This window comes from Haemaphysalis longicornis, unplaced genomic scaffold (genome assembly GCF_048455015.1).
Source record: "Haemaphysalis longicornis isolate Haplotype H1 unplaced genomic scaffold, Haemaphysalis longicornis Haplotype H1 scaffold_8, whole genome shotgun sequence".
NCBI lineage: Eukaryota > Metazoa > Arthropoda > Arachnida > Ixodida > Ixodidae > Haemaphysalis > Haemaphysalis longicornis.
Window position 1 is genome coordinate 107,582,553 of NW_027526445.1, and position 144,179 is coordinate 107,726,731.

At 46.3% G+C, this 144,179-nt stretch overlaps 1 protein-coding gene and 1 pseudogene across 5 annotated transcripts; one reads left to right on the forward strand and one right to left on the reverse strand.

Moving 5' to 3' along the window:
* Nucleotides 1-7,578: 7,578 nt before the first annotated feature.
* LOC144148177 (ras-related protein Rab-1B-like) lies at nt 7,579-65,767 on the forward strand. Of its 5 annotated transcripts, none has more exons than XM_077679761.1 (13): nt 7,579-7,640; nt 22,830-22,902; nt 23,539-23,586; nt 28,630-28,677; nt 32,204-32,299; nt 33,378-33,509; nt 36,118-36,365; nt 39,933-40,005; nt 41,396-41,443; nt 44,298-44,345; nt 49,001-49,096; nt 58,081-58,212; nt 65,516-65,767. In XM_077679761.1, the coding sequence occupies exons 1-13, from the start codon at nt 7,621-7,623 to the stop codon at nt 65,708-65,710; spliced, it is 1,257 nt and encodes a 418-aa protein (XP_077535887.1). In that variant the 5' UTR covers nt 7,579-7,620; the 3' UTR covers nt 65,711-65,767. The 5 variants fall into 5 exon arrangements, with proteins under 5 accessions (XP_077535887.1, XP_077535889.1, XP_077535885.1 ...); XM_077679763.1 differs by lacking the exon at nt 7,579-7,640 and adding an exon at nt 11,543-11,555; XM_077679759.1 differs by lacking the exon at nt 7,579-7,640 and adding an exon at nt 11,762-12,112.
* Nucleotides 53,097-54,003, reverse strand: LOC144148178 (uncharacterized; annotated as a pseudogene).
* Nucleotides 65,768-144,179: the final 78,412 nt, after the last annotated feature.

Genomic DNA, 144,179 nt, shown 5'->3' on the forward strand with positions numbered 1-144,179 from the left:
CCGTCCAGCCCCTTGTGCGGCACAGCATACTGCCTCCTCCCCTACCCCACCACACACTTTCGGAGGGAGCTCGCTCGCGCCGCCACGGTAAACCGCCCTCCCCTCCCAACTTCGCGACACTCTCCTCCTTTCTTTCTTTTGCCGTTCGCCTTTTCTTCTATTCGACAGTCTTGCATCGTTCACTCGGTAACGCCGACAACGCGGCTCAGACCAGAGACGGCTGCCAAAGGACTGCGGCCTAGAACAAACACGGGACACTCGATTACGCCTCACGCTACAGAGGACCGTGCACCACACACAACATAATTTTTCAGAAAAGCTGTATATCTCTAACCCATAATGGTTTCATCACCGTTGGCAGAACGCCAAGGCGCCAAGAATACACTTATAAACTGCAAGCTTCGCCCCTTTCCACGTTACACGTTAGTGAAGATGGCCCGGGATTTTTCGCATCCTTTTTGAGCGTACGTATTGTAGGCCACGGTATATTTTGCGTACAATAGCCGCACTGTAGCCGCACGGCGGAGGCTATTTTTTTCACCAGGTTCCATCGCTTCGGTACGGGGGCGGTTGGTCAAAAACATATCAACGATCGCAGAACCGCGAGCCTGCCCAGTTCAAGTCTGACAAGACATGGGTTGAAGCTGCTCCTTAATTCAAACTACTCCCGAAGTATTTCGTCGCAGCGACGTTTGTTGCCCTCCAGATTTACCGTCACCAAAATCTCAGAAGTGCCTCTATTGGTTGTACCTTATCTACCGGTGTCGTTTTCCAATCCCGGAATCGGTAAAAAATCCGACATGTCGTCTTCGGTCTCAAGTCAAGTTTCACTATTTTACATTAGGGAAATGTGCGGGGAGGTGTCGCATGTTTTCGTTGGCGGCTCGGTCACGGCGTCTTCGTTGGCAGCGGCAGTGGTTATGCTTGGGAAGGAACTGATCCTACGTTTCAAGATTGTTCACAGGATGTCGTCTACTGCAGGAGAACTGGTTGGTTTTTGCGAAGCGCTACGCACCATTTCTTGTGTAAGGCCACAGCAGTGGACTATTTTTTGTGACTGAAAGCCAGTGCTGCAGGTACTAAAGTACCAAATGAAGCAAGGCGCTTATGATCAGTTTACCACTGATATCACTATCCTGTTTAAAGAGTAGAGTGAAAAGGGCCACACGGTGGTGCTTCAGTGGATACCAAGTCACTGTGGCATCGCGAAACTGAGTTGGCGGATGCAGAACCAGAGCAGGCACACCACAATGGAACTCTCTTGGCCATAGGCATCACAAGGGAGTATGCTAATGCGATACTCTACCGAGCACGTAAACAATCTGCAGCCTTGCATTCGTCGGACCCGGACAATCCCCATGAACGCCTTCAGAGGCTCAATCTAGAGGGAACGTTCTGGCTAACTCATGCTCGTCGACTTCGGAGAAGTTAAGAGACATTACTACACAGGCTGCGTCTTGGAGTAGCATTAACCCGAAAGTATCTCCACACAATCGACCGGGAGGACAGCCCGGACTACCTTCTGTGCGGCTTTCTAGAGGCTAGCGAACATTTGCTTAGCGCTTGCTCAAAGTACTCTAGTGAGCGAAAGAACCCTGAGGCAGCATTACTACTCTTGGACACTCTCCCTCTGTCCGAACAAATGATTTTAAGCATGTGGGCTGACAAGAAGGAACAAAGCCTAGCCGTTGAAGCCGTGCTTATATTTATTAGCGACAACTCTCTGGATTCTCAGCTGTAGGTTGAGAGACAAAATTTAGCAGATGGCGAAGTAATGTCTAATGCTTTTTATGGACAACAATCATTTGCTTAAAAGTGGACAGTAATTATCTTATTCAGCGCCCCGTTGTGTGTGATACGTTTATTGGTTTTACTTCTTGTACATAGCTGAATTGTCGATTTCATTGCCATTTCCCCAAACTTCCATATTCATTCCTTTCTCTCTTTATCCCACGTACCCTCGCGCCGTTGAAAGTAGGAGGCCCAAGATCGCTTTCTTAGGACGACCTCAGGTCCTTTTCAATATATTTATTCTCTCTCTATCTCCAAAGATAACTGCGGACCTCACCGCAGGTATTGAACTGGGAGAGCTGTCATATCCAAAATTGCCATTTTCTGTGCTAGTAGGACTCCCTCAGGGAAGTATTTGAAGGGTGGCTCAAGTTAATAAAAAAACATTGCAGCCGTTTCGCGGGTTGCTTGTGATTAGGGTTCCCGTGGAAATAAACATTGTTTTCGCGCAAGAATTACCGCGCATTCATTCGTAGAATCGCCCTGTGGCAGCTGCTTTAAACAATTTCATTCTTCCTAGTGAACTCTAGCACGGCTTTGACGAGCTTTACTTAAAAAAAAGCTTGTTCATGTAAATCCGAATTGGATAGAGTTTCGTAATAGAAGGGAAATTCTGGAAAATATATAATGCTACTTGAGGAAGCCGATGTGGTGGCAATATGACTTAATTGTCTACATTGAAGTTTTCATAGCAAGAAGCGCGTCAAGACTGAACACGAGAACCTCGCTGCAGGCCAGCATTGTAAGTACTCATCGGTACAATGGGCATTCATTGGGGCTACCGCAAGATTTTACGAGAGCAGTCACAGGTCGCACTGCGAGCGAAGCGAAGCTGGCGAGGTTGGGTAGTAAATTGAACTATCGTCACTAAAAAGTAGGCCCTGTAGCCACTTGGCACTTCATTGTAAAAAATACAAGTGTACCCTTTCCTTCAATGACACAACGATACTATACGAACACAGCAATCAAACGACAAGTGGTGGAAGCTTTCCAAATTAAGAGATCTGTGGAGGCCTGCATAAGCCACCCATCCTCATCCTTGTCACACAAGGAAGTAAGTATGCTGGTGTCAGGTTTGTGAGAGGGAGAGTGTGAACGAACAATCTTGCAGCTCTTTTTATCGTGCATAAATATATTGCAGCTATTTTCTATCGATCCACGCAGTCATTGTATATGACCAGATGTATGGGTATATAAGTGTTGTTTTCCTTTAAATAAATTTTAGTTGATAGTCAGCGGATGTTTTTGTCTTTCTTTGTCCCCGTCATTTTAGCTCTGTTAGAGGAATTCTTGAATATTGTTTGCGCTGTTTTAAACGTGGTTCTTGGAGAGGACTGAGTTACCAAACGGTAGTTTCTCAGACTCAACAAAGTCTTACTATGTCTTCATGGCCCTATTATGGTTGTAAAATAAAATAATGTAAAGTGCGAAGGAATTCCCATCCATTTTTGCAGATGAATGCGTCCACTGCGGCTGAGGCAACCATCACGGGCCTTTTATTTGCCGCAGGAGCTGATTTGCTACAAAGGCCGCCTGTATTACGTTTATAAATTAGGAGGATAACCACTTGCAATCTCTTAAGCAATGACCGGAAGGCGCTAATTGAATAAAATGCCTCGGATGAGCATTAAATAATACGTGTAGTGACCGAAAAAAAAATTGCCCCCACCTCCCCGAAGGGAATCGTGAGGAAGTGCGAATGCATTTCTTGCGCCGAGAGTACACGGCGTAGTAATTCTGCCATCGCCTTGAGAGGCGCAGTACCGGCGAGGGGGAGCTGTCAGGCGAGGGGAGAGGCGCGCGCCGAGGGTGAGTGCAAACCTAACGGGGGGAGAGGCGCGCCAGCTGCAGAGCATGTGACGTCACGGCGCGAGGAGAGGGGGAGCAGACGCAAAGGCGCCAGCGCGCGGTCACGTGGGAGTGTGACGTCACGGCGCGAGGAGCGGTGCGGGAGCCGTCGCGGGCACGCGCAGCCACGGCGCGGGAGGCGGAGCGCGCGCGGGTCACGTGGGGTGTGACGTCGCTGCGCCGTTGCTACAGACGCTCCTCTCCGCTCCTCGCGCCGTTGCTAGGGGAGCGGAGGAGGATCGCGGATGACGGCGGATTCAGGGTCGCTTATAAAGTGCATCGCACTTAAAATGCGTCTACTACGACTCGGGTTGCCGGCTGCGACCCCTTCTTCACAATACGTACACAGTTACCACCGAGGCTTGGAGTCAAGCTGGTTGCAGCCAGAAACCAAATAATACGGGCCGCGGCCTAATTTGGCAGGAGTATCTGCAGGGCGAAGGCAAAGTTTTCAACGACAGTGGTGGAACTGACGAGCTCGAGACGGGGTAGGTACGACTAAAAGCGCTGAATGTTTTATACACCTTATCTGATTACATTACCTAGTACATTCGCAATGAAATTATCCACACTGCAAACTTTAGCTCCTAGGGCACCCAAGTAACTTGTGCGCTTCAAACTTTGAATCTAAATTTTCTTATGATATGAATGAACCCAAAAAAAGGCTTGATAAAATTTGTTCTTGAACGATTCGGTTGATGATTGTGTACAAAGAGCGCGGAAATAGACGCAAGACTGGCAACGAATAGACAGGACGAATGCTCCCTCTCAAGTGGGTTATTTGGTAGACGGAACCTACCTATATATATATATATATATATATATTAATGAGCGTACTATCCCATTTTATCTGAATATCAGAGAACGCCGCCTCATTTGCTCGCAATATAGCGATGTGTCGCTGACGCAATTATTACCCTCGTCTTCCTCCATATGTCGAAATTCATATCTCGAAATGCTGGCTCGTATTCTCAGCTACTACAGAGTGTAGCCAAGTGGGCCCGATTTCATCATCATCACCAGCCTATCTACGCCCACTGCAGGGCAAAGGCCTCTCCCATTATTCTCCAATTACCTCGGTCCTGTGCCAACTGTGACCAATTTATCCCCGCAAACTTCTTGATCTCATCTGCCCATCTAACTTTCTGCCGCCCCCTGCAACGCTTGCCTTCTCTAGGGATCCACTCTGTTACCCTTAATGACCAGCGGTTATCTTGCCTTCGCATTACATGCCCTGCCCACGTCCATTTCTTCTTCTTAATTTCTACTAATATGTCTTTAACACCAGTTTGCTCTCTGACCCACTCCGCTCTCTTCTTGTCCCTTAATGTTACACCTATCATTTTCCGCTCCATTGCCCGCTGAGTCGTTCTCAATTTAAGTTGAACCCTCTTAGTAAGCCTCCAAGTTTCTGCCCCGTAGGTGAGTACCGGTAAGATGCAGCTGTCATACACTTTCTTCTTCAGCGACAATGGTAGGCTGCTATTCATTATCTGAGAATGTCTGCCATATGCACCCCACCCCATTCTGATCCTTCTAATTATCTCTGCCTCATGGTTGGGATCTGGGGTCACAACTTGGCCTAAGTAGATATATTCGCTTACCACTTCCACTGCCTCGCCACCTATCTCAAACTGCTGTGCTGTCCCGAGGTTATTGATCATTACTTTAGTTTTCTGCATATTAATTTTCAGGCCCACGGTTCTACTCTGTTCGCCCAGTGCGAAAAGCATGCTTTGCAATTCGTCCCCCGAGTTACTTAGCAAGGCAACGTCATCAGCAAATCTGAGGTTACTGAGGTATTCTCCATTAACCCTTACTCCCACCTGTTCCCAATCCAACGTTCTGAATACTTCTTGTAAGCATGCTGTGAATAACATTGGAGAGATTGTGTCTCCTTGTCTGACACCCTTCCTTATAGGTATTTTACTGCTCTCCCTATGAAGGATGATGGTAGCTGTAGACCCACTGTAGATATCCTCTAGTATTCTTACATAGTGCTCATCTACCCCCTGGTTCCGTAATGCCTGAATGACTGCTGGGGTTCAGACCGAGTCAAATGCTTTCTCATAATCTATGAAGGCTATATATAGGGGTTCAGTATACTCAGCGCACTTCTCTATCACCTGATTGATCGTGTGAATATGGTCCATTGTTGAATAACATTTACGGAACCCTGCTTGTTCTTTAGGTTGACTGAAATCTAAGGTTGCAGAGATTCGGTTAGCGATTACCTTGCTAAATACCTTGTAGACGACTGACAGTAAGCTGATCGGCCTGTAATTTTTCAAGTCCTTCATGTCGCCTTTCTTATGGATTAGGATGATGTTCGCGTTGTTCCAAGATTCCGGTACCATTGCGGTCATTAGGCATTGCGTATACAGGTTTGCCAGTTTTTCAAGTACAATTTCTCCGCCATCCTTCAAGAGCCCGATTTATCACTTGGTAAACTCCAGGGTCTCTGCGACGTATTCGTGCAGATAAGCTCGGGGACACACAAGCCTTTGTCAAGGATAAAAGTCGAAACCTTTGGCCCTTATCACCCCCGCACGCAGCCTCCCGCTCCCCCCCCCCCCCTTCCGTTCTTGACTGGCCGCCCGGGAAGCAATCACGAGGTGTGGATGCTTTCGTGGACGCTGGGGCACACGACTGCCGTGTAACCTCGGCGTTGACGTCTCCTCACACAGCCCTGAACCGTGAAGTTGCGAGATCATCGGTACTCCACCTGGCCGTTCGGCAGAGCTTACTGCCATTTTTAATGATCTCTGGGCGCTTGCGTCGACACTTTCATTACCATAATTGCCGAGATTCGGGATTTACGTCGCGCCGCGCGTTGTACCAGCTTGCCTGCATGTATGCACGCGATTAGGGAACATAACCATGTCCTGTAGACTATTTGAGGACTCGTCGTGACATGCTTCTTGCTCACACAGCGACGAATTGCTCCTCCACGGTAGAGATCTCTTCAATTTACTACCTCTCCTTGCGATGTCCAGTATAGAAGAATTGCCGGTGAAAAACGAGAACTTCCGAGGCACCACGCGTGTTCTACTTCCCCAGTGAGGAATTGACATCCCCAACGGTTGTGATTAACTTCACAGGCAAACCCTGTGTATTCGTTTTATTTACTTTTTATTAATCCACTTTTTAAATTCACAAGCCATATTATTGATTGTTTTCTGATTAGGCGTATCAAGCTATTCGAAGTGGCTGGGTAACCTCGGTTTTACTATTAAACGAATTCTCTCGTTATCTTCCTAGTTGGCTCGCTCACTGGGCAGTGGTTCTGCGGCGCAGACTTGGAGTTGGGGTAGCCTTATCACTTGCAGTGAACCACGCTTGGCTTGCCCGCTATCACTCCCCGTTGGCGCACGCCTCTCCCTCTTGTCTGCTCCCTGGGTCAGAAAATGATGCTGAGCACCTACTGTGGATCTTCGCAATTGTTAGAATCAAAAGTACGTGACCCCTCCGAAGCAAAGGGCTTGATCTTGGGAGACGCGCAGTTCTCCACGGGGGGATTCTGTGGGCCCGGCACCTGTCTATTCTCGCATTTTTTGCTCAAAATTGCTGCGGTATTGTAAAGTAAAAGACCATCTTTTATGCTGTTGAAAAAGCTCTGGCAAAAAAGTAGGAAGGAGGCCGTGTTATCCTTAACAATGCAACAAAAGATTATGAAGAGAGGGGTGGACTCAAATGCACATCGAAGACGACAATTCCCCCAATCAAGGACGTCTGCATATAACGGTTCTTTTAAATGGCTTCCTAGAGAAAAATCATTTGTTTGGCGTAAAACTTGAGATAAGTTATCTATAGGTGCTGGCAAAAAGAAGTGCATAGGCTCATGATACCTGCCAAATGATAACGTGCTCGAAGATTTCTCGTAAGTTATGGCGCAACCAGTGTATGCGATGTCTTTGGAGCCTCAGTTTCTAACAGAAGCGTGTGGACAGAAGTTATCCAGTTAGCGGCTCTGAGCGCAGCATGACCGTAGTCAACGCAGAGTAAGCAATATCTTCGTTTCGTAATTTTTTTGTTCAGTAGAAGGCCTGTAAGGAACTCTTCGCGACTATTTCTATACCTAAAAAGTCGTCTGTCTCTTTTCTTAGTTAAAAAATAAACCAGCTGCGGAAAAATAGGCATATCATAACCTCTGCTGACTACTAGGAATCGATGAGCATACTCTTTTGTTTTTGAGCGGTAGGTTCATATCACTCTGCAGCTACGGTTTTCCTTCTTTGAGCAGAAATATATTCCGACATAATATATAACGTTTCTTCGGCGATCCGTCTAATGTGCTTCCGGCAAAGCTACTGCACAAAATTACTGTTACAGAGTGCCAGAATTGTTTTAGCGCCATTCCGTTTCCACGTTACTGCGGGACGGGCACTTCCAGTAACACCAAGCCGTTTCGTGGTCTGCCTTTAAAGCTGAAGCAATCGTCTTGACCGACTGCTAAAGCGACCTCGTTGCTTGGTCTCTGTGGTCTAGCGGGTAGCATCGAACCTTCTAGCGCATCCGAGCCTTCTAGCGTTGAAGCTTACAGATATAGGACCAGAAGCTATAAGTTTTCTTTGTTTCCCCAGATTGATTAAATACTAAAAATGATTCCTTCATTTCTACGCTTTATTTCCCCACATAAGTGTCGTTTGTGTTTCCTAGGAGCCTATCACCACGTTAATTAAGGTTCGGCCTCGATAGGAAAGTGTGCGGCCTGACGTCACTTGGAAGCAGAATGTCGCTGTTTTTCTTCTGATTTTATGTACAAGACGCAACTGGATGTTTTAACCACAAAGAAAGATTTCTATTGCCGGGAAAAAATGAGCGGGCAGAAATGTGTCCCCTACCAACCTATTAGAATGCCTCGGCCCTATCGGTTTACGTGGTCAAGTGCATACGGAACCCCAGCCTGTCTTTGCTCTACGGGTTCCCAAGTTTATTGCCCCAAATTTTCTTTCTTAATTATTTTCCATGCAGGAGTTTAAAGCAAAGGCGAAATATTCTATGCATCGTATCCGTGTAGCGCTGGTTTGGTTCAGGAATGGCCGTCAAGTAAAAGTAGCCATTCACAGCATATTTTCGGCTCACTTAGTGTGTAAGGTTTCAGTAATGTGTTCGCGTGCCACCAAGAAAAGTGTCGGAAAAGTACTGAATTTACTCCTATCAACAGTTTATTATAGTACGCAAGTGCGTGGAAGGTAAACTGCGCTATATATGGCGGTTGTGCTTAGTGAAGTAAAATGAACCAAAGACACGCGCCTTTGCTTTTCCGAGCAATGCCAACATCCTTAATTTAAAAATTAGTCCCACTTAAATATTCACCGAAAATGGCCCCACCAAGCTATTCCAAGAAATTACGGAGGATGGTTAACACATTCGAAGAAGGAGAAGGCGAAAGGGTATGTTGACCTTCCGTTGATCTGTTATTGAACTTCCAGCTGAACCTCGCGGCCTTCTCCGTCCTACTTGACCATGCGCTCTTGACAGCATCGTGCGAAGCTGGTTCTGCTCACTCAGCATCGCCAGTAGCCTCCTATTCGCCCCCCTCGGCAGATGAACTTTCTAAGGCGGATTTTATTGCACTGGCGGCTGCGGCCTACCCATCTTTAGCTCTGCTGTTGCCCCTTACCGGTTTGCACTCCCTGAGTCGCGCTTATGTTTTCTTGGCATTACGATTTTTCTATTCTCACAACGTGCTTCTCAAGACAAAAAGATTGAAGGCTTTCGCCTTAAGTTTAAGTATTTATTTTGTTTGGTTCAAGAATAGTAACCTCCGCCCGAGCCGTGCTCCCTAATCCCAGAGGGCATGTACCGGGGCCGAGGATTATGAATATTCTATAGAGTACCCGCCGCGGTGGCTGTGTGGCTAAGGCGTTGTGCTGCTGAACCAAAGGACTGGGGTTTAACAAGGCCGTAGTGCCTACATTTGAGATGGAGCCGAAAAGCATAAAACGTCCGTTTGTAGAGATTGCGGTGCACGTTAGAGGTCCCTTAGTGGTGAAACTTTACTCAGACCCCTCCGATACGGCGCGGAGCAAAGCCGAAGTGTAGCTCAGATGTGGCAGGTCTGCATTTTTATTATTAATGCGCTGAGAAAAGAATTCGATATAGTATCGTGTGGTTAACTGTGATATGTTTTAAATATTAGCTAAAATAATTTATGACTTCCCATTTAAACTAATTGCGAAGAAATTTGTTTAATTGTGAGTGGCAGGCCTCACATTACGCCTAAGGAAAAGCAACAGCGAATATTTCTTTAAGCGATGAGGCAAATTGCCTAATAAAATCACTTCTCCTGAGCGCATAGTCGTTTTTATTATCTACGCTGCGTTCCTCGGGGCACGAAAGCAGAATCGATGGTACTACGCAAGATAAAGTGAAAATACGTGAAAAGGGAGAAAGGGAGTGAAAGCTCTTCAAACAAGCCCATAGCCTTGACGAAACAGGAATGCGTTTTTTGTTTTGTCATAGAGAGCCGATGAGAGCACATGCGTTCAGTTGCCCCATACCCTGAGATAAGTTACTGATAGGCCAGCATAGAGAAAATGTGTAGATTGGTGAGTGTTTGTGACGAAACGTTTGACGTTCACCTAAATGAAGACTTATGGCTACAAAAAATCTACAAATTTCTCGGAAACTTCAAAGATAATTTCTCAGTATTATGGGGATTCAGGGTTATTTCGCCTGATATTTTCTCAAATATTATTTCTGATATCTTACGGGTCACCAATGCTATCGAAAGTGTCGGTTTTGCGGGTCGACGTGGTGAGAGCAGCACGACCGCGTTCAGGAAGAAAGGGAGCGCAACCCATTTTTTTTTTTTTGCTCCATGCTCCACTTTTGCTTTGCGAATTTGAAAGCTTTTCCCGTGATGCATAGCTGCGATATTAGAATTCGAGCTGTTTTTATTAGTAAGGAACGAGCAATCTACATAGACATGACGATGACGTTGTCTGAGCCCTGAGGTGCGCACCGATGGGTCTCTTGTGTATTATGGTTTGATCGTCGCGAAGTTCTCCAAAGACTGCCTGGTGTATGCAGTTTCAGTGCGCCTAAAATACTTTTACCAAACTTCGTCAAAACTACTTCGGTGATTGGCATCAGCAGCTTGAAATGAGAGTCATGGCGAAAGCAGTGCATAACAGTGCTATTAAAGAAGTGTGATAGTTGAGTCGAACGCTGTGGAAGAAATGTAGCACGCGTTGAACACAATTACAATTCGTGAGTTGTGAAAAAAAACTCTGCACCCGTAGTTTCAGCGCAACTTACAGTTTAACAACATTTAAAGAGAAGAGTTTTTTTAGCTATATATATCGAAAACCTAGCTATATATATAGAAGAGCCTACTATCCGATTTTAACTGACGAAGACCAGAAAACAGCGCCTCATTTCCTCGCAATATAGCAATATGTCGCTGACACAATTATTACCCCCGTCCTTCTATATATGATATGACAACGTGTCTCCACGCGCGGTCTGGTGTTGGATTCTACAATAATATTCATATACCAAAATGCTGGCAACTATTTTCAGCTACTGCAAAGTGTAGCCACGTGTGGTTCCAATTATCACTCTGTAAAGTCCAAGGTCTCTTGTATGTATTCGTGGAGATAAGGTCGGTGGCATACAATAAGCCTTTGTTTAGGCCAAAAGTTGGAACCTCTAGCCCTTTTCAGCCCCGCACGGAGCCTCCCCTCACGTACCTCATTGCCCGCCTGGGACGCTATCGCGAGTTGCGCTTGTTTTCGTGGACGCATGTTTTCGCGCACGACTGCCTCGTAACCTCGGCGTTGACGTGTCCTTCTCACACAGCACTAAACCGTGAAGTTGGAAAACCCTCGTTAGTCCACCTGGCCGTTCCGCAGTGGTTACGGCCATTCGAAATGATGTCCGGGCGCTTGCGTCGACTCTGACTATCGGTGTGAACCTTGACATTTTGACACAAGAATATGCTCATCGGTGCCCAGTGGTGAGCAGAGGTTATGATATGGCGATTCTTACGCACACAATTTATTTTTAACTAAGAAGACGGACAGATGACTTTTTAAGTATAGAAATCGTCGAGAAGAGTTCCTTACGGGCGTCATACTAAACAAAAAATTACGACATGAAGAATTTGTTGCAATGCTGCGCTCAGAGCTGCTAACTGACTAAACTCTCTGGCCGCACTTCTAATAGAAACTCAGGCTCCAAAGCTTGCCATTTCATTGACCTAACAGCCGGGATTCGTGATTAACGTCGCGTCGCGCGTTCTACCTGCTTGTCTTCGTGTAAGCACGCGATTAGGGCACATAACTGTGTCCTGTAGACATTTTGAGGACTCGTTGTGACATGCGTCCAGCTCACACAGCAGCGGATTGCTCCTCCACGGTAGAGATCTCTTGAGGTCACTGCCACTCCTTTTGATGTCCAGCATCGAAGAATTGCCGGTGGAAAAGGAGAACTTCCAAGGCACCACGCGTGTTCTACTTCCCCAGTGAGGAACTGAGATCCCCAACGCTTGTGATAAACTTCACTGCCAAAGCCTGTGTATTTGTTTTATTTATTTTTATTCATCCACTTTTAAAATTCACAAGCCTTGGTGTTTTTGCTTTCTCATTAAGCGTAACAACCTAGGCGAAGTCGCTGGCTAACCTCGCTTCTACTATTAAACGAAATCTCCATTTCTCTCCCAAGTTTGCGCGCTCACTGGGCAGAAGTTCTGCGGCGCAGACTTGGAGTTGGGGTAGCCTTATCACTTGCAGTGAACCACGCTTGGCTTGCCCGCTATCACTCCCCATTGGCGCACGCCTCCCCCTCTTGTCAGTAGATGATGCTAAGCACCTACTGTGGCTCCTCCCAATTCTTAGTATAGAAAGTAAGCAACCCCTCCGAAGCAGAGGGCTTCATCTTGGGGGACCCGCAGATCTCCAGCGGGGGATTCCGTGGCCCCGGCACCTGTCGATTCTCGCATTTTTTGCCCAAATTCGCTGCGGTATTGCAAATTTAAAAACCTTCTTTTATGCCGCAAGGAAAGTATTCGCAAAAAAGTAGGAAGGAGGCCGTGTTACACTTAACAATGCAGCAGAGGAATATGAAGAGAGGGGGTGGACTCAAATACACCTCGAAGATACCCCTTCCCCCGATCGAGGATGGCTGCATATAACGGTTCTTTTAAATGGCTTCCTAGAGGAAATGCTTTGTTTGCCCTAGAACTTGAGATAAGTAATCTATAGGTGCTGGCAAAAAGAAGCGCATAGGCTCACGATACCTGCCAAATGATAACGTGCTCGAAGATTACACGTAAGTTATGGCGCAATGGGTGTATGCGATGTCTTTGGAGCCTCAGTTTCTATTAGAAGCGTGTGCAGAGAAGTTATTCAGTTAGTGTCTCTTGTCGCAGCATGACCGTAGTCAACGCAGAGTAAGCAATTCCTTCTTTTCTTACTTTTTTCGTTTAGGATGACGTCTGTAAGGAACTCTTCGCGCCGATTTGTATACCTAAAAAATCGCCTTTGTGTTTTCTTAGTTAAAAAATAAACCCGCTGCCGAAAAATAGGCATATCATAACCTCTGCTCACCACTGGGAACTGAGGAGCAATCTCTTTTTTGTTTTTTTGAGTGGTCGGTGAACGTCACTCTGCAGCTGCGGTTTTCCTTGATTGGGCAGAAATATAGCCGAACATAATATATTATGTTTCTTCGGCGATCTGTCTAATGTGCTTCCGGCAAAGCTCCTGCGCAAAATTACTGTTACAGAGGGCAAGAATTGTTTAAGCGACATAACTTTTAAGCGACGTAACTGCGGGACGGCTACTTCTAGTAACACCCAGCCTTTTCGTGATCTGCCTTTAAAGCTGAAGCAATCTTTTGATCGACTACAAAAGCGACCTTGTTCGGTCTCTGTGGTCTAGTGCGTCCGGTCAAAGCGTCTAGCGCGTCCGAGCCTTCTAGCGTTGAAGCTCACGGATATACGCCTCGAGCTTCGCGATCGCTGCGCCGTCTGCCGCCGCTTCTCCGCGGAGTTGACGGGATGTGCGCTGCGTGGCTGATAGGGTTTCGTGCATTGTTTTGGTTCTGCTTCGCTCCTTTCGTCTTTCGACGCCCTAAAAAACTTGTTATGGTGACATCTATAAGCAAAGAGAACGTTTAGGTTACTTAAAAAAGCAGCTGCGTCTTCGTAGAGTACGCGATCGCCTACAAGAGCTACCCGGTGACGAGGTTCTGCGCGCTTCGTCACCGCTCTTCCAGACGTCGGCTATGGTAGCAGCATATCACCACTGTCACCTCCGAATACGTCAGGCACAAATGAATTCTACTGTCGCCTCGTTTAGACCTGATACTGGCCCGGTGAGTGGTTGGCTGCGTTTGGCAGCGTGGACAACAAATGCGGCTTCGTTTGGAATACATACGTCGCAGAAAAATATGTTTCGTGGATGTGATTACCCAATCCCGAACAATATTTAACTTATGCCTTTTATAACCATGCTAAAATTTTAAGTATATTGCTGTGCGTCGTTAAATATATGCCCACACACGCCTTATAGCAAGAACCAAGTGAAGTTAATGAAACCACGGCAAAATAAATGCTGAGGAAGTCCGGAAGAAACTAACGGATATAAAAAAACAGTGCAGCCTCTGACATGCTAAAGACGCTTATCGAAACTTAAGCCAGGTAGGGCTCACCCGATATGCACCGCTATTTTGCGAGACACAGGCGGGGAGCAGGAGAGGAGGACGCTGTCTTCAAATGCGGAGCGAAATCAAGCAATGAACGTTTTAGTAATCACACACACAAATCTCGCGTTCACTTTCCTTCTGTTTTTCAACCTCAACGAACAGCTCATCGTTCGGCGGACGCATTTTTTGAAGTATACAGGATAGGAAGTCCACAAGCGATGAAAGGTGTCCTTTGTGGTTAGGTGATAAGGCCCTCTGATGTCAGTTTCTGCTTTATTCTGCAGGCTTCCTGAGCCATGTAACGATATTTCGAAGAGGCGTTTAGTCGAGGACACCGATTATATTCTAAGCCCGTCTGCGCGCTGCTCGCAGAGGATATATGTAGCAGATGAACGTTTGCGGACACTCACCTCACGACAAGACGACTCTTGGTCGTGGGCTGATCCCCGAATATAATTCGGCATTATCACCCGCCGCGGTGGCTCAGTGGCTAAGGCGTTGCGCTGCTGAGCACGAGGCCGCGGGTTCGATTCCCGGCCGCGGCGGCCGCTTTTCTGATGGAGGCGAAAAGCAAAAACGCCCGTGTGTACGAGATTTCGGCGCACGTTAAAGATCCCCAGGTGGTCAAAATTAATCCGGAGCCCTCCACTACGGCGCGCCTCATCGCCTGCACTGCGTCGGCGCGTTAAACCTTACAATCATCAATTCGGCATTATCCATCGTACTTTCGTTGAATATTCCCAAAATTAACACACATTGATTTGTAAATGGTGGTAATAAATATCTTAGGTATGATATTGGAAAACGTAGCTGGCGTGCTGTCAGGTGTGAGTGCTCCGCTGATTATTTAAGCGCAAAAAACAACGATTTACATCGTAGTATATAGCCGTAGCATGAACATCTGAGGAAACAGTGGCTACAAAAACACTGCTAGTAAATTTCAGTGCTGTGTACCTACAATCAGCTCCATGCATACGCCGGTTCCGGGATGCTGGCCCGTGACACACACCTGGCGCATATACAGACCGAATATACCACACTAAGATCGTGTCAGAAACATTTACACTCTTGTTAACACACCCCATTTGTGAACAGAGTGACTGCTCCATATAAACATGGATCTCCAACGCCCGCAAACGGTAAATCACAGTCGTGAACATGCCGTAAAAGCAGCGGCGACAGTGGGGAGCGGGACGGGGACTCCCGCGGCTGCTTTCGAAACGGGCTACTAGGGGGATTTCAGTGGCGCCCCTGCAGGCCGCGCTCGAGGCGTATAGACCAGAATTTTGCCGAGTCGGCCATTTTGCGGCAACCGGTGCGCCATCTGGCGGGCATTTCTTGGGGACTGCGCCGCGAGCAGACGACGCCGCAGTCACACGCTGTTGTTCCGGGCCACGCGTGGATGTCAGACGTCCCAGCGGCATCAAAAATTGGTGTCATTTATTTGGTACGTCAGCAGCGCGAAGTTTAACAGTGATTTAGGGAGAACGTTCAAAACGTCCGAGAGCTGTAAGGTTTGCCCATAAATTCCGTTCTCAACCCGCTAAGGCGGCGTGCCACCCCACGCACGCTTTGTCCTCACGGGGGTTGCCTGTGAGGTTACGTTTCGCCGCGCCAGGAGGACGCCCGACATTTTATCCCCAATGATGAATATTTTCTTAATTCTGGGCATGTTTCCGTCATTACCTTTATTTTCGATTGAAAGAATCTGCTTGTCCTGGCGTCACTACGCCGTTGTTGGCGGCAACAAAAATCAGCGTAAGCGCAAAGTGCTCAACAAGAAACGTGCAAAGTGCACCACGGCAAAAGAAGTGTGTGCATGTGCGGAGTCTATTCGCCGCACAAATTTCCTGCGTCCCTTGAGTGCCGATGCGAATGAGTCGTCACGCTGAATCGGAAACATTTGGAACGTAGCAAAATTACAAGGGCAAATACTGTCGTACGCTGATTTTGGAAGCACTGTTATTCACCCTCGTGCTCAATCCTTTTCGCACATTTCTGCGCTCTGGAGGCATTCTCTGTTCATTTTATAGACGGGAAGCGAACTAAAATCAACCCGACACATATATGCTGCAGCACAGGTACGCGAAAAAGGCGAGCCGAAAGCGAAATATTAGCGTCGCGGTGGAGGAGCACGCCCGGTCATGTCGGTCATTAAATTTCTGCTGGCGGTTCCCACCCGCCGCTGAAACGCAAAAGTTCTTTTGAGCAATCCGTGAAGTCTTGGTGTACCAGCACGTTGCTGCTGTGTTTGTAGCAAGTAACGGCCAGAACCTCCCATGAATAAGGGTAACAGAGTGAATCCCTAGAGGAATAGTAGTGCTATGCGGCGGCAAATACATGTCTCCTGCAAATGCCTGCTACGCACGCTCAGAAGTCAGTGGTTCGCTAAAGTAAGCGAATGCCTCCGATCGCGCGGTAGGGCAAATTTATAAGCATGGCATCCTGCTGCCGGTGTGCGAACGTGAGTCGGTACTTAAACCAGGCCATGATATATTCGATTTGCCTGTGGAGGTCGTAGACGTTACTTGCTCATAAAAGTAAAATATGTTTTAACAATATCTGCCGCCGCATAACATGCTTATAAATTTTCCCTACCGCGTGATCGGAGGCATTCACTTAATGTACCAAACTACTTACTTCTGGGAACCACCAACAGAAATTTAATTACCGACACGACCGGGCATGCTCCGCCACCGCGACGCTACTATTTCGCTTTCGGCTCGCCTTTTTCGCGTTCCCGTGCTGCAGCATATATGTGTCGGGTTGATTTTTGTTCGCTTCCCGTCCATAAAATGAACCGAGAATGCCTTCAGAGCGCAGAAATGTGCTATAAGTATTGAACATGAGGGTGAATAAACAGCGCTTCCAAAATCAGCGTACGACCGCACTTGCTCTCGTAAATTTGCTAGGTTCGAAATCTTTTCGGTTCAGCGTGACGACTCATTCACGGCGGCACTCGAGGGACGCAGGTAATTTGTGGAGCGAATAGACTCCGCACATTCAAACACTTCTTTTGCCGTGGTGCACTTCGCACGTTTCTTGTTGAGCACAAACTTCCCGCTTACGCTGATTGTTCCTGCACCCAACAACAGCGTAGTGACGACAGGACGAGCAGATTCTTTACATCGAAAGTAAAGGCAATGACAGCTATCTGCCCAGATTTAAGAAAATAAACATAATCGGGGATAAAAAGTCGGGCGTCCTGTGGGCGCGGCGAAACGTAGCCTCACAGGCAACCGCCCTGAGGACAAAGCGTGCGTAGGGTGGCACGCCGTCTTAGCGGGTTGAGAACGGAATTTATGGGCACACTTGACAGCTCTCGGACGTTTTGCACGTTCTCCTTAAATCACTGTTAAACTTCGCGCTGCTGACATACCGAATAAATGACACTTACCGATTTTTGATGCCGCTGGGACGTCTGATATCCGCTCGCGGCACGGAACAAAAGAGTGTAACTGCGGCGTCGTCTGCTCGCGGCGCAGGCCCCGAGAAATGCCCGCCAGATGGCGCACCGGTCGCTAACAAAATGGCGGCGCCCAGTGCACAGTTAAAATCAGTGTCTATAGCACCGGAAACTATACGTTTTCTTTGTTTTCTCAGATTTACTAAATACCAAAATGTTGCCTTCAGTTGTACGCTTTATTTCCCAACATAAGTTTCGTTTCTGTCTCTTAGGAGCCTATCAGCACGTTAATTATGGTTCGGCATCGATCGGAAAGTGTGCGGCCTGACGTCACTTGGCAGCAGAATGCGTTTTATTTTTGTTTTATAGCGTTTTATTCTTTTTATGTCTGTGTTTCTTTTTCTGATTTTGTGAACAAGACGCAAAACGATGTTTTAAACACGAATGAAGATTTTTACTGCCGCGAAAAATGAGCGCACAAAAATGTGTCCCCTACCAACCTATTAGAATTCCTCGACCCTATCGGCTTACGTGCCAAGTTATATGTCCTTGGTCTACACGTTTTCAAGTTGATCGCTCCAAATTTCCTTTCTTATTTTGCTTGAAGGAGTTTAAAACAAGGGCAAAATATTCTATGCATCGAATCCGTAGAGCGCTTGTTTGGTTCAGGAACGGCCGGCACGTAAAAGTAGGTTCCGGGGTTTGCGACGCGGAACCATATTCGCAGCATATTTACGGCTAACTTTGTGTGTAAGGTTTCAGTAATGGGATTGCGTGTCACCAAGAAAAGTGTCGGAAAATACTGAATTTACCCCTAGAAACAGTTAATTATGGTACACAAGTGCGTGAATTGCAAAGTGCGATATATATTGGGGGTGTGCAAAGTGAAGTAAAATAAACCAAAGAGACGCGTCGTTGCTTTTCCGAGCAATGCCAACATCCTCAATTTAAAAACTTGTCCCTATTGGGTATTCACCGAAAATGGCCCCATGAAACTATTCGGAGAAATTACGGAGGCTGCTTAAAACATTCGAAGAAGGTGAAGGCGAAAGGGTATGTTGAACTTCCGCTGATTTGTTGTTTAACTTCAAGCTGAACCTTGCGGACTTCTGCGTCCTACTTTACCATACGTGCTTGACAGCATCGTTCAAAGCTGGTTCCGCTCACTCAGCATACCCAGGAGCCTCCTATTCACCCCCGTAGGCAGATAAACGTTCTAAAGCGGATTTTATAGCTCTGGTGGCTGCGGCGTACCCTCCTCCAGCCCTGCTGCTGCCCGCTTCCCGGTGCGCACTCGCTCAGTCGCGCCTATATGTTTTTGGCCTTACGCATTTTTCCTTTTCACAACGTGCTCAAGGATACAAAAAGATCTGACGTTTTTGCATTAAATACATGTCTACGTTTTATTTGGTTCAAGAGTAGTAAGGTCCGAACGAATCGTGCTTGCGTAATTCCAGATGTCATGCACCGGGGACGAGGATAACGAACACTCAATAGAGTACACGCCGCGGTGGCTCAGTTGCTAAAGTGCTGTGCTGCTAAACCCAAGGACTGGGGTTTCACAAGGCCGTAGTGCCTACTTTTCAGAAGGAGGCGAAAAGCATAAAACGTCCCTGTGTAGAGATTGCGGCGCACGTTAAAGGTCCCTTATTGGTGAAACTACTCAGAGCGCTCTGATACAGCGAGCACCAAAGCCGAAGTGTTGCTTGGTGCGTTAATACTATAAAGAAAAAAAGATTATTCGTCGGTGAGTGAGATCTGGCAGGGCTGCAGTTTTGTTACTAATGCTATGTGGAAAGATTTCGCCCTACTTTCATGCTGCTCAGCAGTTTGCTAAGTTTTAAATATTAGCTACAACAATTACGACTTTGAATTTAAACTAAGAGCTAAATATTTGTTTAATTATGAGTGGCAAGCCTCACATTACGCCTGAATAAAAGCAACAGAGAGTATTTGTTTAAGAAATGAGGCAAATTGCCTAATAAAATCACTTCTGAGCGCATAGTCGTTTTTAATATCTATGCAACGTTCCTCGGGGCACGAAAGCAGAAGCGATAGAACTACGCACGATAAAGTGAAATGATGTGAAAAGGGAGAAAGGAGTGAATGCTCTTCAAACAGGCCCATAGCCTTGACGAAACAGGAATGCGTTTTTTGTTTCTTCATCGAGGGCCGGTAAGAGCACATGCGTTCCGTTGCCCCATACCCTGAGATAAGGTATTGATAGGGTAGCACAAAGAAAATGTATTGCTTGGTGAGTGTTTCCGAAGAAACGTTTGACATCCACCTAAATGCAGCCGTATGGCTACAAAGAAAAGCTTGACAGCTTTCTCGGAAACTTCAAAGATAATTCATCAGTATTATTGGGTTCAGGGTTATTTCGCCTGATATGTGCTCAAGTATTATTTTTGATAACTTACGGGTCACAAATGATACCGAAAATATCGGTTCTGCCTGTCGGCGTGTTGAGAGCAGCACGACCGTATTAAACAAAAAGGGAGCAACCCATTTTTTTTGCTACATGCTCTAATTTTGCTATGCGACTTCGAAAGCTTTTCCCGCAAGGCATAGCTGCGATATTAAAATTTCAGTTTTTTTTATTACTAAGGTACGAACAACCTACTTAGATGTGGCGATGAGGTTGTCTGAGCTCTGATGTGCACATCGATTAGTCTCCTCTGTGTTATGATTTGTGCGTCACGAAATTCTCCAAAGACTGCCTAAAATACATTTACCGAACTTCTTCAAAACTACTTCGCTGGTTGACATCAGCAGTTTGAAATGAGAGTCGCGGAAAAAGCAGTGCATAACAGTGCTCTTAAAGAAGTATGAGAGATGCGTCGAACGTTGTGTAAGAAACGTAGCGTGCCTTGAACTCAATAAACAATTCGTGCTGTGTGAATAAAATTACTTATACTATCAACGCGTCTTAGAATTTCACTGCCTTTAATGAGAAGAGTAAAATTGTTCTTGTGCATTTTTTGACAAAGTAAACTGGAAGAGGTGGACGGCAGCACGCCGAAATCGTTGACGCCATTTGAGCAAGTGACTAAAACAAACATATGGAAGTTGTTTTCTTAGGACGGTTGAATTGGTTTCTAACAAGATAAGATAGTTAGAAAGCTGAGCGTGTGTTCACTAATTTAGGTGCTGCGTCATGAATTGCACCAAGCGGAGTCGGCATCTTCCAAGCCAATGGCCCCAATTGTAAAATTACGAAAACGCCTAATGAGAGATGTAATAGGCGCTGGTTAATGCGTCTGAAGGGACGTGAAAAAGCGATATGAAGGAATATCTGGAGCTGGAAGGGTGAAAGCAGATGCCGACCACACTGGAGGGAATGAAAGGCTACAACAAAGGCAAAGAGTTTCAAGCAGGGATAAAATATTTCTAACAGAGCAATAGAGCTCCGCCAATTTTGGGGTTCATATTTTCGGCAATAGTAAAAAATATACAAAAAAGTAAGAAACGGTATGAAAGAGGTTATTTTGGTGTTCAAACAAATCGGCGACCGGGAGATCGTATCCCCTACACTAACAGGCGTTCCTGTGTGAATTTCAGTTAATCTTATTCTGGTGTTGGTAGCTTGATCCGCGATGTTCAAAACGTAACTTAAGATGACGGAAATAGGGGAGTTGAGGAAATCAGGAGATGTAAATCTAGAGATGACGACGGAATGGCCGCGTATATAAATAAAGATGAATTAGTTTTTTTACTGTTATTCTCAGATTGTCCATTCGCTTTTAGGGTACCACTGGCCTGAAAAATGTCAGCATATATTTCTCCACAGGAAGAGTGATTCCAAAGTGGAGGAGGAAAGCTCTCGGAGAGGTCTTCGTCAATGAGCTACGGATAATGGTGAAATAAAAGAGTTCCACTTAGTCGGATAGCAAATTATCGTTCCACTGAATGTGTTCTGTTCTTGGCGTTTTGAACAGGAGTATGCCTTATGTAAGTTTGAGAATAACGTTAAGTCATGACCTCTAAGGGCACTGACAGGTAGGCGCAGCTTTAAGTAATGCTTGTAGCATCGAAAGTCCTAACGTTACACCTGCTAAATGTGAGGTCTACATTTTTGACTCTGCGCACGATTGGAACAGGCGATCAGCCTTACTAGCGAAGGCAAGAAAAGATGCAAACCTGAAAGAAATAATTTTATTGCTGTCAGAAGCATGGTTCACTTTGGAATCCCAAACATGTCTTTGTTTACATGCGCAAGAGTAATAAGATTTTGCCATTTACATGCTACTCGCCCAGATGCACTCTTATCAAAAGAAGAGTACACGCACTTAAAGTTCATGTAGAATGCCCGCCTTTGAGGTTTCGGTAATTTGAAGTAACAATAACGAAGCTGTGCTGCCTGATTCCGAAGATGGATTTATTACATTTCTTCTTCAGACCACAGCTTTCCGCTACTCAAATATGTGTACCGTGCTAGGTCACGAAAGCTATGAAACACTGTTTTCCACAGCAGCCGCTTCTCGGTAGCTAGCCGATTGAGGATTTGGGGCTGACACTTTGCACAAATATATCTTTCAGGGCAAGAAAGTTTTGTGTGGCAAACGGAGATATTTTACTTGTATTGAAACTGGTGTTTATGTAGTAGGTCACTTGAATTACTAGAGGATCAATAATTTTGGGTAATCCAAGTTTTGATAATAGTCCGCTTTTATTTCGCGCTTTGTTTTTGTGGAAAATAGCTTTCTCCTTTGATGTCCAGTCGGACCACAGTCAATAATTTACCCCTAGGCAACCTCCAAGGGTGGGTACTAAGAAAGCATCAAAGCATTCATCATCATCGTCATTACGATCATCATAATCATCCATGGCCAGGAAAGACATTTGAGCATCTGTTCGACTTGGCTACGGCCCCCCGCCGTTGCCTCTCGCGACGGAAGAGCAGTCGTTATGAATCCAGGGTGCCATTTCTGTACCCCCAATGCTGGCATATCTGTTCACCCATTGGAAAGCGACGCTTTCCCATTGAATACATCATACAAAGTGGTTCCCTCCCATCTAATATCTATTGCCTAACTCCGTGAGCGAACTGATACATGGCGCAATTATAATTGCGGTAGAAAAGCTCGTTCGTTCAACAGAATGGCTCTCTACTGCCTTATATTCGCAGGGAACTTCTATTTCAAGTTTTCCTGATCGGGGACTCCGGAGGTGGAAAGTCAAGCCTGCTGGAAAGATTTGGGGTAAATAAATTTCAATTACTTTTGTTCGTGTTATCTATCCTGGAAGACAGGCAGGTGTGCTATTGTCAAACTCAGCAGAATACTATTTTTTTCTTTTTTGTAGTTCTCAGCTGAGACATTATTCTTTTTCCTGGTTATAAAATTTGCTGTGGCGCGGGATTCTTCAACATAACACGGCTTATCACAGTCGAAAGAGAATGGTATTGCGTGATATGAGCAAGCACAGGCCTGTCTTAAAGCATGCTAACCTTCGTTGCGCTTTTTTTTTACTCCTAACGATAAATGTACTTCACCCAGACTCAGTGGTTGAATAGTACTAGAGAAAGTATTCCGCCCTATCGACCCTGCCCCTTCGATAAAAGTTTAGTGGGCTGGTTCATTTTTTATTTCAGCAAAAAATGAAGTATCTGGCTCTTATTCTTTTTAGGTAGAGAAGTAACGCCTCTCTATGGAAGAAAACCTATAAAGTTGGTTTACGGCCTCACCAGAGAAGAGGCTCGTGGTGGCCCGTTAATTTTGTCGTGTTTCTTGCGCTGTACGAGTCATTCTGCTTTCGTCGGCGACCACCTCAACCTAATATCAGAGTGTTGCAATGAAAGCTGTTGGTTGTACATAAATGCTTTGTTTTTCTTACAGAAAGATACATTCACAGAATCGTATACACCAACCAGTGGAGTGGACATCGTAAGAAATCAACTTGCTTTTTAATCGAAACAGTTTCTCTTGAATTCAGAAGAACTTACCGGAAGTTAGGGGCTCAGACGTTGTTTACCATAACACAATTCGATGTTTCAGGCAGCTATGTGCCTAGGATTGCTTTGTGAATGTTAAATTAGCTATGGCCCAGTTGTCAAAAACAATAACTTATCACTAAATCACTGGAGCTGCTTGTAGGATTACGGTAAACACCTGTACCACGCTACACCTTCTTTTAGCAAAATAGTTTTCAGACTTTGGTTAGGTATTATTTATATACTCGGTTGGTTTGATGGATTGAGGGAAAATTCAGACAGCCCGTGTATCCTACACTATGCTAACGGTTGAATTTAACAGGGAGGCATCCGAGACCGTCGCTGAGAAGGCTATTGCTAGAAGAAGACCGACGCTCTAGAACACAGTCCCCTTCAGGACGAAACGAAAACCGTACCCGGTATAAAAAGGGAGTTATAACTAAATGTGTATTTCCTACATTCCTGTGGAACACTTTGCAGAAAATGTTTCTTGAATGTGGAAGCGACTTGTTTATTCGAGCGCCGACAAAACACATGTGCAGGTGACCATATCCACTTAACGTTGTAAGTAAGCTGATGCACGTATTTATTCCCGCAAAAAAATTTCGCAGAACTGATGAGTGCAAAAAGCGTTTGTAGGTACATCCTCAGTACATTAATGGCGGTTTCATAGTTGGGAACACGGATAAGTACGTCAAAATGAAGGCGGTGAATTGGGTGCTTCACAAAAGGTCATATGAGCTGATACTATGCTACTTGAGTCACTTTTTTGAGGTATTATAGGCAGTAAATTTTGCGCATTCACAAAATTTTGATATTTGGTAGAGTACAATACAAAACAAAAATAGCAGTATTAGAGATATATCGCAAAGTTCATTTCTAAAATGCTTCTGTTACATGTAACTCACCTGACAAGTCATCGGCATATTTCTTCTGCGTTAGCACACCTGTGACGTAAAGGGTTACGGCCCTTCTTTAAGACTCCTATGTACACCACGTTTTCATAGGTGCACAATCTTGGTCCTATCTATGAGGTATACAAAGAAATCTAGAGTTAAATTGCAGTTGGAGTTCGTTGTCGAATTATTGCAGTGCGAAAGCCTCAAGGGCGCCGTTGGGCGAAAGAGCGGCGTTGTTGCTCTTCTCTGGTACAAAAATGGTCGCTGTTTATTAGATTAAGAAAACCAAACCAATTGCACGCATTACAGTTGGCGTGGCAATCACGCCCTTATCAACAGTGTAGCAGACGAGTGCTTTACCACCACGCTTCATCAGCGCGTTGCTATCGGCAGAACGAGAGTTAGATTAATGGGTGCGGCGCTAACGTCATAACTCGTGTGAGCGCTCCTTAAATAGGGGACTCCCAGTGGCCCAAATTGTGAGGGATACTATAAATCAAAAGTTGCCATGGTGTTTCTACTAAGCACTATATTGGTCAATAGTTGCGTAACAGTTGATCAGTGGTTTGCAGCCGGCTAAAAAATGGAATTTCTCGGGTCCCATACTGATGCTAACTTATCATTGGCGAAGTAATATTTTGTAAGCAAACATTGATATGGTTTCTTTAAACTCGTTTCAATTTCCTTACACTCAGAGATGCTTTCCAAAGTTAAATTGTATATCGCAGGGTTATGCGTATCTGCAAGAACATAAAAGGCCTTCATGCTCCGCGTTCAGTGAGCAGCAAGTTATTAGCAGGCATATTAAATTCTTTTAAGGAAACGCCGAAATAAAGAAGCGGTAGCATTTTTGATCCCTAAAAAAAAGCCGGAAATTTGGCTGAATTTTTCAACAGAAGCGCTTAGTACGGATAAGGCAATGTAGTGTACCCGCGACTACTTGCAAAGAAAAGTCTGATGACACCTTCAGCGAGAGCGTTGAATTTAAAGTCAACCAAAAAAGAGTGATAAATCTGTCATGCAATGCGATTAGAATTAAGAAATTTAAAAAAAGAAGGAAATGTGCGACGGAAAAATTAAGGCTAATCGCATAAAAGAGGCGTAGTACACGACTGGACTGATTAGGAGAAAAAAAATTCTTAGAGTAATGAAGACATTCTCCGGTGATTTGAAAAAAATAATAGTCATAAATTGCACCAATGACGCAACTAAATATTAAATTCATTTGATTAAAAAGGCTTTCGCAAATATTGAAGAAGTTAAGGTATTGGCAAGGTCACAGCCCGTGACGACGGGGTAGTGAAGAGCCTTTTCACATTGGTTGCAAGAGAGAGACTAAACATTTATTCAAACAAAAGGTGGTATAGCCATCACGTGGAAGGGTGTGTTGAACTCAGTCGAGGTACCATTATGCTTTGGCTGCAGCACTTGCACTGGGGACCAGAAATCTGGCTGGTGTGTGGAGAGCTGGTGGGCAAACCCTCCAGCTGCTTGAGCAAGGTTTAGGCAGTGTATTAGGACAAAAAAAAATTCCAGTAAAACAGAAAAGCCTGATTTCAAGCCTCGAACACTTGTGCAGAAAAATTGAGCTTTGTGCTTCGGAACAAAGTCGCAGTCTTGGGTGAATATTACAATACCCTAGGCGTCAAAAAGACGACCAAACTAGGGCAATTTTCAAGTCAGGAGGAGCTGAAGGGAGAAAGAAAATCTAAAGGCTACCTCGGAAGCCAAAATGCATCTATAAAAATACAGGAATATAGCCGTATCAAGTGCGAATAAACAAAAAAAAATTGGAGGTTGTCTAATGAAATAAAAAGCAAGATTGGGCCATTGAGGCATAGTTGGATAAAACTCCGGAAAGATTAAAAGCTAGAGGCAGCATAAACAAACAAACAAAAATTACCGTATATTGTTAGCCTGTGTGAGTGCCATCAACATTACTTGGCAGCTGTGGCGCCTTGGCACACTTATATGCTGTGGCCACTCGCAATCGATTGGTGGGGCAAAACTCCTAGCTGTGCCTACTCAATATAATCATCTTTACATGATCACCTTCTCCGATGGCTGGTTCTGTTCAGTTACCGACGGGCTAATAAAAGCCAAATCCACTGGTACTGCTGCCGACTTGTACAGGGTCTCCTGTCGCTTTACAATATGTACAGACGCACACGCACAGGCACACGCGCGCACGCACAAACACACGCACACACACACACACATAGAAATAAGAGTTGGCAGTCAAGAAAACCCCGGAAAGCAAAGGAGAGGATGTGGTAGGTCATTGAAACAGATAAAGAATTTGGAAAGAAAGAAAGAAAGTGGAGAAAAAATCCCCGCCAGGTGGTATCCGAACCCACGACCTCCAGAATACCAGTCTGGTGCGATAACCACTACGCTAACAGCGGTATATATCTATATATATATATATATATATATATATATATATATATATATATATATATATATATATATATATATATATATATATATATATATATATATATATATATATATATATATTTATATATATATATATATATATATATATATATATATATATATATATATATATATATATATATATATATATATATATATATATATATATATATATATATATATATATATATATATATATATATATATATATATATATATATATATATATATAGGGTTTGGAAATGAGGGGCTCGTTAGAAAATACAGAAAGAAACGCCGGCAGTCTACAACGCCAAAGAGGGCATAGGGGAATGGTTAGAATATTTTTTACCGTTAGTGACGTTAAATTATTATTTTTATTAATTACGTGAGAAAGAAAGAAAGAAAGAAAAACACTCGCCCAGAGGGGGGACCGAACCCACGCCTTTCGATTAGATCTCGAATGCCTTACCAATTCGGCTATCTGGGCGACTGTGTTCTGCTTCACTTTCTGGGGTATTTATGTTTACTTCTGCTTGCGCAGCGGCTTTAGGAAAAAAAAGTCCAGTGCTGCCGGCAAGAGCTGGCGCGCATGTAAAAAACAAGACTCTAGTGCTAATATGCTAACAGTAAAAAGTCACCCAGCTTGGGATTAGGCATAATTAAAGTCTTGGCTAGGAGTGTCCCAAACAGGTGCTTGCTGAGTAGTTTGGGTTAAGTTGTGGTTATGGTGGAACAAGGTGCAATAATGTTGATTAATGTGGGTTAAGGAAAACTGGGGTAGATTGAGATGAATAATATGGCGCAAAATCGGTGGACGTTTGAAAAAAGGGTACTCTTTATAATATTCTGCAAGAATTGTGCTTTGAAAGCAAGTGAGTATATTTAAGTCATGCGAGAAAATTTTCTCCCTGTGTCAAATATGAACACATTTTGGGGTGGTGTAATAAATTCGCCGAGTTTGAAAATCCGAATGGCGGTAGCGTAGATTTGGTGGCTTTATTGACAATCGCTTTTAAGGTGTCTTTTTTTGAGGCTTCATCACAAATTATTTCTGCGAAGAGGAAAGATATTCAAATTCAATTTATCTCTTTACGGCTGTGAATAATAACTAGGTTTATCGTTCTTTAAGAACTATTCTATGAGGCTCATACGACTTCTTTGAAGTGTCATAAAAATACTTTGGTTTCTATGACAAACGGGAAACAAACTTGACGATAGGCTTATCACATCATCCCCGTAGCGTTTGAAGATCTCGTAATAAAGGTACCTTCGATTAGTGTTCAGACCGGTGGCAGGAGTATAAACGGCTTATTATTCACAATAAAAGGAGAACTCATAGGTATTAAAAAAGGGTGCGCATGTTCAGCGGATTTTGATGCACAAGAAAAGGTATTCAGGATCAGCTTACTTTGATTTTCGGCCGAAACATATATTGAACGGATTTACATCCCACCCTCATCATGACCACAAATCCCGAGAGGTTTTGTACGATAGGTGTAACTTAAAACTCACAAGAAATTAAATTAGAATGTTTTTTTTTTTCAGGCGGATAGTAACACGTCTGAAAAAACACGCAGCCATTGTTTAGTCATTTCTTGCACTTTGAGTTGTTTGGTACCACTTTATATTAACACTGTATGTGCTTTCTCTCTATTTGGACGTTTATTATTGTACAGAGTGTATGGAATGTTCCCGTGGATGAAACAACGGTCAAGTTACAGATCGTAAGTCTGTCTTGTTTTTATCCTTTAATAGTAGAAACTTCTCTAACTTCAAAGTATTTGCTGCCAAGCTTTTGTCGAACGTAGGATATGCTAATAAGTATTCGCAAGTGGCGTAGGAACACCTTATGATAGCAGTTCTGGTTATTGTACTAATGCTATTTTTCTTCTCATCTACTCTGTTTAGTGATGTGGTAGACTCTGTACCCGGTGATATTTTTACTATGTAAGAAACAGAAAAGCTTCCATGTTATTTCGTATTTGCAGGTTGTGATGGTTTGCCACTGTTTGTTGTCGTTGCTGCTGTATATGTGCGAAAAAAATGTTTTACTGGAAAATATACAGCAATATAGTTAAAGCTGGATGTAACGAAGTTGACAAAATTTCGCAATGTTTCGTTACATCCAGGTGTTCGTTACATGCAGGTTTCGGCCTAAGGCACTCGGGAATGAAGCAGAAACGAAGTTAAAATGCTAGGCATCAGGGAAGGTGAACTCACCATTAATGAATTTATTTCACAACGAAAAACCGCGTGAGATGCGCCTCCTGCTTTCGCGTGAGCTTAGGCACTACACGGTGCTTCAAAGAAGCAAGTTCACCTATCCCCGTATTAACAAACGTAACTTAAGTACCACTTTTGCCATTTGACACTTTCTGGCACCCTAACACGTTACAAAAACTAAACGCATGCTCAAAGGGTGCCTTTTAGCGATCTTGATGCTCTTTACCGAGATAAATATATTGTTGAGGGGTGCAACCTGGCATACTATACCATGCGGAAATATTCCTAAAAATCATGCGCTTTTCTTGAAAAGACAACTTATCGTTTTCTAACAGCAGCACTCATCACCGACGAACCGATAGCCCAGACAGAAATGGAGACGCGCGACTACACGTCGCCAGCACGGCCTTGCACCTCAAAACTTAAGACTGGAGCCGAAACCACATTCACACATGGAAACGCACGGGAGTTAGCGGTGCGGGTGAAAAAAAAAACGTTACGGTCTGTTACTCTTGCTAGCTGGTGTGGTGTCACGCTACACAAGCAAAACAAGAAGTCACTGCAACGTTAGCCACGGGATGGTGCTTGCCCCTCTGTTCATCATATACATCATCATCTACATCATTATCAGCATTATCATCATGGCTAATTTTGTGTTTAGGCGTTTCCAGACCAGACATATTTATTGCTGCTAGCTCCGTACGGTAGTGCTGCTATTCCTTAAATTAGTTCATTTCTCCGATCTATATTTCAGTAAAAGTGCAAAGAACAACGACTAATCAGCTCGCCGACTTTGTTACATCAAGGTTAGAATAGAGGTCGCGAACACATGGGGGTGGCGATGGCGAATTGAAAAACTTCGTTAAATCCAAAAATTTGTTACACAGAGTTTTGTTACATCCAGGTTTAACTGTATTTCATTTTCGCAAGACATTCAAAGAAGCCTCGGGCAAAATTTGAAGATAATGGTGTAGTTTCCGTGGAGCGTAAGACAGAAAACAACTCAATTATTAGCAAGAAGTAGAACCCAAAAGGGGCTCTTCAACTCATTCGATAAACACTTTCACTGTCCCCGTCGCTTATAAAGCATTATGAAAGCTATAGTTACCGCGGGCACGGACACAGAGCTTCATAAAATAATTAATTAGAGAGGAATCTGGCGCTAGTGTCGACGGAAACTCCGAGACAGCTCTAACGCTTCATAGGGAAGGATGGGTAGTAGCTGAACCACTTGCGTAGGATCTAAATGTGGTTACGGCCGCACCAATTTGGTTGTTTACCAAACGGCATTTACGGCGCGGTTCGCTGTATAAAAATTACAAGGCGAACAAGAAAGTTAGTGAGCAAAAACTGATCTTTTACGAAAAAACGGCGCTTTAAAAAAAAAGCAAACGCGGAGTAGAAGAGGTTTGTGGATTACCTTTGCCATTTACCGCCAACTACCACGGGACGCGGTCTTCTTTAAAAATTATTTGCAAAAGTTTCCGCGCTTGTAGTTTTTATAATAACAAAATTTTCGTGCTCCTAAACAAAAACGATTTTGTTTGGAGAAGCTATTCTAGCCTGAATTGGTGACATTCATCAAGCTGCGTCCCTCTTTGATGCCTGCACTGGTGGTCTACACCGTGGGAGCCAGCGTTCTCCCAAAAGGTTTAGGCTGTTCCGAGCAGTTCGCAACCTTCGTCAGCTTCGAAAATAGAATGCTCTGGCGAATGAGCAACGCCGCAAGTTTTAATTCCCTTTTAACTTCGCTGCATTCAGCGCTGTAATTTGTGTTTTCGTGCTCGTTGTGGACTTGGTCACCCATCCGATTCGCAACTCTGGTTATAGAACATTTACACTCAGGGCGCTTCAGAGCGCGTGCGGCATTCAGTTCTACTAGAAACGTATTTTTGAACGTGCCTTCCAAAACCCCGCATAGGCAAAGGTGTTCATGCAAGGTGACGAGGAGAACAAAATTGGCTGAGCGATCGATTTTATAGTACTTTTCTGGGAGCCAGGCAATGCCAATCCAAATCCACAACTACCAATCACGTCCATCGCGGCGGAAGATCGCAGCGCCAGTTTCCTCTCAAGTTATTATTGTGTGAGTCTCTATGAGCACGGAGCGGCACTGCGTGATCCGCTCTTTCCAGCAGAACTGTCTTCCGTGTTGCTTTGTTTTGTGGAATTTTAAAGTGGCTACGTCTGTTTCTGCAGCTGAAAGAAAGCCTGCAAGGAGCGACTACATCGCTGTAATTACGCCATTCGAGCGACTATTCTGCGACACAGTCAGCTGTTTTTGTCTGTGTATTTCGATCCTATTCGTTCATTTATTTTATTGATTCGTGTGCTGCCCTTTGAAGCAACTGGCACTTTCTGCTCATATCGTTCTGGCTTTGTGTACTAAGCAGAGGACAACTGCCCGTCGACCTAACTAGTTTGACACCCAATCGTATTTTCGCTTGTTGAATTGGCAACACAATATCGGGACGAAAAAAGCTTAAGAAGATGGGAAAATTATGTTGTAATTGAATGTCATACTTATGTTATAATGTTTTATTATTATGTTGTTATGCTAATATGTTAATATTTATGTCGTTATCAATTCGTAGTGACGAATTGGTACAATATTTTCGGTTGAAACAAAACTGGGAAATATATAGAATATCTTGGGTTTGGGCGAGTTGGTCCATATCGACTTTGAAATTCAGCATTGTGTCCGTGTTTCCTTCCTAAATCCTGTAGCTTTTGTTCAAGTTAAAATTTCAAGTTGGAAATATATTTCGTAAATACAGCTGGTTTTTGCATTTCAGAATTCACCGTAAGCAGAAATTCCGGGTGCATGTTTTGAGTTCTGGCCAACTATTTTTCAAATAAAGAAGGAGGAATAAAATCAGCAAGCCAAGGGGCCAGGCTGTCAATATGTCAGGGCGGCTGTGATGAACAGCGAAAGTATCAAAGTCCGTCAAGTGCATTGAGAGAGAACCAAACGCGATGTATATGCCCTAGATGAACGCCCGTATAGTAAATATGTGTTCGTTTTAGAATGATACTTCTGGCCGGAAGGAGCAACGCACGGCGATTCCGGATTACTGCAAGAGCGCGCACGGCTTTGTCATAGTCTTTGACATCACAGATAAGGTACGTAGATATTCAATATTTTTACATTGTATACTTTGGAACAATGGAGCTCGTCGCAGAGACGGCACGTCTGGTCGGTCTGCCTGACCGGCCATACAGCGTCAGTAGGTTTACGTACACCAAAAAAATCCCGGATACAACCCGCCTACACCATTTTACTTCAGTACAGAAACCCAATGAAAGCATGTACTGAATCCCGGAAGAAAAAAAAGGCCATAGGGTAAACATTTATTTCCTTAACGACCATGATGGTGGCGGCATATCGTCATACATTTAAAAGCGTGCTTTATGTAACTGGTACTCTGGTCAATGCGAAGGCGTCAGCGGAAAAGGAACATCAAGTGATAAAACTTGTCTCTTAATGATTCCAAGGCATGTCACAATAACATCAGCGCTAGAAGTGGCGGAGTTGGTGGTTTGTTCAGTTATAATTCGTAGTATCTTATTTATTTGTATTCTCTTGTTTTTTTTTCTCCCAGGATAGATGGTGGCCAGATTATGCTAACAACAGGAAAAAGAGATATTCTGGATTGCTTATTTACATTTTTAATTTTTTTGTTCCTACAATGACGTATATTTCCACTACCCCCAACAATGAGTCGATGGGCTTACCAATTGCTACTTTTTGTGGAGATTCGCGGAAGTACAGTGTTTGCATTGTGAATTTCTAAAGTAGCTCCCCGTTCTGTTGCAGGTTTCAATACTAGTCAATATTGCATAGCAGTAGATACAACTTTATTTACTTTAAGTAGTCCTGCTAGTGATGTTGCATTTCTTGTTCAAAGGCAACATTTTTTGTCTCCAGAATGATTGACCGCAGGAATCTACGTTCGTTCAAGCCACCGGGTATTAAATTAAAGCCACTCCACCGTGCAATGGCTTACGCTTTGACGGTGCCTTCTGAACGGGGTTTCTACAAATGTCACACCTTTTAAAAACAAGGACAGCGTATCGCATAAACGTTTTCTCAGGTTGTTGCCTTTACTGTCTTTTCATCTCATTTTCATATTGCTTCGACGCAACCACCTCCGTGTCATGGGCGCTATGGTATCCTGTTCCAAAAATGTGGGCCTTCCAGACTGCATTATCAGGAGTGACATATTGGCTTTGCGAGCTTGAAAAACTTGCAAACAAAAATGTCCCAAAGATTCTAGTTGGCAACAAACAGGATATGCAAGCGGAAAGAGCAATTACATGCGCAGAGGCAAAGGTAAGGCCTTCTATGTTTCTCCAAAATGAAAAGAACTTAATCGACTTCCCCGTTAACTGCCCAAATGTTATGGCATGCGTTGCAAAACGAACGGATCATTATAGGCTTTACCCATTTTAGTCAGCTTTGTTCAAGGATAAACCTTCGTATAAGACAACCATTGCCATTTTCGGCATTTTTGAGTGTGTTTAGGACGGCTGTAGCTTTGTCATTACGGTAGTAGATTAGTTTTCTAGAATTCAAAGGTGGCATGTTCACTTTCGCTACCTTACATGCGGTGAAGAAGCTTCTTTTTTTCCCCTAGGAGAGTCAGCCGTCTTACCAAGTGTCATAATGGCCGGCATATCTCATCAAAGGAATTTTAGTCCTTCCTCCAGGCCAGCGGGAGTGCACGCATCTTTTCTGGTTGTACCATTCCCATAAAAATGGTCTTGTGGAGAAAGTAATTCGGCTACTCCACTCGCATATTCAGACTTCACTGCAGAAGCGTCGCTAAAGGAAACTGTGACCGAATTCCTGCAATATACCGAGCCACCCGCAAGATCCCTACTGTTCTACAACCGGTAGTTCATGCACGTGGATTTCAACTTAGAACGTATCTGCATGTCATATATCAGGCAGCTGTAACCAACTAGCCCAACTGTCAATTTTATTTATATATCAGGCAACCAATCCAGCTAGGGAGATGACTTTGTCCAGGAAGACGGTTGCTGAATATCACAAAAATGCCAGGCCTTCCCTGATTAAGGCCTTCACTGATCAACGAAGAGTGCTAAAGTTCCCACTTTCCAATGGGGCAATCACGTGCTGGTGAAGAAAACAGGTCCAGTACCTAGACATTTGTGTGGTCATGAAGCACTTTTCGAAATCCTAAACAAAATTCAGGGAAGCTTGCACAAATGCGTAAGACTTGAGCTGAACATTGACGGAAACATACGTTCACTACCACATCCTGCCCTTCAGATTGCGGCCTGTTTTTCGGCCATGCGAACTATCCGCGGCCGGGCCATGCCGAAAACTGCGAAGACGCTGCGCGCTAGGTCATTTTAGGATACTGAGCACATGCGCACGACGACTCGAGCTCCCGGGCGAAGGGCTCTCTTACGATACTGAGCGCATGTGCACGCTCCTTACCAATGTTGCGGCGGCCGCTATCGCGTGTCTTTCCGTTGTCCAGTGGTCATTGCGACATCTGCCAGACGCCTGCTCTATAGCGTTTCTCGCGGGGACCTTCGGGCGCACACGAACCCCGACCTTACGGCCGGTAACAACAGCTCTGCTGTTAAAAAGTGTGCTATGGGCCCTCCTGCCTGGAACACGGGTAAAACTGGATGGCAGCTTCCGGTGAAACTTCGTAGCCGATTGCAGCCTAACGAAGGCATCACCAGGACAAAGGACGAATTTTTCTTCTCTGAGGACGAATGTCTTCTCTGAGGGTTGCGCGGGAGATGGTCCATAATTCTCCAAAAAAGAGGCTTCGTTTTGTAACGGCGCCGCAGCGCCATGCGAAAGCATGTGTTCTTGAGCTGGGGCGCCGCTTTGAGATGTTGCGGAATAGCGGGAACTGCCATGAGGAGCACTGTAGCAAGGGTGCAAAGTGACGCGCACGTCTCCGGTCATTTTCCGCGTCGCTTTGCGCCCTTGCTACACTGTGACTCATGCCAGTTCCCGCCACTCCTCAACACCTGAAACTGTCCCTCTACCCGAGGCACATACATTTTCATAGCTCTACCACACCGTTTCAAGAACGAGGGCCACTTGTTTGGAGAATTCACCTCTGGAGGCTTTCAGCCTGTCGTCGGAAAATAGCGTTGTACCCCCCCCCCCCCCCCGGTTATCGCTCGGCGAAATATTCGGCTCGGGAGCGCTGTAGTTGGAACAACAACCATATACAAACGTAGGCTTGGGAGCACCATTTTAACAATTACAGCTAAATCAATGGCTAATCAAGTGACACCAAAACTTAACCACACTAAGCCAAGCTTTGGCTTTGCATATCCAGGGTTAGGTGAACTAGGCCAATTCTATTTTTATAGAAAGAACTGGTATATTTCTTTAAAAGAAACTGTGATTGAATCCTCTGTAATGGGAATCCGTCAAGCAGGAAAGTGAAATGTGCAGCGAAATCTGCAGCTGAACCTGATTTCCAGGTGGGTGCCTGTCTTGTGGATGTGCTTGGTGAGCGACGTCCTGCTGACGGGTCGCTTCGGCAAAGTTATGCTGGCGTCATTTCTGTGACAGATGTGGTGTCAGTGAAATCATGGGGTATCGCAACCTAAAACACTTTCGTGTTCAAGTATAAAAGCCGAAAACGAACAACCGTAATTATAACGTACTCTTTAGTACTAAAGGTTCCTTCCCGCAAGAAGACCCTGTTTACAGGGGTGCAACCTTTACAGGCAGCTTGCTTCGTTTTAGTGGCGTTAGTACTAAAGGTTCCTTCCCGCAAGAAGACCCTGTGTACAGGGGTGCAACCTTTACAGGCAGCTTGCTTCGTTTTACTGGCGTCACTTCCGTGATGGATATGACGTGAGCGAAACCTTGGTGTATCCGGGACTAAAACACATTCGTGTTAAAAGATTGTACTCACCCCGGCGTTCATTCACAGGGACTTGCGAGCAAATGGGGCATCAAGTTTATGGAAGCAAGTGCGAAGGATGGCGGAAACGTTCCTCAGATTTTTCTGAAAATAGCAGCGCAAATCAAGAGTTGCCTGCAACCACAAGTGAACGGATCTGGCAAAAAGACCGAGTTTGTGGAGATCAAACGTCGCCTGGAGGACATGACCGGCGACAGACTCCGCAGCGGCGACAATCCGCTTCCCTTCCCGCCAAAACCAAAGAAGAGGGAAGAATGGTAATCCTCAAGCATCAATTTTTGAGTTACAATAGTCGTGGTTGCGCTAAGAAAATGCCAAAATTTTTGTCAGTCTGCGTTTTCCCAAAATTCGACCAGATTGACATAATTTTTGTCAATCTTGTCGCTGGTGGGTTAATGACACACTGGCAATTGGTGGGCCAGGGGATTACCCTGCGAGGTGTCCAATCAGTGACCTACTTGTGGGGGAGTGGTTGGTCACGTGATTCACAAGACTCGCGGACCAGCAACACGAGGTTTAAAAAAAAGCTAGTGACTCAGAATTAAAACCATAAGGACTTACAAGTGCTCACCGGTGGTTCACAATGCACGTTGGTAGACACCACAACAAGGAGGAAGGGCACAAGCTGTTAAGTGGTGAAAATGGGAAAAGGAAAAAAGAACTTAAACAAGTTTTTTTGATGGGCTAGTTGGTGAGATACTTCAAAAGCCATAAGGATTGCGCAGAACGACGACACACAGAGAGAAGACAACAGAGGAGATGATAACAGGACGCATTCTTCAGGGATTTTCAAGGAAAAGAACAGAATACTCGGAGGTCTGGAAAGCACGGAGAAGTAGTAAAATGCTCTCGTTGGAACGGAAAGGCCGTATGGCCAGAGGAGGAAATGTGAACAGCTGGGAGGGACAAAACATTTACTGAATTTTTAACGGCATGTAGGTAGCTTACGATTGAGGATGTAATGGTCCATTTTAAGGTACACAGCTGGTTCCAAATCCGGGCTCACAGTGGTCGTGCCAGATCGCTCTCAAGGGAGGAAGTTGCTTGTGCGGCGAGGAACAGGGGGTCATTGTATGGGAATTATCTGGTGAAGAACCATGCGAGAGGGCACTTTCGAGAATATAGCTATGTTTTCGAATGGAGTGCAATGTCCGAACAAACGGTTTAGATCCGCGATAGAGGTCACTGAAGACTGTGGGCCGCGTGAGAATGCTGATTTTTCAAGTGAATTCATTTCGATATGATTTGAGGGGTGAGAGAATCATTGGAAGAGTTTTGTTAACGAAACTTTTTCCTAAGCTTGGTTAAGAAGGGTCGCCTTTGAGGTAGCCAAGGGGGGTGCTTGATGCTAAGCGGTAACTGCAGGTGTTGCGTCTAGTTGCTGGCGAAAGGAGGTGAGCGAAACAGCAGGAGGGGGTTGTTCCTGCAGTGGAAGGACTACAAGGAGGCTCCTACAGAGGGCACGGTCTGGTTGCCCTGTCATTGCATCCTGTGTCCCGGTACCTATGCAAGGCCACTTTTACTGCCGCTCTGATGAGGATGAGGTGGAGGAGCTGGAGGAGTGAAACTTTATTTTATGATAAGAATAAAAGGGAGTTAGGGCCTGTGGCTTTCCGTACAGGTGCTAGAGCCCTTTGAGACTCCAGCCTCGAGCACTTGAGCATGGCGGCCTCCCATGCCTCTCTGGTAGGGGAAGGGTTGGGGGATAACGCAGGGTTGCTCTGGCATGCCCACACCATGTGGAAGGTGTCGGACACCTCCCCACAGTGCAGACACCGCCCATCTGTTTTAGGGTCGAAATGCATTGCTACTGCGGGGCACATAAATGTGTTCGTCTGATCCCGTGATGAACGAACTTGTTGGGAGTAGCTTGAACCTGGTTGACGGCATAGTGGTCAGAGAAGGCCTTGTTGAATTCCTCAACGGCAGTTTTTGAGTCTATAAGTAGACGAATGTGTGAAAGTAATGTTGAAAAGATTTTGTATGCAAGATGTTCCAGTGAATGTAGTATGCCACGAAACTCGGCTCGAGTGGGAGACGTAGAGGTTATATGTCTTGCTACGGAGCGGTCCCAGTCGGTTCGTGGCAGGCAATGCAACGCGATGGACATTCGGTGACAGTCAAGACTGGCATCGTTGGAAATTTCAATTACATTCTGGAGAACTTCGGCCCATCCTGGCAAAGAAGTCAAGAGAAAACGAGAAGGGGCTGATATTCTGACGTAAACGAGTGAAAGTGAGTGTAAGAGGATGCTAAGGGGAAGACAGTGGGAAACTGAGAGGGAGAAGGGGAAGAATCAGTGGAGTGGTGTGGGGCGACGTGGGAAAAGTGGGGAACATATCGTTCTGGCGAGGGGGACGTGAAAAAAGGGCATATAACGCACGCATATACACTGAACCGAGCACCGCGTTGGTCATAGAAAAATCGCTGTACTTCTAGTGGCACCTTGGAGCCAAAGCCTGCCCTGTGCCATATTTTTAGCTGAGCCACAACACATGTACAAAATATTTGGAGTTGTGTATTCGTGGCCTACTCTGCAGATGCGGATGAATGCTGCTACGTCATTCCCCCGGTAAAAAAGCGCCTTCCCGGTGCTTTTCACTCAAAGGCTGGCAGGTGGGAATCGTACGCTTTGGGGCGGGAAACGCGGACAATAACCGTTTGGCCCAATTGGTAGGTTGGCAAAGAAACGGCTGGAGTTGTCATGTATATGACTGAGGACACATGACCTATTACATGGTAGGTTCCCGAGTATGGGAAGAGCAGATTTTCACAGCACATGCTCACGCGGCGGGAACGGCAATCCCTAAGAACAACAGGTCCCGGGTGAAAACTAGAGGCTTCGGTGCCGGTATCATAAAACGCTATTAGGAAGAACTGCGATGAGCAGAGGTCTGAGCGGGAACCTTGGCGAACGTAGTCCACATAAACAACTGTGGCCGGGGCATATTCGGAAGTTGCAACTCAAAACGGCAACAGAGTGTCCAGTGGCAAAGCCGCCTCGCGGCAGTAGACCAGGTAGAATGGAGAATGTCCAGCGGTATTGCGACGGGGCTAATTTAACTCAAATGTGAGGTACGGTAACGCCACGTCCCAATAGTGGGTATCGTCGGAGGCATACATTGATAGCATGTCTGCAAGTGTTCAGTTGAGTCTGTCAGTGAAGCCATTCAAGTGAGGACTGAAAGAATTTGTGATCTCATGAAATAGAGGCTTCGACGTATGCCCGTCTGGTCGGGAATGAGATTGAAGTACTTAATAAAGAAGACGGCGACCACAAGAGAATAAAACAATGACGTTTCCACACCCCGAACGGGAGCCTTGTTCAGAGTGTAAACGGGAGCCTTGTTCACAGTGTGAACAAGGCTCCCGTTCGGGGTGCCGAAACGTCATTGTTTTATTCTCTTGTGGTTGGTCGGCGTCTTCTTTATTATGTACTTTAGTGATCTCGTGTTGCGCCGAACAAGAACAAAGAATATCGGCAACAATCCGCGAGAAAAACATAATGAACTGGCGAGGAGCACCATGATGAAGAATTAGGTACACGAGACGCAGTACTTGTAAACTTCTTCACGAGCACTTTTTCACAAATTTTTTACTATTCCAGCGTGTGTGTTTCCGCAACAGTCGCGGTCAGTGCCGAATATCGCAACATTCTTGGAATAATTTGTATTGGTAGCCACCACTGTACAAGAGCGTCTGATTTAGGAGGCTGTGTCGGCATGTAATTTTCTTAAATGCCAGCTTGACAGTTTAAATATTTGGTACCACACTTCTTCCCCATTTCAAAGCCCAAAACAAATACCTCTTTTCGTTCCTTTTAGTGACTATACTTTTAACATTACCCTTCTGGGTGATATTGGAGTCGGGAAGTCTTCTCTAATGCTGAGGTTCACGGTGAGTGTTTTTTCACGGCTCCTCTGTTCCGCGATGCTCCAGAAGTTTCGGTAAAATTGTCTTTATGTTACTGAGTGCTGAATGATGCAGCCTCTTAGGAAAAACACATGGAAAAGAGAAGCTTATGCTAAAGTCGCTGTAAGGTGTACTGTTGAAAAGAAATTTAAATAATGTTCCCTGCCTTGAAGCTATATAACCCAATGTTTGCAGCAGTCACTACAGATAATTAAGTGGTCTTGGGACAGTCATGAATTTGCGAAATGAGTGCATGTGCATTGCTACTAAACTTCTCTTTGCATGGCGCACAGATTGCACACCGAATATTATCGAATTTTAGCACCTTTCGGGGAAAGGCTTATTTACGCCCAGAAAAACCGCCCGTTCTTGTCCTCTTGATTGCTAATAAGTAAATAGGCCTGTACAGTTAAAAGTAAACAATATTGCTTTAAACTCTGCATTAAGAACTGTGAATTGAGCGTGTACGTATAGGTTGATGATTGGTAAAGCGCCAACACTACGCGGACAAAAAAGACGACAGGATGAAGAGGTACTCGCAACTGAAAAGTTTAATCTTGAACACACATACGCATATACACACAATCAAAGCCACCGCCTTCACATAGTGTGCAAATAAAATCTACCGCCCGGCAAGATATCGAAGAAACAACAAACAAGAGACTGCATATAATCACACCTCACGTGCACAAACCCCTCAAAAACGACACTCACGCTTGGCTCCGCCTACGCAGCTGCACGAAGGTAGTGATGGGTGCCTTGCTCTGAAGGAGTTTTTTATTTTTTTGTCCACGCCAAGAGACCAAGCTCAAGAATAAACCGCTCCGCTGTTGAAAAAAAAAAACATCTCCTGAGATCATCACCCCTCTTTTTCCAGAAGCTTTCTACGGTCTAAATAACAAAAACAACATAATAGTGATTTGCCCTTCCATGTGTTTTTGATGTGCCGTGAACTAGAAAACAACAGCGTTGTGGAACCCCCTCCTTCTCGCATAAAATTCCTTCCTCTCAGTAACCTACTAAAATTATCCCAGGAAAGTGACATTTCGCACAGCCAAAGATTCAACTTGGACAAAAATCTCTGAAAGTCGTGTCCAGGACTGCGAATATTTTTTGTGCAATTCGATGGCAAAATTTACAACCGACGCATTTCACTTGAATAGTTCCTACTGCTGTGGAGCTTGGTCGCGCTACGTGCTAAATATCACACTGCGCACAAAGCAATTTTTTGCCGCTTGTATTTTTTGGGCGACAATGTTTTGTATTTCGCTAAGTAACTACAGAGTAATCACTAGTTAAACAATAGCGATTAGCCGGAATGCTGCACCTGAATGTTTCCTCGGCACTACTTGTTCTGAATGTTTTTTTCTTCCAGGAGGATAACTTTTCCCTCGTGTACAAAGAGACTATAGGTTTGGATTTCGTAAGTGTTTCTTGATAAAATTTGGGGGTTACTTTCTATGTTATTATTTGCCAAGCTGAATTCTCAGAACGCGTTGGGTTTGAACTAAACTGCTTTCATTTAGGGTTGCAAAACATTATCTTTCACAGTGGTAGCGCCTGTAAAACGTCGCGAAGGCAGGAAGCAGCTTTGGAACAGGGCTATACCTCATGCCAAGAAAAGGACGTCACAGTAGACGTGGCGAAATACAAAAATGTAAACATTCAAATGACTTGCTTTCGCACATGACGCGGTCTTCTGTTCCAGCCACGTCGTGCAGCGAACAAGCAAAAGTGAAATTAAAAACTTTACAATCCCTCCTAAAGAAAGTTTAGAGAAGCCCGCAAGCTTACTAACCACAAAAGTGCGTCAAAAATGCGTCCCACCTTTCGCTAAACGTTCGCCCAACCTTCGGTGAAGGTGCGTCCAATTTTCAATCGTCAAATCTTCAAAGACCTGAATCACAAAAAAAGAACGAATCCTTGCAGATGATTTTTCGCGAACTAAATAAATGCATCTACGAACGGCCTAAATGTATACCGAGACGTAGTTTGCGAAATAAAGGTATAGTATTGCATGCCATCTTTAGGGTGGAGGCGTGTACTTTTTTTATCTAGAACCGCTACTTTTTCGCGAATTGGAAGTAACCGTTTTGACACAATGGAGTTCCGGTTTAGCGCATGCGCACTGTGTCCAGATATTTTATCAGCTTTTTTCGGTCGACCAACCGCTCTTTGGGAACTGTATTAAATTTTATAGGACACCATCAGTCCGCTATGAAAGGTTTGGCTTTAAAAATGCCATAACCACGAGGGTTTAGGATGAAATTGGTGTATTGATTGATTGATTGATTGATTGATTGATTGATTGATTGATTGATTGATTGATTGATTGATTGATTGATTGATTGATTGTAGGGTTTAACGCGCCGACGCAACGCAGGCGATGAGGCGCGCCGTAGTGGAGGGCTACGGATTAATTTTGACCACCTGGGGATCTTTAACGTGCGCCGAAATCTCGTACACACGGGCGTTTTTGCTTTTCGCCTCCATCAGAAAAGCGGCCGCCGCGGCCGGGAATCGAAACAAGTCTCCTAAACTGCACGGTGGCGCTGAACAGGAGTGCATCGCGTGGATGCCGGACTACACAAAAATGACCATCCAATAGCCGTTGTGGCCTGATTGATTAGGCCAGCTCATCGGGGCGCGTAAAAACGGACACGGGTTTTAGTCTCAACTTAAAGCTAGAGGAACAGAATCTTGCGAAGTGGCTAAACAAGTTAACAAAGGCCGCGGCTAGCTAGAGTGGTGAGGCATATATCTAAAGAAGCATCTAAGAGGGGCAACGAATGTAGTTTAAGTCATTTCAAATTAAACTGAATGAAGTGTGCGTAGCAAATATAAATCACTTTGGCCAATCTGTTTGATATTTATATGTTCATTGAGTCCCCGATTAACGGAAATTACCCATATTGCTGCGAAGGTACCCATTATATTAGCATGGCCAATGAATAAAACGCACTGACGATTTACGATAGCTGTATACGCACCCGCTTTTATTGTTGGCGGTTTCAGCCCTGGCACTCATGCGCTGTTGTATGCATGCTGCGCGGGTAGTAGGTTTAACTACACTTCCTTCTTCGCCGGCTCTCCTCTCCCTTCCAACTACTTCCTCCTACAATTGTTGACCACCGGAGCCTGTGACCGCACTAGATATAAAACATCTTGCCAAATTGAATAGTAAGCAAAAGTCGGGTAATCTCATTTCGGCAGATTGTGGGACAATTCGAGGGCGTTTCCATGATATAGAAAATAAAATACAACGGTACCTCTTCCCAGTTCAGAAGTTTAAGGTCCCTGGAAATGCAGTTTATAACGGAAGCGCGCCTTAGCAGCTCGCAGATTTTAAGTGCGAATGCACTTCTTAAGTGAGCCTGAATCGTCCGCCGCCGTCGTCCGCATAGCAACAGCTGCGGGTGCGCGCGCTCCTCGTCTTCCCTAGCAACGGGGGGAGATGGGCGCGCGCTACTCTCCTCCTCCTCTCTCCGCTCAGTGACTGCGGGTGTTGGGCGCCTCCTCTCCACTTCGGGCTGGAGAGCTCTCGCTCGCGTAGCAAGCGCTCCGCATTCCGACGCGTGAGGGCGCTCGTGCAGCCCTCGCCGTAACGGTGGGCGCTACTCTCGTCCTCCTCTCTCCGCGCAGTGACTGCGGGTGTTGGGCGCCTCCTCTCCACTTCGGGCGAGAGAGCTCTCGCTCGCGTAGCGGGCGCTCCGCATTCCGACGCGTAAGGGCGCTCGTGTAGCGGCCGCGTGGCGCGGGAGGGTATTAGTCGAGCGCGCGCCGTCGTCGAGAGCGGTCGCTGGTCTTGCATCTCGATAACGATGATGGCGGACCGGGCAACGGTACCAGCAATAACGAGTGAAATATCTTTCTTTGTAGTTGTGTGCGTGTGTGTAATCTCTCGACTACTCATTAAGATCACGATATCCACCGTAATCGCGCAATCAACAACCGTGAATTCGCACTTACACACTCTCCCCCTCGGGGAAGTGCGAGGGAATTTTTTTGAAGTCCTACCTGCTCATGAGTAGATCAGTAAAATTTGTGAACATTGCATACCCACACTGGCATCTGCTTCAATGAAGGTGTTGTAAAAGACTGCTTTTTAACCGAGATTGTTTTGACCAACGTGGTAGTCGGTAATATATATGCCACTCACCCAGTGACTTTTTATAATTAGGCCTAATAGGCTCTGCACTATGTACTTATTCATAATATTGCTTAAACACTGTATTACTTGATCAAATGTATTCACAGGTGTTTTTTTGTGTCTCCAGAGAATGAAGATGCTAGAGCTTGAAGGTCACACCGTAAAGTTACTAATTGTAAGTACACCTCCGGCGCAAATGCGGCGCTATGTTTGACATTTCAGGTAGTCTGTGAGTGAAATTGTCATGCGGGGTTGCTGAAGTTTTGGTGATCATTCTTGAATCAGAGTGACTGGCTAAGTATGAGGTTTAACGTATCGACGCTACGAAGGCGATAATGCGCGCCGTAGTCGAGGGCTCCGGATTCATTTTCATCCCCTATGAATCTATAACGGGCACCGGAATCTCGAAAACACAGGCATTTTTGCTTTTCGCCTGCACAAGAAAAGCACCCACCACGACCGGTATTCAAACCCCCGTCCTCGGGGTCAGCAGCACAACGCCTTAGCAGTGAGCCACCGTGGCGGGTCTCTTTCAATCACAGATGCAAGGAGCAAACATTAATAATTTTCAGTAATAAATGTATGCACCGAAGGTTAAAACGTAAAAGCGCTTGCCTTTGTAGAGTCAACATGTTTATTTTTATTGACTAGTGTGAAGTAATTTGTTGTATCTTGCACACATTGCCTATTATGTTGTAAGTCATCGTGTAAGAAGTTTTTTTCTATGTAGATAGATGTCTACATATACCCATAATGGTGCATAAGTTACTTGTAATGCTGAAACAGGCGTTACGCTACAACCTTTAATAATGTCGCTCACACAGCTTTGTAAGATTTTCTTCAGCACATATTAGCATTATCACAATGCCCTACTGTCGTTTTTAATTATTTGTCGTTCCAGCAATTTTTTTACGAGTCCGTAGCTCTGGGGGTTTTATAGAAGACTCTGCACATTATGTATGACCAGTACGCGTGTGTTTCCATGAGTCCTAACATGACCCCTTAATTTAGGTGGTGATGCAACTTACACACGCAGCAGTTTCTTGTCAAGACAAAATAGTTTTAAAAATTAAAGCCGTTCCACTCAATGTGAAAGCTGTCGGAAGGGTAGAGCAGTGATTCGCCATAATGGGCTGTAGCGCCGTTATGCGCTCACCGCTACCCCCGAGTGATAATCAAATTTCCAGGCCCTGGTCCCCTGGCTGAAAATGCGCCAGCTGGAGTTCTGTTCTTCTTGTGCTTGCGCTTCCACCTGCACGTTCCGGCGTTGCACGGCCGCTTTTTTTCGCTTAATTTAGTAAAAAGCAGCCCAACGAGCCTTCCTATCTAAATGAACGCAGGCGCTGCTGGTTAATTACGCATTTTATGCCTGCATTAAGACTATAGTTTTTTTTTTCGATTAAAAGTGGTGAGATAAAGTACAAGCGCCAGGGGTTCACGAGTTTCGAGCGCTTATGACTACGTAAACCGCTTGAATTTCGAAGCCTCTAGTATACGCCGCCACGACAGCGGCGACGACAGAACGCCCTGTTGCTCTACTTTGGTCCAGCGAGCGAGTTACTACGAGAAGGCGAGCGCCTAAAGTGATCCGCACTTTAAAATTGTTAACATAAAAATGATCGCCCCATATACCTTTCCGCGCTAAAATTCGGGAAGAGCCGAGATCCGAGTTCACGGTTAAAATAAACTAGCAGGGATCACATAGTAGTTTTTTATGAATCAAATACCGCAAAATAAATGTATGCCGGAACATTTGAGCATTTGTGAAGAGACATAGTTTAGGTATTAGAAATTGTAAAATACAGTTCCATGCAATGAGTGTCACCGACGCCAACGGTGCAGAACTGATGGCCGCTACAGTACCCACGACATCTATTGAGGCAGAAGAAGAACTTGCCGTCGCTCTATTCCCACCACTGAAAACGACTACCTCATTATAATGATAGAATCGCAATCCGCCTGCCGCTACTTCCTGCTAGGTCGCATAACACCCACGACCTTAAAAATTCTGCGAAGTGTGCGCCAGCTCCCGGAAATGCACATCATCTGAGCCCCCGGACACGAGTCCTTCGAGGGGAACGGGTCGTTTCTCAAGAAGGCGAAGGTACTCAGCCCCTTCGCTCTCCCAGGCCCGCTACTCTTAATTCATACGCGGACATCCTCGTCCATTACCGCCACGAACGACGACGCTTCCCGCCACCACATCCCCATTTACCCAGAGAAGAGGCGACTGCCTTTCGCCGACTTCAGACAAATTCCTATCCTCACCCCACTATCCTCCATGCCATATACCCCACCCTCTACTACTGTACGTGGAATTTCTGCCCCCAACCCGGCACCCTGTACCACATGGTATGGGAGTACCCCATCCCTTACCCCACATCCTCACCCAATGTACGAGCAGTGGGCGGGCCAGCTGGCCAGCTCTGACCTCTCCGTCCAGCGTAGCCTGGTGGACAGGGCTAGGACGCTAGGACAGCCAGCGCGGACCAGGGCTTCCCGGACTAGAGGAACCCCCCCCCCCCCCCTTGGCCGGCGCCAAACCATCAGCGCCTGAAGTTCGGCAACATAAAGTTTATCCATTCCACTCCACTCCTCACCACAGGAGAAAATGTGTTTTGTTATAGTTTCATTTTAGTTGGAATGTTTGAGCTTGGGGTGCGTGTACAGTCGCAAGGTGGCGTGCGGCTCAACTCACGACGCCACCATAAGTTTTTACCGCTTGCTCATTTATGTATGTATACACAACATCCAGTGCGAAAGGTCGGATTATTAACGCGATCAGCTATTTTGCTGACACGCGATGCAGCAAACTCCATTGTTCACTAAGGTGTATTATTTACTCCTTCTCCCGGTGGCAGCACCTCACCAGGAAGTTTTAGATGCGAAGCATCTCACGGTCGGGCTATCTCCCTCCCTTGTCGTTGTCGTTGTTGTTGCGCCTTCCACATCGCCACTGCGCATGCTCGCATTGATGAACGCCCGGTCCCTTCTATGACTCCTGGAGCGACAGTGTTAGCGGTGTCTTCCTGGGCCGGCACGAGACGAGCTCGCACCACGCGCCTTCGATATTTGATCGTCGTCGGCAGCGGCGTGCGTCGGCAAGTCTCGGCGGGCCGTGATTACAAGCAGCCCACAACCATCCGCGGAAGGTGCATCAACCTCATCTTCAGAAACTTTAGGGTACATCCAGTACAACAGCCCTTGACGTTACATTTTACAGGCCATAGGTCGGTCATAATCAAACCAGAATGCAAACCACAGCTCGACGTCACCTACGATGAACATGATGATGATAATGAGTAAATAAAGACAAACTCCTAACACGTACAACGTCTCTCTCTCTCTTTAATGCATCTCCAATCTAACACCCTCACCCGTCTCCAATAAAATCACACCATCTTCCCGTAGGGGAACCCTGAGTAGTATGCGAAGCAGCCATGGGGTCAACGCAATTTCCCATTTCGTAGTTCCGGTACGTGAAAAGTGGGGTAGTTACCATGGAAACCAAACGGTAAATATAGCGGTAGCTATATACCTCAGCCTCACGGAAACGACGAACTGAAAACTAATGGGCACTTGAATCGACCCCATTCCTGCTTCGCATACAACTCAGGGTTCCCCTACGGGAAGATGGGTTTTTTCAATTGGCGGCATAGAGGGCGGGCATGATGTCGAACTTCTACTTGACACCACAACATCAAGAAGGCCATAAAATGCTCTTTTGATTCTATGTCAATGTTTGCTGCGAAAGTTGCAGTAAGTGACAACCGGGTTTCGGGAAGACGGCGAGGATTGAGTAAAATGGGCAAAGAACGCGAACAAAAACAGACAAAACTACGCAAGCGGGAAACAAAATGGCGATATTAATGAGGACACTACCGCAATCACGATAGGACTAGACGGGTAATTTCAGCGTGCTCATTTCGAAACAATCAAACCAACATTACTCGTGTATATGCAGGGCGACACGCGTGATTGATCAGGTCTTTCAGGCATAGTGACTCATGAAATAAGGAAAAGACCCAATCAGAAAGGGGTCGTGACGATAGAATGAGAAAGCACAGCCGCTCCACTGGATACGGTTCTTTTTTTTCTGTCAATGGTTTGTCTACTGCAGATAACTTTGAAACGTATACTTCAGCAGCGTGTGGGAAACGTGGGAGAACACAAAAACAAATCGGCAGCAGAACGTCCATAGCAACACAGAACGCCGCACGCCGAAGAAAAGGGCGGGCTCTCACTGCAACTAAATCTCACCAGCAGCCACACAACTGCAATCATTGGGGCGCGATATAACAACCCAGGCGAAAATGTCTCTGAAGAAGAACGAGTTTCGCAGCACAACAAGACCCGGACATGATAGAGATTTCATTTGAAAAGGTGGATCGGTAGCTTGAATAGGCGATATTTTATTCCCAGGCATAACAGGTTTAAGTGTGGGTCCGGATCCATTGTTTTCCTTGTTATGCAACTTGTCGCTTTTGGGTTACACTTTCGTAGCCTGTTTTCGTAACAGCTTGTGGGAATGTAAACGAATAAATTTACCTTACCGAGCACACAAGCAGGGACATAAAGTGTGGGCTATAAGATGAATCAATTCCCGCTAGGCGGCCTCGCTGTTAAATTATTAAATTGTTTGCCTTTATGTACTTGCCGTCTTACACAACGCTACAGCAGAAATTTTTTTTCAATGGTATGTTGTCTCCCGGGTGTGTGGCAACGCTACTAAAAAGGGAACAACTAACGCATGTTGGACTTAAAAAGAATTGCTATTATTAGTATTTTGGAGCCTTGAGTTGTGTTAAAGTGACGAATACTTTTTTCCAGACGGATACGGCGGGCCAAGAGAGGTTTCGATGCCTGACATCCAGTTTCTACCGGGGCGCAGATGGCATCATCATTGTTTATGACGTGACGTGTCGGGTACGTTACTGCTTCCGTTTTATTGATCGAGATCACTGAACGCTTCCGAACCCATTCGATTCTCCGGAAGCGTAAGAAGTAGAAAATTGAAGCCAAGGTTGTCGTTAGAACAAAATGAAACAAAATTGTATTCCCAGAACATGGCTATCTCTCCACTCACCATTTTTAGTATACAAATGGCCCTCAGACGCATGCACAGCGCTGCCATGAATAAGTGAGTCACTTTATTGACTTAGGATGGGTAGACCAATTTTGTTCCGCCGATTTCCCCCCAAAAGTGTCATTTTATAACCCCTCTTGTCGAGAAATAGAAAAGGCAACATGAATTTCGTGGTTTGTACTTAATCAAACAAAAATAGATTTTGTTTCATGGCAGCCGACCATGTCTCTTCTGCTTTTGTGCAAGTTCTTGCGCGGTTAAAGGATTGTAAATACTTTGTTCAGCCAACAACGGCAATAACCGCCTTTTATTATTCAAAAGGTACACCCGATGCTGCTGCCCCCTGTACATTTTTTATATCTATAGAATATTATGTGTAACCTCCTTTTAACTATGTCACAGATGGAGGAGGGGCGAGCTTTAAAATATTTTGTTTGTTTGTTTTTCTTTATTCGCATCTTGCACAACGTACATGACGCTGGGAGCGAGCAGTAAAAGCTGTCAAAAATCGACAGCTTGACAGAGCTGCAAGCCCCCAAGCACTGGGCAGCGTAACGGCAACATCAAATACAACTTGTATATTGAAAAGAAAAGAAGAGAAAAAGAGAGAGAGCAAAAAAATAAAGAAAATGGACCGAAAATTAACTGCCAACACAGTAAATACGCAGAAGCCGTACTGTGGTACTACACGTACTTCGGCATTACACAAACTGCACATGCTATCATGTATTATACAAAGAATCATGAAGAATATAATATCATGTATCATACGAAAAATATAATATCATTTATTATACAAAGAATAACACAGTCAAAGACAGGGCTATACACTGTAGAAAAAGAAAGAAAATAAAAACAATACAATTTTGTAGGGACATCAATACGAGGCACTCGATAGAGGAAAGAGTAGTCTTTTTGACATCGTGTGTACCGATGCGCAACAAACAATCAGTACATTCAACATTTTTTAAAATAATCTCGTAGTTCTCGGAAAGTCGTTTTGGGGAGTCTGATGTCCTGGCGATTTAGTTCATTTAATAGTCTTGGAAGTTTATTTTCTAGGGTTTGCAGTCCATATGTAGTTTTGTACGTTTTGACACAGAACGGTTAAACATGTCTTTTTCGGTATGTTTTGGTGCTCTCTTGAAGTTTTGCTAATTTAGAAAAAAAGGGGGAGTTGTTAAGCGTAGCCTGCTTTACAGCTTTACACAGTAGGTAATCGAACGTTTTTGCAATAGGCATTATATTATATTTCGGAAATAAATGTTGCGTAGGTGAACGCGTAGGAAGGTTTTCGAGAACTCTAATAAAGTTTTTTTGTAATCTGTGTATACTCTGTAGATTCGTTTGCGTAGTTGATGCCCATACTAAGTGGCAATAATTAATTCTGAATAAAAATAAAGTATTGTACTAACAACATAATGTTACGTGGTAATATGTGCTGGTGGCGGTACAGTAAGCCAACTACCTGCGATAACTTCACGATGAGGGAAGTTACGTGACTATCTCATGAAAGGTTTTCGTGAAAAATTACCCCTAAAGTCTTAATTCTTGGTACAATTTCCACAGCGGTTGATCTTAAAGATATTGTGTTGTTGATTATTACGGTTTTATTTCTGGCCCGGAAAAGTACACCTTTAGTCTTAGCAATGTTTATTTTCAGACAATTTTTTTGCGTCCATGGATCTAGTTTAAGTAAAATTAGGTTTGCATCATCAATTAAACCATCGGCTACGCTACCAGTTAAGAATATAGTGGTGTCGTCTGCATAAATGACGAATTTAGCATGCGGCCCGATACTGACTATGTAATTTACAAACATATTAAATAAAAAAGGTGCTAAAATGCTGCCCTGGGGTACTCCTGCTAGAACTGGCAAAGGATCAGAGGAAGAACCGTCCACAGTAACTATTTGGCTTCGGTGTTCAAGATAAGATCGCACCAGTGATCCGGCCTTTCCCCGAATATCATACCGCGCTTGCTTTTCAAGTAACAGATTGTGATTAGTGTGGTCGAATGCCTTTGACAAGTCGATGAAGATTCCTAAAACAAGCTTTCCCTGTTCAAGTTATGTGAGTAGATGTTCTTTTTGTGTCAGCAAAGCGTGTTGTGTACTGGAACCCTTGCGAAACCCAAATTGGCACTCCGATATTATGTTATGTTTTTGTTCAAATTGCGATAGTCGCTTTAGTATTACTTTTTCGAGAATCTTAGAGAAAACGGGAAGTATCGATAATGGCCTATAGTTTCCCATATCATTTCGGTCACCTTTTTTAAAGACAACTGCCACTCTTGCAATCTGCACCCTTTCAGGAAAGATAGCCTGACTTATACACAGATTGAAAATATGCGCAATACATGGGCCGAGTAGATGCGGGACGTGCTTTATTGGTTTAACTTGGTAACCATCGAAATCTTTGGCGTTGCTGTTATTTAAACTCAATATTGTGGTACTTATCTGACAGTGATTTACCGGATCAACAAGAAAAATGGTGCTGTTAATGTGAGGTATATCCCTAAGGTCATTACGCACTGTAGTGTGAGAAGCAATATTAACAAAGTGCTGATTGAAGGCATTTGCAAGCGCCTTTCCCGTGACCTCCACGTCGTTTATTTTTAGACGGTGTATTCTTTCAGCTGGAATCTTTTGGTTTAATATTGTGTTTAGTTTTCGCCACATCACGTCTACACGGCCAGCAGTTGAATTAAATGAAGCCGTGAAATAGTCTCGCCTCGCCTTTTTGAGGTCTTTATCCAAACCATTACGAAATACCTTGTAAGTTTTAAATACTTCTTGGCTTCTATTTTTGAGAAATTCTTTGTACAGCGCATTCTTTCTAGTGATTCTTGCTGATAACTCAGCCGTAACCCAAGGTTTTCTTGATTTTTTTCTTTTCTTAAAAGATGTATACGGAAAACTAGCGTCGTATATAGATTTCAATATTTTACAAAATTCATCATAGGCGCTGTTCGCGTTTTTTTCCCTATATACACTGTTCCAACGGGTTCGGCTACTTTATCATAGAAAGTAGCAACAGTTCTTTCTGTAATGTGCTGCACCTGATGAGTTGTATTTGTTCGCTTAATTCGGACGTGTTCCTTAGAGCATAAAAACATAGGGAGATGGTCACTTAAATCTGATACAAGTACTCCGGTTCGAATGTTTTCCGAGTGTAAATTTGTGACGAATATGTCAATGAGTGATGATGAGTTGACCGCGAGTCTGGTGGGTAGTGTAATTACGTTCCGGCAACCATTTGACTTTAACAGAACCTCTAGCTTAACCTGCGCGGTATCACATTTCAGCATGTTAATATTAACATCGCCACCACAAATTACATTAAGCTGATTATTATTCACAAAATCAAGAAGTGTCTCAAGATATTCTAAAAAAGGTGTCAGGGAACCGCTTGGGGGACGGTAGCATACAACAAGAAGAGTGCCTTGGAGTTTTATGGTCAATATTTCGTAGTCATGCGTCATCGCAGAAAATTCAGGTATCATTTCACAAGAAAATGCCTTTTTAGCCAAAATTCAAACTCCGCCGCCACGGCCTGTGGGGCGATTCAGATAGAAAGTGTGATAAGATGGTTTACGAAAGGCTTCGGATTGTTTTGTGCACCATGTCTCAGTTAACATAAGAACATAAAATGATGGCTTTATTTGATCTAAGAAAAAAGTCGACTGCTTTGTTTCGAATGGATCGTACGTTTAAGTGTAGACATTTACATGACTTTGAAAACGGAGTACCTAGGTGCTTATCAAAAGCGTGCGGTTGCACGTAGTCTTCGGAATGGGCGGATGCCATGGTATTTCCAGTTGGCTTTATTTTTCTTCATCTTATCTGAGCTGGTCGCGGTCGCAAGCATTAGTAACCACCACCACTGGGTCGCCATCTACTTTACGCATGAGTACTTTGTTGTTGTGGTGCCATACGTATTTGAAATTGTTAGACTTGGCCCAGACTTTTGTTTCAAAAAGCAGAGTGCGTGTTCTTTTCGTCAAATTTTCCAGCAAGAACCAGTCCTCATGCGCATCAGACAGTTTCTTCCTATTCTGCCACCACATATACCTGTCGGTCTGTTTCGTAAAGCGACAGATTACGCCGGGTATCTTATCTTTCTTGGAAGGGAGGCGGTGGATGGCTACAATGTCATTTTTGTCAAGAAGGGGCAATTTTATTTTGGCTGCAAGCTTATTGATTTCACTGACCAAGTCTTCGTTTTCAGCTGTCTGTATACCGTGAAATTCAAGATTAAGTCGCCTGCTTCGCCATTCAAGGTCATCGACCTCGCGTCTCATCTGTACAAGCTCGTCATCCTGAGCTTCCACTTTTTCCAGCCTCCGCTTCAAATCCCTTACTTCCTGCTCGTTGCGCTCTGTGCGTGGTAATAGTTCGTCCTAACGTTCGCTCATGAATTGTACACTGTCTTCAATGCTTTCCACAGTTTCCTTCAATGGCATCAAGTACTCGAGTTTTTCATGAATTGATCTCAGCCATGTCCGTATATCCTGTGTATCGGGGTCAAAGCTTGGTTTCTCGGGCGGCTGTGGCCGAGACTTGGAACGTCTGCATACTGCGCAACGCCAAGCATTGCGATACGGCTCGCCCTTTGACTTTATCGTTGTGTCCGAAACTCCGGCACATTTCCCGGTGGATACTTGCTACTGCAGTCACTGCACTTTATAACCGAGTCACTCGGGACAAGTTGTACACGGCAAATTTACATTGTTCAGTTGACGACATTGTCACACTTGGCAGCAGCAGCAGCAAGAGAAGTAATGAAGGAAAAAACACACGAGAATATAACAACTAACCTGCAACAACGCAAAGCGCTGCATCAGACGATCGTTCTTTGACGCTGCCGCTGCTGCCAATGTTGTGTAGCGGGGTCCATCGGGCTTGTTTTATAGTGCGTCCTTGACTTGCAGCGCTGTTTGCTTGTAGTGGCGGGATTCCTGGCTTGATTTCAAGCAGCTCGGTGTATGCCTACCAAGAACACAGGCGAGGGGGGGGGGGGGGGTCCTGATGCTCGTGGTGTTGACGTCAGCTATTTCCTGGCAACCTGCAACAACGCAAAGCGCTGCATCAGACGATCGTTCTTTGACGCTGCCGCTGCTGCCAATGTGCTGTAGCGGGGTCCATCGGGCTTGTTTTATAGTGCGTCCTTGACTTGCAGCGCTGTTTGCTTGTAGTGGCGGGATTCCTGGCTTGATTTCAAGCAGCTCGGTGTACGCCCACCAAGAACACAGGGGAGGGGGGCGGGGGTCCTGATGCTCATGGTGTTGACGTCAGCTATTTCCTGGCAATCTGCAACAATGCAAAGCGCTGCATCAGACGATTGTTCTTTGACGCTGCCGCTGCTGCCAATGTATACCATGTTACCAACTGTTACCAACTTGTTACCAACTAGTATACTACTATAACACCCGGAACTATTGTAACTATTGTAACACCCAGAGCATAATATATAGAGGAAGTGCTACACGTCAAGGTGGTAAAAATGGGCGCAGTGGCATGCTGTCAGAACTGTGCTTTGCAGCAGTCGCTGAAAACAAAGCAAGAATAAATTAAGCAATATTTGAGGTCATTTTTTCAGGAAATGATCATTTCGATAGCTGCTTATAGCACAAAACATACGCTACCGCTGAAGAGGCTCAGGAGGGAAATAACATTTTCTTTAGTGTTTTTTTTTCAACACGCGCGTTTCGAACCTTCCGCCTGTTCTTCCTTACATGCAGCGATAGACGCCAAAGGAATAAGGAAGACCCGGATCAAAAAAAAAATTAAAATAACATTTACATTGAAAAGTACACACCAATCTAACATTGCTATACTGTTAGAAAAAGAAGCACTGCTGTTCGCTTTCCCCTAAGCACAAGAGATATAAAACCGGGTGACCAGTTTTGACTTAACAGCGCGGCAGTAGTTTCTTTATTTTACGAGTATATCTGTTCATTTATGTTCTCTTTTATATCTTCCTACAAAAGTGTCATGCGATCATTAAAATACAAGTACGCAAAAAGTAATTCTTTACGCCTGTTCCGTTAATTGGTGTATTCAAAGAATTGCAACAGCGGGCGATCGGGGGGACACCAGCATCTGCTGCGATATACGCATACTTCGGGTGAGATGTACCGGGACAGCATTTTCTGGAGATATTAGATTTCGAAGTAAAATAACTTTCTGTTTTGCCCAGATCTTGATCATCCTTCTTGGTGTCCAAGTTTTTGCGAAAATGTTCCGGAGTACGATGATATTTTTAACCCGGTCATTTGTGGTGAAAAGACTGAGTGTTAATTCCTGTGAGATTTTGAGTGCGCAGCACTTGGACGCCCGGTACAGGGGTTTTGCGGCTGGGAAGGCGAAGATGGCGGAGTCCACCTATCCCAGCTCGCGAACGAGCCACCCCAGGCACACAAAAAAAAAAACGGCGGTGCAGCTTCTAGGGAAAGTGTGAGGGGAAGGGCGGCACATGCTGCTTTAGCGTCATCTCCCAGCCCGTCGCTACGGCTCAGTATGTCTCACTGCCTTCCCCTCACACTTTGTGCAGGCTTTGCCGTCGAGGAGAACGCTCTCCCTCGCACTTTCCCCAGTGCTCCTCCACCGTCTGTGGCTCATCCGAACCACATGTCAATTTGAGGGGGAGGTTAAAAGACAATTTGCAACAATATGCTATGCTGCAGCTAAGCGCTACTAGATAATGGGACAGTAGCGGGCGCCGTTATGCGTTCGCTGATCACGTGATCACTTCGTGAGACGCAGCAGGATCGGGAAGACTGCATTTCGCGCTGCGTACAAATTTCGCATTAGGGAGGACAGTAATGAGAAGGTGATCTTTCTTGAAAAAAGCCTTGAAGCAAAACCAAAAAGTATTACTCTAATATTGAGTCGAATGAGAACAGAAGAAACGGGCGAAACTGAATGACTAAACCATTTCCCTGTAGTACATTCGCCGCTGTCAGGGTGTTCTTCATTGTAGCCTATTTGGTAAAAGCGGAAGATGCTTGTAGCACCATCGCCGTAGTACCAGAGTCCTTCAATGCTTTAGTGTTGAAGGACTCTGGTAGTACTGTTGGCGCATATGATAAAACATGAATCACCAGCTCCTAAGAATATCAGCTTGCTCATACGTGTGTATTCTTTTCGTCCCGTGTGTGTCTGCTGCGCTACATTTGATCACTATGAATAACCAACTAGCCCAGTCTACAGCTTTACTTAATCAGCTTGCTAACGCAATGAATGGTTCCTATAAGAAACGAATCATTCCGGTTCTAACCTGGGGCAGGTATCACGGGTGCTGTTCTCTACCAGATAAATATTGCTAGACATCCGAACAGATTAGAGTTGTTCATTTGGTGGGAACAAAGCTGTGAGGTTTAGTATTGGCCAGATTAGTGAGGATTAACCATCAAGAAAAAAACCTGCCGTAATTCAAAGTATGTTCTACTATTGCGTAGCATTTTTATGAGCCTGTCTTGAGTGGGAGTTTTTTCCAGTAAAATATTTGTTTTTTGCGTAATCCTGTTCGACTAATTATCTCCAATTACGCGATTATAATGATTACAGGTGAAACTTTCCGCGAAATCTTCAATATTGTGGAAATGCCGTGCGTTATACGTTTTGACATTTTCTGTAATTTTCTAATAATGTAGTTATAAATAGGTTTTTCAAAATTTATTGAACGAAATATCTCGATTTATGCAATTACAATAATTACGTGTGAAACTTTCGCCAAATCTAGATCATTGTGTAAATGCGATGCGATACTTTATTTGACACCTTGCGTAATTTTTTTAACTTTATTTTTTAGTTTTTCAAACTTTCGTCCGAACGATTGTCTCTACGTTATTCAAACGATTACATTTGGAACTTTCGCGAAATCTGCATTTTTGTGGATATGCAGGGCGTCACACTCTCGTGGCTGTGGATGGTACTCGGCAAAGAAGGCTACGCATTAAAACTATCCCTCTACCTGTATGAAGGAGTGTCGGTCTTAAAAATCTCCGCTTATGAGCTTCACCACGACACTCTCATCACGTTCAAATGAGGAAATGCGGTGAATAACGAGGCCAAGCATGCCATAGGCGCAAAAAATATAGCCTGCGCTGTAAGAAAAGCTAACGGCGTGCATCGGCGTCGCCCTCACAGCGCAGATACTGTTCTTCCTCAAATAGCATGCTAGGCCTCGTCATTAACCGAATTTTATCATTTCAACGCGATCATTGGGCGTTATGTGGAGTGTTGTGGCAAAACCTACCTGCGGCGATTTTTCAGTATGATAGATTGTACTGCCCCCGCATAGATCCGGCCGGCGTGCTGGATAGGATTCTCAACACTACGGCATAGGACTCCATATTACCGAAGTTTTGACACCGATGTGATGAATTTGTAGACTAGAGAGTTTGTCGGCTCCTATTGCAGCTATTTATGCATTCAAAATGCTTTACAGGCTATATTAGAAGGCTTTAAGTAAGAGGGATTAAAAAATATATGAGTCCCTATTCAGTTAAAACGCAACATAATAATTACAAAAGAAAGAAAAACGGAGTGGCCGTTTTTTTGTTAAAATTGTTTGAGTATTTTGGAATTTACTTGTCTTATTTATTAACAATTCCATATTTCTTGATGTTCTTTTTATTTCAAATCTAGAAGAGCTGACGCGAAACCAGCAATAGAGAATGCCTCCGAGGTAGCAGATGCCCGGCCAAGTGGCACAAACTATTTCTTTAGCAAACCAGGCAATGCCAAGTGATTATGGAGATGAAGCCTTTAGCAGATCAATTGGTGTTTCTTCCTTTACACACAATGTATACATTGCAGGAGTCGTTCACCAACTTGAAAGGATGGATGGAAGCCATAGAAAGGTATGCTCGTGAGGATTGCAACAAGATTCTCGTGGGCACCAAGAGTGACCTGACAGACAAGGCTGTCGTCAACCCTAGGGAAGCACAGGCAAGTGACTGTTATGCAAAGTCGACACATTGTATTTTTGAGCTAAAATATGACTTCCAGGTGAATTCTAAAATATGTGTTCGTGTGGTGCGCGCGCATTGTCAAGCCCTTATGCCGAACCCGCTTTATGCGGGATTTCATAGACAAGAGTTTGCAGACATTTGGACATATTGGTTCACAAAGGTGATGCCAGATGAATGGCGTAGTTTGACGTATTTCTTTATGTCTGGTGTGGTCATAATACAGTTGAAACTCGATTTTACGAAACCCGATTTTGCGAATTTTATGATTTAACGAACAAACTCGGGTTCCCCCTCAAGTCTAGTCGCCCATAGGCTTAAATGCTTGTATGAACTCGAAACAACAAAACAAACTTCGCCGTCAAACTCGATTGAATGAAGCATTCCGGGAAAATCGAGATGAGCAACCGTGCCTTTGATCGTTGTGAACTGTTCCTGGCATGCTGGCTTCCACAATTCTACTTCCGAGGCTGCGTCGAGCTCCACAAGGCCGAAACATTAGCAGGAATAGGCATCACCGAGTTGTTGCGTAGAGCATCGTCGGCGTGATGAGGTAAACCGAAGATCAGAGCTTCGATGCCCTCGGGAACGTCGGCGCAGACGCAGACTTTGACGCAACAGAAGTTGTCGACGATGAGTACATAGTGCAGCTTGTTTCCAACGCACAAAAGGAGTCCGAAGATGTGAACAATTAGGATACTGTCGAAGCTCCCGTGCCCACACCAAGCCAGGTGGTGGATGACTTCCACCTTCTGAGGCGGTTTGTTGGGCACACGAAGGTGCCGCGGATGCTTTGACTTCACTGCCAGCAACGAGAAGTGTGGGCTCCCGCTGTTCACAAAGCGGGCGTACGTGAATATTACTGGGTTTGACAGTTGCCAATACATTTTACGTTCTCTTGAACGAAATTTGTCATTCTCTCGATTTTACGAAGTTCCCGATTTTATGAAATAATTCGCTGGCCCGTGTGACTTCAGTAAATCGAGGTCCAACTGTATTGCCGCGGGTGCGATGATGCGCTATCAAGGGCAGCGAGCTGAGACATCACTTCCTCGATTACGGGGATGCCAAAAAGTATATTTCTGGGGCAAGGAGCCTTGTTGTAGGCTCGAGATGCTTTTATTTGCAATGAAAAGATATATTATTGATAAGGAAATTGCTAAGTGTATGACGTTTTTCGTGGGTAGCACGTCCACCATTTTTTTCTGCAGGCGCTAACGGCCATGGCTGTCTATTTGGAAATATGCTACCCGCCATGGTCCCCTTGATATTTCCGACGGTTGGTTTAGTCGCCATTAAACATTTATGGACCAGCCGTAAGCACAAAGATTGACCACAGCAGGTTACGTAAAACTGTGCCATACTTATTCCGAATGCACTAAAACGGGAAGCTAACTTCCTGGCTAGATCCTGGCAGTTGAGTCGGCATTCCTCCGTGCCGGGGCATAGATATTGATACAAACGTATACTAGATGGAAGCTTGTTCTGCAGCAGAGAGCCGTGGTTCACAACATCACTTTTCGCCGTTGACGACAATGCCAAATACAGGGCAACATTTTTTTCTGGTTAGGGGCAAGAACCATTTCAAATTTCTGGCGACGACCTTGCTTGTTAGATATTGTAACGCGCTTCGTCGGCTCCCTGGCTCCTGCACCGAAAGACGAGGTTAAGAAAGAAACGAGCGGTGCGTGCTTGATGGGCGAGCACAGGGCGGGCAGTTTGGTTCTGAAAGCCGGCCACGTTGGTACTCTGTCTCGGGTTCTGTGCTTCGACCCCGCGATTTCCGGCAGGGGTGCCCCGGATTAACGAATGATTGAACAAAGCAACCTTGTGCCGTCAGGACCTCTTCCGCCTGATGCTGCCTCGCACCACGTTCATTTAGGTTGCGACGGCTGTACCATGGTAAGGACGAGAAGCGTAGAACAAGGTGCCGCTCCAGCCGCTGTAGTACATCCAATATCTGCAGTACTGCATTCAGAACCTGCGGCCAGTCTCCTCTCCTCCTCCTGACCGCAGCATCTTTGTACTTTCCGACTTCGCATGTTCTACCCTCGTTTTCCGCAGGCGAGATGCTTTAACAGCGCCCCTTACACGCTCCTACGATGGGCCCTACCCTGTACATAAAAAGAAGCCGAAGACGGGCACAATCCTGTTGAATGGCGGCAAATAAGTCGTCTCGTTAGACCGGCTTAAACCAGCCTAGCTTGAGACGCCGCCCAACAAGTACCGTTTAGAAGTAGCAGGCCTAACATCCCATATGCTTAAATAAAAAACACAGCTCTGCCTTGCCGTCGTGTGCAATTCGACATCCCCACTGGATGTCGCCGCACCATCCGCGCTGACCCCTTCAAGAGCACCCTTTCTTCCGCAGTTCATTCGGCCCGTTGGTGCGAGCTACGAGAGTCTAGGCAAATAAAGACGCGAGCTGCGCGTGCATTGAGCCTTTGTAAAGCAAGGGCAACATAGCTTCTGAAGGCCTGCTACGCTGGTACTCCTTCTTAAACGGTGCGGTGCGATCGCGCGATTTCCAGAAATATATATCTATAAACAATAAAATAGGTGTAACTAGCCTTTTATAAACAGTAAATAAAGTTTATGCAGCCACAGCCCATTGTCCAGCATGTTGGAAAGTAATGCAAGTAACTATGGAAGGCTTCCCCTTGGCACATGACCACATGCTTGCTAAATTTTGGCTACCGCAGACACTCTCGGCAGATTTCCCCCTAGCGTGTGTTAGTATGAAACTTTCTGTGCCCGAAAATATTGTAATAGTCTTCTGTGTTCACAGCGGGTAACGTGAGATTAAGGAAGTTCGAAATAGTTGACAAGATGGCCGTGGCTCCTGTTTGTACGTTGGAACATTTCAGCTTGCTGCAGAATTTTCAGTATGCTTCTGCCTTTATTCCACCCTTGATCTTGGATATGAACATTCGTGATGATTTAGGGATTTGAGCAGACTTTTTATAGCAAGTTAGACATGCTGCATGTACCTCTCTAAAAGGAGAAATATGTGATGTCGTACTTAATTGGCGCGCTCAGGTTTCACGGAAACTTAGTTGACATCGAGAGGGGTAGGACCAGTACGACCAAAAAGGGACCCAATATCACTTTTGCTGCAAGATTCTCGTTCGTTCGCAACGAACACCACGATCATTTAGAACAAAATACTCGTGATGTTAACCATTCTTTATCACTTTCGCTGCAAGACAAGATTCCGTACGTTCGAAACGATCACCACGATCATTTAAAGCGAAATACTGGTGATTTTATCCATTCTTTTCAATTACAACCCCTTCGATGCCGCCAGGATAAAGTAGCGGCGTCAGGCTCTCCCGTCGGACTTCACTAAAATCTTCCTGCCCTGTGGATGTCATCGTTTTCACTGTCGTCTGCGTCAATGTGAGGGATTTACCCGAAGCTAAAAATCGGGAAGTTAGTGCTGCTTCCAAATCATTTAAGCCGCATCATATATGATGCCAGCCGATGAGTGAACGCACACACGCAAAAAAACACACTCTGTGTCTCTAACATTCGCCATGCCTACCACAGGAATGTGTGAAGAAACACAGTGCTTCTTGAGGCGAAGAATGACCATTTCACTGCAAAATGTGTTGAGCCGAAGGGTTCTACACTTCCTCAGTGGGGACAGTTCCGTGTAATTTTAGTTTCATTGCCGAGTGTTATTTTGTGAAAAACTTATTCCGCGGCATTTATGTATGTAGGGCGGGACGAACCGTAATTAGTGAGCGTAGATCGCGGTTAAGATGGGTATGGCTTGTAAGATATGTAAGTCTGTCCATACAAATAAAATTTGATCGATCCAGGAGTATACTCTCGTTTGTTATAAAACATTGATATTGTCACTTATCTAAGGATGAAGCAGATTTTCGTCACGGAACAAGAGTTTCTTGGAGCGAACCTGTGCTCCACAAAAACTCGGAGAAAAGACGAACACCGTAGGAGAGGTATACGAAGAGTCGTACGCAGACTGGCCGTAGCGAATCCAATAGAGCGACGTCTACCCTGTACGTATTTATCTTTCGGCAAGATTATTTGCGGACCGTCGATTTATACCAGAACACTGAAGATCAAAGAAGATTATTCTAGGCTAGTGACACCTTGGATAAGCACTCTCCCTATCAAATAAGATACCCCTGTAACAATTGAAAAGAATGAAAGAATACACGCACTTCGCTGGATACACAGATAACCCAGCAGGGCGACGCCGGATGGATGGTAAAAATAATTCACACAAGTAAACAAACAGGTGCATGGTTCAAGGCGGCCGACGGATAAACACAGAAGATTCCGCATCCATAAGTTGCCCTGTCGAGGCGCTAACTATCGGCGCTCATTAGCGTCATGACTCACTGCTTCGCTTCACCACTCCTAGACGGCAGCACCATATGAATGGAGAAGTTAGAGGGAGGGACATAAGGTGCGTTCGTACAGCTACCCTGGCAAGACTTCATGGCTAAGTTGGCAGACCGCTTCACACCTCTCGTTGCGACCAGAGAGATCGTGGGCTCGAATCCTAGCGCCGCCACGACAATGAAACTTTTTATAGTGATATCACTTCCGTGAAGGGTATGATATCGGTGTGATTTCTGAACCCCGGCATAAAACACTTCTGTGTAGAAACAATCACACAAGTAAACAAACAGAATGCCTGGTTCACGGCAATATTTTTTCCTTACCACAATAATGTTGATGACCCGGGAAGCACTTGCAACCCCACAAGGGCTGCTTGTGGTTGAAGGCAGTTTTCAAAGTTTTAAAGTAATGCAGGACAGTATGTTTGTCGCCAAGGCCAGTATTTGGCACAGCAATACACATTTATTGTGTTCTGCAAAAGCCGTTTAGTGCAGAAAATAATTCCTTCAGCGGTTATTAGTCCTTCTTCAACCAAATGGAAAACTGAAAAAGCATGGCTGCCCTATTATTTGGATTTTTGTAAAAACTTTCCAAAAGAGATTTAGTGTTTCGTATCCGAGCATAGAAATTTTCCAATAAAGAAATTGATCCCACGACTACCATGCGAACGGATCGCTGTTGCTGCTGCTACTTGACGCAGGTGTTTCACACCAACTTACCATGGGCGACTAATAACGATGCTTTGAGAGAAAACACAAAATATATAGGTACCAAAAACTAAATGGGTTATGTGACGCGGGTTTAAAACATGAATGATTCGAATGCGCCATTGCTAGTTATATTTTTTTTCTATTTGTCAAGATTTCATATAGGAAATCTATGTTTGTTTATTAAAAGCTTGACCTGCGGCAAAAGAGTCGAATGCGTTTAAAGATACAGAGAGTAACAACTTTTTTTCCTGCTGACAACACAGCAGCTCTTGAAAAAATGATCCAGACACACTGCGCTTAAGGTTTTGAGGCCGCTAAGGGCGGCAGAACTTGCCAAAAAGGCCCCCGAAATGAAATAGGTTTCGCCATTGTTAGTTCAAAATTGACGTGGTATATGTCTCTCGTACGTAGACTTGGAAAGTAATCCGGTGGCGGAACATGAACAGCATTGTTGTGGTGTTCTGCCAGTGGTCCCTGATAGCACAGAACCACCTCGAAAAGTCTGTGGAGCAGTACATTATCTCTATGAGTTCACCCTTTAGGGAAGATTCAGCCACACAAGGCTCAATCCTCCAAGGTTTGTTTGCGAAATTGGATACAAAGCCTGCAATACTTGCTGTGCAGTGTCAGGGCTCGTAAATGAATTAAACCGATTGCTGCATTTCTTGTTGCATCAATGACTGAGCTACTGACGTGGACGCTGCTGGCTCGCATTATCAGCACTCTTTCCGAAGGTATTGCCAGTGCGCACAGAGTACTGCCAGTGTGCGAGCCAACTTGACGATCTGTAGTCGTAGCCAAATTGACGGTAGCCAATTTGATTGTTGTAGTCGCGCCGACAGGCAAATCCTGCAGATCGGCACCTGTTTATAGACAAGTAGCAGGCACAACTGTAAATGTCAAAGAAACACGATGAAGCGCAGCACCCCGTTTACTCGTTGTTCACGCGGGTCACCTTGTTCTCTTTTCACCCTTTGGGAAACCCGCTAGCTACAGCAACGGGAAGACGACTAGGTGGGACGAACCTAGTAAATGATTTATAGTGTTTAGAGCCGAACACAATAAACGCACTGTCGACATCCCGGTACCCTTGAGAAAATTAAAGGGAAGGCTCTCGGTTCTGGTGACCAGCTGGTTGCTAATGAAAAGCAACAATGTTTTGCGACAACCAAATCCTGCAGCTCACTCTGCAGACCAGGTGCTGCGAGTATTGGCCATTAGTTTGGAAGTGCTTGCAGAGTTTTAACAGCACATCTTTTTAGGCCTAGCATTATCCCTCCATTGCACATGAAAACCTTGCAGCCTCAAGAAGAAAATGTGGTTAGGGAGGTCCTGGGAAACCGACCCGGAACTTTTACTCTCTGAAACCGGCAACATAACCCCTCGGCCTCCCAAAAGGCACGAGAGGTACGGGGCTAGCAGCGGCGGTGAACATTAAGATGCGTAACCAATTCGAAAGAAAGAAAGCGCTTCCCGTATTCGCAACCGAACCTGGGTCTCTCTAGTTTTGAAACCGGTGTCTATCCGATTGAGCTATCATCGCATTCCGGGCGCGCCGCATTTCCTTTGCTTTTGTAGCACGGGCGTAGGCTTCCCCTTTGGCCGCGGGTTCCAGCGCGTGCAAACGTGGTCCATATTATCACATGTGAAAGCCTGCGGATTAAGCGAACCGGGCCTGGCAGTCATGAAAAGCTTTCAGCGGGAACTTCGGAAATGTATGGGAGGTACCACACCCGGGTCTTCAACGAAGGGAGAAAGGCTGGCAGCTCTGCTGTACCTCTAGCCTTGCACCACTAGTGCCCAATTTTTTAAAATATTTTTTGTATTCATCGTATGCCACACGAGTGATTGAGGTACTGTTTGCTCAATACGGGAACGGCGTGCGTCTACTGGCAAAAAAAAAAGAGCTACTTAGATGCTTGTGCTGCCTGTAGAGGTAAACGTTTTTTACATTCAAACATTTTCGCAGACCAAGGGGAGTTACGCAATTCTACAATCACATCTCGCGCATCTTTACCCAGAAAGTGAATCGTTGCATGTAACTGTCTGCGAGAAGGTTTTATTGATGTTTAATCTGAAGTGTCTCAATGCAGAAACTCGCGCATAAAGTTACACTTTTCGTCCGTTTGTTTATTATTTCATAGCCATGCCCACCTAATGACATCTAGACTCTGAAATGTTTATTTATTCTCTTTTCAGAAGTGGGCAAAAGAGTTTGACATGCCATTCTTTGAGGCCAGTGCCAAGAATGCTACAAACGTGGAGGAAGTCTTCAACACAATGACCCGGTTGATCAAAAAGCGCGCGGGTCCCCCTAGAAGCAGGAACAGTCGCGCCGGCCATGAGGACGTGGTCGTTCTGGGTGCTTCACAGAAAGCGCGTCGCTGCTGCTAGCGCTCACACTTTTTCTGCTTGTGCTTGCTTGTATAAACAACAATACATTTCGATAAAAAAACCATCTGGTATTCTTGACTCTGCTGATTTTTTGACATTTTTCGGAGTGTATTTATAGGTGGCTTAGTTATCACTTAAGCAATTACAATACAATGCTACCCCAAACTGGCATTACACCACAAGTGCTACTGTATGCAGCAACAGAAACAACCAAGCGAACCATTGGGGTCAGTGTCATTGCGACGAAAACTACTGTTCAGCAATGGTTTGGTCAACGTTGGTTGATTACCTGATTCCGCGCAGATATTCCACAGATCGTATCCCAGTGGCTTCGGAGTGATTATTGATAATAAATCAACATAATTATCACCTGCCAGCTTAAAGAGCCATCACTGCGCTCTATATATAGAGGCGATGCACTTTCACCTACTCGGTGTCGCCATAGATATCTGATGACAAACAAATGGCAGTTCCTGTTATCGTCGTCTCATGTCGTCGCCATCTCATGTACTCACGGTACTAAAACACGGGGACACCCGTTTTCCCACTCCTCGCGCAAGAACGTAATGCGTACAAAAAAATTACACCATCTTCCCGTAGGGGAACCCTGAGTAGTATGCAAAGCAGCCATAGGGTCGATTCAAGTGCCCAGTCGTTTCCGTTAGGTTGAGATAAGTAGGTACCGTTATATTTACAGTTTGGTTTCCATGGTAACTAGAACACTTTTCACTTACCGGAACTACGAAATGGGAAATTGCGTTGAGCCCATGGCTGTTTCGCATACTACTCAGGGTTCGCTACGGGAAGATGGTGTAATTTTATTAGATGCGACGGGGATATGTCCCTCCCTTGTCGTTGTTGCGCCGTCCACACCCCCACTGCGCATGCTCGGCTTGCTGAACGGCCGGTTGTGTCCTACCCTTTAATGGCTCCTGGAGCGACAGTGTTACCGGTGTCTTCCTGGGCGGGCCCGAGATGAGCCGAGAATGCGCAGTGGGGTGTGGACGGGCGGCCCATCAAGGGAGGCACATAGCCCCGACCGTGAGATGCTGGAGCGACGGTGTTGCCGGCGTCTTCCTGGGCCGGAATGAGACGAGCACGCTTCCCCTAAAAGGGACACTGAAGTGAATTTGTCAAGCTCCCGTTTTTGCTTGCACTGCGTAGACTGGCTCAAATTAGCACACTTTTCATCGTTTATTCGGTTGACAAATCGGTAATTATTTTACAAAGCGCGAAAGAAGAAAAACTACCATGCGCGGTTTGCGGCGGCCGCACCAACTAAAGCTGTGACGTTAGGGGGAGCGGGCACCGTGATTGGACGATGCCCAAGGTGAGCAACCAAACAAGTTTCGGTTTCGGTTTCGGTTCTCTAAAACACAACCGTTGGCGTTCTTGGATGGGCATTCTCAATAACTCAGTAATCATCGTACCGCGCTTCTGCCATGTTGTCAGCTGTAAAAACGCATAAAGATAAGCCTCCTAGGACGGATTGGAATCGTAGCATTGCAAAACTACGCAGCATTCCAAGGCGAAACCTACGCAGTGCATGAACGCCCTCCGCGTACCCGCAGACGCCCAAATGTCATGCGCCTTTCCCCCATATTTGGAGCTTGCCTCCCTCATGTCTGTGTCGTAAAAAGCACGTTCGCACCAGGCCAAGGGTCTGTTCATTCTGGCCTGTGCCCACTGCCTGCAAGCAGTCGGTGCTTATGGCAACACACCGCCAACGAGAACTCGCTAGCGCGCCAGTGCCAGCCTGCGCGCGTTTTGTGAACTAGTTCGTGGAGCCATGAACATTGCGGCCCAAAAAAAGGTGAACTCAATATAGAAAACATCGGCGGAAAACAAAAAAGTTAACTGACAAAAAAAAGCACGTACCCGCGGGGATTCGAACTCGTGACTTGCAAAATACTGGCGGTGGCATACCTAGCAACCCAGACCGCTCGGACACGGAGCGGGCTCCGCTGGCATTGGTAATATAGGGTATATATTGTACAACCAGTTTACACTTTTCTTTAGTTTTGGCATTTCAAGCAGCTTAGGTGACTATTTGTTGTATTGCGCTCGTGCAGTAAGCGTCGCCTGAGTTTCCACAATAGCTCACGTCTAGCAATTGCATTTCGTAGACGGAAAAGCGTTCGCAGATGCGTAGTCGTGCAGCTGACCGCTGTGCTTGTTCGCCCAGCGCAAAAAAGTGCTTCCCGCACCCTAGTTTTACGCTGTACGGTAAAAATATCAGTTGATTTTATTTCCTTAGTACCTATATTGACTTCGCTGACTCTCCTCCTGCATTCAAGGGGCCTTATATTTTCCTACTGGAATACCAGTCAGCGAAGCGTCGCATGTGCGCTTGTGCAGCGCTTGTGTGAAGCAACCATGACTTGGAGCTAGATACAGTGTACAAACTAACCAAGTAAAGAAAGGCAAATTCTACCATTCACAAACGTGTCCTGGCTTCGTTTCAACTGAGCGAACGAATTGCGAAGACCCGTCGGCGGCCGGCGGACGAAACGCTGGGCCGACTGACTCTGTCTGAAAGCCGGGGAGCCGTGCAGTCGCGCAGCCAATTGTCAGCTTATCCCCTCCTGACGTCACACGAAAACGCCGCAGAAAATGGGCGAGCGTAAAGAGAGGAGGACAGCATTTTCGAATTAATTTTTCTGATTGATTGATTGATTGTATGGTTTAACGCGCCGACGCAACGCAGGCGATGAGGCGCGCCGTAGTGGAGGGCTCCGGATAAATTTTGACCACCTGGGGATCTTTAACGTGCGCCGAAATCTCGTACACACGGGCGTTTTTGCTTTTCGCCTCCATCAGAAAAGCGGCCGCCGCGGCCGGGAATCGAACCCGCGACCTCGTGCTCAGCAGCGCAACGCCTTAGCCACTGAGCCATCGCGGCGGGTAATTAATTTTTCTACTAAATAAAATCGCGTAAACGCGCCCAGGGTGGTCGAAACATGGCCTGGGGACTCCAGACTACAATTTTCGCAAGTAATCCCGCAATGTTTACATATCATTTCAGTGTCCCTTTAAAGGGCTCCTGGAGCGGCAGTGTTGCCGGTGTCTTCCTGGGACGGTGGATGGACGGACGACGGACGACGGAGGCGAGAGCAAGAGATGCTTTGCATCTAAAACAGACGGGGAAAATCCTTTTCAAAAACCTCGCTATAGAACGTTTTATCTAGGGGGGCAAAAACCCGTAATAAAAGAACGCATACCAGAACACTCATTTTTGTGGTGACTGGCCCACTCGTCGCAGTCAACTTGTCATAGGAAACCTGGAACTTGGTGAGGTGGCCAAAACAGGAATCTGGTTCCAGGTGACCCCGTACTAGAGAAAGTGGTAGCACCGACCTTGTTGTTTTTGGATATTTTATGTCGCAGTTGTATTTTCGACAGATATCAAGAAGAGAGGAAGGTTGGTTGTGAGTTAGGTGTCTTTAACCTGATAATTGTTTTCAGGTTGATCGCTTGGTAGTTCATGGGTTGGTCTCTAGTTTTGTTGGTTTGTAGGTAATAGTTGTAATTGTCTCTTCAGTTTTAACACCAGTTTCGCTTTCGTTTTCTTTAGTTTGTACCCCTTGCAAAAAATATTTGTCACACTTTGGGTAAGGGGGGGGAGCTGACTTTGGTCCAATCTTTTCTTTCGCTCCTTTTGTAATTGCACTCTTTTTCACCAGAAAACAATTTTCTTAATTCTTTCTTTATCTGTTGAAGGTTCTTGAGATAGGATAGCCGTGTCTAGTTAGCCGAGCTTCAGGAATACATTGATGTTTGTAAGTGTTGGTCCTATATTTAGCGCATGGAGGTGCTCACGACTGAAGCGTGGTAAGGTACGTGGGACGGGTTTACGAGCAGAGGTCCGCAGCCTTCGAACAGCTAACGACATTATGATGTCCTGTTTAAAAGGAAAGTGTAAGCAGAAAGTAATCGTTGGTCAAAAAAGAAAAAAAAAAGAAAAAATGAAAAAAATATTTACAACAGAAAATTCAGAACCAAGCCTCCAACATCTACCCAATACAGCGCCAGAACCCGATTATCTAGAAATAAAACTAAAATAAAAAAAACGAAAGTGCACAAACAAAGACAAATATTGTGACCTCACGCGGTTAGGTCAACAAAGCACGAAAAAGCCAACAAAATACGTCGACATATATTGCGTTAAGTGAGACCACGTCCCGATTCAGGTAGGAAACGTCCCGGTTTTGCGACCGTGGTTCCGCTGTCCCGGCAGCCTACTTATAGGACCGTGTTTTGCCCCGCCATCGGCGCAAAGTATGGATTACGCGCGCATCAAGCCGAGTGTCACGAATGAAAAGCTGGAGGAATGGAAGAGCCAGATAAACCCGTTTGAGGAACTTCAAGAAAATAGCGCAGAAATGGGACTAAGCAATAAACACGCAAAAGCGGCCAATGTTATGTGTTTCTTGCTTAGTTCCAACATTTCAGTGGTTTTCTTGAAGTTACAGGTACTGTACCAACCAGCCGTTAAACACCCCCTTTTGCGTTTCAGGAACGCCGGGTGGACGTGCTTCACCACTTAATTAAGCGAATAGCGTGCAGTGCAACAATATCAAGACAATCGTCGAGTACGCAGTTCTATGACACCTTATAGAACGCCGTTTTATCAAAGAAATGCGTTTTATCTGACTGCCGTTTTATCGAATCACATTCGTTCGTTTTATCTAAACTGTGGTTTTTCTGCTTTCACTGGCATTTTCAGTGGTTACTTTGTTTATTAACCCTTTGCACTAGCCTAATCTGCAGCATGTTTTATGCGACATTGTCTCGGCCGTGCATTAAGTGAAGGAGCCTGCATATATATTTTGACGCGTCTTCCCCACCTTTTTGTTGTTTTCGGGCCATTTATTTTACGACTTTCCTTATTTCTTGCGCGTTCAGTGATAGCTCTCAAGCATGTATGTTACAATTTTTCAAAAAACGCTATTCCCACCACATTACGAACTTTAACGCAGTGCGCAATATTCTTTAGTTGTGTTCGGTGTATTTAGATTGGTATTGCCAAATATACGCCTTGCGTCAACGCTCACCATCACGTGACCTGAAGTCTTTCGTTCCCCAATTTTTCTAGTCACGTGGTCTGCACGCGATTCCTACTCTGATCACGTGGTTGCAATTGTTCTATCTTGACAAATATCACGCCACAGACTTTGAAAGGATGAGTGTTATATGATTTAAATGGACGACGGGGGGGGGGGGGGGGCAGCGGGGTGTTCAGCGGTGGAAGTGTCGCCCCGAAGGAGGAGGTGGGATGCCACAAGCACTGATTGTTTGCTGTAGCCCCATCCCCCATGTCCTTCATCACCCGAGACGACTACTTCGTGACCACATGTAGCCCTTTGGCAGAACGTATTATTCAGCCAGCGCTACTTAAGTCGCTCCTCCAGCAGCAGAAAGGCGTTGAGATAGTCGAATAAGAGGAATCCGATCAAACCCGCCTTGGTAGCTCTGTGTAAAAGGCGTTGTGCTGCTGAGCACGAGGACGCGGGCTCGATTCCGGGCTACGGCGGCCCCTTCTCTGATTAAGGCGAAAAGCGAAAATGCCCGTGTGTTCGAGATATCGGCGCAGGTTAAAAATCTCAAGGGGGTCAATATTATTCCGGAGCCGTCTACTCCGGCGTGCCTGATCGCCTGCGTTGCGTCCGCACGTCAAAACCCTGCAATAAATCAATCGAATCAAATCAATGTGGAGGCAACAACGTCACAACAACAGAAGGAGAGACACTATGGCTATCTTCGACCTTGTATTAAGCCTTTAAAACCGCATCTTGAAGCGCAGTTCTGGCCAGGCGTACGGCGGCGTAAGAACCACGAACATAGAGATCACTGATGAAGAAAAAGAAAACAGGCACTGAGCCAAACAAAAAGGGATGCGGGCCGGCTAAAAACCCGGGGCGTGTTGAGGTACAAAGAGGGCTGAGGAAGACGAACCAACTGGCAGCATGGAGACTTAACTTTTAACTCACTTTTTTTCGTTCGTTTTAATTCGATAAGTCGTTGAGATCTAGGCTTGGTAACCCACTGGAAATATACACCGTGCAGATAAAGAGCTGGAAATGCAGAAATCGGAGGAGGATTTCATTAGCTGTCTAGTTGTATTTTGACATTGGTCAGACAAGCGCAGATTTGATTGATTTCAGGGTTTTACGAGTTGAAGCAAGTCCTCGGCTATATGGCGCACCGTAGTTGAGGGCTCAGGATTTATTTTGACCAATTACGTATCTGTGAGGTGCCCTGAAATCTCTACGCAAGGCGGTTTTCGCTTTTTGCTCTCATCTGAAAAGCGTCCACCACGACCGCAATAGAACCCGCGACCTTGGGCTTAGCAGCACCACTAACAGCCGCCTTAGCCCTTGCGCCATCGCGGCGAGGATGAACAAGCCTAAGGAGTGCCTTAAATACACAGACAGACGCGCCAAAATAGCTATGTGACGATACAAATGCGGAGTATGAAAAACTCTGAACCATATCATGGCATTTAAGCGCATAACCTACGATGACGTGGTATGCTGCGGATGAGACCTATGGGGTCCAGACGTAGACTTAGATTGCTTATAGCAGTTCAGCCTTCGCAATAAACCGAACAAAAATATGCGGAGAGGATCTTTGCGCATCCCCCAAACATAAAAAGCCTGCAGGAAATAAAAGGGGGCTACTATAAGTACTACAAATTTTCATTAACAATACTGACGCGCTGCGGAGACAAGATTATTGAATTACGTAGCACAAAAGAGAATAAAAAAAATAGCGCAAATTTTCCTAAATGAAAACGCTGAAAAAACATTTTCGACAACATGGCGTTCGATAAAACGGCTTCGATGAAACGCCATCGAATAACTGTCCGTACCCTCGAGTACGCCGTCAGCTTGCTATGCACAAACACACCATTGGAAAGCGTCCTTTCCTTGGTGAATAACAGGTACGTACCCAGGATTTTTTTTCGGGGGGGGGGGGGAGGCGAAAATACTCGTATGTGCCGGATTTCTGCGCATGTTAAGGATCCCTACGCGACGTTTGCAAAATAAAAAAAGAACGGCAGGATCAAAATATTTACAGGAATAAATAGGTGTCATCATCATCATCATAACCAGCCTATCTACGCCCACTGCAGGGCAAAGGCCTCTCCCATTATTCTCCAATTACCTCGGTCCTGTGCCAACTGCGACCAATTTATCCCCGCAAACTTCTTGATCTCATCTGCCCATCTAACTTTCTGCCGCCCCCTGCAACGCTTGCCTTCTCTAGGGATCCACTCTGTTACCCTTAATGACCAGTGGTTATCTTGCCTTCGCAGAACATACCCTGCCCACGTCCATTTCTTCTTCTTAATTTCTACTAATATGTCTTTAACACCAGTTTGCTCCCTGACCCACTCCGCTCTCTTCTTGTCCCTGAATGTTACACCTATCATTTTCCGCTCCATTGACCGCTGCGTCGTTCTCAATTTAAGTTGAACCCTCTTAGTGTGCCTCCAAATTTCTTCCCCGTAGGTGAATACCGTTAAGATGCAGCTGTTAAACACTTTCTTCTTCAGCGACAATTCTAGTCTGCTATTCATTATCTGAGAATGTCTGCCATATGTACCCCACCCCATTCTGATCCTTTTAATTATCTCTACCTCATGAGAATGTCTGCCATATGTACCCCACCCCATTCTGATCCTTTTAATTATCTCTACCTCATGATTGGGATCTGGGGTCACAACTTGGCCTAAGTGGATATATTCGCTTACCTCTTCCGCTGCCTCACCACCTATCTCAAACCGCTGTACTGTCCCGAGGATATTAATCATTACTTTAGTTTTCTGCATATAAATTTTCAGGCCCACGGTTCTACTCTGTTCGCCCAGTGCGGAAAGCATGCTTTGCAATTCGTCCCCCGAGTTGCTTAGCAAGGCAACGTCATCAGCAAATCTGAGGTTACTGAGGTATTCTCCATTAACACTTACTCCCACCTGTTCCCAATCCAATGTTCTGAATACTTCTTGTAAACATGCTGTGAATAACATTGGAGATATTGTGTCTCCTTGTCTGACACCCTTCCTTATAGGTATTTTGCTGCTCTCTCTATTTAGGATGATGGTAGCTGTAGACCCATTGTAGATATCCTCTAGTATTCTTCCATAATGCTCCTCTGCTCCCTGGTTCCGTAATACCTGAATGACTGCTAGGGTTTCGACCGAGCCAAATGCTTTCTCATAATCTATGAAGGCTATATATAGGGGTTTAGTATAGTCGGCGCACTTCTGTGTCACCTGATTGATCGTGTGAATATGGTCCATTGTTGAATAACCTTTACGGAACCATGCTTGTTCTTTATGTTGACTGAAATCTAAGGTTGTAGAAATTCACTTAGCGATTACCTTGTAGACGACTGACATTAAGCTGATCGGCCTGTAATATTTCAAGTCCTTCATGTCGCCTTTCTTATGGATTAGGATGATGTTCGCGTTATTCCAAGATTCCGGTACCATTGCGGTCATTAGGCATTGCGTATACAGGTTTGCCAGTTTTTCAAGTACAATTTCTCGGCCATCCTTCAAGAGGTCTGCTGTTATCTGATCCTCACCAGGTGCTTTGCCCCCTTTCATTTCTTTCAAAGCCTTCCTTACTTCTTCGGTCGTTACTGGTGGGATGTCTATCTCCTCTGAACTATCGTCTCGTTCGGCATTATCCTGGATCTCTCGGCTACTGTACAGATCCCTGTAGAACTCCTCGGTCACTGTGACTATTTTATCCCTCTTTGTGATGACATTGCCTTGCTTATCCTTAAGTGCATACATCTGATTTTTCCCCACGCCAAGACGTCTCTTCACTGCTTTCAGGCTACCTCCATTTTTTACAGCGTATTCGATCCTCTCCAGATTATACTTCCGTATGTCAGCTGTCTTACGCTTATTGATAAGCTTCGAGAGCTCCGCTAGTTCTTTTCTGTCAGCTGCGCTGGAGATTGTCATGGTTTGCCGTTTCCTGATGAGATCTTTCGTCTCCTGTGAAGGTTTACCGGTATTCTGTCTGGCCATAGTGCCCCCGAATTCTACTGCACACTCAGTGATAATGCGTGTAAGGTTGTCGCTGGCTTCCCGTGTCGTAAGTTCGGCTTCCTCGTTAAGAGCGGAATATCGGTTCTGCAGCCCGATCCTGAATTCTTCTACTTTACGTCTTACTGTTAGCTCATTTATCGGCTTCTTTCGTACTAGCTTGTTGCGGTCCCTCCTCAAATCTAGCCTAATTCGAGATCTTACCATACGGTGGTCACTACACCTTACCCTTCCGAGCACTTGCACATCCTGCGCGACCCCAGGAATTATCGCATAATATCAGGCCTATTTCATATTTGTGCTCCCCATTCGGGCTCCTCCACTTCCGACTCTCCCGTTTACAGAAGAAGGTATTCATTATGCGTACGTTATTCCGTTCTGCAAACTCAACTAGTAGGTCCCCCTCTATTTCTACAGCCCAGACCATAGTTTCCAACTGCCTTGTCTCCAGCCTGATTCTTGCCTACTTTAGCATTGAAGTCCCCCATAACTACGGTATACAGTGTTCTTACTTTAGCCATTGCCGATTCCACATCTTCATAGAGGCGTTCCACTGCTTGGTCGTCGTGGCTGGATGTGGGTGCGTAGCCCTGCACCACCTTGAGCTTGTACCTCTTATTGAGCCTAATTACAAGACCTGCTGCCCTTTCGTTAATGCTATAGTGTCCTTCTATGTTGCCAGCTATGCTTTTATTGACTAGAAATCCCACTCCCGGTTCTCTTCTGTCCTCTAGACCCCGGTAACATAAGAGGTGCCCATTTTTCAGCACCGTAAAGGATTCGCCTTCTCTCCTAACCTCGATAAGCCTATTACATCCCATTTAATGTCCCCTAATTCCTCAATCAACACCTCGAGACTCGCCTCGCTAGATAAGGTTCGCGCGTTAAACGTTGCCAGGTTCAGATTCCATTGGCGGCCTGTCCGGATCCAGGAATTCTTGGCACCCTCTGGAGGAATTCTTGGCGCCCTCTGTGGCCGTTACTACACCAGGGTGGCCAATCCTGCACTGGTGAGGGAGTGCATTACCGGCAGTGGTCGCCGGGGTCAGGCCGCACCCCAAGCCCCTTTGTGCAATTCCATCAATGAGCGGATTTCTTTTTTTTTATTCCGGTGGCAATTGTCCGGCACAGGGATTCGAACCACGGTCCTTCTGCACGCGAGGTGGGTGTTCTACCTCTACGCCATCGCTGCATCATTCGGCATTATCGGCGCAGCTCCACCTGTTTTTTTAATACGCGTACTGCACAGTAACTATACATTCCCTCAGCTACTGTTAAGGCATATTTCAGGAGCGTCCCACACGTTATACGCAAACGAGGTCGGCAGAAACGGAAGGGCATGTAGGCACTCGAGAGTTCAGATCTCGTGGCAAACCTTCTGCGCTTCGATATTTTTGTTCAAACAAAACCTGTGGGTACTAGTTATGAAGGAAGGAAACAAAATGCTAGGTAAATCGGAGATGTCATACGCCTAATTCCATGTTATTACCCTAAACAACCTCAGAGTTTGACGTTTAACGGTCTGCCATTCAAAGCGCTAATGATTCAGGCCTCGGAAATTGCAGTATCGAGACGCACTGGACTGCAGTAAATGTAGATCAAAACAACTTATGGGTACGAGCAAGTTGGTACTCCATCTAAACACCGTAGAGCGCAGTAGGCAAGACACAGGACGAAGGGGACACGGACGAGCGCTATCCGTGTCCCCTTAGCGCTCGTCCGTGTCCCCTTCGTCCTGTGTCTTGCCTACTGCGCTCTACGGTGTTTAGATGTAGATAAAAAAACGGTGGCAAGTGCCATCGCGTCAGCGCTTACAAATGGAAGTTTTGTAAAGAACCTTGTCATTTCCAGGGATGCGCCTTGTCGCTCCCTCGGCGTCGCAGCGTGGCTTGTCCTGCAAGGCGGGAATGAGCTTCTCCTCTGTCTTCTCATTGAGCCCGTTGGGGAAATAAACTCGTTGCTCTCTGCCGACTCCTTGACGGTACTCCGACATCGCGAGACTAAACTATGTTTAATGCACCTCGTATTTTCATGATATGTACCCGGGGTTTTATAACCTCTGTAATACACAGACACCGCTCGCAGTCCAATTTTGAAGCCGAAATTTAAAGCCATCGAGATTTCCGGCCCGAGTTTGTCTTCACCGAGCACCCGCTGCACACCGGTCTCTCTCATGTTGACCGTTGGCCACCTTGACTCCGTGCCCTTCCCCGCTCAAGCCCGGTGTTCGCGAGGTCTGTTAATAGGAATGCAGCCCGGGGTCCGCAAACCCGCCAGTAAAGTTTGGTTCGTTTTTTAGGTGGGTGGTGTCGTCGTGGAGGATGGTGAAGGACCATGACTACGAAACAAGGCAAGTAGATGATGAAGAGAAAGTGTATTTGCTCTTTATTACAGGCGACGATGAAGCATGAACATCACATAACACAAGACAATGAAAACTGGATTACAATTAAAAGGTGCCGCTGCGCACAAAAAGGGTATCGCGGCATAATCTCTGATGGGGTCGGGTTGCCAAAAAGGGTGCCGAACCGCCGCGCGGTTGGCGAGAAATTCGAGGGGCTCGGGCGCCCAGAAACCGCCACGGGAGCCAGTCTTGATGCGATCGCTTTTTGGGCGCAGCTCCGGGAAAACTCAGCAAAATTGCGCATGCAGTCGGATGCCAAGCCGACCCCGCACAGCAACACACGTACCAATTAGGATTTCGACCCCCGCTCCCCTCTGTTTGCTGCACCCGAAGGTCGGGAGAAAACGAAAGTCTTCCCAAAAGCCAAGTAGAAGATCGCCGGCAAGGCCATCACACAGGGCTGCCACTCCGCCGATGGCTTGGGGCACACGGCAAAGCGACGAGAAGGGAGGAGGGCCATCGCCCCCACGGGGTCCACCGGTGCTGGCATTACTACACCGCCGTTGTGCATAGCAGCCATTAACCACAATGGCTGTCAATCAACAGTGCCGCTGTCACTGCCTTTAGTTGTCCAAAGGAATGCCGCCGGTGTCTCTTGCCGCCGTACAATTGCGATGCGGGTCTTCCCTTTGTCACCCTGCCGTCGTCGGGCGTGGTAACGTTCTTGCGCTTCCTTTTTGACCAATCCTTCTTGTCCCGATGGCCGCGCTAACTGTGGAACGTGGCTTTTGTACTGCCACGGTAGCTTTCCCTAAGCTGGCGTAATGCTAGAGGCGCTGGGCGATGGGGTCAGGCATCCCCTGGCACCACTCTGCTCGTCGCCATCCGGTTCCAAGCCCATGTGTCCCCTTGGCTTGTTCCGTGGACGCTGCACACGTTCGCAAGCCGGACGTTGGAAGGCATTGCGTAGAGAAACCATACAGCGAGGTTCTCTGCGGCTGACAGACTTCTTACCGACAAACGCAAAAGCCGCATTTCCACGAAAACTGGTGAAAAACGCGTTGTAAGTTCGGCTCAGGGAAGGAAACGGTTAAGCCACAAACACCAGCCGACACCACAGCGCGCTAGGAGGGAGAGATTTGTTGAATGTTTAAAGACAAAAATTTTCTTCCCCACAAAAGCATATGCGACCCGACCCGCGGAAACTGCCACCCTGGCGAAAGAAGCGATAAATTACTGCTGTGTGAAAGAACGGAAGCACCGATTGCAGACGGACAGGGTAAAGGAGGTGCAGCACATTGCAAGAGGCAGGCCGGCTGCAGAGCACAAAGCCAGTTTACAGCGGTACTGGCTTCCGTGTAAACGGAGCAAACAAACCTCGCCTGTTTTTTTAAATTCCATGTTGACTACCAAATCGGGTTCGTTTTTCAAAATAAACCTAATCCACAAACCAATACAAAGTAAGCTAAAACTGCGCTGCCAAAAAAGTTCCGGCAACTTTCCCCTAAAAAAACTTGGCAGATAAATAGTTGATACAATTCCCTGCAAACGTGTACGCAGATCTTACTTCGTATGGAGAACGAGCCAGACCATGCTGCCGCACGGATGGAAATGAGCCAAATTCATTTGCCCAATGGGATTTCGATTTTGGTGGACTGTTCGCGCTTTTTTGTGCGTGTATTCATCAATTTTTTTTTGCTTGTGAGAGCTGGCTTAAGAGCTCAGAGAGGACTGAGGAGACGGGCGCATGATCTGCCGCCACACATCTACAATAACGAGAACTGAAGTAAACGAAATAAAACTGAGAGGTGTGATACTATCGTTTTATCTCGTCTCCCTCGTCGTTACGGAGTAAATCTGGTTGTTAATATTGCTATTACTCCCAAATTTCCAATTTACGTACCTAACAAATTAGCTGCCGCTTACAAGCCATGGCAAGTTAATGGATATGATATGAGCAGGATTCTTGTGAAGCGTTTCGGAAATTTATGGCAAGGAAATGAAGAGCTTCATGAGTGTTTTCAGGCGTGCCCAAAAAAGTACCATACGGAACCATTTGTAAAGAGCTGCTAATGCTGCCAAGAGGACTCACCTGCTCTTCGTGTAGAGTTTTACTGTTCTTGAAGCTCTGTTGCACGTTTATTGCCTTTTTTTGCTTAAAACTCTTGCGTACTTTTCTTGAAAGCCAATTGCAATAAACTTTTCATAAAAATGCCGCACCAACTTGTCTGTTTCAACTGGGTATAGCCCACATCCGAACTTATCGTAATATTGTTCATATTCTCCGTGTAATTCTTAAATTCTTGTCGCTATAGATTTCCCCTCGCTGACACGTGATACATGTCATCTAGTAGTTTGGACAGCACTGCATTTAGGTCCGGTTCCAAACTTTCGTCCTCCCCCCCCCCCCCCCCCCTGAAATTCTTCTTCGGTGGATTTGGCTCATTTCGAATAAAAAAACGCCTGAAATAGCTATCAAGCCCAGGATTCACATTGCCGCGCTTTAGAATGTGTACGAGGGGAGAGGAGAGGCGGTGCGGGGAAGGAGCGTCGGGGCCAAAACATTTCGGGGGGGGGTGCCAGGGTTCACCCTCTGGGTACGTCCCTGGTGAATAATACACGAACTGCCAATAATACGCAGGTTTATTTGACTACACTCAAAGCAATGACGTTGCTTCATGTGAATCTGCACATGACGTGTGAGCGGTACTACAGTTACACCAGAAAAAATGGAGATCTGTTGCAAGCTTACTGCCCAGGAAAAAAGCCGAGTACCAGAAAGGGCGCAGGGTCCAAGCCTAATTTGTCATTTAGGAAATTTGCCATGTTCGCACTTACACCCTTTCCCCCCGTCGTGGTTTGGGCATGAAGAATATGGTCACTTTAGAATTGTGTATTCCTCCAAGGGCCACCAAGGAAACGCATGGTAGGTGAATCGAAGGAGGAGTGTGGGTGTATTTACGCATAAGTAGAGAATTATATGAATTCGTAGTTTTTTTTCTTCACTTGAATATTATAACGAAAAACATAAAATGCGACGAGAAGGGTAAGTGTCCAGTTAACCTAGGTTACGAATTTCCCTAGCTGGAGATGGCCTATGTCGACTGGCCCTATTTGACAAGTTCACCATACGACCAGTTGGCTGGGACGAGCTAACTTGTGACGAGTTCTCCGAAGACCCGTTTTTCGTTCACGCTTGCTTGCTTGCTTCGATTTCGCTGCGTACTCGCTTTAATTTGAAGATTTGCAGTTCTCCATTTCGAGTTTCGCTTGTCCTCCGTCTTCGTAATTTCGACGTCGCGTATATCAGCGCGCGCCATTTGGCAGTAGAGAGACTTACAATATTCGAATACACTTATACACTGCATGCTTCGCCCGTCCCCTGTTTTCACGTTAGTGAGATGGTTCGTTTTTTTTCCAACTAAATGCATCCCTGTATAAGCGGACGGGGTGAGTCGAAAAGCCGTTGGAGCGAGTCCATTCGACTCGCAGACAGCGGGTAGCTAGACTCAGTCGTCGGGCGGAGTCGACGGACTGCCAGGAGCAGAACAGCTCTTTTTTCGTGAACACCCCCACCGCTCCCTCCGCCCCTGGTTCCTCCGCCTCGACTCTTTCGAGGCACTTCGTATATGCGCGGTACAGGTCGAGGTAACCTGAACCCGCCAGTCGAATCGACCGTTCCTCGTCGAGTGCATGTATCCGGGGCTACACATAAGGCCCGGATAAATGGACGCGACGATAAGGGGTCGAGTGAACTGGCGGGACCGCTCCCGAGTTTCTTAGAACGCCGTCCAAAGAATCGAGGTTAGGGGAGCGATGGGGTTCCCAGAAAAGGAGTTACCGTAGTTTTTTTTATTCTAACGCGCACTCTTTTTTGCTAAAAGGTAGCCTTTGTGTGCGCGTTACAATCGGGCTCAAAACCAAACGAGGCTTTGAATGGGCTTTTAAGTTCGGGTCCCTCACTTCTTAATTAAAAGCGCCTGGCAACTAGATGTCTTTCGCTGGGGTTAGTTTGTTTACCTGTGTGGTGTTAGTTTTAAGGCCGGCCGAGAGGACTTAGGCGTGGGGGGCGTAAGGAGAAACTGCGGAGGCTTTCATTAGCGCTTTTGTGTCCACGCGACGAGCGGGCCCTGAGACGACGCATAGAAACGAGTCGGTCACCCCATAATAGCTGGAAGCAATGTCAGCTTTCAAAGAAAGATTTCCTTGCGTTCGTTTGAGAAGCCGGTGAGGTGGACCATTGACATTTCTACGACCGCGTTTACCGCCCCGAGAAGCCTCGAAGCGGACGGGAGCTGAAGGTCGGTCAAGGGGTCAAACCTTGGGTTAAAGATAGGAAGCGGGCACCAGACGTTCAGTCTATAACAGTTGCACTACTCAAAATTACTCGGCAAAGATTCCCTTCGTCATGCGCTGGAACCTGGCGACTCGGGGGCTCAGATGCGTCCATAGGTAGGCGTCCAACCTTTGTTAGGCGATTAACATGTTGCAAAGAAAAGGGATTTTTGCGAGGCGGAGCACAAACATAGGCGTGCACGATATGACAATACTTTAAGACGTGCCGCCCGACAGCCGATTCCCGTCATTAGGGCTGCTTTCAGGCAGTTGGTTTTCATTTCTGTTATATTTGTTTTTTGCGGAATACCTTTTCTTGTTCGGCCTGAGAGTGACAGCGGTGGGTCACGTGACTATTTTGCACCCACCTAGCTTTGTTCGTCACGGTGGCCAATCAATGGCCTAGTGTGGGCTAAACAATGAGTCATCCTCACTCTCAAGCTGTGACGTCCCTTTTGTGGGCGAGGTTTCTTGGTAAAACCAAGGAGTTTGATGGTTTTAGGTAGAGGAATCGAACAGCTTAAGGATTCAACCGAGGTGGAGAACGGCGAGCCCCGTTCGATGCGGGCCTTCCCCGACCCCTTGTATGCGATCATGAGCCGTGACAATTGTATATACGTAATGTAAATAAAGTGTAAATATTGTACATTTTGCGTTTGCTTGAAGTAGACCGTTGTCGGCTATGGGCCGTCGGCCAACGAGCCAGCAATCGTCGTTTCATCGGATCATCGCTTCGACAATCGACATCGGCGACCGATCCACCTTTGAAAGTTTAACTGGTGCCGTGACCAGGATCGTTCGACATGGCTTTCGGCGGACGACGAGAAAGCTACTCCAAGCCTGGGGCGACATCTTTGTAGAGGCTGCAGGGAGGAGACGCTAAAGACTGTAGCGATGACACAAGGCCAGGATGCGGGGTGACATCTAGGTGAGAGACCCCGGGGAGCAGAAGCTCCAGGCTGGGCGCCGCGGGCGAGCTCGGACAACGGGAAAGAGCTGCCTTCTCTACGGCAGCACCCGGAGTCTGCGATTGTTCGAGCGTCTGAGCCGAAGTTCGGAAGCTCGGGCGATATCTTGGCGAGAGGCCCCAGGGAGCAGACGCTCCACACCAGCGAGATTACTGCGGACCGTGACAGAGCCGCATTATATGAGGGAGCACTCAGATCCGGCGACGGCGGGCGTTGGAGCGCCCGATTGAACGAGGGCGTCGAGAGTGGCGTAGCGGCCTCCCCCATCTGAACTGAGTACGGACAGCAGCGGCATAGTGAGTCCCCTTTGCTCTTTTGCTTGGCGACACCACTGCAGTCCGAGTTTATTACATAGGAGTCAGGATAGTTTTTGCTGAGTTAGGTAGGCGTAAAGTTTTCACAATGGCGGGGGTCGTGTTGGCTGAGGAGATAGAGCGGCGAATGGCTGCAACCTTCGCGGCGATCGTGGAGCTCGAGCTGAAGATTGCGCTGGGGACACGGACGTTATATCAGCGGCTCGCGAGGGAGGCGGGGCAAGCCAATCGTATGGCAATTCCTGCGCTAGTGGCTTCCGAGCCAAGTTCTTGTTCCGTCGAGGCTGGTCGCAGTGTAGTAGCACCTGCTCCAAATAGGTGTGTATGGGTGGCAGGCTGCGCGTTACTAGACAATACGTGCAATCGCAAGCCAGAGTTGATGAACGCAGTTTTTGAGGGTGAGCTATGAGCGCATGTTGTAGAACCCCAACCAGAGATACGCGCCACGATGGGTGGTTTGTTAATGCCTATCGTAGAGCTTAGTTCCGCACCACATGCTCTGGGTGGCGAGTGTGCAGCATCGTTTTGGCGGTGTACTGGCAAAGAGCACGGCAGAGTTTTTGTCGGGCGCATGCGAGTCTAACGGCCAAGGAAGCGACGGCGCTGTGCGGCATACGGTCCAAGATGACGCGCTTGTGTGCGTATCAAGGGAGCCGTTGGCCCAATTGGCGGTGTTGCAAGGCGGTTGTGTTCCCGCTTCTGATCCGCCGAGTGCCAAAAGGCCGGAGTTGAGAGTGCGCCAAAGGGATTCACCTAGTTGCATGAGATGTGCTGCACTGTTGAGTTCAGACGCACGCAGGAAAGACTGCGGTAAGTTCGGTGATGGCAAGGGGAAGTGACGTTTCGTCCTAGAGCACCTAGAGTGGCCCACTTCGAATTCGGGAAGGACCGACGGCAAGTTCCCGCCGGGAGGGAATACTAGGCAGTCCGGTGTCTGCTTAGATGTGAGCTTTGGCTGTTCGGTATATAGAGCATCGCAGCTCTCACATATCTGCCTCTTCTTTTCCCGTGACCGGCTTAAAACGTCACCGTTAAGATGGACGCCCCATTTGGGTTGTGTTACGCTCATTCCGACAGCGGTTCTCGCGTCGATGTGTAGGATAGAGGGGAGCATGGGCTGTGTTTGTGCATGAGACAGTGCCCTGAATGCCTGGTCCGGGCAACGAAGTGAACTTGAGTACGCTGCAAGCGCACAGCAAGTGAACCGCAGCAGGTGTGAACCACCTTTGCGGCGCATTCTGAAAGAACACTCATCCGGGAGTGCGAGAAGAGGCGATGTGAACTTACTTCAATGTTTTGTTATTGCTACAGAAGTAGCCGCATTTCCTATTTCTGTGTGTGTTTGTGCCTATTTCTTTTCAGAGTGAAGGAATCATACTCCATGAGCTTGTAGCTGTATTGCGGTTTCTTTATTACTTCAGGTGTATTTTTCAGTGTTTACATACTTCGTGGGACTGGTAGCTTCTGAGTGTCCAGGGAAATGTTTTTTACGTGTTAGGTATAAAGCGAGATCGCTTTTGTGTGTCTAGTTGTTGACAACTTTCGCCTTTTTGGAGGCTCGTAAGGAGTTGGTTCTTTTCATCATTTGGTAATGAGTGTTGTCTGCGACAGTTTGAAGTTTACGCCCTGTGCGGTTGAGAGTGGTTTTCGTTCAGTGTTTGAGTTTGCGGAAGGCACAACTTCTTTCGTAAGGATAAATAGAAATGTGTTATTGTATTTCCCTTGGTTCCTTCAAGTGTCTTTTCGGACAATTAGGACTTTACGTTTTGTTCCTATGTAGCGTAGAAGCTACAGTACGTCTTGGAATGTTGCATGTTATAAATTATGTAGCGAGTCCTCTTTGCGATTTTCTCGGTTGTTACATACTGGGTATTTACAGCCCACAGCCACAGTTTTTATTGTATTTACAGCTAGTGTACGGACAACATTCTTTGTGGGGAGGTGTTGTGTTCTGGCCCCTCACGTATCAATTAAATCCGGCCGGGAACAAGATATCTTGCGCTGGGGTTAGCTTGTTTACCTGTGTTGTGTTTGTTTTACCGCCGGCCGAGAGGACTTAGGCATGACGGGCGTAAAGAGAAACCACCGAGGCTTTTCTTTTTCTCGCAGTGCATTTGTGTCAGCCCTAGGAGCAGGCTCGAACACGACGCATACAAACACGTCGGTCACTCCATAAAAGCTGAAAGAAATGTCAGGTTTCAAAGTAAGATTTCATTGCGTTCGTTGGAGAAGCCGGTGGAGGGGGACCGTTGACATTTTAACGACCGCGATTACCACCACGAGAATCCCCGAAGCGGACGGGAGCTGGAGGATGGTCAAGGGGCCAAACCTTGGGTTAAAGATAGGAAGAGGGCACCAGGCGTTCAGTCTATGACAGTTGCACTGCTCAAAGTTACTGGGCGAAGATTCGGTTCGTCACGCGCCTGAACCTGGCGACTCTGCGGCTGAGATGCATCCATAGGTAGGCGACCAGGCTTTGTTAGGCGCACCACGTGTGTACAAAGGAAAGCAATTTTGGGGGCGCGGAGCACAAACATAGGCGTGCATGGTATGACACTACTTTAAGACATGCCGCCTGAGAGCCGATTCACGTCGTTATGGCTACTTTCAGTTAGCTGGTTTTCATTTCTGATATATTTGGGTTCTGCGGATTACCTTTTGGTTTCTGTATGGGGGTAAGCGAGTTGCGTCACGGGAATATTTTGAAACCACCTAGATTTGTTGGTCACGGTGGCCAATCAGTGGCCTATTGTGGGCTAATCAATGAGCCGTCCTCACTCTCAGGTTGTGATGTCGGTTTTGTTGGTAAAACCAAGTAGTTTGATGTTTTTAGAGAGAGCGATTGAACGGAGGAAGGATTGAACAGAAACAGGGTGTGGAGAGCGGCTAGCCCAGCTGGACGTGGGCCTTGCCTGACCTCTTGTATGCGATCATGAGCCGTGAAAGTTGTTAATACGTAATGTAACTAAAGTTTACATATTGTACATTTTGAGGTTGCTTTCAGTAGACCGGCGTCGGCTATGTGCCGTCAGCCAACGAACCATCAATCGTCGTTTCATGAGATCATCTAGTCGATCATCGACTTCGGCATCCAATCGACCTTAGAAAGTTTAACTGTTGACAGCAGCCTTGCCATACGGAGCGAATACGAAGTCCCCCCAAAATCAAACTTACTCCAATAAACATAACCCGTCAACACCGCGTGAGGGAATTTCGGCGCACTAATTCATCTATGGCAAGCGGCATACCTTGGTCAGCTGTTCCACATCTTTTTGTGCCGCTGCACTTAGCCCGTCAAGCCTAGATTTACGAAGATCAAGGCACTTGAAATCGCGAACATCTTCAATGTTCGCCGCTATACCTTTATTTTTAGCGGAGCTGGATAAGGAATCGAATGAAGCACAATCATTTTTGGCATCCATAGCTGCTTACACCAAATAAAATCTCCTTCTTCCAGGTAGGTGGGTCATGTCTTTGTCGTCTGCGCGGTAGTTAGTATAATTTTTTTCTCCAAAGTTTCCTGCGTGACCTTACCCGGGCGTTACAATTAGAGGGCGCGTTAGAAACACGCAAATCCGGTATTCTTCTCGTCGCGGCCCGCCGACTCAGCCCAACGAAGGAGCCATCCTGCCCCCTGCCTCCGGTTCAACTGAGCTCGCCGCGACGGCTCGCCAACTCAATCCGTCCGCTTGTACATAGAAGGGTTGAGTAAAAAAAACTTGGACTCAACGCGCCCTCGTCGGATCACTGTAAACGGGGCTCTAGACTCAGCGAAGGAGGGTCGAGTCGACTGATGGGTCCAGGTGACCTCGACCATATCAATTCTGACTAAGAATGGAGGGGAGTGGAGAGCAGGCACTATCGGGAGGGGTCCGCGAGAGGTTCTTGCAGCACCTCACGGCCCGCCGACTTAGCCCGAAGAGTGGGGCTCGTAATTGTGGGTCGAACAGAATCGGATTGATGGCTGGTCTACTCGACCGGTCCTCTTATAAATGGGTAGGCCGAGTAGAAAAACCTGGTTTTCTCGGCTTTAATCTCGCTTGTCGAGTCCATGTCCAAAAGGCTGCAGAGGCGCACGAGGGGCGCCGTGGGTTTCGCTGTAAAGACGCCGGAATGTCCCTTTTTTAGTTGTCATGCGCAATTACCTCATTAGAGCGTGCAAAGCGCGTGTGCGTTCTGGTAGGTGGAATAGCACTAGCGTCAAGGTAATTCCAGGGTTCACCAAGTGTCACTGGGGGTGATGTGCAGTGTGTCTGGGAATGTTGTATTCCGGAAAGCGACATGAGGCAGCACAAATTAGCTACGCCTAGGGGTGTGAACAACAAGTGTGTGTGATGCGTCAGTCGGTTGATGGTCACGATTTTTATTGAGCGGAAAGTGTTGGCACAGACAGAGATTTCTGTCAGCATTTAAGAGAATACCTCTATGCATCCCAAGACCAATACATAGAAACAGCGCGTGAGGGTCGATGGTCCTCACTCAGAGTTGCTTTTAGGTAGCTGGTTTTTACCTGTGTTGTATTTAGTTATGGTACTACAGGCTAGTCATGGGAACTCGTTGCAAATAGTGAGACAGGCACCCAATGTGCAGGTAGAACACGAAGACGAACATTTACCGATGCGGGATGAGTCTATGAGAATGACGTTAGAGTGGAAACAAGAATACGATAATTAAACTGCATCCAATAAACATTTATTTGGCGAGGGCAGAAAAAGTAACACTACTAAGCTAAATTTTGAAACAAGCTGGTGGTAAATAAACGTCTCCCGTGCTCTTGTTGCCGTCGATGCTGAGGCATTGAAACGTTCTTGTTGTTGGAGGTGTGTTGGTAGCGTGTCAGGTTGGTAGCTCGGGTAGCTCGCCACGTCGCACAGTCACAGGTGGTGGTTCTTTGTGTGGCTGATCAGCTGCTGGCAGACACGGCTGGCGCTGGAACCTGGCTGGGTTTCCAGGTGTCCTCACAGCGGCCTGGGTAGTTGTGAGGACGCCTACCACACGGCTACCGCATAGCGGGCGTCTTGTAGGCAGCTATATAAAGCCGTGTTCTTTCGATTCGACCATACTTCGTCATGATTCACAATCTGATCTTGTTCATCCTCTGGCGTCATTTTAATGCTTCGGGCTATTCTTCCGGTTCAATTTGGTGAGATCTTTCGTAACACACACACACACATGGGTGATGGTCTACCTTCGGCCATCTAGTGACAACTTGTGTCTTGATAAAAACTTTGGAGTTTCCAAATGACAGTAAAAGGGTGGATTAGGTCATCATTACCAGAAGAGCTGTGTAGGCGAGACAGATTAGTCCGTTTCACCGTCAAGCCTCAAGAAAAAGTGGGGCTCGAGAGGTCTCAGCGATCTAACACGGGACCTATAAGTCGTAAACCCTAACCACTGGGCCAGCCACTTCGTAGGCCCGAGGGGTACGGGGTTAGCAGCAGCGGGGAACTATTCCATGTACTCTCAATCGGAAAGCGAAAAAAAAGCCCTCCCGTGTTCGAAATCGAACCCAGTTCTCTCGCGTTTTGAATAGGCGCCTATCCGATTGAGCTATCATCGCATTGCGGGCGTGAAGCGTTTCCTTTGGGTCCGTAGCAAGGGCTAACCGCTTGGCCGCGGGTGCTAGCGCGTGGTAACGCGGTTCAGTTTGGGAGAAAAACCTATTGAGGAAACGATCGTGGCATGCCAGTCATGGGGAATTTTCAGTGGCAAGTTCGGAAAAACATATGAGGCGCAGAAGCCAGATCTCCCACGACCGGAGAGCGGCCGTCCTCTCTGCTGTTTCTGAAGCCTTACCTCTATTGCAAGCTGCGCGAATTGTTTATGCGGAAACCTTTGGTTGGTGATGTGGCCAATCAGGAGCCTAGTAGGGCACGCGGCCAAGGGCACACCCTTGGACCCGTGGTTTGAGTGATAAAACTCAAGCGTTAGGTGTTTTGGATCAACGCTAGTGGGAAGCTAGTGACCTCGTTCGGTCAGTCGACCGAACACAAGCGAAAAAGGGCAAATGCCGGGAGACTTTCACTAGTAAATATGTTTAGCTAAGTGTATTTTCGTATTTATATGTCTTATGTAAACAGTATATAACCTTTAATTTCGATGTCTTGAATTAAACCCAAATATAGTCACCAGTGGACTAAAACGAGTTAGCCAGAGGACGTCCAGAGCCATTAAGTACTTCATCGACGTACCGAACATATTACCGTAACGGCTGTATGAAACCGCTCGCTACACTATTATCGGTATATTGAAACAAGCCACCCCCTTGCTACATTCGTGAAGCAGTTATTACTACTTAACCTATAACTATCATCCCCTTGCATTTTGAAGTTTAAGTCCTCGATGGTAGTGGAAACATTTATCTTTCTACCAAATACCCAGGGCCAGCGTGACAGAAACACTCAACCTGGTGTGTGGCTACTCCGCTTGGTCATCCCCGTACCGTCGGAACCATCAGTTCCGATGACACGGCTTGCCTGTGGCAAGCGGTTACCCTGACCGATACTAACTTCGTGGCTCTGCTTCGAGAGGAGCGACTGCTTATAGACTCGTAGTATAAATAGCGCAATAATACCTTCTCAAGACTCACAGGCATACAAAAAATAAATTTTGTGTGCGAGAGCCGTTATTTCGAAATTTATATTTCTAGTCTCATGCAAATCATAACTTCTTGATCTCTCGCTCTGCAGTACCGTATTGTTATGCTGCTGTGACCTTCCATGAAGTACTCCAATGAGTCATTAAAATTGCCTCTTTCAAGGCGCAAAACTTTTTACAATTTGCACGTGACTATCACATAGAAGTACACTTTAACGAAAGCTTAGCATTTGTCGATAACCATGTTGAGGAATTCACAGCAGCCGGAGCATCGCCGAAGTTGCATGTCGTACAAATTAACTGCAAGTAAGTGAAGAGCTTATGAATAAATTTGGAGTAGTCTACAAATACGGAAAGTGCCGCTCAATTATATGCTTATTATCCGAAAAACCGTCTTTACAAAGCAAGGTTTGTGGACCATTATTCTACCGTGACCTTCAATATAGCCGCAGCAATGGCAAAAGGGATGGTGATGACGAAAGGTGATGCTCTTACGTGCAAAGAGATTGAAATAAAGGTTAAACAGTAGACCACGATGATTTTCGTTGTAATAAAGCCTCTCTATACACATTTAAGCAGATGGCACCCTCTCACCCAAAGATTAAGCTGGTGTGCTCCGTATGCCGTGGGTAATATACAAAAATGCCGGCAGTCACCCTTTTCACCTCACTTACATAAAAGTGCTAGCTTCGATTCTAGGAACATGGCTAGGGAGTGCTGTATGCATTGCAAACGATTTTATTTGCCAAGTCAACGAATAACAATATCTGGTGTGAGTAACAAAACAGTTTTCTCTTGCTCATCTGAGAACAACTGTGGGAATAGAAAAATGATCATGAAACCTTTGCCTAAAGGGGCCCGAAATACTGTTCAGTGTAGCGATTCATGACAGTATCAGAGAGCATGGCTGCGTGGTTGAAATTAATAAGAATATCTCTAAAGTATGAAAAATAAACATGCCGAACGCGATCTATTCAGTATATCTAACGAAATGCTAAAACAAGTAGAAGCTTATAACTAGCTTTGACAGGTTGTCTGCGCTGATCCCAATCAGGAGAAAAAAATCCGTACCAAAATAGGCGTTGGCTGGGGGCAGTAGGAAGACACTCCCAAATATATAAAGTAAGCTACCCCTACACACAGAACACAAACGACCCTGAAGTGGACTCAATGAGCAGTCGCCAATTTATTTATTAGTTATTCATTCAAAGTACCCCTAAGGGCCCTCACGCAGGAGGGTAATACATAGGGGGTAGTCAGTCTAGCAGAAACAAGCATACGAACAAAGATATACACTGGGGGAAATAGAAGATAAAAAAATAGCGCATGCGCAAACAAAAATATGATAAATGTAATTTAAGTTCAAAATAACGCGTATCTCAATCTCAAACTCAATCTCAATCCCAATCTCAACAAGTATGTCAATCACAATTCGGAGTATAGTACACTCCTTCGCTCGGCCTATTTAACTTCTCCAGATAATAATGACCAACGGATAGAGCGTAGCAAAAACACTTCCTAGCCTTGCTAGCTTACTTTCTCGATCGCTGTTCACAATGCGGAAACTTTTCATTCTGCTCGCAACCTGCACACACAAAACTGAAGCTGAGACTGCTGATACCCGCCCTTCTTTGGCACCGTTCAGCCTCCACAACTACCTCCAGGACAGGGCGCCCATTCTCGAGCACAACGCTCGACTTGACAGGCGGAGAATCCCCGGTACAGTAACGCGAGAAACACTGAGTTAAGTTGACACTACAAGCCACACGTCACTCGGAAATTTTGGTTACAATAAAAAACATGCAATGTGTCACTAACCCCCAAACGGTGATAAGAAAATAGTTAGGGATACTGAAACCATAGGGACTGACCCGTGCTCACCGGTGGTGCATGATACACGCGGGTAGATGCCGCCACCAAAAGAAAGGGCGCAAGCTGGACAGTGGTGAGGAGGCGGGAAGCAAAAAATAAAATTGGAAGATGCAGTCAAGGTCGTAGTAGCCGTGAAGTCCTTTATTGGGAACAGAAAGACTGGTTGGCCAAAGGGGGAAATAAAACTACAAAAATAGCAGCAAGGCGAGAATAAACATTTTTGAACTTCTCAAGGGCATGCAGGCAGTTTCTTATGGCGGATATAATGGTCCAGTTTATGTTATCGAGTTAATTCGAAACCCCGGATCCCACCACTCGTGCAAGACCCCTCTCAAGGAGAAAAAAAGTGTTTTTTGTGGTTAGAAATTACGGGTCATGGAATGGGATCATCTGGGGAAGAACCATGCGGGAGTGCACTTCCGAGAATATAGCTAAGTCTGCAAACGCAATGCAGTGCAGAATAAATGTTTTAGGTCCGCGATAAAGGTCGATGAACAGTATGGTGCAACGTGAGAGTGGGATATACCGGGGGGAATGCAGTTCGATGTGATGTCGTAGGCTAAGCAGCATTGTCAAATATCTTGTTAATGATGATTTGACTAAGCGTGGGTGAGAAGAGACGCTGTTAGTATAGGTAAATTTGGAGCTTTATGCTAGGCGGTAACAAAACGAGTGGTGTGTTATAGCGGGAACAATAGGCGAGCGAAGCAGCAGCAGGAGGTTGGCCAACCAGCGGAGGTGCCATGAGGAGCCTTCCTCCGATTTCGCGGTTTGGTTGCCATGTCAATGCTTCATGTGTCCCGGTATCTATGCCAGGCAAGTTGCACTGCCGTCCTTGGCGAGTTTGCTGACCATTGCTTAAACATAATCGATAGTACGATGGCGAGAAAAGGTCTTGTGGAACTTCAAAATAGCAGTTTTGGAGTCGATATGGACGCAAATATAGAAATATAGTGGAGAAGAGACGTTGTAGGCAAGATAAACGTATCCGAAACACAACTCGGCTTCAGTGGGACACGGAGACAGTATGTTTTGCAATGGAGCCGTCAGAGTCCGCTAGTGCTGGACTGTGCCGGGCGAGCTCTATTCGTTGTCTGTTCAGGGTGGCATCGGTGTAGATGTCAATTTAATCTGGGATCCCTAAGGTTCACCCTGCACACGAAGTCAAGCGAAAACGAGAAAGGGGTGTTAAGATGACGGAAATGGGTGAAAGTGTGTTGAAGGGAATAGGAGGGGGATAATAAGGGAGATTGAGAGGGAAGAGGGGAAGAATTGGTGTAGTGGGGTGGGGCGCAAGAGGAAAAAATGAAGATTTTGTTCTGGTGAGGAGATGCGAAAACTACGTGTATTTACCACCCGTGTTTACAGACAAGAGAGCACCGTGGTGGCCAAAGCCCGAAGCTCTTCTTTCAGCACCCCCTCGGAGCCCCAGCGTGACAAATGTCTTATTGCTGAGCCATTAGCATATCGCAATGCCTGCGGTTATGTAATAGGGTACGATTCTTCGGTTGTAGACACACACTGTGACATTAGCCCACCGACAAAAAGGGCCACCTCGGTGTTTCTACTCAAAAGCTGACTGGGGGCGCTGGAACAGTTTGAGGCTGGAAAGGTGGACAATGCCTGTTTTTCGAAAGGTAGGTTGAAGAAACAACGGCTGGAGACGCCTTTTATGCGGCTGCGATCACGCGACCTATCCCAAGGTAGGGTACCGAGTATGACAATAGTGTTTATTCGCCCCCACAACCCCGGGGGGGGGGGGGGCGGTCACAACAAATTACAAGGGTCCCATGTGAAACCTGGTGGTTTCGGTTCCCGGAATTACCAAGTGCCATTTACTGAAACTTATATGATCAGAGTCGTGAGCAGGAATCTTGGCGATCATGGTCGGCATGGTCGACTTCAGACGGCTAGGCATTTTTCAGTGGCAATAAGAGCTCGCGGCCCTAGAGCAGGTAGAACGCAAAATATCCAGCGGAATTGTTACGGGACGAATTGTACGCCAATGTACGCAAACGCGAGGTCCCCATCGCTATGATTGTCGGGGACTTACATTGGTAGCTTGTCTGTGAGTGTTCTGCTGATTCTGTCAGTGAGGCAATACTTTTGAGGATTGTATGAAGTAGTGATGTCGTGGTGCGTCGATTAAGCACGAACTATATCGAGAACCTGCAACCAAAAATACCTGAGCCGGTCATTAAGGAACTGGAGAGGGGCACCATGAGGACGAATATCGACCTTACATAAGAAAATCGGCAACCTCAGATGCTCAACTGATAGAGAGAGCGTGTGTGATGGCGTAAACAGTGGGGTTATCAGTGGTGACTGTGATCCACTTGTTTCCCGAGGTAGACACCGGGTAGGGACCCCAAGGAGATCGACGCCTATACGAAAAAAATGGTTCAGGGGCGTGCCCACTGGCTGGAGCAGGCCTGCTGGGAATGTCGTAAGCTCTTTATGGCGCTGGCGGAAATCACAGGAGGGCTCATGACGTCTGACAGATCGGTAAAGCCCTTACCAGAAGTAGTGATGACACACACAGTCACACGCGCGAGAGATCGCGAGGTGGCAGGAACCGTGTGTCATGAAGTGGTTGGAGAACGTCAGTGCGCAGATACTTAGGGAGACGAGGGCGCTACTCGGCACAATCAGAGAGGAAAGTATAGCGATAGAGCTCATCATTGGTTAGCTTGAACAAGCGCAGTGTTGGGCCTGGGGAGGCACACTTTAGGCGGTTGGTATGTGCGCGGAGACGAAGATTTCTTTCTTTATTTATTTATTGGTCTTCACAAAAGTGGGAGGTGACCAGGGTAAAAGCCGTTCTGCGACGGGAAGATCACGGCACTTCCCGTCCCCAAGGCGCAGAAATCAGTTATTGTGAGCACACTAATAGGGTAATCCAAGCGGCAGGGTCGGTGGTGTCGACCGGGTAACTGCACAAACAATCGGCGTCTTGATGTAAGTGGCCCGACGCTTACCTTATTGCGTATGATTCATTGATTATGAGGCGAGAACGAGTTTCAGGCAAATTGACATTCTGTTCTTTCCGCTCCTCTTACACCATTTTGATACACAAGCATCAATTGGAGACTAAGAAAGGCTTTTATAGTGTTTTCATAGTGGTTATAAATGCCCATTTTGGTGTATGCGCCTAAATACCAAAAAATGTTGATAAATGCTCATATTCAATATTGGGGCCAATAGGAACGCATCAATTTTCGCTTTCGACTGCAGCTTGAGATTTATAATCACGTTACCCGGCAGCGTTGACTGTTCAGAAGTCTATATACTTCAGCCCATTCCCGTAGTTCACTGAAGTTCCGGAAAACAAGCGTTCCAACGTAGAATGGGATGCTCATTCTCAGTGACCAGTCAAAATTGTGAATAAGAAATCTGAAATGGTTGTACTTTGCTTTGTTTTCCAAAATTTTCACGATGACTATAATCTTGGATTACGTTCCGCGTGTTCCCATACAGATTTCCCTCAAACATGAACAGTCGCATTTTCGTTTCAAGAAGCATTCCCAAATCTAACTACATTAAAACGCAAGGGCTTTGCCTCTAACACCCATTTCTCAGCCTATCGCCCCAAATTGAAGAGCCAATGACGAAACACCACGGCGCAGCTGCATTTCCTTGCGCTTTACCATTAACCGGTGGTAAAACACCCTTTCCCTTAACAATCTCTTCGGCTACTAAACACTTTTTGAACAGCGCTCTACAGGTGCGTGGATGTGAACTTTGCAGTGTTGAGACGTCGAAAATCTTCATTTTGGATATCATTGTATATGCGTTGCTACAGTTGCTTGAGTAGCTAGATCTCTAGAGTTGTCAAATTGCTGGAGTTGTGCCTAATAGTCCTCATGTACGTGCTCATTATAATTTCTTGAGAAATCATCGTCTCTCTGGCCTTTACTATTTGTGATTCTTTCTGTTTCGTCGTAACTAAATTTCCGTCAGGCAGATACAAGCTAGCATTTGTTGACATCAGTAATCCCAGGTTTCAAGTATACTTTTTCACGAATGTTTCATTATATATGCGACGTTCAAACAAGCGACAATGGCCATTGAACATGAATGTTAGTGTAACGCTTATGGAATTAAGCCAATGGATCGCCATTACTTTAGCACCTTGAAGGGAAAACTGAACGGCTTTGTTCAACTGTTCATGCCTTTTTGCGAACATTAACAAGAACATTCTTGCTTTCCTGTCGTAGATTCAGGTCGCGTACACCTTTGTTTTAAATTATTTGCATTTAACAAAAAGTTTATGTTGCCTGCATTTCTGAATTTTGAATTCTATCACCATGCCTTGCCTGCCTGTTTTTGGTGCCTAAAATGCGCATTTTAGTGTTAGAAAATCCAGCCTTTCACAATGACGTTGTACCCGCCTACTGTACAAAGGCAATGAGGTCCGCCGTAGTGGAGCACTAACTTGTAGCTTTCACAATTGCTGAGAGGATCCTAACTCGGATACTGTACCTGGCGGCGACGTTCTTCTTTCTCGACGGTGGGGTGGTATTTAACGTTGCCAGGTTGTCTTGAAACGACAAAACGTATCGTTCTTTGGCAGTAGAACTCATCATCGAGAAAGCGACACCATAAAAAGCACTGGAGACTCGCCACTACATGTTGAATAGTAGGCCTAGCACCTAACCGACACCACATTGACATTGGAAACGCACCGTAGTTTGCGTGCGCGCGAAAATCGTTAAATTAGTGCAATTCTCCGGCCGATTTATTACAAAAAGTGCAAAAGAAAATGGTACAACAGCTTAGCGAATTGGTTACATCAAGGTTGTTTGTTGCAACGCCTTCGTTACATAGAGGTCGCAAGCACATGCGTTTCAATGGGGTTGCCAATGGGGAATTGAAAAACTGTGTTAAATTCAGGAATTCGTAACATAGACGTGCGTTACATCCAGGTTTAACTGTATAACCGGTAAGCGAGATACCAGTAACATCAATTGAAGATAATGGAAAGGGCTGGTGTAGAGGGCCAGTTTTTGATCATGCAAGATATGAAATCAGCCGAGAGAGTGAGTGAAAGTGAGTGAGTGAATAAACTTTTTTTAAACGAGCTTCAGACGGCGATGGTTGGACTCGCGGCCGGTGGGTGGCCTCCTCTAGTCCCGGAAGCCCTGGTTTGTGCTGGCTAACCTGACCCTCTTTACCAGTCTACGCTCTACTGAGAGGACCGTGTTGGCCAGCTGGGCTGCCCACTGCTCGTACGTTGGGTGCTGATTCGAGGGAAGGCATGGGGTTTTCTGACACTACCGTAACATGTGGTACAGGGTGCCAGGCAAGGGACACAAATTACAGGTACCGCAGTATAGGGTGTGGTACATGGTATGGACGAGAGTGGCATGAGGACAAAAATTTAGTTGAAGTCGGCAAAAGGTAGTGCTCTCTGCTCTGGATAAATGGGGATGTGGTGGGGGGGAATAGGCGTCATTCGCGGCGGCCATTGCCTGGATGTCGGTGTATGAAGTGAGAAAGGAGCATAAATAGATGGCCGATTTAGAAAGAGTGGAGGTGTGAACGTACCGTTAAAAACACAATCAAGATGATGGTTTTCCATCGATGAAACTTCAAAGGAGCTAAACAAGTAAATATAAGTTCGCTGGGGGTTTAAGCACCATCTTTTGCACTCTATGTAAGTACTGTGGACAGGGCTGGTGGCGCCACACGATCGGTGTAGCCCGAAGTGAAACGCGGGGTCAAGTAATTTTAATGTTGTTTTCGTGGCTGACACGTACACAACATTGCCGTAGTGCATCTGAGACCCTACCAAAGCGGCGCAATAGAAAGTGGAAGTTTGTCTGCACCTTTCTTTAAAAGCGTACAAGCGCCCCGTACCGTTGCTTGTCTCGACGGTGGAAGAAACGCTTGGAGCTTGACTACAAGCAGCCATGGGAGGCCATGTGGCAGGTCCCTCGAACCCCTTCGGGCGGGGTCTGGGACCACTAGGTACCCACCAGTTCCAAGTGTACAAGCGCCCCATGTCTCGACGGGGGATGAAGGGCTTGGACACGCACTACCACTGCAGCAGACGTGGTAGGTTCCTCTGGAGCCGCTGGGCGCCCACCAGAATAAAACTGGGGACATGCGCCCCCCGTACGGGGGATCCAGTTTACTGTAAACCTTTCCACCACGTCGGTTTGTACCATGGAGTACGAGAATGTGGAAGGTACTTCGGTACCGCTGGGCACCAACCAGTGAAAATTGGTGCAGGAACCCCCTGAACAGGGGATCTTGAGCTTGGGAAGTTATCCTACTTTGTCGGGAAATGCCCCAGTGGAAGTGGTCGTAACTTTTAACTCATGGTCGTAGCCCAATGGGCAAAACGACCGACACTAACTCTGTCTGGTTTACCATACACAGGCTCGAAAACTGCCGGTGCCTGTGTGATTTTCGGATTGCAAATGCTATGCGCACGGACGGGGCGGATATTGTGCGGTCCTAAGGCGCTCCGCTCCATTATGGTATACGCCTCGAGCTTCGCTATCGCTGCTCCGCCTGCCGCCGCTTCTCCGGGGCGTTGACGGGATTTCGCTGCGTGCTGATAGGAGTTCGTGCAGTGTTTTGTTTCTGTTTTGCTTCTTTTCCCTTTTCCGCGTCATAAAAAACTGTTTGATGGTGGCGTCTATAAGCAAAGAGTACGTTTAGGTCACTTAAAAAGCAGCTGCATGCGTCTTCGTAGAGTACGCTATCGCCTGCAACCATGCCTGCAACAGCTACCCGGGGACGCGGTTCTGCGCACTTCGTCGCCGCTCTTCCGGGCGTCGGCGACGGTAGCAGCATATCACCACTGTCACCTCCGAATACGTCAAGCACAAATGAATTCTACTGTCACCTCGTTTAGACTTGATTCTGGCGCAGTAAGAGGTTGGCTTCATTGTGCAGCATGGACAACGAATGCGGCTTCGTTTCGAATATATGCGTGACAGAAAAATATGTTTCGGGGATATGATTAACCAATCCCGGACAATGACTTATGCCGTTTATAAGACTATATACCATGCGAAAATGGTAAGTATATTCTAAGCCTGTGCATCGTTAAATATTTACCCACACACGCCTTATAGCAAGAACCAAGGCAAGTTATGAAACCACGGAAAAATAAATGCTGTGCAAGTGCAGAACAATCATAATAGCTATACCGGAAATGAAAAGAAAAAAAACAGTGCAGCTTCTGACATGCTAAGGACGTTCGTCGAAACTTATCCAGGTAGGGTTTACCAGACCAACTATACGTGAAATGCACTGCTGTTTCGCGAAACATAGTTGGTGGAGGGCAGGGGGACGCTGTGTATAGTTGGTGGAGGGCAGGGGGACGCTGTGTACAAATGGGGAGGGGAATCAAGCAATGGACGTTTTAGTAATCATACACACAAATCTGGCGTTCACTGTCCTTTCGTTTTTTGACTCCAACGAACAGCTGATCGTACGGCGGACGCATTTTGGTAGTATACAGTGCAGATAGATCAACAAGCGATGAAAGGGGTCATTGGAAGAGTGTTACATGCGATAAGAACCTCTCATTTCCGTTTCTGCTTGATTCTACATGCTCCCTGTGCCATATGACGATATTTCGAAGAAGCTTTTAGTTGCGGACAGCGGCGACAGTGGAGAGCGGGACGCGTACTCCCGCGGCAGCTTTCGAAACGGGCCGCTAGGGGGATTTCAGTGGCGCCCCTAGAGGCCCCGCTCGAGTCGTATATAGTTCACAGGAATATTGTAAAAGTTGTGGAAGTCTCGTTCGCTGTCAATAAACGAATTTCGTTTTGTGCAATGTGTCCTTAAAAATGTTTATTGTTTTTACGTATTTGTGTTTGAGTTGTTTATGTGAGGGGGGAATGTGAGTTTTTCGCCCAACACTACACATAAGAACTTGTGTTCCTTCTTTACCGTAATGAAGTGACCTTTGAATCTGATGTCAGGCTCCTCCCCATCAGGCTCATCCCCGCCACTTTTTGAAAATACGACACAGCTACTTCTTGAAAGAGTAAGTTTGAAAGCGTTTTGTTCTTCCGAAAGAGCAAGTTTAGTAACGCCAAACGTTAATAAACTTGGCGTTAATAACGCAAAGCGTTAATAAACAATCTCTCTGTGTGGCGTTCGCCGATGTCGAGATAACAGGATTGGACAGATATTTGCATATAATCGGGAAATGGCGATATTCGGCGCTATCGAGAACCAAAACAGAAAAGAGAACAGATGTGGCCTTCGCAATGCCATGGAGATGCGTGCGAACGGGTTTATGTTCAGTGTAGAGCTGGGTAAACATAACCTTCGTGTAGAAAGCCCTCCACCTCAAGAACATGCACATAATTGATACAACAGAACTCCATAACGACCTGTTTCAGGATTGCTGCGCATCACGAGGCTTAAAAAATCTTCAGAGATTTGCTGTAGATCTACCTAGGTGAGTATACGCAGCAGGATTACCTGTGGCTTTCGAGTAACCACGCACACAATATATCCTGTTGAGCTGGTTAGTATACAGGCAAGTAAAGCTGGAACGCAGGAGAAACAGCGTACCTAAATGACGGCAAGTGTAGAGTGTTGTCCTCCTGTCGCCCCTTGTGCCTGCTGTTTTTTAAAATAAGGTTGTGTTTTTTGGGCGACTGTTTTCTTTATTGCCTACTGAGGGAAACACGAAACTCACTCATAGTGCACAAATTTCCGACTACGTCGAACCAAAAATTTTGTTTTGTCTGTCTTTCTGTCTTTCGTTTCAGCCGTCCGTCCACTTGCTACAACAATAGCAGAACGAGACGTTTATATAAACCGGATAATTCCGAACAACCAAATCTATAAACATACTTTAGACTTGTGGGCATTGTTCCTTAAAAAAACAATATGTTATCTGATGCAAATCACAAGCATGTAACTGGCGCATGCAGTGTTTGTTTTTATGATAAGCGTGCGTGGGCGTGATTTTTAGGATTATCAAAACCGTTGGAAGCTATATTTTCCGCACAAAATAACTAAAAAACGATGGCGTACGAGCGTTCGGCTCGTGGCTCAAGGGCCTCGCGCAACATGAATAAATGCTCTCAAAAGAAGCAGCGTCAGTAATGCGACGGCGGGAGTATAGAGAGTAATTCAGCAAACTTTCACTGCGTTTATCATGGAAGGACCAAGACGGGAGAGGAACAGCGTTAGTTCTTGGCGGGGCAAATACTAGAGGTTGTTACGTGACATAGGCGTTCGAAGATGATTGCATATTTCCGGCGAAGCGAGCAGATACGTGCCCATTGTTTCTTAGCTTTTTTTTGCTCTTAGGCCTGCAAATACCGGACATTTAGGTCAGGCGCGACAGATGGGAAAGGCTGGTGGTAGCTTGCACGCCGTTTTTCGACAGCGATTACTGGCAGAAAAAATGCCAAAGTAACCTCCCCTGGGAACATGCAGACGAACGACGCCACCCAACAGCACAAATAAGAACCGTCTGCGTCATTCTGCGTCGGAATATCGTGCTACGCAGTGCGTACCTATACAATGAGCCACACAAGAACAGGCGAAGTAGATGATATGACAGACAAAGCACACCTAATACGACGCAATATGTACATCTGTAGTGTCTACAGCTACAAAGGGACATCTCTCGACGGAGCGCTTTTATCCAGAGTTCGATAAACGCCGTACCTAAGCAGCGCTTCATTTAGAAGTCCTGACTGTAAAAAGGTAATATGAAAATTTTTAGCGCCCATGAGAACTGCCCCGGGTTTGAAGTATTTTGGTAAAATTTGTGGCAAATTTCCAGAGTTTATTTTTAAGCGAAATATATGTGATTTGGGAGTCTAGATCTTGCAGATATCGAAATCTCCAAAACGCGGAATTCATTCCTCTGGTGATAGCCTCTGCCTCTGATCAAAACATGTGCGCGAATCCTAAGTACAATGTAGCAATACCGACTGGAAAAAGTCAACCACAACATTCTGAATCTTTTACACGACTGCAGAAAGGTGCTACAGCACATCAAGAACATGCACACTAATAACCAGGCGCGCATGTAAATTTCAAAATGCAAATTTGGTAAACTCAAATTCTTTATTTTGGTCTATTTTGGGAATAAATTCTGTTTTTTTTTCTGTATAACCATCTATGACTGCGTAGTGTTATATATTTAGCCGTACTATTCAAATAGCCGCTATTTGTAAAAATAAAAATTAAGCAAACAGTCACAAACGAGGTTTATAGCCTATAGTTGCCTAATATGGATATATATATATATAACACAGGGAACATATGCAATCACCTTTCCCTAAGCGTTCTTGCTGGTTTGTTTACTGATGTGTTTTTTCGACAACTTCTGGTAGCGCCAGGCCGTTCTACTTGTTTTCCACGCGAAGCTCCTGTTCATCATCTTTGTTTCGTATGCTGTTCACAGGCCATCTTACTTGATAGGGAGGATGTTTCGCCCTATCGTCACTAGACTAGAAAAACATTTTTCTTTTTCCAGAAATAATCAAGGTGTCAGATAAATGCTCGCCAGGCAGACGCCGCGGGATGCCATCGGTGACACCCCTGTATGCACGTCATTTTCTTGACTGCCCCCTCGACGAATGTGTATTCTTTGAGTGATTAGCGAAGCACAAGTTTGCTCCAACAAAGGTTTGTGGTTTGAGGAAACCTGCGTCATCCATGAAACTATAGTGAAGAGTGTAAATAACTGCGAAAATCCTCACGAAAAATAGTCGTACGAGGCTAGAATTTTCTACTCTAGGTTCGCGAAGAACAACCTTGGACGGGGCTTCACTGCAACAAGGGAAATAGCCCTACTGAAGAGAAGGTTATGAGGTTTTGAGTTGTTCAACAATTATGTCTCTAATCTAAATAATTCTGTAAATTGCGAAGAAAACCTTGCAGCTTTATTTATGGCAGTTGTTGTGGAACTGCACGAAGCTCAACGACGAAGAAAATATATGCAATTGTTCGATGAAGCAGCACACACGCACGGCGAATTTTTCCCCGTATTCCGAACGTGAGTGATCATTTTTATAGCCAAGCTGTATGCAGATACCTCGTCTGCTCCAATTCTCTGTCGTAGCTTTCAACCCCGTGTGGAAAATTGGGAGTAATCATACTGAATTGGCCCAAAGAGGACGCCAGCTTTTATTTGCTTGTTAGTCTCTGCAAAGTTCAGTTTTAAATATTGCAGAATTGCCGTCTGATGTCCATACACGGCCGTTCACAAAGTGAGTGCGGTTACATAAAACGAATCACACGCTCATTTTCTCGGAAGTAGCCCAAAGCAATTTATGTGAAAATTATCCGCTAAATCGCCTTAACAACACCCCGAGTAGGAAGTAGGTACGTCATTCGTTTTCTGCACTGCTTGTGCGGCGCCCCGTTTGACACACATAGTCGTTTGAGCTTTACAGCTCTTCTTCCTTCACAGATTAAAGAGGCTGCTTAGAGTTTTATGACGAAGTGCAAAAAATAAACAACTAAAACCCATTACCAATGCCACCGAAAACTCCACTTTGCCATCAACCAAGGTAGGCCAGACGTTCATCCGTGGGTAAACATATTATATGCTACCGCTCGTGGCGCCAGATTCCGCAGAAACAATTTAGTAGAACTTGTTGTTGAGCTAGTTGGTTCATGTTTTCAAGTAGAAATTTGAGAGCGAGAAATTCGACAAAGACACAGAAAGACCACACGGCACTAGCGCTCTAGTCCCGTCTGGTCTCTTTGTGCCTTTGTCGAATTTTTTGTCCTCAAATTTCTATTTGAGAAACAATTTGGATGCGTATCTGGTTCAAAGTCAATGAACTTTGCCTTGAGATATCATTATCGTTGAACCGTAATATATTTTTATTTGCTAAATTTGCTCAATTTATTTAGTTAACGTTGTAGGATTCGATAACAATGCTTTTTTTAAACGAAAATTTTAGCATCCACCGCGTTCTTGCTCAGAATTTCGAATTCTCAGGAACCTAGTGGAAACTCTGCCAAAAAGAGGTATTGCGCATGGAGCAGGGAGTCCACCTTGGCATGAACGCTATAAAGAAATTTGCTAGAATTCTAAAGGGTTTTTTCGTTACTAGCTGTCAAAAGGTACCGCCTTTAAATTTTAATGGGATAGTTTCCTTGGCTGCGGAGCGTAGTAGATTGAGGTGCAAAGTTTGAAACTCCGCACAATGCAAGCTTTTACCATGAGTATTAGCAGTGCCAAAATTCCTTAAATTCGACTAAAACACTCTAGACTAATAACTTCTAAAAGACTTGCAATGAGCCGGAAAGAGGCACCTGGTTTGTAGCGCGCGTTGTATACCAGTGTGTCAAACTGCACATAATGATGGCCGCTTCGTCGCTTCCCATCCCTTTCCTAACCCTTTTTTCTTCCTCTTGTTCTTTCTTTATTACATGAAAAAAAATATAGGAGAGGTTGACGTCATATATGAAAGGCGGCTACTCCTTCTGACGTTAGGTAAATGATCTTATGAGGACATTGCCACGCGGCCGTAGACACTGCAGAGCTGTCTAAAGGTGAACGCTTCTGATAAAGTCTTTACAACGTTTTTTGAGTTATGACAAGTCTTAGAGAGGACAAGAAGATCCCGCAAAGCGAAAGCTCTGCACTTTCTCCTTTTTCAGCATTCATCAGCCTCCATCCCCTCGCCTCTTCCCCACGCACTTTTCAAAATACCCCTTCCCCTACACTGCCTTCCAACACAACGTCTTGCCCTCCCCAGTGCCAACATCATAGCTTGTTTGCTTTGCACGTCCAATATCTCTGCTCTCATTCCCTCCTAATTTTGCCAAACCACCTAAAATTAGTGGAGATCACATGCCCGCGACGTCCAGTGGATATGGCGATGGTTTCTATTTAGGCAATGGTGAAGGGCGCCGTGCTCTAATAAAATTGTTCAACGGTCTAGCAAGTGCCAACAATAAGTTTTGACCCGATAAACACAAAAGGTATAAAGAAGAATGCGTAACAACTAAGCGATGGTAACAAGTTCATCGCGTAAAACCTGTGTCACTTGAAATGCCGAAGATACCACATGGCGACGCTAAGCGTCCGTTTTTCCGGACATCAGTAAAGACTGCCGCTGCCATCAGCGTTACGATGTGTAATTTCGTAATCATGGTTTCGCGCTCCTGAACTCGTGCATAAATTCACACTCATTTGCGCCGGTCTTTAGCCGTGCTACAAACCTCCTTCTTTTGTTTCAGCTTGACACTTACGTAATCAAGGTGATCGGATCTGATGCATCATCGTTATATGGTGCCCGGAGCAAATTGCCCCTTTTACATTCCAAAGCAAAATAGGGGCATTGGTAATTTTCATAGCGGAGCTGTTTAAGCTTGAGATTGGGCTGGTGGCGTAAACAAAACATTACAAAAAAAAAACTCCGTCGCCGCGAAGCCCCCAGACTAATTGACGTCATTGCGGCCCGAACCGGCGCACAGTGAAGTCACGAATAGGCGAGCCAAGCCTCGCCTAGCTGTGACGTGACACCGCCGATGCGGCAACTTCTTGTCGCCATGTCTGCCCCAACCAGCGCCTTGTGTCGCCCCACCAAGCACATTATTTAGACTCCAAAAAAACATGGGTTGGCCGAAAAAGTATGTAACTACTGAAACACAAGCTCAGCGCGAACGCTGTCGTGTCCCTGTTCGATTACTTATAAGACGGCTACGATCGAACCCTCAGTATCACACCCAATACGCCACGTATAAACGGCAGAGAAGAGCGGTAGTTCCTGAGTACCGAGGTCGTGTTGGTACATGCGGTATCGCAGGTAAGGCGATACCGAACTTAGAGTAATAGAGAAGTCTCAACTTCACGTCGGCGACTATAACGGCTCCTAATATCCGGCTCATTTGGCCGCACTCTTCAACTCTTAGCCTATCCTAGCAAGAACGTCGCCAAACCTAACAAAATTTATGAGAGCCTAGCAAGGCCTAGCAGCAGTTGGTAAAACCGCACGAAAATGCGACGACTGCAAGTTCCGCGGTTCTCCAGCCTTCCACCGCTTGCGGAAGCTGCACCATTTTTTTTTTCATATCACGAAACAGGATTCAGTTCATGGGCACCTTGATTCGGTATGCCATTATTACCGATATTTGCTTATGATAATGCTGTTTCCGTTGCTGCGGGAACGTCAGCCTTCCGCAGCATAGGGCACTAAGTTACGAAGGGAAAAAAAGCTAAATAAGTTCATCACAACCTCAGAAACGCCGCGCCCATACCGAGCCAAGAATAGGACGACGGCCAATGGACACAGGTACCATAGCTTCCCAACGCCTGGGCGCATAGAAAATTAATACTACTTGCCATCATCGCCCGAGCAAAGGTTGCGTAGATATGTAATCATTTTTTGCGTATAAAATACAGAAATAGAGCGTTAGCGCAAATGTCGTCGTGGTTCCTACGGTTCCCGGTTTTAGAGAGCTTAGGTTTGCCCAATTTTTGCTTTTCCTTGCGGAAGGTCACGGTTTTTGGCTCAGCACAAAATAAACAGTTTTTCGACTTACGATAGCATTAAAAAGGAAAGAAAGGACTCTAGTGCAACAACAGCAGCGTTTCTGGCCAGCTGAGCTTAAAACTACCAATTTTTGTTAGCTATACGCTTCAGCATGGGAGTGGCTTACCTTTCCAACGGCCAGAGATCACTGGATGTCCCTAGTAAATGAGCGTCTCAGCTTATTCTTTCATAACCGCACGTATAAAAAGCAAAACCGTCAAACGCTGGCTCAATATCATTGCAGGCGTTCGCAGCGACGTCATCCGAGGAAAACTTCTTTCGCTCTCAGGCTCTTTTTCGTCTGGCTCACTGTACCCAACCCATGCAGGTATGGATCGCTGCCTGCATAGGAAGTAACCATCATCGCGGATACCTAAGGGGCTACACTAGAAAGGTTCAAACATGCTCGTAGTTGATGCCCGATGCTGCAATGTAATTTGGTGTGGGATATTTATACACGGTCATGGCGCTCAAAATTTGGTAGACCGGGTCGATTCCGTCCATAGCGGTATTCTGAAGGGTGTTGTTTATAATCTTTCCCTCGAATTCTATGTGTTCATACCATTGTCATCACCAGATTTCAATTCTCTGCTGTTTGAAACTGTTGTCTTAAAGGATTTTTGGTTAAAGCACTACAAAATTCCCTATGTGACTGCTGTTTGCCTGGGACCAAAGAATCCCTGTTACACCCCGCTGTAACAAAAGCTACGGTTGAAAACTGGGTAACTACTTCATCCCTGCAATGTTTATTTCCCTCCTCTCGTGCATACAAGATGTTAAAACGAAATGTAGTCTCACAAAGACTCTTAGACACATCATTGCGTGATTGCATTCCCGTAATGTTTTCGAACTTTTATTTCACTCTTGTTTTCAAGCTACCTAACTGCTACTGAAGGATCTATCGCTGTCTGCCAGGAACTGCCATCCTAGACCACGGTCGCTGAGCGACCTACCCGTAGCGGTTAAGACACCAGGGAACGGAGCCATCAGACTGCCTGATGAAACACTTTTTAACGGCGATGACTGACCTACAGTGATGATGATACTCGTGCCCTAGGTGCTAGGAGCTACGTCTTCATCTTTTACGCAATTCTCAAAATACTTCCGGCCACAAAAAAGTAGAACAACGTCGACAGGTAGCAAACGGCACTGTAGTAAACGGCTCCTGGCAAAAACACCGCACTACCATTAGCGGTTAAACGTGAAAAGGCAGAGGCATGAGTGTGCTAGGCTAAATGGTAATACCTTCTTCACGAATGGGGATTGGGGGTAATTGCTTGTTGCCATGTACGGAAAATAGTGTAGTGACTATTTTTATCCAGCTGTTACGGTAGCATCGCCGGTTTCATGAAGGAATACTCAATGTCTCTTTAGGTCCTGAAGTTAACTTGCTTTAACGTACAATTCAAGACATACGATTTAAGGTTTACATACTATTTGCATAAAAACACCGAAACACCTAAATACACATGCTAAACTTATTTTACTTTCAAGGGCCTCCCAGCAACTACCCTTGTTCACTCTCATCGGTCGACTGATTCTCGTCTCTAGCTGCCCATGAGTGTCTATCCGAATCACCGTTCACTTCAGATTTATTAGACAAAAACCACGCCTCCAAGGGCATACCTCCATGAAGAGGGAGGAGACCATATTTAGTAATGCCCACTACGGCGGTGACCACCCATATTACCCACAGCAAAAGGCTTGCACAGAAATAATCATCTCAGTAACCCTCTCTGTCTCACTCGCCAACTAAAAGGTATTCATCGAGACACGACTCTTCATGAGATGGCCGGAGGCGGAAAATCTCCCATGTGTCGGTATGTATCCCACAATATATCATCACAAGGGAACGGGAAGAATAGCCTGAGGCATTAAAGCGCCGTGTCCCGTTCATTTCGTTCGTCCTTGTCCATTTTGCGCTTACTTACACGATTAAAGTGACGCTAGAGTAGGACTAAGATAGGATTCTGATTCGGGATGAAGCATGGTCGAGTCGAAAGAACAGGGCTTCCGAAGGCTGCCTGCAAGACGCCTGCCATTCAGAAGACATGGTCTCCCGAGGCCGTGGTAAGAATGCCCTAAAACCTAGCCAGGTTTCAGTAGCAGCCGTGTCTACTAGCTTCTCGACGGCAGTGCATTGAACCGCCTCGTCAGCGGTATGGCGTGGTGTTAATTGTGCCCAGCTACAACACCCTACCGAAAACCAAGATGTTTCAACGCCTTAGTATCGAATACAAAATACCACATGATACGTTTATTTGCCACCGGGGTATTTCAAAACTGATATTAGAAGGGGTGTTTTTTGCACCCTCTCCAAACTTTAGGTCTCTGGGCGCCAGTTTATTATTGCATTCTTGTTTGCACTCTAGCGACATTCTCATTACCTCGTCCCAACTATGAAATGTTCGTCTGCGTTCTCTGCGTGCATGTTAAGTGCCTGTCTCATTATTTGAAACGAGTCCCCGTGAATAGCCACTTATACCAAAACCTAAATAGGCGGTTTTAAATCACAAGGCAAACGCGGGAATTAGAATAGCAAGAGGAGACAAGCGAAGTGGACTGCCAACTGAAGTTTATCAAGGAAAAAATGGCATATATGCTATTCCAACAAGACGTCACCTGTTGTTTTCTGGTCCGCCATTGAGATATTCAATCACTCTTCCTGAAAGAGCGATACATGGTTTGCTGATGCACTCCTCGTCCCCGATTTCTATTAACAACGCTTTGATAATTTCTCTTTTAAGGTTATCATTGGCACTGTCCAAATATTTCATTTGCACCAACCGTGGTACGCACTTGAATTGTTTAAAGCTGTCGGACATGTGCCCTCTAGCTTTGGTTTCCACAGCCCCAATGTGCTAACGCACTATTTCATTAAAACAGCGACTGGTCTGCATGATCCAAGCATTGGAGCAACACATTGGGTCTTCATATACGAAGTTTTTTTGTGCACTCAGCGTACTACGTCTGTTGCTTCTTTGTGCGTGCGAGGCCTCGTCTTTGATATGATCGGGAAAATTTCTGACAACTCGCCAGGTACGGTAAAAAAAAACAGATTCATGCAATATATCTGGGCTACCCTTTTAATGTCTAGTAACACAAGGTGTCAGTAGGTGACGACGTGAACATTCATCTTGTATTTCTTTGTTGCTCGCCATTCCTCTTATCCATGGTGTTCCAGTTCCTGCAAAAGTGACTCTCAAATACCTCACAACCCCAATGATAAAAACCCTGCTTGTTGAAGCTGTTTAATCTGACAGTAAAAGCTTAATTGTATGTCGTGGGTGCAGAATCAGTTCAGCGCAACCCTTAGGCAAGTCATAGCTACTGCTCTATTTATCAATTTTGAGCCGTTGCAGTCAAAGAAAATAAATTGCTTCTTGGCACGTGGGTGAAACCGCCAGCTCACGTTGGTTTTCTCCAACGCAATTATCACAAGGAGAAAACGAATTTTGTTCGGACCGACATCTCCCACGCAAACTTCCGGACATCCGGCAACCCCGTAAAGAAGTAAACAAATTTGTTCACAGTGCAAATCACTAGTGCAGTGTGCAGTGGGTCACAGTTGTGGACACCCACGTGTGCAGGGGGTACCACGCGCGTGCCAAAAGGCAGCTGATTCGGTTATACTGCGCACAGTTAAAATTGGCAAAGAGAGCGGTAGCCATTATTTTTCTAAGAGCTTTGTTGAACACATCCTGCACTCACAATGTACACTCTAGACTCTCAGATTCAACAGCTTAAATATGGAGGGTTTCCATCTTTGGTGTTGTGAGGTGTTCGGGAACCACTTTTTCAGTAAGTGTAGCAACTAGACCTCTAATTTGGGCGAGCTCGTTACTGACTAAGGAATTCATCGTACTAGCGAAAAAGAACAAAAAAGTTTTGCAACGAAAATAGGACACCGAACGAAACAAGTTCCAGTCACAACCTACGGGCACCATGGGGCACACGACATAAAAAAGTCACGGAAGAAATATGCTGGGAAGGTTGTTTTTACCACACCTGAGAAGATGTGAAAGATTTGGCTGACCATGTCAAAGACAAATGCTCCACAAAGCACAAAGAATCATGAAACACTGTACACTGAATGCACCAAAATGATCTGTATAAATTCCTAATGAATTGCTCCCAAGTTTGCATCCGGCAGGTCAGTGCTTGTTTTAACGAAAGAGCGCGTAAGCACATTTCGACTATCAAAAACGAAGGTGGAGGGCACACGTACTACCCGTTAAACTTGGTACCAGGGATTTAGCAAACCAGCCTTCTGCGCAGGGCCAGTGACACGCTTGAAAGAGAAATTATCCAAGCGATATATAAATCGGAAAAGCTGGTGAGGGGTGAATAAGCGCACCATCTATTGCCCGTTCAGCAAAAGAGGTTAAATTCTTAAAATCACACCAAAACGCATTGAGTGAGGTTTTGTTTTATTAACATATAAAGGGTGTTTTTCTTTATTAAAGTTAAGTTTGATTGGAGCCTGGCGACCTTCACCATCGCGTAAATAGAAACCATCGCCATATACTTGGGACGTCACGGGCATGGCATCTCCACTCATTTTAGGGGGTTGGGAAAAAGGAGGAACAGGAATGAGAGCAGAGATATAGGACGTCCAACGCAAGCAGGCTATGATATTGGGATTGGGGAAGGCAGAACGTTGTGTTGGAGGGGAAATGCAGGGGAAGAGGTATTTTTCAAGAGCGTGTGGAAGGGGCGAGGGGAAGGAGGCTAATAAATGTTGAAAGAGGAGAAACAAAGAGGAAAGTGTTACGTTTCCACTCTGTGGGAGCTTGTTCTCTCAAGACTTTTCTTCAATAAAACAACTTTGTAAGACTTCATCAGACGCGTTTATCTTTGCACAGCTGTGCAATGTCTACGGCCGCGTTGCAATGTTTTCATAAGAGCATGCGTTGCAATGTCTTCATAAGAGCATTTACCCTACGTCAGAAGAAGTAGCCGGCTCTCATGTATGGTTTCAAGCTCTCCTATATTTTTTCAATGGAATAAAGAAAGAACGAGAGGAAGGGAAAAGGGTTAGGAACGGGATGGAAGCGACGAAGCGGACAGCATTATGTGTAGTTTTACACACTGGTATACAACGAGCGCTACAAGCCAGGTGCATTTTCCGGATCACTGCCATTCTTTCAGAAATGATTACTCTCGAGTTTTTAGCAGAGTTTAAGAGATTTTGCCACTGATAATACTCATGGTAAAAGATTGCATTTTGCGGGGTTTTAAGCTTTGCATCTGAATCTAGACGTTCCACAGCCACTGAAACTGTCGCATTTAAATGTAAAGGCGGTAAATTTCGACTGCGAGTAACAGAAACAATCGGTAGAGTTCCGGAAAATATCTTTATTGCATTCATGTCCCGGTGTACTCGCTTCTTAATGCGAAATATCACTTTCTTGCAGTGGTTCCACTAGGTTTTGTCGAATTCGAAATATTGAGTGAGAAAGCGGGAGATGCTAAATCCTATTTAAAAAAAAACAATGTTCCCTAAAATTGAGCAAAATTAGTTAAGGAAAAAACATACTATGCTTGAACGATCATGATATCTCAAGACAAATTTCACTGCCTTCCGACATCATTTGTCGCGAGAAACAAGATACGCACCCAAATACGCAGCGCACGAGCTGTAGCACATAATAAAATGTTTTCCCACGTCTAAACATCCGGCCTAACTTAGGTGACTGTGAAGTGGAATTGACGCTGACATTCACAATGGGTTTTCGTTGTTTATTTTTCGCCCTTTTTGCATTTAAGCGGCCCCTTTACTTTGGGAAGAAAGAACAGCAGCGAAGGTCAAGCGCCTATGTGCGTTGACCGGGGCGCGGTACACGGAATGCACCAAACAAAACACGTACCTACTTCCAAGGTAATTACCTGGACGAAACTCGTTAATACTGGAGTTTTGTTCAAGCTAGCAAACCAGAGAAGCCCACCATCCTCGTTTGTGAGGGAGCCCAATTGTATTGACAGCCGAGGTAAATTTTGTGATATAACAACATAACCGTGAAGAACGTAATTCTTTTGAAAAAGTAGACGGAACTCGGCGTAATGTTAGGGTCGTCTTAGAGGATAATTGTCATATAAATCGCCTTGGGGTACTTTCCAGAAAACGATAGTGCCATTCGGTTTATGTACCCAACCTCAAGTTGTGGACGGCCATGTATTGGCATCAGACGGGAATTTTGTAATATTTAAAACTGAACTTTGCAAAGACTGACAAATAAATAAAGCTGGATAATGATACAGTCATTTTAGCGGCCAATTTGGTATGATTTCTTCCAATATTCCTACATCACGTTGAGAGCTACTACAGAGTGTTCAAGCAAATGAGAGACAAAAATTCTTTCACGTCCACGCTAGAAGTAGACGGATGGACATTGACCCTCCCAAAAGGGTAGATGCATACACCTTGGCTGTAAAAATGATCACTCACGTTCTGAATACGGGGTAAAAATTCGCTGTACATGTGTGCTTCTTTATCGAACAATGGGATATATTTTCTTTTTCGTGGAGCTTTATGCAGTTCCTTAAACACGGCCATGAATTACAATGTAAGGTATGCTTGGCTGTTGACTGAATTTTTGTGGGTAGTTAAACATTGGTTTTACCATTATAAACCTTATAAACTACTTTTTAGTAGAACTATTTTCACCATTGCAGTGATGCCAAGTCCAGGGTTGTTGCTGCCGAAAATCGAGTGAAAAAGTCTAGCCTCGCACAACGATTTTTCGTAAGTATTTCCGCATCTATTTGTGCTCTGCGCAATGGTGTTACGTAGCCAAGGACGACGCAGGTTTCTTCAAACCACAAAACTTTGTTGGAGCGAACTAGTGCTAGGCTAAGAACTCAAGGAATACACAAGCGTCGAGGGAGCAGTCAAGAAAATCACGTGCACACACGAATGTCGAGAGTAGAAAGCCGCGGCGTCAGCTGGTGAGCATGTATCTGTCCGCTTTGTTAATTTTGGAACAAGATGAAGGTTCTTCTAGTATAGTGACAAGAGGGCGCAACACCCCCCCCCCCCCCCCTATCAAGTAAGATAGCCTGTGAACGACATACTAAACAAAGATGAATGAACAGGTGCTTCGCTTGGAAACCAAAGAAAAGACGGCGTGTAGTTATCAGAAGTTATCAAAAAACACAATAGTAAAATAAAACAGGCTTATCTAAGGGAAAGATGATTGCACATATTCCCTGTGTTCTATATCTACAAATTTGGCAACAATGTGGGCCGCGAACATCCGTTTTTGAGTAGTTGCTAAATTTTTTTTAACGAACAGCAGCTTTTCTGTTGTATGTCGTAAACAAACAGGAATACGTATACTAAGATCTCATTGCAGAAAAAGGGAAGTATAAATTCGCGAAATTTATTTGAGAAAGTTACTTTTGATTTGAATTGAAATACATTCTGAAATTTTCAGACGAGCCTGATTATTTCTGCGCATGTTTTAAACATGATGCGTCAGCGGTCGTTCTTCAGCATTCTTAGTGCGTGAGAATTATCGGGATTACTTCTGTTCGTAAAGACGTACGCCGTGTAGTTAGTAGGAATCTTGGGCTTGTTTTTATCCCACGGTGTCAACAGCGTTATCAATTCTGAATTTTGGAGAATTGAATATCTCCAGTATGTAGACTCCACAAAACACCGACATTTTGCTAAATAAATGCCCTCCGAAAATCCCCGCACTTTCGCTAAAATATAACCTTCGGAAACACCATACGAATTTTAGCAATCTTCAAGTCCAAAAAAACCCGGAGCCCTAATCACAAGCGCTGGAAATTATCCGATGTACTTTTTCCAGTAGACACTTATAAATGAAGTTCACCTTAGGTATGCCGTTTTTCGACCTCTCGATAAAAGCGCTGGACGAGCGATGTTCCTTTGTAGCCGAAGACCCTATAGATTTAAACAGCCCAGGATATTATTTTGCTTTATCTGTCATATCCCCTACTTACTTTTACGTGGGTCTGGGTGTGAAGGTACCCAATGAGTAGCAAGCTATTCCGAAGCAAAATGACGAAAACGGTTCTTGTTCGTGCGGTTGGGTGGCGTCGATCGCATGTACGGGCCCAGAGGAGGTGATTCTGGCAATTTTTCTGTCAAATATTGCTGTAGAAAACCGGCGTGCAAGCAACCACCGGCCTTAACCATGTTTTCCACTTGACCTAAATATCGGGAATTTGCGGACTAAGACCACTTAAACGTTAAAAGGCACTGGCCGCGAACCAGCTCGCTTTGCTGGAAGTGTACAATCATCTTCGGCCGCCCATGGCACGTAAAAGCCTCTCCTCTTTCCATCTCCCGTCTCGGTCCTCCCGTCATGATAAACGCAATGACTTGCGCTGAATTACATTGTATATTCCCACCGTCGCATTTCTGGCGCTGCTTCATTCGAGAGCGTTTATTGATGTTACGCGTGACCCTTGAGCCACGAGGCGAAGGCTCGTGCGCCATTGTTTTTTGTTTCTTTGGAAAATATTGCTTTAAACACTTTTTTTTCGTTATTCTGAAAATCACACCCACAAACGCTAACAATTAAAAATAGTGCATGCGCCAGTGACGTGTTTGAGGTACTGCATCAGACATCCGTATTTTTTTTCGAAGGAACAATGTGTTCAAGTCTAAACAATGTTTTTTTAGATTTCGTGGTTCCCAATTATCCAGATTATATAGACATCTCGTTCTGCTGTAGTTGTAACGATTGGTCGGGCGGCTCAAATGAGGAACATGAGGATGTTGGTGGTTGGTGCTTAATGGTGCAAGGCGAATAAGGGTGTAGCGACACCATCGTCATCGTAATCATCAGTGTCCCAATCTTCATCACGGGGACCGGCCAGCGTCATCAGTTCCACGCGCTACGGAATCGAACGTCGAGTCAGCAGCTGGGCGGCCGCACGTCCGCACCGCTCCCACTCCTGGCCGGGCCAACGCGACCTGAATAAATGTAGGAGCCCACCAACCGAGTCAGCCTCCTACAAGGGCAAAGAGCGCCAAAGAAGAAGTTACTGAAGTTTTTTTATGAGACCGTAAATAATAAAACATGTGAGTAAAAGTAAAAGTTACTCAAAACAAAAGACAGTGGAGATGGCTGGTGCATAGGACCAGGATGATTACACGTGATATGAAAAGAGCTGCAGAAACTTTACCTCGGCTAAAACTTAAAAACGCGTTGACTACGGAACATTGGTTCGTCTTCTAAAAAGTATGATGGGTGCAGCGGAATGTGTCGTCTGTATCATTCAGGGAAATACTTGTGTCGTGTTGGGTCAAGTTCATTGATTGTAGAGTTTAACGCGGCGACCCAACGCAGGCGATGAGGCGCACCGTAGTGGAGGGCTCCGGATTAATTTTGACCACTTGGGGAACTTCATCGTGCGCCGAAATCTCGTACATACACAAATGTTTGCTTTTGGCCTCCATCAGAAAAGTGCCCGCCGCGGCCGGGAATCGAACCGGCGACTCGTGCTCAGCAGCGCAACGCCTTAGCCACTGAGCCACCGTGGCAGGTGTGTTGTGTCAAGTGCCTTTCATGTGAATAGTATGTGGACTATGGATAGGTCCCTCCATACCTGCTACACATGGGTCGCGAAGATCCAGTGAGCAGGTGGGAGTGGGTTACATGTGTTTGGCCTATCCGCAGCTTTTCCAGGGCGACTTCAGTGTATCTGATGTGTGAGTCAGTTATGTAGCGTCGCAGTTGTGATTTTATTACGTGTAGTTGGTTGTAGGTTTATGGACGGCAGTGTAGGTGCCATGTGTTACGCAGCTGTCGTCTGATGTGTGTCTTTAGGTTGGTGTAAGGTACTGTTGTTATGTCAACTGTGTTCATGAGAGCAACAGCACCAGCCATTTGATGTGCGGTCTCATTGCCAGGGATTCCACACTGCCCTAGTACCCAGCATATAGTTATTTCTAAATTTGAATCATATGCAGTCATTATAAACTTTAAAAGACCATTGATCACATTGTTTTTATACGACCCTCCTGATGGCACTGCGCCTGCACAACGCTTAGCGAATCTGTGTACACGATGGAGTTTTAATACCGAGAAATTACCTCAACACCTGTACTGTACTTTTTTCGAAAATAATTTGTTTTGTACTTTCACCCTGCAACGGCCCACTTTTGGGATAACAGTATTAAAAATGAAATGAAATGAAATGAAATGAAATTTTTAAAGTAGAAATCATACATTGGCCAGTCGACTCAAAAGTGTATCATGCGCACGGTGTCAAAATATTCCAATGTAGAAAAAGCACGCCGGCAAAACGCACGAAAAAATAGGGAAACGGGAGAGAAGTTACCACAGGGAGCCTTATAAGGGTTTTGTAACAGGGCGCGTAAGATATACAGCTTCTATACCAAATATACAAGGTGTGCGTCAAGCTTTAGCGCACACCCGACGTTAAATTACAAGCTGCCAGCCATGAAAGTTTTTGCTAGACCTGCATTCTTGCTACTAAGTAACAAAAGTTACAACACTTTTTATTCGCCCGAACAGCATCTCCTATAGGCAGAAATTATGTTTCTACATAACTCGTCGTCCGGAAAATCTTTCTCAAGGGAAAAATAAAAATAGTTCAAACCAAATAAACACCGCTGGGCTACTGTGGTGAGTTGTGGAAGGAGCCTGATTAGGCGGTATTACACGTGATTGGTTTTAAGTTTGACGATCTGCTTTAAAAATAGGCCGGAAATTCCTGCAGTCCTTTCTCACATTGAGTTTACACTACGTACGCAAGCAGTGTCTACAACAATATCCACAGACTTGCTGGCAAGTCCTTTTAGCATCCAAACACCATCGCAGTTGAAAATTACTCAAGTGCAAAAAGGTGCGATTGACCTTCCATGAAATGCTTGAAGACGTACTGTAAAAGCTCTGGGATCAGCCTACCGGTCCAAACACCTTACAAGCAAGCCACACGAGTACAAACAAATGTCTAACTGTGCGCTGTGGAAACTATCCGCAAACCGCGAACTCAAGCATCAAGTTCCTATGTGTTTCTTGCCATGAATAAGCGATTAGCAACATCGAGGGGAACAAGAGACAAGATGTTCCCAAAAAATTGGTCTTCCAAGGTGTATCGTCCTAGCCCCTCTGCGCGGATGACACGAATTCATAATTTTTTATACAATACACAGACTGTTAAGGGTTAATATAATTGTCTTTATATGTGCCAAAATTTCGTCTTTTGTTTCAACTTTCCATTGGAATTTCTCACCTTTTAGTGTACCTCTCACTTCCCCTAAACAAAACAAACGTACTATCGTGATAAATTGAAATACGAACAAAAGGAGCGCATGGCTTTCAGTATATGCCGCTCATCCTGACGACGTGCCGCGTATGCGCAGCATGAACAAGTTACGAGATTTCATGACCAACCTTGACCAGGAAAGAGCATCGTATTTAAATCGTCCGGGGGGGGGGGGGGGGGGGGTGGGGCGCTCAGCACGAAATAAAAAATAAAGGAATTTAGCAGCGTGCGCATTTCCCACTCATCGCAGCAACAAAGTCAGATAACCCTGGCGGTGGGCAGACAAACCAAAACGCTCACACGCCGAACGACGGTGTTCACATATCAACGTTGGATACAAAGTCTCGTAACTTGTTGGCACTGGGTATACGCAGCCCGTCGTGAAGATGCGTGGTATAAACTGAAAGCCACGCGCAACGTTGTTCTCATTTCAAGTCATCACGATAGTACGTCGGTGGCAGTACAGGAAGTACACGAACAGCAGTGTCAGGCCTATAAATCAAACTGAAACATTCTGGCCTTACCTTAAATTCAGCAGAATATTTGAATAGGTGGTATTTGCACGAAGGAAAACATGTGTATTTGAACAAACTAGCACCGACAATGCCTAATTCAACGTTCATGGCTTCAAGGCTTATTGTCTTGCATTTCGGCAAAGAAAAAATACGGCTCGTAACCTGTGCTACTAGATAATCCCCTGGTACCAGATAGACACGTGTAAATGATTCAACTGCCTGGAAAAGGTAATACATGAGGGATTTCAAAAGTGTAAACTGCGAATTGATAACATAATAATAAAAGACCGCCCCCTGAAGAAACGGCTCATTCTGATCTTATTATGGCTTTTATATTTTCAATAATGAATATCACGAAGCCAGAATGCGCACTGAAAGGGAAACAAGAAATATCAAACATGCATGCGCTCTTCTGTGGTGGCTCGCAGGTTTGTATACCTGCACAAAGGCTTGTATCAAATATCTATCAAATACAAACTAATATCAACTCAAGATTTTTAGCCTGTTAGAAGAAAAATGTGGAAAATATTTTTGAAAGATAGCACTCGTTGCGGTGCGGCTGATCGATCCATCGATTCCTCTGGATCTTGTATTGTAAAATTCAGCATATCTTAAAATTTTAGGTCGCCTTTTTTTGAAGGACTGGTGGTCCTTGAGCCTTATATCTGCTAAACTATGACATTGCCGTGTTCTACAAAATTTGGTGAATATTAGGATATACATGCGAGAAATGTTCGCACCTTGAGTAATGTCCTGTCCACTGTTTGAAGGCAAGGTGTAAACTGCCACTCCAAAATTATCGACCATACCAAGACGGGCGGCCAGTGGATATGACTTGAGAAGAAAAGAATCTGAAGTTGAGCTTGTCCTTAGATGGACAACACAACCCTAAAACCGGCCTACCTGAGGTTTTGGCCTGGGCTGGCTAAGCCACCTTCCCGGTTGACAAATGATGGTAAGGTTGCCACGTATCGAGTGGAAGGTCACAAGACAGCCCTATTTTATAACATCCAAAAGGTTCATGTTTGTTGACTGCAGTGGAGCACTCTGATTGGTGAATGAAATAAAAATTATGCATGTAAAGATCACCGGCTGAGTAGCAAGTACAAGTAACCACCGTGGCCATTTTAGTCGTTCATGGTGTGTTGTTATCATTGCCGAGCTATTGCCGATTCTGAAAATACCTGTTTCAAAATTAGCCCCAAAATATTTCTGTGCCTGAAAACTTTATTCTTCTTTCCCTTAAGCTTCGATGAGACTGTTTCAGTTAATCCGTGTTCTAACAAGGAAACATGCCCGCTGAGCCTAGCCGTCGCATTTAAATGCTGCAGAGCATCGACCGGTGGCGGCTGCAGTGGCACTTGTAAGTCGTGGGCGCATGAAGTTGGAGTGTTACCTTATCAAACTCGTGTCTCTAGTCTACATCACAAATTGCTTATACATCAGTGACCAGGGAAGGAAGGAAGGAGGTAAGAGGAAGGAAAGAAAGTAAACCTTGCTAGAGCCTAGTTTGTATTCTTTGAATTTTTGAAACTTTGAAACTTTATTTCAGCTTTTCCACAAACAGAAACAAGTCGGAAAAACTGGGGCAGAGAGAAAAAAGCATTGTTAAGCCACCGCTTATTAGGCCTCGCCAACCGTTTTTGTCGGAAGTGGTCACAATTAACAACCCAAATTCGGTACAGTAACAACAAAAAATATTTAGCATAACCAATAGAAAAGGATACACACATATATGATAGGCACATGTTTTTTCGGGGTGCAACAATGCATCAAGAATCACGAATGAAATGACTACGGAGCAGTAAAAACGACATATTGGGCATATCATGACAAAACGCAGTATTCAGAAATTTAGGCAAAACATATCTGAGCATATGCAACCCATAATTCGTTCTGCATCGGGGCACCACGGAAGTGTGGGGATTTCTTGTGGCATAAGGTGTGTCGTGTGTATGGAGTGCAATAAGGCTGGAAAGAAAATTATAATTTCTTTGCTTAGCTCTTTTACAGAAACATGCGAACCTATAATCTAGAAACCGGTGAACAGGTACAATATCATATTTTAGATAAATTCGCCGGGTTGGGGCGTCTTATGAAGCGTTGCGAATTGTGCGGAGCATGCGCTTTTCCAAGGTTTGTAGTTTTAATGTATCTGACAATGTAGTGCTGCCCCACACCAGAAAACAGTAATTGAGACTAGAGTAGAAAAACGCATAATAGAACGGAAGTTTTGTTTGCACAGGCAGTAGGTCTTTGTTCCGGAATGTGATGCCAATTACCCTAGAAAGCTTCGCACATATCTGGGTTACATGGTCGTCCCACGACAAACTTGGTGTGAACAGGACTCGGAGAGGGCAGAACTTTTCTATGTATTCAATAAGAGTGTCACCTAGGTAAAGGGCTGGTGGGTTTATTACTTGCTTTTCTTTTGCATGAAAGATCACAGCTTTTGTCTTCAGTTTTTTTATTCTCAAGGAATTACCGGATGACCATTGCGTTAAGGATGTCAGGACCAGGTTTGCTGCATTGGCCAATTGGTATACGTCAGGGAAAGAGAGAAAAATACTGCTGTCATCGGCATATATCATATATTTAGCCTCCTTACTTACGTAATGATATCATTTATGTAAACATTGAACAGAAGCGGACCCAAAATACTTCCCTGGGGTACACCGTTTGAAATTTTTATGCTATCTGAGGGGCATTGGTTAATTTCTACATATTTGTGTCGGGATCCCAAATAGGACATAGCAAGTTATGAGGCATGACCCCGTACGCCATAGCGTTCCAATTTAGAAAGAAGTATATTATGGTTAATGGTATCAAATGCCTTACTGAATTCAACAAATACACCAAGTACAAAGCGCTGTTCTTCAAACTTTTCCGGTATGTGTTCTTTTTGAGCAAGTAAGGCCTGTTCAGTCAATCTGTTAGGAGTAAATCCGTACTGACTACGAGTTATAACGGAGTTTTATAGCGAGAGTTTATGAATACGCCGATGGATAAGTTTTTCAAGCCCCTTTGAAAAAAACCGGAGTACGGAAATTGGACGATAATTACCTAAAATATTTCTGTCACCTTTTTTGAAAATAGCGGCTACTTTTGCGAGTTGCATATCAGATGGGAATTCCCCTGTCGATAACAAGGTATTGTATATGTGTGTGAGACACGGTGCTATCTTTCAAGTACAAATTTCACTGGGCGGCTTTGATGTTACAATCTAAGCTGGTTGAGTCCCTCAGTGTTTTTATGGTAGAAAAAACATCTGCTATTTCTGTTGGCTCAACAAACATTGACTCAGGTAACCTGTCCCCAAGGTAGTGAACAAAACGTGGGTTACCTTCTCCGTGGCCTACATGAAAAAAATGGTTACATTTTGTCGCTAAACTTGAATCGATAATCTCTTTACCATCTATTATTAAACTTTTAACATGACCTTGGGTACTCCTATTCAAGAGTTGATTAAGTATTCACAATTTATCTTTTGGACAGTGGGCAAAGTTCTGAGAAAAAAGATTATTGTAACATGCTGCCTTAGCTAACTTTATCTCTCTGTTTACGGTCTTGCGTAAAGATTTGGAGCGCATAAGTATGTCAAGGTTTTTATTTTTAAGAAGTGCTACGCAGAGCTTGTTCTTAATTTCGATAAGTCGGACAAGGCGGCGTGTCATCCATGGCTTCCGTCCTTTCTTGGAGGCGGCAATATTAAAAGTTGGGAAGCATTCGCTATATATTGGAAGGAAACGCTTCAGGAATTCTGCATAAGCCCTCGCAGCTGACGTTTCATTATAAACAGGTTCCCAGCTCACAAGTGCGACACGGTTTTTGAAAAGATCGAGTGATTCCCGAGTTTTCGGCTGCCGCCAGTTGGTAACTGTGGTTTTAGGTACATGCTTTTGAATTAACCCCAAAACAGGGAGGTGGTCACTGATATGAGCGGCAATGCGCCCAGGAAAAAAATTGTGGTCGCTATTTGCAAGTATCAAGTATAGGATAGTGGAACATTTCGACGTAATGCGTGTAGGACTCAGGATGAAATTCTTAAAGCCGGTGCATTGTAGCGTAAGTAGCTGTGGTCAAAAATTGTGAGTACGTTGGGGTAAGCAGACGGGTGTGTTACTCGCGGAGGAAGATCACAAGGAAATTGACGCCCTGGTCTTGAACAGACAATTCAACACTGAATATGTTGGGGACGGAACGCGCACACAAGCGGAATAAAAAAATATAAACAGGTCCGACCCACTAGAGTTCGGGAGAAAAGCGGAAAAAAAGACAACTCCACGCTCAGGGCTCTGTCGCACAGTGATGGCGCGCAGTAGCCACGGGGTCGACGTCCTCGCCGCAGGGTTTTGGAAGACGGCGGACCGGTCGCGGTTCTGCTGAGTCACGCTCCGCTGGCTCCGCTCGCTAGGCCTTGCCTCAGAACTGCGGCTCCCAGGGACGTCGCGGCGATCTAACAGCTTCCCGAACGGCGACGCCGGTCTTCCGTGTCACAGGCCCGTGGACATCACCCCGCTGGAGCGACCCCGAACCTCGAACCTCGAAAGCCACGAAAGCCTCGAACCACCTGCCAGTCGTTTTTGTCCAACTGCCACGCGGAACCTCCGCCACTCGCTCCACTTCCCAGGCCAGCCCTCCATGATGATGATCCTCCCCTCGCTGGCACACACTCTCTAAGGGAAATTGGCCCGGTCTCCATCTTCTTCTTCCTCTCGAGGCACCTGCTCTGCGCCGTCGTCCGGGTTTTCCCCACTCGTGGGACGCCAGTCACCACAGTAACATTTGCTGTTGCGCAGGGCCAGGGTGCGCCCATGTCTATATTGAAATCACGGGCAACGTAAGATGGAAAAGACTCAGAACTAAAATAAAAAGTTGAGCGTTGAAATTTTTCAGAAAAGCTGGCCCGATCACCATGCGGGGGATGATAAACAACGGAAAATATACATCGACCAGCGATGACTGTAAGCATCTTCGTTCGAAAGAGAGTGATCAGATAATATTTCGCAAGCTTAGCTGTCTTTTATTATGAGGGCAACGCCTCCGCCTCGTCTATCTGTACGGTTAAGAAAGAACGAATTGTACTCGAGAATGCGTATTACATCGTTATCGTCGTGGTACCACGTTTTAGTTAAGTATATTACATCAGTAGAGAATGGCAGGGTGTCTAAAAAGTAAGAAAACCGATCGCTTTTGTTCACAGCAAATTGCATATTAGTATTGAATAGTTTAAAATATTTTAACTAATCTCCTGAGATGGGTACGCTGAACGTATCAAGCATATAAAGCGGTGTACTTTCCATTTGAGCTTTTGGGAAAACGTTGCATCTTTGGTAACGGGCCGAGCTTAGGTCATCTTTGGCAGGTCAGCTAGTGATCGGATCCGAATTTGGTCAGAGTCATCAGACTTGCACGGAAGAATTGCTCCATTACTCGCCCATACATGCTTCCAGAACACCTCGTTTTTTCGAGCTATAGTTGCACCCAGAAGCCGCTTGGTTTCGAGGGTCAGGTGTTCGTTGACATAGATATCTTTCGTGGGCCCGGAGAAACCTAAAAGCGAGGTTGTCAGTCTCAGTTTCCGCAGCCGCAAGGATCAAGTTACGTTTAGATCGCGTAGTAAACCTAGCAACGAGGTTAATGTCATTGCTTCTGTTGACTGGTACGCATGTGCAATGTCGATATCTGTTTCTTCAAGCGGTACCTTACAAACCTGCGCAATTTTCTTTGCCATTTGTTCTTTTGGTCCTTCATAGTTAATGGGAGTACCTTAATTTCTAGGTTGTACATCCGGCTGTAATTTTCAAGCTCGAGAACCCGGTCCTCAGCTTTCGCCAACCTGTTAGTCAAGTCCGCATTTTTTTTTCGCAAAACCGCGTTGTCCTCTCTTGTGTTTTTTAACTCAGCCGTGATCGCCTTGATCTCCTTCGGAGCCGATTTCAATTCATCTGCAGTGTTGGAAGTATCCTTCAGGCTCTGGTGTACTGCGCGAAGTTCCGCGCGCATGTCCGATGGCCTTGCTTTGGTCCAGTTGATGAGAGTAGGTGTATTTGCTTCGTTCAGACACTTTCAGGACAGTCGATAGCAGACGGTACGCTGACAATCGATTGGGCCCTAAAAAATGCAAAGCAGATGCACCGTGAGCGCAATGCGTAAGCTGTGCCACGGCCGACTGGAAATCCGCTCGAAGCTGGCGCTCTTCTGTAGCCCTGCCAGCGGCACGTGATGCGGGCGCTGGCGAAGCTGATGTTTTCCGGTGGGCGATCAAAGCACTGTCGGTGATAAGCAGTGTGCGATGGCCTTGCTTTGCTCCAGTTGATGAGAGTAGGTGTAGTTGCTTCGTTCAGGCACTTTCAGGACAGTCAGGACTTCGTTCAGGCACTTCAGTAACAGTGACAATCCCTTGGGCCCTAAAAATGCAAAGCAGATGTACCGTGAGCGCAATGAATAAGCGGTGCCACTTGTGCGTGAGCAAAAATCGACAAAAATGAGAAATCAGAAGGAGGAGAAAGGTTAGAGCAGATCGAAAACACTTATGCCCATTACTAGGGCCCTAAACATATTCCCATTACTAGGGCCCTTAACATTCTAGTTCAGTGATTATAACTGGAGTCTTCCTGTCTATCCTCTTGTGTTTAGGTTCGTAGATCGCAGGAAGCGTATCATTTCTTTAGTTCAACTGGGAGCTGATGACAGAAAAGGCCAGTGGAATAAAATCCAGCGCTTCCTCTGTAGAACTATAAGGTGAGTGATCGGATTTCATGCATGAAACGGGGAAGGCGTTAGTCGGGTGGCTTGTTCCTGGTGTTTCTAAGGGTGCGTCAAAAGACATTTCGCGCATGCCTCTCTAAGAGGCCATATACAAAGGTATAAGCTTGGCAAAACGCCCCCGCGCGAGATGGCAGAATGGCGTATGGTGCTCCAGGTCATAGCGGGACTCTTTGGCTATCTGCGTGTCCGAGTAACATGGCTTCCTATCCTCACTTTGGGCATTGCCTCGCTGACGTATGCAGTAAATGGTGTTGCAAATCCGACATATGGGGTGTAGGTGGTAGAGGTTGATTCACTACTATACGACAAAAAAAGGAATATTTTACACTTGCCTCTAATCATTGCCATAATAGAAAAATATTCATTTTGGTGACCGTTGGAGGATAACCGCCTCTTTTATGGCGAGTTTCAAAACCATACTACTTCCCCAATTGTTTAGTTCAACGTCCAATCAGATGTTTAGTATTGCGTTGTTGCGTTTTCCACACCTTGAAAAGCGTTCTGTTGAAGGATGGTCCACACGTTCCTCAGGAATATGACATAGAAGTCCCAACCGTGTGTTTTGCTTTATCTCAACTAAAAAAATTTCTGCTCGGTTTTGTTCCCTAACCTAGACTACTGCTTTCTCATTTATGGGTGTTATTCGTTGAAGTTTCCTTTCGATGCCTTGTTGGACAGGTTTTTAAAGTGCCCGTTAAGGCGCGTAGCTATCCCTGATATCCGCCAGCCCCCATTTGTAATCCCTAGAAGCACACATTGCTTGCATACCAGACTTTTTGGTGGGAAAGAAAGCCAAAAATGTCTATAACCTACCGGACGCAGCTCAGCCAAACAAAAATCAGGGCACAGAATTTTTTTGTGTCAGGGCACAGAATTTTTAGCGGATTGGAAAACTAAGGCGACAACCAAAAAATCCATCGCGAGAGTAATGGCATTTCTCTCTGTTTGTAATGTCTATAGCCACAAGACGTTAGGCCTAACGCCCCATTTTGAGGTTTAGGAAGTTAGACCTAACGTCGCATTTAAGGGTTTAAGAACACCGCAAACTGGCACCCACAAAATAAATTGCTCACTGAACGCTGAGCAGCTGGTACCGATTCACGCCGCAAACCCCAAACCTAAACGTTGGGCGTACGGAGTGCACACACCAGAGTTGGTGTAGTTAATGTAGAAAATTGATGCGTATCTCCGGAGTAGCGCATACTCGCAGTGTGAGAATGCCTAACCAAAGAGTCTATCCAGAGAAAGCATCGTGTTAAACCATCATCCTCGTAAAACGGTGGGGTACATGATTTTTTATTTCCACTCCTAAACATCCAGAGTACAGGTTTCGAAGCTTTATGCGTGAGCTAAGGCGGTACGGAATAAATATACATGGTGATCTGCAAATAATAAATGATGTAGGTGTTTCCTAATAACCCTTCTTCTCTTTGTCCCTCAATATAATTCGGTTCTCATAGTGGGCCTCTAACGTGGCCCACTATGACAGAGATGTTAAACGCTGCCGACAAAACGATTTGGGCCTAGCAGTCACGGAGAGCTATCAGCGACAAGTTCACCAATCGATCTTAGGGTGCAACAGCCGAGTCTCTGACAAAGAGACAGGGGCATCCAGCTGTGTTGTTTCACGAAACTAGCACTACTAGAGAAATCCGCGCCATTTTTTGTTGTATGTTGTATTAAGAAAAACCCCGAATAATGGCCAGCGATGCATATGCCCTTGTAAAGGCCTACAAAGCGTATTTTAGTGGAGCCTCACCAACACACCATTCTGCGGTGATAACCCTCCAACAAAAAAAGCTCAACGTCATGTTAAAAGTTCTTACTGAATCGCTGCGGGTACTGTTCATCTCATTTTGAACAGAAAAGATTAAGAAATGCCATAATATTTAAATCACGCCAGTACCTGAGGAGAGCACGTGTACCCATTATATATTTCTCACTCGACTACTGCTCCGTTAGAATTCGGTAGTCTTGCTATCGTCTCCAATCAAGCCCTCAGGTGATATTACTGCTGGGAAGCTCAGTAAAAAGGGCTCCGGTTGGACATAGATATCAAGGTGTGTTGAGAATTCCTTCTTGTGGTGCTTTAGGTAAGAGCTGTGCACGGGCTGAAAATGTGGGCCCGAGCCCAGCCCGGGCCCAGAGCTTATCGCAGTAGCCCCGGCACGACCCGACGAAAAAGCCCGACGGGCCGGTCCGGCCCGGACCGAGGCCTTAATCGTATGCCCCGGGCCCGGCCCGGCCCAGCCCGGCTGCATGTTTCCAGCCCAAATACCGTAGGGGCTTGCGCCTGATTGGGGAACGTTTGGAAGCGAAAACTGCCTAAAGGCGGTAAAATGCATCGTAAAGGAAATGATGACCGGCAAAACCAACATTAAACGGGTGAAACAACCCCAATTAAACAACATAACAATCATGCACTTATCCCTACCGCAGAATTGAAACCGACAAAAAGGTGACCGAGCCGCCCAACCAAAAAAAAGATGAGCCCAACACCCCCCAACCACTGACAAATTTACGATAATATTGAAAAATAGTCAAAGAAAGTAGCCGAAACCGAAATGGCCTAAACCACTGAACAGTAAAAAAAAGGAGCTGGAGCTCACCTAAAAGGAACAAAATCACCCAGAATTTTGTGTAGAATTTCATAATGTGCCATAAATGAATGAAAACAGGCAATTAAACATAGAATGACACCTTGGCCTTTGAAACTGATTCTTGCGATTGTTATCCAGAAATGGTACCTGTATGCCAATGGACCAGCCGGTTCGTGTTTGTTTAAACAGCGTGTGTACTCGCTTTGTTGTTTCGTCCATATACGTTTCTTTTTCTCAATAGTATATAGGGCTGTCGGACTCGGTCCCTTCTTTTTATCGAGACGCCAAGTACATGCGTGCATTTATGCACATTTTATCACTGCTGCTTCAATACGTTTTATACAGACTCATATCGCTTACCTATAAAGTTTCAATCATATTAAGTGTTACTGTTTTGGGCGGCTGTTGGCGCATTTAAACCACTCTACTTCCCTGTTGCGCTTCTCCTTTCGTCTTCGTGTGCCCGCCACGACGCCAGAGGGTACAAGCCACCTCCTACCACCAGCTACGCTACCCACGATGTTTTCCCGCCGAAACAAAGAGCGAAACTAAAGTTCAATTGTCACCTCAGTCTTTGACAGCTTCACTTTTGTTGGCTCAGAGAAGGAAACGCAACTATTAATAGGACACTTCTACAGAAAACAGATGGAGACGCAGGTTTCTCTAGCAGTGTTTGCAGTTCAAAGACTTCCATATTGAAAATTTATTTTCGCCCGAACTTAGAGGTAGAAACTTGTCACGCTGAATAGTCATTCGTTGTACTTCCCTAGGCGGAGTTTCGTTGAGCCGCATGTGTTGCTCAGTTCATCCCAAGACATGCTGTTTCAGATCTCTCACACTTACCGGCTTGCCATACGCGCACATGTGCCTCAGCGCCTATCGATAAGTCCCGTGAAATGTAAAAAGAAACCTGATCCATGCTTTCACGGCGTCAGCAAGATGTAGTTTCTATGATATCATAAAAAACCTAGGAAATGCTTCACTTTGCCGGGCCAGCCCGAGCAATCAAGACGGCCTGCCCCGTCCGAAACCTTTACATTTCGACCCGAGTCTGGCCCGAGCCCCGGTGAAAAGTAAGTCGGGTGGCCGAAGCCCGGCCTGCGGGCTGCGTCGGGCGCGGGCTTTCGGGAAAGCCCGAGCCCGCGCACACCTCTACTGTACGTGCCGTTAGTACCTGGTTACTTCTGCCCAACTTCCCGCAATGCCCAGGAGTGGGTGGGGCCTGCAAAGTAGTGGCAAGCGCCTAGTGCCCTTACCTTTCTTGATTACGTTTATCGAAAACATCGCTTCTGGCCCCGAAAACGTCCGATGAATTTGTGTATAAAATTCACTGTCATCTTCCTGTTATTCATTGTTCTAGTCAGCCCCATGGCGTTTACCCTCTAAGATTTGAATGCATGGTGTAGTTACTAGTAAGCAGTGTTCAATCACTTTTTTGAGTGTATGCTGAGAGTTTTGTGAATGTATGGAAGTGCATTCGAAGTCAAAGCGCCCAGTGAAATTTTTCACAAAATTCAAAATACGTAAAATACCAAAAAGATGCCAACAGTGTTCCAAGAAACGTTTTTTTAGCGAGACGTCCGCACAGAGACGGGAAAATTCTGTTCTGTGTTCTACGACTGCATTGTTTTGATCACCTTTGCCCGTGTACCGGCATAACATTTACACTATGTTGTAATAAGGAAACAGATATTCAGGAGCCCTAAATGTTATATTTTCCTTCCACAACTTTCAGTAATGCAATATTTCGAATTGTTATGAACTAGTTTCCGTAACTACAATTATATTTTCTATGATGATGGAAATTGCAAGTGCTCACAACCCGTGAAACTTTTTACGTGTGTACAGAGACTTTGTTGTTGACAAAAGACATTAAACTCCTGAAAGATACTATTTCCAACTTAATAGCCTTTTATCCAACCGGCAACCTCCGTTCGATCTGTAATATCTGAGAATGCGAGGTAAATTTAAAGGCTTTTAAAGCAGTGAGTGAATTCGTCGAAATAAACGCAGGAAGATTCGGTGTGGGTGCGTAGAACGAGAGTGCACACCGTTCATTGATCAGCCTTATGCTGGTGAGCCTAATAATGCCGGTTCGATTCCTGGCCACTGCGGCGGCTTTTCTGATGGAGGCGAGAATCGAGACCGCCCGTGTGTTCGAGATATCGGGGCACGTTAAGGATCCCAAGGGTATCAAGAGCAATCAAGAGCACTCCACTTCGGCGCGCCCCACCGCCTGTCTAACGTCGCCGCATTAACCTTCACAATCAACCAATTTATTTATGAAAGCTGGGTATCTTATTCATTTTCCACCCTCCGAACCGGAACATAAAACTGTGAAACCGAATTTGTTCTAGTTAGTAATGTCCAAGAAACGCAGGAAAGCAGTAGATACAGCCTACGTAGAAAACGGCAAGTTCAAAGTGCGTGGTGTTTTTAAAAAATGATAGTTTCTTTGGCGGGATGAACTGGTAAAATTTGGTTTGCTTTTCTGTCCATTATTTCCGCTGCCCACCAAAGGTTATTCCTACTCTACAACGAGGTTGTTATGTAATCAGAACATTTCCGATCAACTAAACCTGGACACCCACTTTATAATTACCAACATTGTTCCGTTAACCAGAAAGCATTAAGTATTTTTGAGGCAAACCACAAACGCGCGTCTGCCACATGCTGTGTTCTTACAATAAAAATGTACATGAGCGGCATTTTTGCAAGGGGAAATAAAGAAAAACACTCTAAAAGCAATATATTTGAAACAAAATGAAAAACGTATCGCGCACAAGCCTTGAGCTCTTGGCTCAGGCAATAGGCGCGACATGAAAATATGCTCTGAAGAAAATGATCGTCAGCAGTTTCACAGTAGAGAAGCTGGATGGAATTCACCAAACGTGCCATGCGTTTATCATAACAGAACCGATACAGGAGCGGAACAACGTGAGGTGTGGGCGTGGGGATAAGCAGCGTCAGATACGTAACAAGACAGCGGAAGTCAATCGCCTTTTCTCATCATGTGCGGCGAAGCGAGCCGATCCACTGCTGAATTGGTTTAGTGGTACGCCAGTTGAGTGCAGAACACTTTAATGGCTCGCCTTGTCGCCGTAACTCGTTGACTGTCACTCTGTTCGATGTAATAAAGCGGCACAGCGAGGTTAAGAACCCAAGTACAGCCCTACGGTGTAGCCTTAACGGCGTACAAGACAAGCTTAAAAAATACTCATAACCGCTCAAAACTCGTAAATCGCTAACGCTTGTCATACTCATCGCCCTTGTTTAGCGCAAAGAAAACTGTGGGTATACTTGAAGCAAAATATATGTAATGAACCGGCAGCCCCCCCCCCCCCCCCCCCGTTAAAAACTTAGGTACGCTAGTGGGGTTGGTTTCGACAAAAAGATAGTATGCGAAAAAAAGTTACCTCCAGAAACGGGGCGTTCCATACTGCGCAGTAAGGCACCTGCACGTGCGACATTAAAGCTAGCAAAAAAAGAACAGATTTCCCGCTCGCGCTGCTCCAGGCAGGGTGCATGCGCGCACTGAGAAAGCAGAAAATTTGAACTTCATTGAACAAACCTCGGTTCAATATATCAAGAGAGTAGTGAGACCGGGAGGTGAAGAGTGTGATTGGTTCTAGCGGAGAGCAGATAAAGTCGCCACAGCTCTATATGGCGAACCAGTACTCTGCCACTCGCAGCTTTAACGGTGAGCGGAACTGTTTTGATGTTGACGCCCGAAAATGCCAGAAATCTAGGTCAGGTGTGACAGATGGGAAAGGTTGGTGCTTCCACGCAAAATTGTTTCTACGGCGATTGTAGGAAAAAACATTCGCCAAGATATAGTATTCCGGTGCATATAGAGGGGCAACGCAGCCCAATCACGTACAGTAGAACCGAGTGCGCCATTTTGCGTGTGTATATCCCACTACTCATTGCCTACATATTAACACCAAGCCACACTAAAGCAAGCCAAGTGGATAATATGACTGAGAAAGCCTAGCTGATATTCTGTAATGTTTGATATATAGTGTCCCCGGCCACAAATAGGTTATCACTTGCTCAGCCACTTTTAGCCATAGTTGAATAAATCCGGCACATGCAAAGACCTACATTTACAAAAAAACCTCAGTGAATATGAAGCGCAGTTTATTCCACGACATAGCTCTATTAAAATAATAATTAAATGCACATAACTCACAAGCACGCAGAAAAATTTTATTGTGCAGATAAGTTAAAACCAAAGCTAATATTGTTTGCAATGCTTAGCAGAAAACTGCTTCAGCTCAGAAATTCTTGCTTCTTTAGGTTCACATTGTTATTTTTTGCAACCTACCATACAGGAAGCAGCTCTTCGTAAAAATAGAAAAAAAAGAACAGCAATTACAAGATGTTCAGAATTGGTCTAATTCGCAAATTATGTATACATATAACACGGGAACATGTTCAAACATGCCGCCCCGCAACGTTAATGCTCCGTGGCTGATTTGGTTGAATAACAGCAATAATTTTTTTTTAATTCTGTTTGTTTGTGTGTATGGTTGCCAGTGATGGCCGCGCCCATCTGTCTTATCTGTTTTGGAAGTCATGCTCGTCGTTTCGGTTTCTCGTCTATGCCGAAAGCGCCATCTCTTCCTGATAGGGATAGTATTTTGGCCTACCTTCATTAGACAAGAATAATCTTTTCAATCTTTATTGTTCACGATGTAGTTCCCCAGATTGCTGGCAAAGAATGGAATCGCCAAGACAACAAAAACATGCGAGTAGACTTGCACAAGGCGCCAACTTCCAACCTTGTAATGTAATTCGGCTGTTCCAGGAACAAAGAGAAATACTGCCAGGGCAGACGGCTCGGCATTAGACTGGCCGACTCACGTGCGCGTACGTCAGTTTGTTGACTCCTCCGTCACCATTGTGTATTCTTTAAATTCTTTGCAGAGCATGAGTTCACCCAAATAAGCATCTGTTCGTTGAAGGAACCTCCGTCTTCTGCTGCTGAGCACGAGTTCGCGGGTTCAATTCCGGGCAGTGGCGGCTGCTTTTCTGATGGAGGCAAAAAGCAAAAACGCCCGTGTGTGCGAGATTTCGGCGCACGTTAAAAATCCTCAGGTGGTCAAAATTAATCCGTAGCCCTCCACTACGGCGCGCCTCATCGCCTGCGTTGCGTCGGCGCGTTAAACCCCACAATCAATCAATCGAACCTCTGTCGTCCTCAACCACGTTACACTATGATGTTGAGTGAGAATAGGTGCGGAAACACTCACCCCATATCACAGGACGAGGCTCTTTGAATTCCATGTTCACACGCAACAAAAACTTAAACGCGGCATTACTACTACAGGAGAAATTGTTGTACAGAAAAAAAAACTGGTTTCAGGAGTTAAAACAATTCTGTAGCTACTCAGAGTAGTACAGTCAATAGATAAGCAAGCTCCTCAGTTTAGTCCTTTGCAATTGTGAGATATGCACATCGCCTTGGTCTGCCGTAATTAAAACGTAAGGGATCACTTTTACCGTAAAGTTGTATACAGATACCGTCCCCCGAAGGTAGATGTGAATACCGCTACACGTCACGTTGACACCAAAGTTTCCGCGAATACTCTGTAGTAGTTCTAAGTCAATGTCATGATACTGCAACACATAATATTGGAATTGGCCGCTAACACGGCTCTATCAATGCGCATAGTTCAATTTACTGTTTATAATTACAGTAATCCAGCATTACAACGAAATCTGTTTACTCGAAATATTGCTTTATTCAAAATTTCTCCTGGTCCCAGCCCACACACATACAATTTGCACCGAATTATTCGAAGGGAACGAAGAGCGTGACCCGCTTAGAGCGAAGAGGCGAGCGGGGCCATCCCGAATTGGCGCCGACCCAGCGGCGAGTCATGCGGTCAACATGTCGGGTCAATGAAAGCCGGTGATCCCCCGGTGATTTTCTCGAACCGATCATGCTCGATTCGCGCCATTCGGCTTTAGACAAACGGTCCAAATGCGTGGTAGGGTCATTGAATTTTGTTTCTAGACATCGGTGAATGGCGCGGATGCGACGGAACGCGTACGACGGCCCTCCAACCGTAGAATTCGCGACGTCGTCAAAAACGGGGCACCAAAATACTTTTGTTTTGCCGTAGCCACGGCTGCACACATCAGAGAAAAAAATTGTCCACTGACCACTCAAAGTCCCTACTGCAAAACCGGTCTGTTTTCATGATTGCACTCTGACCCAGAATGAGGGGGCAGTCGTTTTTTGTGTTCACAAACACAACCTCAGACTCAAGGCACTGAATTTGCGGCCTTTCCGAGAACGAAAATCTCGTACCGTTAAGTGACCCCCGTGCGCCACTATAAATGTTGCCACTGCTTTCCCCCCTCATTCGCTCCCCAGGCTCCGAGGCGTTCGAGGCCAGTCACATCTATTCACGGCGCCCAATCACGACAACCACAGCCTCCTCCAGGGAGTCGACAAATTGGAGCAGGAGTTGCTCGCACCCTAGTAGAGCTTAAATTAGTGAAAGCTCGCTGTCTTTTTTTTTGCACTCGAAATAGAGTTTTGCTTCTATGAATACATTATGTTTTTATTCCTCACAGTTTTGGCGCAATTGAAGATCAACTGCTTTACTTTTTCTTGACTGGACACTTATATATACCGCTTATAACATAATTTTTAGCCGTCGCGCTCACTTCGTAATAAACTGGTGTTACAGTACTTCACAGTGAAGTTGTACACACTGACGAATTCTCGTGTTGCGTCAATGCATGGCCGTCCACAAAGTCAGTCTGGTTACGTAACGTGTGAGTAACTTTTGTTTTCTGGAAATACTCCGATTCAATTTATCGCAGTCGTCCGCCAAGGTGACCCCAACATTACGCCGAGTTTCGCCTACTTTTTGCTTATAATTAGGTTGTTCCCAGTGGTGTTGAAATATCACAAAATTATCCTCCGCTGTCAATTCGATTGATTTCCCAAGAGATATTGACGTACAATCCCATGTTCGGTAGAAGGAAAGTCTCGTCTTTCCAATTTTCGGTAAGATAGTTATATAGGAAGTTTGATGCACCACTCCTAGAATTTCACAGCAGTCAAGCGACTGCTGGAATAAGGCGGGAGAACGAGATTACGAAACCGACTAGAGCCCACGGCGTGGCCGTAACGGCGTACCAAAAAAGTTTCGAAAACCAAGCGGTTTGTGTAGGAATAGCCGTTCAAAACTCGCGAACCGGTGGCGCTTGTCATACATATCCTGGTTTTGTAGTGGAAAGAAGGAAACTGCAGGTAGATTGAGGCAAACTACATGTAATGAACCGGCAGCGCCCGCGTTTATTCATGATGAACGCTCGTTGGGTTGGTTTTACGATTGTAAGATGAAAAAGTGTCCTTGTTTGTAAACGTGTCCGCAGATTGGAATAAGCCAAACTGCGTATTACGGAACCCGCATGTGCGCCATGTAAGAAAGCAATAAAAGAACTGATTTCCCGCTCGCACTGTTACAGTGCGAGCGGAACAGGCCGGTGGTGGGCTAGCATTGTGTTTGGCAGGAAATTTGAATTGCATTGAGCAAAACGCGGCATAGAATATCAAGAGATGAGTGAGACCTGCAGGCGAAGAGCATGATCAGTGGTAGAAGTGAGCGCTAATGGCGCCGTAGTACATTAGGGAGAACCACTGCTCAGCATTTTCCTCAGCCTTCACGTTGAGTGCAACTGCGTTAATGGTTTACGCATGCGAATGCCTGAAATCTAGGTCAGGTGCGACACATGCGAAAGTCTGGTGCGTGCGTGGAAAATTGTTTCTCCAGGGAAAGTCGGTCAAAAATTCTCCACGATACCCTACTATGGTACATATAGAGGGGCAACGGTGCCACAGCGCGAACACAAGAACGGCAGCTGCGTCATTGTGATGTGTACAACCCAATACTTAACACGCAAATATGCATCCCGAGCCACACAAAACCAAACCATATAGTTAGAATGGCTGAGGAAGCTTAACTTATATTCTGTAATACGTCAATATCGTGTCCACGGCCACAAAGAGGAGATCACTTGCTAATCCGCTTTTAATCACAGTCCAAGATATCCTATTCCGGTGCGTATAACGGGGACACGAAGACCAAGCGCAAAAAAGAGCTGTCTGCTTCCTTTGGCGTGTGAATATCCCCCTACCCATCGCGTATATATGCATCCCGAGCCACACAAAAGCAAGCCGCTAGATGATATGACCGACAAAGCAGAAGTGATTTTTTGAAATATTTAAATGTTATGTGTCCACGGTAAGAGAGAGGTTATCAATTGTTCATCCACTTATAACCACTGTTGAATAAACCGTATACCTACGAGCCATTTGTGTATAACACTAAACAGGATCACATCGTTTACTTGCAGTGTTTGAAGAAAAAAAGGAGATAGGGTATTGGTGAACACGATTTCAATAAAATGGTGAAGAATTGCAACGTACGTGCCTGTATATCAACATGCGGTTAAATTCAAATCAAAAGTACTATTTTTTTTATTTCTTTTTCAAAAACCTGTATTGCTGAAAAAAATTTTACTTCTTAAATCCATCGTAATTTTTGTGCCTTTTACGGTACCGAACAAAGAGTTGGTAAATATCAAGAAATTAAATAGCAATAATAAGAACTTTACGATTTGTATTATTGAAAAATATGTATAGATTCAAGAACATGTGTAATGATGTCGTCCCGCTGCGTTAACGCTCCGCGACTACTTTATGTTGCAAGATAGAAAAAATTTGTTTTACTTTCTTTTGGTGTGAATGGTGGCAAGCGTTGTGCTGCGCCCACCTGTTTTATCTGTTTTGAGGTAAAGCTACTTTTCTCTTTTTTGTTACACCCCACCGGCTATCTCAATTGATAGCGAGAGTATTTTTCCCTGTCGTGCCTAGACTGGAATATTCTTCTTTAATCTCCAGTGGTCACGATGTAGTTCACAAGATCGCTGGCAAACAATGAACGCGCTAAATCAACAAAGACAGTTGAGTAGACACGCGGAAGGCATCAACTTCCCACCTTTCAATGTAATTCGATTGTTCCAGGAACAATTAGCGGAAAAGAAAATCCTGCCAGGGCAGACCCTACTGCATATTTCTTGCCGACTCGGGTGTTTGCATGTCACTTCCTTGACTGCTCCGTCGCCGCTTGTGTACCGCACTTACCCGATTCTAACCCGCACCTTTTTTCCGCAAAAATAGGCCAAAAAATAGCATGCGCGTTAGAATCGGATACGAAACCGAAACTGCCGAAACAGCTGAAATTTCGTTCCACCCATAGCCATTGCCATGTCAAGATAGCTCTCTATCCCAAATGAAAGGGCATCACTTAAAGCACCTTGACGAGAAACGGTTTTGCTGATAACGCCCTAGAACTTTTTAAATCGAATTTTTTCATGTACGAGCCGTATGTGTCCCTCCCAAAACTAATGCTGGCAACCATGACATAGAGTAGCTCGGCAACATACTTTTGTCTGTATGCGAAATAAAAAACGATATTTAAAAACTTGTTCCCAGCTAAAAAAGTTTGGATCGCAGGCTTTCCTGTTCCTTTATGTGTTTTTTTAATGCAACGGTCTATTTTGCACGAATGCGCCATCTGTTGGGATAGACGATAGGTAGAATCTGGCTTCACGTTGTGGAGGCGGGAAGTTCAATTCTCCCCGGGCGCGATGTTTTTTTTTTTTTTTTAAGCTGCCGTTGGCGTATTTGGAGACTGAAATCAAATATATTAGCAGAACAAACGCCCCTGACTCAGACAGAATCGTCAAAGCTCCTTCGCTGGGTCTGTTTACTGAACGCTGCCGTTGATTCTGGGCATGGTGGCTCAGCATCCATGTGGCTCAGTTAGCCACACTGAGAGCAACCCAGCGGCGGCGGGCGGCGTGTCTTTAGAATTTTTAAAGTAATGTTTAGAAATACATGTACTATTTAAGCTTGTAAAAATACTTGTGTTAAAAGGTTTTCAATACGTAAATAAACGTTTCAGCAGTTACAGTAGCTGCTAGGTTTGCAGGTCACGTGACAGGGACACATATTGTAGTGTCAAGTTTCGACACTACGAACCGCCACCCTTCCGATTTCAGGAAGTTCGCTGCCAAATTAAAATTATTTCCGCCAGTTTGTTTAAAAATTGCTTGTGGTTACTCGGCTATATAAAACGCTGGCTTTCGTATGAGCTAGAGAACATATACACGACAAAAATCGGTTGTCTGTCCCTTTAAGGTTAGCGGAAAGCTACAAGGAGCTCTCAGAGAGAGACGAGGAGTAAGCTGAGTGACATTACTCCGGGGAATAAATCGCCCGTTTCTTTTGCATTCGTTTTTCTTGCTTACAAAGTTCCTTGCGCGTTACAAATGGAGGTGCAAGTTTTTCCGGTTTTTTGCCTGGAAAATCGAGTGCGCGTTAGAATCGGTGGCGAGTTAGAACCGGGTAATTACTGTATTCTCCAAATTCTTAGCGGAACACAACTTAACTGCGCCAAACTTTTGTTTCTTGCAGAAACCTCCGTTGTCATGGGCTACGTGATACTAAATAGTGTGGGAATTGCGGAGCTCCGCCATCTTTCCTATCCCTCTCGGCCCGCCGCGGAGGCGAGAGGGGTGGTACCTCTCTCTCCGCGGTCGCGCGCTTTCCCCTCCGGGAGGATCCCCGTGAGAGCGGGGGGCGCTGCCGAACCCCTCACGCGACAGGTTTTGCCCGGAAGCTCCGGCGGCCTGGTCCGCGACGGGCGACAAGGGGAGGGCTTCTTTGGACACGAACCCTCGTCGGGAGCGGCCGTAAGTACGACTCGCTCCTTTTTGGCCTGCCTTTGTCCGCCCTCGCGCCTGTCTCTCCCGCCCTGGCTAAGGTGGTCGGCGGTGTACAACGACGCGCCCGACGTCTCCTTTATTGCATGCAATAAACGTCGGAGTGGGCGAATTCTGTGTCCTGTGTTCCTTGCTGTTCGCTGCCGATACGCCACGTTGGTGATCCGTGGCGGTGTTCAGTGGAGCTAGCCTTGCGGCCGGGTCTCGAGGATCGAGCTAGGCCGCCGTCAGAACCCTGGTCCCCACATTTTTGGCGCCCGAACGTGGGACTCGTTTTCAAGTGAATTCGAGGGTCGCTAGCTCCGAGGAACATGGCACAGCATTATGAGTTGGGAGATTTGATGCTGTTGGCCGACCTTTGTGATCATGCCCGGGAGGTCCCGCGATGCTCTGCATCAACAGCGCCCACCGCAGCCGCAGGAGCGGCTCGGGTCCCCCTTCTCCACGGCCCCTACGCAACCGCGAGTGCGGCTTGCGCATCAACGAGAATTTCGGAAAGTTATGAATTCCGCGAGCGCTATACGTCAGGAGACGCCGCGCTTTCAACCACCATGCGCCGGGCCTACGCAGACGCTGCGGCTCGCGCACCAACGAGAATTTCGGAAAGTTCTGAGTTCCGCGAGCGCTATACGTCAGGTGGCGCCGCGCTTTCAACCACCATGCGCCGGTCCTACGCAGATGCTGCGGCTTGCGCACCAACGAGAATTTCGGAAAGTTCCGAATTCCGCGAGCGCTATACGTCAGGTGACGCCGCGCTTCCAACAACCATCGACGGGCCTACGCAGATGCTGCGGCTTGCGCGGCAACGAAAATTTCGGAAAGTTCCGTATTCCGCGAGCGCTCTACGTCAGGTGACGCTGCGCTTTCAAACCCCATGCGCCGGGCCTACGCAGATGTTGCGGCTCGCGCACCAACGAGAATTTCGGAAAGTTCTGAATTCCGCGAGCGCTCTATGTCAGGTGACGCCGCGCTTTCAACCACCATGCGCCGGGCCTACGCAAATGCTGAAGCCCCATGCGGAGCGCCTCTCGTGCAAGTGAGCACGCAGGCGCCCGTAAGCGAAGGAATGACTGTGGATGCAGCTTCCATCGCGAACGCTCTCGCAGGCGCCATGCAGCAAGTGCTGCAGGCGGCGCGCTCACCCGCTCCCAGGGTGCAGCTACCGATGCCGACGTATAGCGGTTATAGCGATCAAGTGAGCGCGAACTCTTTCTTGCTGGCTCTGAGCCGTTACGAACAGGCGACCGGCATCAGTTCTGCCCGCAGCCCTAGTCGACCATGCCGCCCGGTGGAATCGAGTGATAGGCCACACGGCGCGCACGATGGATGACTTCCGAACGATGTTCAGGGAGGAATTCCTGCCCGTCGACTACCTCCCGCGGATGCGTAGAGAGTTGGAAATCCGCACCCACGCTCCAGACGAATCGATGACCGAGTATGTCCGTGCGATGCAGGAGCTTTACGAGTACGCCGACCCACATGCCCCGAACTCGGAGCGGGTCGATCGGGTCATCAGGCAATGCCACCCCACCTTTGCCTTGTACTTGAGGAACTGCAGGTGCAGGGATCTCAACGAGCTGGCGGCCGAATCTCGTCGTGTGCAAGCAGAAATTGCGGCGGCACGCGCGTATCGGCCACCACCGCCTCCGGTGGAAACACTGGAACCAAGCTGTGCTTGGCGCGGCGTTACGGGCAGCGGACGAGTCGAGGTCGGCTCTACGTTGATACCCAGCCAGCGAGAGACGCTCGGTCTCGGGGACCGAGCGCTGGACCCCTACTCGTGGTTGCACAACGGGGAGGCGATACGGCCGGAGGTCCTGGCAGCCCCGCGCTCAGTGCACACAACAAACCGGTCAGGTGATCGGCCGGCGAACGCTCGCCCAATTGGGCTTCCCTACACGGGATCGGCGCTGCCGCAGTTGCTGGCACCCGCTCACAACTCTCCCCCGGAGAACCGGATGCGGCCAGCTGGCCGCGGAGCTTACGAGCAGCCTCGAACGGCGCACCAAGCAGCACGGAATTCTGTTCGCTGTTTCAAGTGTGGCCAAGTTGGTCACATGATGCGAATCTTCCCAGGTGGACAGGGAAACGCAGCGGGCCGCCGGTGATGTCGCCGGCGGCTGATCAACGCGTCCGAGAGGAAAACATCACCGCGCCCGCTGCATTCAGAGCCGGAGTTCCGACCAGCGCGCCTGCGCCCTTTCTCGACCTCACAATTGCGGGCGGGACGTACGCCTCGTCGTGCGTTGGAGTCAGCGTGTACGGCGAATGCGTTTCGTCCACTTGCCCGGACTGACGGTCGCAGTCATTCTGGGGAGAGACTTTATGTCCAAGGTTGGACTGGTCGTGGACATCGGCAACGGAGGCTATCGGGAGGGCCCGTTTACGCCGCTAAAGCCGTTCGCCGAACCGCCGCCTGCAGCGAGGTCGCTGTGTGAGGCTGCCGCCGAAACGTCCCGCGCGCCGAGGGAAGCAAAAGCTTCAGGCGCAGCCGATAGCCGGCGCGCGCGGCACCCTCCGAGGTCGGGTGTTGCCGCGGCCGGCGCGGTGGATTTCTCCTGCGCCGCCAGCCCTCCAGCCCGAAATCAGAGCGAGGAGTTAGGCGCGCTCTTAGCAGGTGCTAGTGAGCTGACAGCGGCGCAGCGTTATCGCGTCGTGGACGTCGGCAACGGAGGCTATCGGGAGGGCCCGTTTATGCCGCGAAAACCGTTTTCCGAGCCGCCGCCCGCAGAGAAGTCACTGCATGGGCGCGCCGCCGAAACGTCACTCGCACCGCGGGAAGCGGTAGCTTCAGGCGCTGCCGGTAGGCGGCGCGCGCGGCAACCTCCGGGCTCGGTCGTTGCTGCTGCCACGGCTGATTTCTTCTGCGCTGCGCGCCTTCCACCCCGAGGTCAGGGCGAGGAATTGAGCACGCTCCGAGCAAGTGCTAGCGAGCTGACAGCAGCGCAGCGTGACCGCGTCTTGTCGTTGTTAGGTGACTTCGGCGAGATATTCACTGAGCAAGCAGGTTGCACAAGGTTGGTGCAGCACTGCATAGACACCGGCGATGCTCAACCATGGAAATGCAATCCCCGGCCCTTCAGCCCCGCCAAGAGGCAGGCAACTGATGAGGCGCTGGAGGAACTGCTGAAAGCAGGCATTATCCGCCGCTCGACGAGCCCGTGGGAGTTTCCAGTGGTGCTCGTCCGAAAGAAGAACGGTAGCTGGCGTTTGTGCGTCGACTATCGGCGGCTGAATGCGGTCACGAAAAAGGATGCGTACCCCTTCCCGAGCGTTGACGAAATCGTCACAAATCTCGGTGGCGTAAAATACTTTTCCATTTTGGAGGCCAGCAAGGGGTACCTTCAGGTCGAGATGCGTCCCGGCGATGAATGCAAGACAGCGTTCACTCGCCATCGGGGGCTGTACGAGTTCGTCCGTGTGCCTTTCGGTTTGTGTGGAAGTCCGAGCACATTCCAACGCCTGATCGACCGGGTGCTCGGTGAGGCAAAGTGGCAGCATGCCCTCGCCTATTTGGACGACATTGTCGTCTACTCCCGCACCTTCGAGGAACACCTCTGCCACCTGAGAGACGTCTTGGGACGACTCAGGGCGGCTGGCATAACCATCAATCCTGCCAAGGCGCAAATATGCAGCGCTCAAGTGAGCCTGATCGGCTATCGGATCGAACGCGGACAGGTGTCCCCCGATCCCGAGAAACTCCGGGCGATCTTGGAGTTTCCCACGCCGAAGGATGTCGCCGGAGTTCGGCGCTTGCTAGGGATGATCGGCTACTACCGCCAGTTTATGCCCGCTTGCGTGCGCCTGCAAGCACCCTTGACAAAGTTGTTGAGGAAATCCGCCCCTTGGGAGTGGGGAGAGGAGCAGGAGAGCAGCCTACGCCAACTGGCGAAAGGTGTTGCAGACACTGCATCGCTGAAACTGCCGGATCTGAACAGGCCATTCGTGATCCAAACAGACGCGAGTGACCTCGGCGTAGGGGCAGTGCTCCTCCAGGTGGATGGAGAACAACTGCGACCCGTGGCTTTTGCGAGCCGTGCGCTGACACCGGCAGAGCGAAACTACTCGGTCACCGAGAAGGAGTGTCTGGCCATAATCTACGCACTTCCAAAGTTCGAGATGTACGTAGAGGGGGTCAATTTCACGATGGAGACTGATCACATGGCCCTCACATGGCTTTCCCGCCTCCGTGAGCCCAGCGGGAGGCTCGCGCGATGGGCCCTGACATTGCAACGCTTAGAATTGGAAGTTCGCTACCGCAAAGGTGCCACGAATGTGGTCGCGGACGCGCTGTCACGGGCGCCGGTGGACGACACCCAACCGGCCGGAGAGGCCGTGGAGGACGCTGTAGGTCAGCGACCCTTCTCGGCGCGGGGAGAGCGCGGAACGCGGGAGGACCCAAGTTTCGGAAGCTCAGAGCACGTGCATCTCGTCGGGGAGGAGTTCCGCTCGAGGTTGCGTTCAGTCGGGAAGAGCTAGTCGAAGCTCAGCAGGAGGACGTGTTTTGTTGGGAGGTGATCGCCAGTCTTAATGAAGAGACGGACCCTCAGGCAAATCGAACACCGGTGAATGACGGGCGCCGGGAAGCTGCTGGTATTGCGGCTGGCGCGGGCTCTAATGCAGCTGGTATTGCTGCGAGCGAGTTGGAAAGTTACCTACTTGACGCCGATGGAGCTCTGCTGAAATACGTGCCTGGCAAAAATGACTCAAGTGAGTGTTTTAAAGCCGTTATCCCGAGCAAGCTCAGGTGTGCTGCATTGCAGCACTACCACGACGCAGACGGCCAGGGTAGCGCGCCAAAGACATGGCGGAAGCTTTGTCGGTATGTTACCTGGTCCGGCATGAAGGCACAAGTATGTAGTAGGTACGTACGCACATGCCACGTCTGCCAAGAGCGCAAACCGCGAGGCGGTAAGGCGCCAGGCTTGCTTCAGCCTATCGTGAGCACAAAGCCATGGGAGGTCCTGGCGTGCGATCTGATGGGCCCGCTGCCGCGCAGCAATAGAGGGTACAAGTTTGTACTCGTGGTGACATGCCACTTCAGTGGGATCGCTGAACTCTATCCGCTGCGCAAAGCGACAGCCCAGGAGGTCCTGCAAAAGCTGTCTGAGGTGTTTTGTCGCTACCGGTTTCCGGAGCGGCTGATTACCCACAACGCCACGTATTTCACATCAAGGTTGTTTCGTGAAGCGTGCGCGGTCATGGGTGTCAGGCAGCAAACAACATCGTGCTATCACCCCCAGTCTAACGTGACGGAGCGCCGAAATCGAGACATAAAGCCACTGCTTGGGGCCTATGCCCGGCGGCAACAAGACTGGGATGAGCACTTGAGCTCGATCTCTTTCGCTCTGCGCACAAGCGTGAATCAGTGCACGGGCTTCACGCCCGCATTTCTGATGTTCGGCAGGGAGCTGAACACACCGACGGACACGGTTCTGGCCAGGAGGTCGACCGCAGTCCCCGCGAAAGCAGCAGATGCGGCTTACGCGCGGCGCTTGCGCGAGCGTTTGGCAGAAGCCATCAAGGACGCGAACCGCAGCCGCGGTAAGGCCAGGGTCGACCAAAAGGCGGCCTATGACCGAGCTCATCGATACGTGGCGTACCAAGTGGGCGACACTGTCTTGAAACGTAACCACGCGCTGAGCGATGCCAGCGCAGGGTTTGCGGCCGGTCTCACACCCAAGTGGGTAGGACCGTTCGTAGTCGCCGAGAAGATCTCGCGGCGGAATTACAAGCTGAAAGACCCGAGGTCTGGTCGAATCAGCGGCCCCATTCACGTGGGCGAACTGAAGCAGTACTTTCCAAGGGGAGAAACTGCCGACGCTCCCACCTCGGACTCGCGAGGTCGCGAGCTCGAGGGTGGTGCAGAAGGAAGGTTCCCGACGCACCGCTACAACACTCGCAACCGGCGAGATCGCTGACCGGGTCACCGCCCTCCAGCGCGCAAAGTTGTGCACAGGAAGGGTTGCCAGAGGAAGCTCATCGCGGCGCGCCAAAGAAACGCGCAGCCTACGCCGTGAGGTCCGGCAATGGGTTGCACGGGGTGACTCCAGAGGGCGCCAGCCGGCAGGAAGCCACTGCTGACGCTCCCACTTCGGGCTCGCGAGGTCGCGAGCTAAAGGGAGGAGGTGCGGAGGGAAGGTTCCCGACGCACCGCCCCAACACCCGCAATCGGCGAGGTCGCTGACCGGGTGGGCCAACGTCTCCGGAGGGTTCAAGCCCGCACGCCCAGGGTTCGAACGACCCTCCAACCACGACGCCACCACACCACGCGAGGCCTGCTGCGAGCCAGCCGGGCCAGCCGCCACCCCGGGGAGAACGAGGCCAGCTGTATGCCAAAACAGCACCCCGCAGCCCGTACAGCGAGTGAGCTGCGCGGTGGGCCGGCTCCCGCTGTCAGCTGATCGCGCCCCTTCCTCCATGGTGGCGGAGGCGCTCGTCCGAGGTGCGCCGAGCGAAAGCCATCGTCGGCGCTGGGCTAACTGGCCACCTGGGAGGCAGCACTACGAACGCGGCC

Excerpts from the sequence above, each read along its gene's own strand:
- LOC144148177 (XM_077679759.1), top strand. The coding sequence starts at position 12,042 with ATGTCCAGCATCGAAGAATTGCCGGTGGAAAAGGAGAACTTCCAAGGC. Across the intron at positions 23,587-28,629 it reads CAACCAGTGGAGTGGACATC|AGTGTATGGAATGTTCCCGT; the intron begins GTAAGAAATCAA and ends ATTATTGTACAG. Across the intron at positions 44,346-49,000 it reads ACACCGTAAAGTTACTAATT|ACGGATACGGCGGGCCAAGA; the intron begins GTAAGTACACCT and ends ACTTTTTTCCAG.